This window comes from Salvia hispanica, chromosome 6 (genome assembly GCF_029641045.1).
Source record: "Salvia hispanica isolate PSC_SH4W2 chromosome 6, Shi_PSC_v1, whole genome shotgun sequence".
In the NCBI taxonomy this organism is placed as follows: domain Eukaryota; kingdom Viridiplantae; phylum Streptophyta; class Magnoliopsida; order Lamiales; family Lamiaceae; genus Salvia; species Salvia hispanica.
Genome location: NC_142697.1, coordinates 46344985 through 46484900, shown reverse-complemented (window position 1 = coordinate 46484900; position 139916 = coordinate 46344985). Strand labels below are relative to the sequence as shown.

At 36.7% G+C, this 139916-nt stretch overlaps 21 protein-coding genes and 2 pseudogenes across 27 annotated transcripts; 18 read left to right on the top strand and 5 right to left on the bottom strand.

Annotated features, from left to right (window-relative positions):
* Positions 1-3161: 3161 nt before the first annotated feature.
* On the bottom strand, positions 3162-5270 carry LOC125206984 (uncharacterized). The gene is made up of 2 exons (XM_089060728.1): positions 4513-5270; positions 3162-4427 (listed from the first exon to the last, which is right to left on the bottom strand). The coding sequence occupies exons 1-2, from the start codon at positions 5268-5270 to the stop codon at positions 3269-3271; spliced, it is 1917 nt and encodes a 638-aa protein (XP_088916854.1). The 3' UTR covers positions 3162-3268.
* Positions 5271-10028: 4758 nt separating this feature from the next.
* Positions 10029-13655, top strand: LOC148923993 (putative late blight resistance protein homolog R1A-3). Its single transcript, XM_089060388.1, has one exon. It carries the CDS (start codon positions 10147-10149, stop codon positions 13504-13506), a length of 3360 nt encoding a protein of 1119 aa, XP_088916514.1. The 5' UTR covers positions 10029-10146; the 3' UTR covers positions 13507-13655.
* Positions 13656-20565: 6910 nt separating this feature from the next.
* On the top strand, positions 20566-21429 carry LOC148923992 (uncharacterized; annotated as a pseudogene).
* Positions 21430-22406: 977 nt separating this feature from the next.
* LOC125206983 (uncharacterized) lies at positions 22407-24467 on the bottom strand (annotated as a pseudogene).
* A 1587-nt stretch (positions 24468-26054) lies between these two features.
* LOC148923991 (putative late blight resistance protein homolog R1A-3) lies at positions 26055-29650 on the top strand. Its single transcript, XM_089060013.1, has one exon. It carries the CDS (start codon positions 26154-26156, stop codon positions 29481-29483), a length of 3330 nt encoding a protein of 1109 aa, XP_088916139.1. The 5' UTR covers positions 26055-26153; the 3' UTR covers positions 29484-29650.
* A 3543-nt stretch (positions 29651-33193) lies between these two features.
* On the bottom strand, positions 33194-36266 carry LOC125203267 (calcium-dependent protein kinase 30-like). 5 transcript variants are annotated; one of them, XR_016132565.1, is made up of 3 exons: positions 34753-36264; positions 34585-34651; positions 33194-33593 (listed from the first exon to the last, which is right to left on the bottom strand). XR_016132565.1 is itself a non-coding variant. In XM_089060560.1 (3 exons), exons 1-2 carry the CDS (start codon positions 36096-36098, stop codon positions 34668-34670), a joined length of 255 nt encoding a protein of 84 aa, XP_088916686.1. In that variant the 5' UTR covers positions 36099-36266; the 3' UTR covers positions 33194-33593; positions 34585-34667. The 5 variants fall into 5 exon arrangements, 1 of the variants encoding a protein (XP_088916686.1); XR_016132564.1 differs by having other exon boundaries at positions 34585-34955; positions 35867-36262; XR_016132563.1 differs by having other exon boundaries at positions 34585-34955; positions 35032-36261.
* Positions 36267-40906: 4640 nt separating this feature from the next.
* Positions 40907-44307, top strand: LOC148923990 (putative late blight resistance protein homolog R1A-3). The gene has a single exon (XM_089060614.1). The coding sequence runs from the start codon at positions 40985-40987 to the stop codon at positions 43766-43768; it is 2784 nt and encodes a 927-aa protein (XP_088916740.1). The 5' UTR covers positions 40907-40984; the 3' UTR covers positions 43769-44307.
* Positions 44308-50328: 6021 nt separating this feature from the next.
* LOC148923989 (putative late blight resistance protein homolog R1A-3) lies at positions 50329-54046 on the top strand. Its single transcript, XM_089060914.1, has one exon. The coding sequence runs from the start codon at positions 50444-50446 to the stop codon at positions 53774-53776; it is 3333 nt and encodes a 1110-aa protein (XP_088917040.1). The 5' UTR covers positions 50329-50443; the 3' UTR covers positions 53777-54046.
* A 1593-nt stretch (positions 54047-55639) lies between these two features.
* LOC148923988 (putative late blight resistance protein homolog R1A-3) lies at positions 55640-58765 on the top strand. Its single transcript, XM_089060916.1, has one exon. It carries the CDS (start codon positions 55825-55827, stop codon positions 58531-58533), a length of 2709 nt encoding a protein of 902 aa, XP_088917042.1. The 5' UTR covers positions 55640-55824; the 3' UTR covers positions 58534-58765.
* A 1765-nt stretch (positions 58766-60530) lies between these two features.
* On the top strand, positions 60531-64139 carry LOC148923987 (putative late blight resistance protein homolog R1A-3). Its single transcript, XM_089060915.1, has one exon. It carries the CDS (start codon positions 60655-60657, stop codon positions 63964-63966), a length of 3312 nt encoding a protein of 1103 aa, XP_088917041.1. The 5' UTR covers positions 60531-60654; the 3' UTR covers positions 63967-64139.
* A 2899-nt stretch (positions 64140-67038) lies between these two features.
* On the top strand, positions 67039-71002 carry LOC148923986 (putative late blight resistance protein homolog R1A-3). The gene is made up of 2 exons (XM_089060917.1): positions 67039-68335; positions 68985-71002. The coding sequence occupies exons 1-2, from the start codon at positions 67195-67197 to the stop codon at positions 70469-70471; spliced, it is 2628 nt and encodes an 875-aa protein (XP_088917043.1). The 5' UTR covers positions 67039-67194; the 3' UTR covers positions 70472-71002.
* Positions 71003-73485: 2483 nt separating this feature from the next.
* On the top strand, positions 73486-76946 carry LOC125203313 (putative late blight resistance protein homolog R1A-3). The gene has a single exon (XM_048101629.2). The coding sequence runs from the start codon at positions 73570-73572 to the stop codon at positions 76789-76791; it is 3222 nt and encodes a 1073-aa protein (XP_047957586.2). The 5' UTR covers positions 73486-73569; the 3' UTR covers positions 76792-76946.
* Positions 76947-87603: 10657 nt separating this feature from the next.
* On the top strand, positions 87604-91885 carry LOC125205295 (linoleate 13S-lipoxygenase 3-1, chloroplastic-like). The gene is made up of 8 exons (XM_048104134.2): positions 87604-88073; positions 88183-88463; positions 88924-89161; positions 89252-89578; positions 89868-90061; positions 90181-90476; positions 90571-90837; positions 90944-91885. Exons 1-8 carry the CDS (start codon positions 87716-87718, stop codon positions 91698-91700), a joined length of 2718 nt encoding a protein of 905 aa, XP_047960091.2. The 5' UTR covers positions 87604-87715; the 3' UTR covers positions 91701-91885.
* A 3840-nt stretch (positions 91886-95725) lies between these two features.
* LOC125206980 (trimethyltridecatetraene synthase-like) lies at positions 95726-97762 on the top strand. The gene is made up of 3 exons (XM_089061826.1): positions 95726-96689; positions 96931-97179; positions 97289-97762. Exons 1-3 carry the CDS (start codon positions 95778-95780, stop codon positions 97670-97672), a joined length of 1545 nt encoding a protein of 514 aa, XP_088917952.1. The 5' UTR covers positions 95726-95777; the 3' UTR covers positions 97673-97762.
* A 1736-nt stretch (positions 97763-99498) lies between these two features.
* Positions 99499-101822, top strand: LOC125206979 (trimethyltridecatetraene synthase-like). Its single transcript, XM_089061897.1, has 3 exons — positions 99499-100401; positions 100838-101086; positions 101279-101822. Exons 1-3 carry the CDS (start codon positions 99499-99501, stop codon positions 101660-101662), a joined length of 1536 nt encoding a protein of 511 aa, XP_088918023.1. The 3' UTR covers positions 101663-101822.
* A 2630-nt stretch (positions 101823-104452) lies between these two features.
* On the top strand, positions 104453-106341 carry LOC148923985 (trimethyltridecatetraene synthase-like). Its single transcript, XM_089061101.1, has 3 exons — positions 104453-105204; positions 105393-105641; positions 105882-106341. The coding sequence occupies exons 1-3, from the start codon at positions 104578-104580 to the stop codon at positions 106263-106265; spliced, it is 1260 nt and encodes a 419-aa protein (XP_088917227.1). The 5' UTR covers positions 104453-104577; the 3' UTR covers positions 106266-106341.
* A 1924-nt stretch (positions 106342-108265) lies between these two features.
* On the top strand, positions 108266-111018 carry LOC125205298 (multiple organellar RNA editing factor 7, mitochondrial-like). 2 transcript variants are annotated; one of them, XM_089061103.1, is made up of 5 exons: positions 108266-108576; positions 108920-109017; positions 109125-109190; positions 109676-109856; positions 110303-111018. In XM_089061103.1, the coding sequence occupies exons 1-4, from the start codon at positions 108317-108319 to the stop codon at positions 109831-109833; spliced, it is 582 nt and encodes a 193-aa protein (XP_088917229.1). In that variant the 5' UTR covers positions 108266-108316; the 3' UTR covers positions 109834-109856; positions 110303-111018. The 2 variants fall into 2 exon arrangements, with proteins under 2 accessions (XP_088917229.1, XP_047960094.2); XM_048104137.2 differs by lacking the exon at positions 110303-111018 and having other exon boundaries at positions 109676-110040.
* LOC125206978 (EPD1-interacting receptor-like cytoplasmic serine/threonine-protein kinase) lies at positions 110151-112024 on the bottom strand. The gene is made up of 5 exons (XM_089061102.1): positions 111656-112024; positions 111438-111573; positions 111225-111358; positions 110780-110903; positions 110151-110624 (listed from the first exon to the last, which is right to left on the bottom strand). The coding sequence occupies exons 1-5, from the start codon at positions 112022-112024 to the stop codon at positions 110197-110199; spliced, it is 1191 nt and encodes a 396-aa protein (XP_088917228.1). The 3' UTR covers positions 110151-110196.
* Positions 112025-116170: 4146 nt separating this feature from the next.
* On the top strand, positions 116171-118393 carry LOC148923984 (uncharacterized). 2 transcript variants are annotated; one of them, XM_089060408.1, is made up of 3 exons: positions 116171-117010; positions 117096-117689; positions 117789-118393. In XM_089060408.1, exons 1-3 carry the CDS (start codon positions 116217-116219, stop codon positions 118258-118260), a joined length of 1860 nt encoding a protein of 619 aa, XP_088916534.1. In that variant the 5' UTR covers positions 116171-116216; the 3' UTR covers positions 118261-118393. The 2 variants fall into 2 exon arrangements, with proteins under 2 accessions (XP_088916534.1, XP_088916533.1); XM_089060407.1 differs by having other exon boundaries at positions 117096-118393.
* A 2244-nt stretch (positions 118394-120637) lies between these two features.
* On the top strand, positions 120638-122780 carry LOC125207443 (uncharacterized). Its single transcript, XM_089060628.1, has 2 exons — positions 120638-121431; positions 121526-122780. The coding sequence occupies exons 1-2, from the start codon at positions 120638-120640 to the stop codon at positions 122691-122693; spliced, it is 1962 nt and encodes a 653-aa protein (XP_088916754.1). The 3' UTR covers positions 122694-122780.
* A 1559-nt stretch (positions 122781-124339) lies between these two features.
* On the top strand, positions 124340-126510 carry LOC125204023 (uncharacterized). Its single transcript, XM_089060685.1, has 2 exons — positions 124340-125148; positions 125228-126510. The coding sequence occupies exons 1-2, from the start codon at positions 124340-124342 to the stop codon at positions 126447-126449; spliced, it is 2031 nt and encodes a 676-aa protein (XP_088916811.1). The 3' UTR covers positions 126450-126510.
* A 3936-nt stretch (positions 126511-130446) lies between these two features.
* On the top strand, positions 130447-132955 carry LOC125207442 (uncharacterized). The gene is made up of 2 exons (XM_089060683.1): positions 130447-131349; positions 131436-132955. Exons 1-2 carry the CDS (start codon positions 130559-130561, stop codon positions 132820-132822), a joined length of 2178 nt encoding a protein of 725 aa, XP_088916809.1. The 5' UTR covers positions 130447-130558; the 3' UTR covers positions 132823-132955.
* Positions 132956-136996: 4041 nt separating this feature from the next.
* On the bottom strand, positions 136997-139027 carry LOC125207716 (EPD1-interacting receptor-like cytoplasmic serine/threonine-protein kinase). Its single transcript, XM_048107181.2, has 5 exons — positions 138634-139027; positions 138404-138539; positions 138190-138323; positions 137973-138096; positions 136997-137714 (listed from the first exon to the last, which is right to left on the bottom strand). Exons 1-5 carry the CDS (start codon positions 139018-139020, stop codon positions 137158-137160), a joined length of 1338 nt encoding a protein of 445 aa, XP_047963138.2. The 5' UTR covers positions 139021-139027; the 3' UTR covers positions 136997-137157.
* Positions 139028-139916: the final 889 nt, after the last annotated feature.

Below are 139916 nucleotides of genomic sequence, written 5' to 3'. Positions count from 1 at the left end.
TGCTTTGCTAGGCATGATTTGTTGCAAAAGCTTACCTTTCCGCGCTCTCGAGTTTAACTCTTGCATTCAATGATAATGGAATGGAGGATATATTGGAGAAGGTAAGTACACTGCCCCTTCTTCAAAAGCTGAAGCTGTGTGGTGGATTTTTTTTATCAGGCAAATGGGAAACAGTTGAAGGCCAGTTCCTCAGTCTCAAAGTTTTGTGGATGGAATGTTGTTATAATTTGGAATGCTGGACGATGGAAAGCTCTCACTTCCCATGTCTCGAGCGGCTTTATCTTAGCTGGATGGATTTGGATGAGATTCCTGCGGAACTTGGTGAAATTCCAACACTGAAATATGTGGAGTTGGAAGAGTGTACCGAATCAACGATAAGGAGTGCGAGGAGAATGGCAGAGGAACAAGAGGAATTACAAGGAGGAGACGAACTATCCTTTAAAGTTATGGTTAGGCTCGACAACTTTGACTACGAAGAGCAAGATGAGATTGATCAACTGCTGAGCTTGGCAAATCCCAACTTTCAAGTTGAATAAACAAAAGAAGGAAATTCTTCATTATGTTGTATGCATGTAATTTCTTATACCTAAACTGCATGAATTATGCAAATCTATTTGTCATAAAATTAATAGATTCGAGCTTGTTTGATTACATTACTAATAATATAAGTCGTACTATCTATTAATATTATTTCATAAATTCAGAAAGAGAAACAAAGTTAATTTTTACTAAAAGAAGAAATGAATCATTTCACTTGAGATATCTTTAAAAACAATGCAAATCAATTAACTTAGAAATGGGAGAATATATTATTTGAGTATTAGGCCTTCTTAAATAAAAGCGCGTGCTTTATTGGACTGGGCTTTCCAAATATCTAGGCTGGCTTGAAGTCCTCATCTTGGCCCAATAAACATGGGTCATATTAATAATACACTAAATATGAATAAATAGAAAGGAAATCTTATTTTTTCAATTTTCCCGTGACGAAATATTTTGATTCCTATTTATAATATATTGCTGATATAGCACATGTAACATTACGGGGAAATTGAGAAAAGGAATGTGATTAAATGAAAACTCTAAATATTGTACAAACTTAAAAAAGCATTAACAGGAAAATGTCAACAGAATTTCAACGATAGTCAATGATTGATGTTTCGTTGATATTGTGATGATACTGTGTTGACATTAAAATCTTAAAATTTTACATTGTGTTGATATTGAATTGAAACTGTGTTGAAGCTTGTTGAGGAGTTTTGAGTTTGTACAATATATAAGTTTGCATTTATCACTACCATTCTTTAAAATGTTAGAATTCGTTATTTTGTAAGTCATTTTATAGTTATGGAACAACCTACAGTTTAACCATAATTCATTGATTTTTAAGGATATACTCCCTCCGTCCGCGAATAGGAGTCCCGGTTGGCCATTTTCATCCGTCCGCCATTAGGAGTCCCGGTTAGACATTTTATCTTGCGAGTATAAAAAATGACCCCACTTTTCCCTTAATTTAGAAGCTGTAATTAATTTTAATCCACTTTGATTGCAAATAATAATATAAATGGGTCCCACATTCCACTATCACACACTTAAATTATTACACTCAAACTTTTCTTAAAACTCGCACCCAACTCAACCTGGACTCCTATTCGCGGACGGAGGGAGTACTACTATATAAACAGACTTTTTGAGTTATGTAATATTTACTAGACCGACAATTGAATCATAGAAAGCATCCCATCTCAGCAAATTTTAAAAAGTGCTATAACTAACCAAAGTATATATTTCATCCAAGAATCTCCTTTTTCTTTCGAATTTCACCTTATGCTTTTTCAAATTAATGGTTGAAGAGGGAAATTGGTGGTATGTTTATCGGTGTTGTATGCTGGAACCGAATTAAAAAAGAAATCTGACTCAATTACAATGAAAGATGGAGTATTAGACAGAATTCGACCACATCGTGCACATACTTATTAGTTATAAAAGAATTAAAATGAAATAATTCCAAGTTTTGTGTGCACTCTTGAGTTATACACATTTGTTACTGTACGAACTAGATTGTCATTCACTTCATTTTAGTTGCCCGTGTGTATTTTTTCTTAACTTAACATGTTTTTAAAGATTAATACTCCCTCTGTCCCACATAATTTGACCCAGTATTCCATTTTGGGCCGTCCCACATAATTTGACACACTTCACTTTTTACCATTTTTGGTAGTGGACCTTATATTCCACTAACTCATGCATACTCTCATTACTTTAAAAGTAGGATCCACATCCCACCAACTTTTTCAACTCACTTTCCATTATATTTGTTAAAACCTGTGCCGTGTCAAAGTGTCACAAATTATGTGGGACGGAGGGAGTAGTAATTAGTAGTATAATATATTTGACACAACTCGGGTTATATGTTTCTAAAATTAATTTTTTTATATGTTTGCAAATTTCAATGACAAGTACTATGAATTAATTTGTGAATTAGGATTATATTTTTCTAAATTATTTCCAATGGACAAGTATTGTTGTACTATCTGCTTTTTCATATACTCTATACTATATTCTTGTCTTTTGCTTTTCTGAAATTTTGTCTTTTATCTTTTACTTTTCCCTTTGAATTCAGCTCAAAGTAGTATTCTTACAGCTATAAAAAGTTTGAGAATTGTTTCTTTTATTGCACTTAGTTTAGAAAAATGATTCTCCATGCGTCCCAATTAGTTTAGTTGTATTCCCTTTTCGTTTGTCCCAAATTAGTCGAGTCATTACCTTTTTTTTTGGAAAAAAAACTCTCTCCTCTTTAACTTTAATACCTCAATTTCTTAATTTTCTTTCCCAAAAGAAATGTCTAAACTACCTTGAGACGGAAAGAGTACTCCCTTCGTCCACCATTACTTGTCACCAGTTTCCTTTCCGGTCGTCCGCCAATACTTGTACTTGTCTCATTTTACTATTTACTACTTTTTGTAATGGAGTCTACATTCCATCATCTCACTCACATTTATTATAAAACCAATATAAAAATGTAGGATCTACATTTAACCAATTTTTTCCATCCACTTTTTTCACATTTCTTAGAATCTGTACTGGATCAACTTGTGAAATTTATTGGAGAATGGAGGGAAAAGTAAATAGCTAAAGTGTAAAGAGTAAAGTAAGAAAGAATATTACAAAGAAATCCTCTGCTATATTCATTTAAATACAAGGCACAATCATGATTGAATTAAACATAAGCATGTAAAAAGAAAAAGATACACATCGAGCTTTTTCTTTTTCAATCTACGGGCTCAATTTCGCTATAATATTCTATAGTACTATTTACACCGCAGTAGTAGGAACAAATGAAGAACATGCATGGTGCACAGTAAAATCCATGCTTTTCATGCTTATTCTCACCACAAACGTCGCAACAGCGTTTTGTAGTGAGAATTTGATAGGTGAGTGTGTGGCAGTGAACTCCGGGGATCACATATTTTTGACCAAACTTGATGTTTCTATACCTTCCGGATGTTGTTTCAAAGCATATAGGATGGAAGGACAGGTCGCAGGCGCGGCAGTGATACATCCAACTCCTGGGATTCATTTCTATTTCGCATTGATCGCAGTAGAAATCAGCAGGACGGTTTAGAGTGGCGTCATGCGTCAGAAGCAGCGGGTGGTGCTTGTCCCATCTGCGGCTGGTGGTTGATGCTGACAAAATCGCGCATTTAAAGTGCACGATGAAATCACAGCTGCCGCATGCATAGGTATCACTACCGAACAAGATGAGACTATAATCACAGGCATCACATGAATCGAAATCTGGGCTTAAGGAGAGAAGGCTGAGGGGATGGTGAGGATGAGCCGCGTGGTATATAGTGTCCGGCATTGAAGCGCACTTTATATCTACTTTGAACCTTTTGCATTTTGTACAGGCATAATACAGACCATTCGTATCGATATCGCAGATGCTGCATCGTTGCCACTGCCATGGTTTAAGTATGTCACTGGATCGAAGGACAAGGCTGTGATCGTGTTTGTGGAGGAGAGGAAGAGAAATGAGCTGAGGTGGCAATTGGAAACACTCCAAGTGAAGATAGTATTTGCATGATCTTATGCTACATCTCATATAGTAGTATTTTTTACTACCTGAAGAAGATGATGATGGTGCTTGTTTCACAAGTATCGGAGTAATGCACCCATCACATATTAACTCCGATTTTCTACAAGAGTAGTCTTCCTCATCATCATCGTCTTCTTCTTCTTCTTCTTCTTGAAATGATGATGATGAGGAGGAGACTAATGTGAGTTTGTGATGGTGGAACTTATAATCAACATCATCTTGATGATCAAGGATGAGTGATTGTGTATGTGTATCAACTCCTTGTCTCCTTAGAAAAGCTCCAATTAGGTCCGCCCCATCATTTATTGGAAACTCCATAATCCCTTTCTCTCTACATTCAACGCAACAAAAACACACATTTCAACATAATCAAGAAAGGTATGTATGGGGACAAGAAGATTATTGAGTATACGTACCTAGTGGTGTGTGGCGATTTGGTGAAGGCGCAGGTGAGATGGACAGCATATCTGCAAAGCTCACAATGATATATCCAATATTTGGATATTAATCTTTTACTGCAAACTTCACAACGGTAGTTGTATCGGAGATATTGAGGAGGGACATGAAAAGTGAGAGAGAGGGAGTGATGATGATCTTCCCTTTGGATATTATGTGGCAAGGAAGCACATCTCTCATGGATCCAATACTGACATGCCGGTGCAGTGCATGTGTAGGAACTCCCTTTGGCATGTGTGGTGCCGCAAGCATCGCACTTGAAGGTGCAAAACCTCCTAAACAGCTTCAATTCATGGTTGGGGTGACTCGGATGATGTATGATGCTGCGCTCCTCATCTTCGGCTCCATACATCATGTCGCTTCCCTGTGCGCATCTGATATGCATCATATACGCACATTCTGCGCTCGTACATCTGTAGAATATTCCCCAGACATTACTTTGGCAGATTGAACAGCAGCCTTCTTCCACTCCGTCAAGGCTGGATTGTTGAGTGAGTGTGTGTTGAGGGTGCATTGCGTGCCTGATCTTCCTCGGCGCCTCTACACAGTCTTCATGTAGTAGGACATAATACCCACATTTCTGGCTACATTCATAACATTTCTCTCCTCTTCTGAAAGACGTTAGACACCCATAACAAAATCTTGCTCCAGGAGCTTCCACCAGAGTAAGTGGATGCTCGTGGTTCCAATGATCAACCATCTCTTCTCTCTCACTCATTCTTATGTGTGTGTGTTTACTTTTTACTTCTTGTGTTTGTGTGTGTAAGAAGAGGTGTCCACACCAACATATATATATACACATACACACTACTCCATGTAGTAAAACACACCTTTGAGCAATGGAAATATTTTCCATCTTAATAGTTTATCACAAATACAAAAGCATTTCATTCAAACATTCAACCTTTTTCTTTTTTGTCTTTTGCTCTTCTCATAAAATTGTTGAGGAGGGAGACTCAAGGTCGGCTTTGAGGCAATTGCCTTTAGGACAATATCCACAACGGTCGACTTAAATTTTGGTTTATCCCGTAATGCTAAATTAGCTGAGAAATTATGAAGTTTGGATTGTTTCGCAATTATTTAAGACATGAAAATAATATGTCTATGTGTAATAAATATATGACCGATGTTTTCAACCAAACGAAGACGTTTTTTGTATGAATAGACGTCATCGTTTAATTCACCGGCAATGACATACATATATAGTTTCCTAACTGTAATATCAAACTCAATTTCACAAAAAAAAAAGCTTGGTTGTGGAATAATGTGAAGAAATTAATCAAAAATGAATAAAACTGCATGATGAACTAAACATTTCATGGTTTTCTACCAATTTTCGGTATGGTATCATACAAAACTCCCAATCTTATTGAAATACGAGAATCATACGACACTTCCAATCGAAGCAAAGTATGCATCTCTTCTTTCTCTTTCTCTTTCGACTTCTCTTTGTCCAATTGCCTTTTGCTTTTTGCATATAATTGTGTTTTTATAACGTTTAATTTGTTAATGAGCGATTTAAAAAAAAGTGAAAAACCATTTTTATAAAAAAGATTGAAAAAGATAAGAGGATTAGGAACAAAGAGAAAAGAAACCAACAATTTAAAGCAAAAAAGTAAACATTCCGCTTTTGTATATAGTAAGATTTGGAAAAATAAATTGATGATGGAATAATTTAGACTGTTTATTACTACTTCTTTCATCCACATAAAATAATCTCTATCTTTTTACTTTTGTTTATTCACTAAAATTAGTATTGTACTATTAAGTAAATACTTCTAATTTATCTATTTGTTCACCTATGTTATTCACTCTATTTATTTCACAATTCTACTTTACTTATTTTCCATCAGTGCTATTGGGCCATTAAGAGATTAAAAGCGCAATTGGGCCTTGGATTAGACTGTATAATGTTAGATTCCAACTCATTTCCCCTTTCATTTCCACCACTCAACCTTCATATTCTTATCGAAAGAATATGAAGTTAATTTTTACCGGAAGAGGAAATGAATCATTTCACTTGGTACGTCTCGAAAGCAATACGAATCCATTAACTTTGAAAATGAGAGAATACATACCGTTAAGAGATGATTTCTCTTAACAAGATTCCGGCGTCGCAGAGGCGATCGTCGGAGGGATAAAAGGTCGGAGGGACAAAAGGTAGACGAGGTAGTCGCGGGAGCTTTGCCCGTCGATCAAACCAAGATCAATACCGAATTGAAATAAGCGTAAAAGTAAAAATAAGATAAAGTAATTGTATTTCTTGATTGAATAATGAGAATAACAATAGCCCTATTTATAATAGGGATTCTAACTTAATGAGCAAGACAAAATATGTGGAAAAGATATGCAATCCCTAAATTATCTAACTAAATAATGCAACAAAATAATAATGCAAAATATGAAAGAGATATGCTATAATTAACGTATCACATACTCAATATATTTGCAATACCTAATTAACAAACAATTATCGAGAAAGTGGAATCTAAGCAAAAGAGCGCCAAAATTTGAAATTCGGATACACTCCCTCCTTCCTCATATTAATAGTCTTACTTTGACTTGCACAAATTTTAAGAAATTAAAAAATATTAGATTAAAAAAGTTAGGAATATAATTTCCACAGGATAAAAAATTTAGTAGATTATGAGACTCGTTTATTTATTTAAAATAGAAAAAAGTAATGAGTGTTTAAATTGTGGATATCCTAAAATCACAATTGGTATTATTTCATGGTGGGAGGGAGTAGGAAATGCTTCATACTAAGAAAAAAATTGATAATAAGAGATTGAATTCATAAAAATTGAAAAGTTGCTGCGCGACTCAAAAACTTTGTAAGGTAACTTTCTATCGTGGATGCCACTTACATTGCACCTTCCAATTGTTTAATGCTAATTATTGTTAAAGCATTCCAACAACCAAAACATTGTTAAATAATAATATCTGCGCAATATCTTTACTCACTCTCTCGTCTCCCCTTTCAAAAGAGGAGGATTAGTTATTCAAATTTCATTTGATTGACAAGTGAGAATTATAAAAGATTAAAATTGAATATTAAATGTGAACGTAGAAGTTAGAACTCCAGCAGTTTTAGTAGGCGCAAAATGGTATTTAATTTGGGCAAAACATTAAATTATAATGGTACAAATTACATAATGGATGGAGAAAGTACTACGGAAGAAAAATATTCATTCCGCCCTATTAAGATGATCGTATTTTCGAGTGGCATGAAATTTTAGGTATAATTATTGAGTGAATAGAGATAAATAAAATGATTGGATATTTTAATGAGTAGAGAAATAAAAATTAGTCCAAAATCTAATATTACCTCCGTTCCCCAAATTTTGACACACTTTGACCCTGCACACGAGTTTTAAGAAATGTAATGGAAAGTGGGTTGAAAAAGTTGCGTCCCTGGGCGGCTCCCGAGTCCCGTCCCGGCCTAGGGTTAAACGTGTTGGGTCGTGTCGCGGATAGTCCCGGCCCGGCGTTATTTGGGGTTCGGGCCGAACCGGGACTCTACTTCATAATTTATTTATTTATTATTTTTTATAAAATTCGAAAATCTATATATAAATACCACTCTTACATCCATTTTCATATTACTTCAACTTCATTTCTCTCACTCACTCTCACAGTAAAATTGGAAAAATGCCTCCTCGCCGTGAAGGTCAACGAGCAATCGAAGCTCAAATGACTCGAATGTTAGAGACGGCGATGCCCACAATCCAAGCAGAAATCAACAACGAAGTGGAACGCTATCAAGCTGCTATTCAAGCGTGGAATGAGCAACATGTCCGAGTACCACGTACTCGGATGTATATCCGTCGAGACCGTGAACAAGCTGGTTTGCAGCTTTTCATGGATTATTTCACTGTAGATCCTCGATGGAGTGATAAGATGTTCCGTCGCCGATTCCGGATGCGAAGGCATGTGTTCCTGCGCATTGTCAACGCAGTTGTAGCTCGTGACTCGTACTTTATGCAGACCGTCGATGCTATCGGGCGGCAAAGTATATCGACTTTAGAAATGCACATCCGCCCTACGCCAACTCGCTTACGGAACAACTGCAGATATGTTTGATGAGTACCTCCATGTGAGCGAGCATAGTGGACGCGATTGCCTAGCTAGATTCTGTCGGGCAGTGGTCGAAGCATTCAAGGACACATACTTGAGAAAGCCAACGACCGACGATGTTCGCAGATTGGTGCGCATGCACGAGGACACCCACGGCTTCCGGGGGGAAGCTGGGCAGCATTGACTGTATGCACTGGCAGTGGAAGAATTGTCCAATGGCTTGGAGAGGGGCATTCACTAGCGGGCACACATCCAACGATTGTGTTGGAGGTCGTTGCTGACCAACGTTTGTGGATCTGGCATGCCTACTTTGGAGTCGATGGGTCGAACAACGACCTCAATGTGTTGAACGAGTCTCCATTGTTCAACAACTTGTGTGCCGGGCGAGCGCCTACCGTAGAGTTCACGGCCAACTACCGTCGGTACACTATGGGGTACTACCTGGCAGACGGGATCTACCCTCGATGGCCCGTGTTCGTGAAGACCATCACATGTCCGACAACGGATAGGAGGAAGTTGTTTGCCAAAAAGCAAGAGGCGGCTCGGAAAGATGTGCAGGGCGCATTCGGAGTCCTCCAATCATGTTGGGCTATAGTGAAGGGTACGGCCCGTGATTGGCACCGTCCAATAATCGCCGACTTGTATGCATGTATCATAATGCATAACATGATCGTTGAGGATGAGGAAGAAAACGTCACTTTCTGGAGCAACGATCCACTCGCCAGCACCAGTAGCTACACGGTCACTGACCCGCCCGTGCAAGGTGTTCATCCCGACGTGCGCAATGTCATGGCCCATTCAGCGGCGATGCGCCAAGAAGAACTACACACACGCCTCCAAGCGGATCTAATTGAAGAAATTTAGAACCGCAATTGACTTATGTTTTAATTTTTTCTTTTTTGGAATTTTTAAATTTCAATGTTGTAATTTTCTATTTTAGATTGAACAATGAATTTTCCCGGTTTTAATTGTTCTACGTATTCTATTTTACGATTAAAATATGTTGTAGTTGTGAATAATGCAAATGAATAGTTGTGGCCAGAGTTGTGGCCCGAGTTGTGGCCAGCGGGGTTAATGGAGTTGTGGCCTGGAACCCCAAAGTTGGGGGAATGATGACGTAGAGGGGACTTGCTGCCCAAATCCGGGATGGGGTTAAGGATGCCCTTAGAATTAACAAAAAAAAATGAGGTTGTATCCATAAATAATAATAAGATAGTTGATTTATTCACATGCTCTTGTGGACGTTACAAAAGTAGTAGTAGTTTATAAGACCAAAATATTTTAAGGAAAGGACATGAGACATTCTTTGGTGGATGCCACTTAAATTGCACCTTTCAAAATATTGTTTAAGCATTTCAACAACCAAACAACGTTAAACAATATTATCTGCTGGCAATAATTCATCAAAGCAATACCTTTACTCACTCTCTTGTCTCCCCTTTCATTTTTCCCCTGTTCTTCCTTCTTACTCTTTTCAGCAATTTTTTCATCCTAAAAAAAAGATTATTCCAATCGTGATGGCGGCTTATGCTGCTCTAGTTTCTGTTATGCACATCATCCATCAGATCGAGCATCATCCTTCCCCTCCGATTTCTATGGACAAGAAACAAGTTGAATCTCTCACTGAAATTGTTATGTTTTTGCAGGAATTTCTCGAAGGTTATAAGTCTCCTTATGCTGACGGCGATGAAGCAGATCCGTTGGAGATGCGCATTGCTGATGCGGTTTATGCGGCTGAAGATGTCATCGAATCTCACATTGTGGAACAGCTTCGTCCTGATGTCTTAGTCTTGTACGAGGCTTTGAGGAATGTGATAGAAGGCATGGATTCAGTGGCTGCAGTCAAAAAAGTTATGCTGCTGAGACAAGTCTCAGATATCTCGATATCTGCACCAGATCACGATATGAATCTGTTGAAGATGAGAGGAGAAATTCAATGGGTAGAAGAAAGGGTGACAAAACACATGGATTTGATCTTCAAACTCAAATATCATCTGCAGAGACAAGTCTCAGATTCTGCATACTTGTATAAGACTGTGGTAAAGGTGATACAACACTTGGATTTCATCAAGAATGAAGTCATGGAGATTTTGGATTTCAAAGATCAGCTGCAGAGACAAGTCTTGGCATATCCTGATTCCTCAACATATGCAATTTATTTCAAGACTGAGGTGGTGAATTTCATAGAAGACGTGGATTTGCTTAAGAATGAAGTGATGGAGATTTTTGCATCCAAAGATCAGTTACAGAGACAAGTCTCGTCATCTGCTGATTGTTCAACATGTGCAGACTTGTACGAGACACAGGCGTATTTCAGAAAAGACATGGATTCGGTTTTGATCAAGAAAGACATGATGGAGATAATTGCAATCAAAGATCAGCTAGAGATACAGGTCTCAGCCTCTACCGATTCCTCAGCATATGCAGACCTTCACGAGAGTTTGCAAAAGGTGATAGAAGACATGGATTTAATCAAGAAAGAAGTGATGGAGATCGTTGCACTCAAAGATCATAGACAAGTCTTTGGTGGTTCCTCAACATCTTCTTTCTCTAGGCCGAACAGCACAACCATGGTGGGCTTTGATGATGTCATGCTTCAACTCATGGAGAAGCTCATTTACGGTCAACCAGGTCGCCAAGTCATCCCAATCGTAGGGATGGGAGGAATTGGTAAGACTACTCTTGCCACAAATGTTTATGCACATCCATTTATAGGCGACCATTTTGATAAATGTGCTTGGGTTACCATTTCTCAAAAATTTAGCTCAAAAGAACTTCTTGGTGAAATTCTTTCACAAGCTAATAAACAAAGGTTGAGTGAAATGAGTGAAGATGAAATAGGACTATCACTCCACAAATATTTATCACATAGAAGGTTTCTTATTGTGTTGGATGATATGTGGAGTATTGAGGCGTGGGAGAAGATACAACTCTATTTTCCTGACAATGGTAATGGTAGTCGGATAATAGTGACAACCAGGCTATCAAATTTGGGTTCCAAATTGAATAACAATTATAGCCTTGAAATGGAATTTTTGAATGACGAAAGTAGTTGGAATATGTTTAGCAAAATTGTGTTTGGGGAGGAAAGTTGTCCTTTAGAATTGGAGAAAATTGGAAAGAAGATAGTGGAGGGTTGCAGAGGACTTCCATTATCGATTGTTGTGATGGGAGGCCTTCTTGAAAAATTGGAACAAACCAAGGAATGTTGGGAATCTATTACGGGAAGCATAAGTTCACTAGTGAATTTGGAAAATGATAAGCATTGCTTGAAAATACTAAAGTTGAGCTACATCCATTTGCCAGTTTATCTTAAGCCGTGCTTTGTACATGCGGGAATGTTTGAGGAGGATAGTAAAATTCGAGTCTCATCACTCATCAAGCTATGGGTTTCTGAAGGATTTGTAAAACCAGTAGAAGGAAAAAGTTTGGAAACAATAGTTAAAGAGTATTTAGATGAACTGGTTGCGAGAAATCTAATTCTTGTTGACAAGTTCGGGAGAACTGGAAGCATGAAGTACTTGAAAATCCATGATTTGCTGAGGGACATTTGCTTGAGAGAAGCTGAAAAGGAGAGGTTTTATCATGTGGTCGGGAAACATAATCCTCTAGGCAGGTCTATCCAACGCCGTATAGTTATTCCGAGAAGCACTACAAAGAAGGAAGTCCTTGATGCCATGAGATCTACGCCACATTTGCGTTCCTATATAAGTGATTATGAAGGATTTCAAGTGTTTCCCAATTTAAGATTGTTGAGGACATTGCAAGCATACAGCAGATTTTTCCATCCAAGAAGACATGAGCATTGCATGAGAGAATTGTTCGAGTTGGTTAATTTGAGGTTTCTTGCTGTTTATCATAAAGCAGGTTCCAAATTTCCTTCTTCAATCAATCATCTCTGGAGTCTTCAGACATTTATTCTTCATCCTCGATTAATCATGCATGTAACTATGTCCCCAGAAAACATGAATGCACCGGTTGAAATTTGGAACATGTCTCAACTTAGGCATGTCGATTTCTATTTTCATGGCCATCTCGACGATGGAGGATTACGTCTCCCAGATCCTCCGAGTGACAAGATTGTGATCATGGAGAAACTACAAACCCTCAAAGGAGTAATAAATTTTAAGTGTGATGAGATGATGGTTCGTAGAATTCCCAATATCAAGAAATTAGGACTATTTTTCATCATACCTATGGGAATTGACTCTGGTGATGATGATGACTATTGTCTCCACAACGTCGAGCGTCTGCAAAAGCTTGAATCTCTTAGCTGCAAAGGCGAAGGTAGGAGTGCTTTGTTGCAAAAGCTTGAATCTCTTAGCTGCAAAGGCGAAGGTAGGAGTGCTTTCTTGCAAAAGCTTACCTTTCCACACTCTCTTAAGAGTCTGACTCTTTCGATGAATATAAATAGAATGGAAGAGATAATGGAAAAGGCAAGTGCATTACCTCTTCTTCAAAAGCTCAAGTTGGAGGGTGGAGATTTCACAACAGGCAAATGGGAAACAGTGGAAGGCCAGTTCCCCAGTCTCAAATATTTGGAACTTGGCTGGTGTAGAGGCTTGGAATGGTGGATGACAGAGAGCACTCACTTCCCACTTCTGGAGCACCTTAGTCTTCGCGAGGTATCTTTGAAGGAGTTCCCTGCAGAACTTGGTGAAATTCCGACACTGAAATCCGTGAGAATGTGGCGTTGCAGTAAAGAATCAGTGATAAGTGCGAAGAGAATGGTCGAGGAACAAGAGGAATTACAAGGAGAAGAAGAAATATCTTTTAAAGTTTCCGTTATCCTCAGCCAGCACTACGAAGAGGACGGTTTTCTGATGACCTTAGCAAATCGCAACTTTAAAGTTGAAATAGGAGATGAATACTTGTGAGATCCTTTGATTTGTTTTTGCATTATATACCGATTACTATTAATTTTCGAATTCATATTTTACTTAAATATGAATTGTCTCCGGTAGCGTGACTCGTGTGATCCTTTGATTGTCAATAATAATTTGGATGTCCATGTGTTTTTGCATTATATATTAATTTTTGTATTCATATTTCCGAATTACTATACTTTTCAGAAGCATATATGTATGCCAATGTGTGTCTTGTTGAGGTGTATATTATACCGTTCCATACAGTCTCTTAAGAGTCTATCTCTTGAAAACTGAAATGAAAGAAGCATATTTCTTCTCGCTTTGTTCTTGTTAGTTTTGTGTGGAACTGTCTTTACTCCATTATTGAGATTTAAATTTAGTTTATAATCCTTAGTTAGCTATTGGGGTTGTTGGTGCTTATTACTCCCTTCACCCATTACCAATATACCTTGTTTTAAGTATGATAGATAAACAAAAACATAACTATTGATTATGCACAAAGTATTTTAATTTTTTAATATCTAACTAGTGAAAAGTTGCCATTGCATATTTGCATATCCATTCCATTGTCCTGCAAAATTAGAGGTTTCTTCTCTTGTTTGGGCTTGGTTTTGGATTTCAATCTTGAGCTAATGGGCTTGGTTTGGAATGGATGTAAATGGGCCCCCATGATTTGTTTTGCTTGTGTTTTATCTCTGATTATCTTGTAGTATTGGCTTTGTATTTTATTGCTCACCATATTCTAAATGTCACGTTAGATGTATACATGTAACGTAATAATGTCACGCCACCAAAATTTCTCCTTAATACGTACCTTATATATATATAGATGCAAAAGTTGTTCAATGCAACTTCTAATTAGACATTAATCAACCATTCTCTCTGTTCAAATTTCACTCCACCAAAAAAAAAATGTGTTAAAAAACTGAAATCATCAACCAAAAAAGCCTCAGCCAACGCCGCCACTCTGCCTCCTCCTTCAGGTGGAGCCTCAAGTGGCTGAAGCTCAAGTATTTGAGCATGCTCAAAAAATTTGAAGAGTTATTATAAAGATTTAGAGAAGGATATGATCGAAGGGAGCGGGACAATTGAGTCATTTCAGCAACGCATGCTTCTAGAAGCTTCTTTTGCTATTCCGGTCATGGGCCTTTCGTTAAATAGTTATCCATCAAAGTAATCAACAGTGGTGAGTAGGAGAATGGTATAGATTGAATTTGCAGTTGCAAGTATTTTTTTGCGTCTTAATGTATTGTTATATTAGTTGGTATGTGTAAAATCATGGTGATGAAATAGAAGATGCATATTGATGTAACTAATATTGGATCTATTGTGCTTTTATGTTATTACGAAATCGACAAATTTTATGAGATTTCAAATTTAAATTTGTACCACTTATGAGTTCAACATGAATTTCTTCCATATTTTTGTTTTCAAAGAACATATACATATGTAAATATAAGTTTTTATACAAATGAATCCACCCCCATTGAGTCATCATAATTTCTTAGGTCTTTTTTTTTAATCTTTCCTGTGCAATAAATCTACTTATCTATAGTCTAGACAATATAACATCCCACTCTGACTCTGTCCTTGGAATAATTTACCACAACTTTAAAAATTGGCCCGTGAAAGTCACTAATTTAACACATTTTTTTTATAATTTTCTCATGACGAAATATTTTTATTTCTAGTTATAATATATTGTTGATATAGCGCATGTAACATTATGGGAAAATTGAGGAAATGTTAGAATTCATTACTATTTTATAAGTCATTTTTATAGTTACGGAACAAACTACAGTTTAACCATAATTCATTGATTTTTTAGGATATACTAGTACTATATTAGCAGACTTTTGAGTTATGTAAATATTTACTAGACCGACAATTGAATCATAGAGAGCATCCCATCTAAGCAAATTTAAAAAAGTATATCATAATAATCAAAGTATTTCTCTCCAAGAATCTCCTTTTTCTTTCGAATTTCACCTTGTGCCTTTTCACATTAATGAGCTGGAAGCGAATTAAAAAAAGAAAAGAAAAGAAAAGAAATCTGACTCAATTAATGTGACATGGAGTATCTACAATAAGGACAAAGCAAAAACAACGAACAAAATAAACTGAAAGATCCACCACATCGTACTCTGATACGCTCCCACTGCCACAGGAGCAGCCGGTGGCAGTAGATCAGCAACCGGAGGCAGGACGGACGGAAGAGGTAGAAGTTAGACCGGACCCCCAACCGTCCATCGCGAAGTCAAAGGCCAAGAGGCAACTCCGGCAGCCGGTCAGGTTCGGGGACTACACCCCGAAGTAGTTTCGACGTAGGACTCGTTCTTTTTGGTTATTTACTTATTTTTGTTATTTATTTTCGTTATTTGTTTTATTTGTTTTTGCGTTGAGTCGAGCGTAATTATAAGCTCCGTTTCGGGTTTTCTTTGTTGGTTCTTTCCCGAGATGAATTAGGATTAGGAGTCGAACCAACCCTAGGGTCCTTAGTCTATAAATAGGGTGTGTGTTATTTGATCATTCATTCATAAATTTAATAAACACACGTTTTGTGCCCTAAATCTTGTGAGACAAGTAAATTCTCAAATTCTCGATACAGCGCTGCCTGACGGGGAAAACCCCGCGCACAGCATCTGTTCCTCGCCGCCGACCCAGCCAAGGGCGCCGGCAATCGTTTCGGTCAAGCACGCTGCTGACCGATTCCGTTAGGGGGAAGAAAACCCTTAACAACTGGTGCTTTCACTTCGTGAACTCATGAGCCATTTTTACAACAACGGTAAAGGACCTTGGGCGCCTCGCCCTGATAATGTAGCGACTGGTGCCCGCCGGGGGCTAGGGAGAGGCCGGCGGGATTCTCTGCCGCCGCACAGATTTCCGACGGAGGAGGAAACCGAATCGCCTCGCAGGGATGAGGGTCCGTTTGATGATCCTTTGGGAAGCAAGTTAGATCGTTTGATTGAACAATTCGATTCTTGGAAAGACGAGACGGAACGCCGTCTCGAATCGCTGCAGTTGTCGACACGGCGCAACGCTGACCGGCCGACGGGGTACGAGGAGGAGGATGACGCTGATTGGGGTGATTTGAGCCGGGGGAGATACGGCGAAAACCCTAGAGGCGTTCGGGATGTGCCGCCGGAGGGACGGAGACAGCGCGGCGGGTTCGGCCGTGACGGGCGATGAGGCGAGCAGCCGTTGGAGCGTGCGAACCGCCGCCAGTACGGTCAGCCGTTACAGCGTGCGATCACGTGTTGGGACCCTCCCCAGCATTCGGGGTTTGATCAACCCCATCTTGTGAAGATGACACCGCCACGTTTCGACGGTTCTAATGCAGTAAACTGGATTTCACGCGCGCAGTACTACTTCGATCATATTTCGATGCCAGACGCGCAGCGCATGCACTACGCGGTCATGCTCTTTGACCCGCCAGCCGCGGATTGGGTGTTTAATTACTGTGCGAACAATGACTTTGTTACTTGGCAGGATTTTTTGGAGGATGTCCGTCACCATTTCGATCGCCAGAGCTTTAAAGATTATTATGGGTTAATAGCGAAGCTGACACAGATAGGGTCGGTGTTGGATTACCATGATACTTTTGAGAAGTACTTCAACCGCGTGCGGGGCGTGTCCGAGTCCGATCTATTTACTCTTTTTATTGCAGGTCTGAAAACAGATGTCCAGGAATGTTTACGGTTGCATAGGCCCCAATCTCTCGCAGAAGCAATGTCGTTAGCGGTCGAATTTGGGGATGAACAGGCAGACCGTAAGCCCTGCGACGCAACCGGTCCCGCCGCAGAGACGCCAATGGCAGAATCGGGACGCCAGAGCGAGCTCGACGCCCACACCGGTCCAGCAAACGAACCAGGGCCAATCAAGTCGCGCCCCTACCACCCAGAAGTTTCCCCTAATTCTGGTATCCCAGGCAGAGAAGGCCGAACGGAGACGCTTGGGACTTTGTTATCACTGCCCTGAGAAGTGGGTGATCGGCCATGAGTGCAAACAGAGACTGTTGTGTTACGCTGACGAGGTGGAGGAGTTGGAGTCTGGACCTATCGATAGCTGCGCGGAGGGGTCCCCGGGGGCCGACACGGTGCACATTAATTCGATGCAGGGAGACCACAAATCGCGACCCTTGAGGATCGTGGGCTCTATCCAGGACCGTGATGTGAGTATTTTGATTGTTACAGGTAGTGATAGAGATTTTTTGCACCCAGCAATCGCAGAGCAGTTGCATATTCCGCTATCTCCTATCCGGCCCTTTAAGGTGTTTGTCGGGAATGGAGCCGCTCTGCTTTGCACGCACATGGCGAAGCAGACGAAAGTGGAGGTACAGGGAACGGAGTTCTTGGTGGATCTCCACATATTGCCCGTCCATGGCCCTGTCATTATTTTAGGGATGGATTGGTTGGAGTCCTTGGGCAAGGTGACGGCGGATTTTGTAGGGAAGACATTGGAGTTTAAGCAAGGGGATAAGCCGATCACGTTACAGGGCATTCTGCCCCCGCCACGCCGCGCATCCCTCCACTCCCTTGCTTCGTGGTTACCCTCCCAGGGTGACATGGAGTGTTATGAGATCTTCATGCTAGCGCCGGGGGAATCGGGTTCAGCGCCGGCTGGCAAGGAGGATTTCCCGACAGACCTTCCCACCGGGGTGGTGGCGGTCTTGCGACAATTTGAGGACGTATTTGGCCTGCCTGAGGGCATGCCCCCGCCACGGGCCTTTGATCATCGTATCCACCTTTTACCGAGTGCCTGACCAGTGAATGTCAGATCTTACAGATACCCATATTTTCAAAAGAATGAGATTGAACGCCAGGTACGAGAAATGCTTGATCAAGGAATTATTCAGAGAAGCAGTAGCCAGTTCTCATCGCCTGTCCTGCTCATTCGCAAGAAGGATGGATCGTTCCGTTTTTGCATCGATTATCGCGCGTTAAATGCGGCAACGGTGCCGGATCACTTCCCTATTCCGACGGCTGATGAACTATTTGATGAGCTGGGGAAGGCTCGGGTTTTTACCAAATTGGATCTTCGTTCAGGCTACCATCAAATACGAATGCAGGAAGGCGACATTCACAAAACGGCGTTTCGGACGCATGATGGCCACTTTGAATTTTTGGTAATGCCGTTTGGACTGACGAATGCCCCATCCACGTTCCAAGCTGCAATGAATGCAATTTTCCAACCAATGCTCCGCAAGTTCGCAATAGTTTTTTTGATGACATACTTGTGTACAGTCCGTCGCAGGAATTGCACGGCCAACACTTGGCTTCGGTCCTTGCGGTGCTGAGGGAGCACAAATTTTTGGTGAAAATGTCCAAGTGTTCTTTCTGTAGCACTTCGGTAGAGTATTTGGGTCACATTGTGACTGACGGACTGTTAAAGGCGGATCCGTCGAAGATTGCGGCTATGACTGCTTGGCCGGTCCCGAAGAGTGTAAAGCAGTTGCGTGGATTTTTGGGCTTGACAGGGTATTATCGCCGCTTTATAGCGAATTATGGCCTTATTGCCGCCTCTCTCACGGATTTGCTAAAAAAGGATGCGTTCACCTGGTCTGATGAGGCAGGGGTGAGTTTTGAGAAGCTCAAGGCGGCAATGACAGCAGCACCGGTCCTGCGTTTACCGGATTTCGACAAACCTTTCTGCATTGAGACTGATGCGTCGGATACAGGCATCGGTGCGGTGCTATTACAGGATAATCATCCCATTGCGTTTTTTAGTAGGAAGTTGGGGCCGCGAAGGAGGGTCGCTTCTACGTATCATAAGGAGTTGTACGCGATTGTGGAGGCGGTTCAGAAGTGGCGGCAGTACCTCTTGGGTAGGGAATTTATTATCAGAAGTGATCAGAAGAGTTTGAAGGAGTTGCTTTTGTAGGTGGTCCACACACCAGACCAACAGCTGTATGTTAGTAAACTCATGGGCTATAAGTTTGCAATTGAGTATAAGAAAGGGAGTTTAAACAAGGTAGCCGATGCGCTGTCCCGCCGTGAGGAGGATTCTCAACCCGCGCCGGACGGTGGCCGGTTCGCAACAGAGGCAGACGAGGCAGCGGCTGCCCGCGACTGTGCGCTCCTTGCAGTAGCAGCGCATCCTATTCCCCGTTTGTTGGAGTTGCTACGAAGAGAGACGAAACCGTCCCCTGAAATGAGGGAGATCACCGCAGCTATTAAGGCTGGGAAGAGCCCTCCTCACTTGTCGTTCGTTGATGACCTAGTGTTTTATAAGCGGCGGATATTTGTTAGCTCCCGTTCCGAAGCTAGGACGCCTATTCTCACCGAATATCACGCCTCTCCTTCGGCTGGTCATCCGGGGTTTGAGCGTACTTTGAGGCGGGTAGCGGGAAGTTTTTATTGGCCGAACATGAGGAAAGAAGTGCGGCGATTTGTTGAGGCGTGTGTGGTCTGCCAAACGTCTAAGTATTCGACCCAGAAGCCTGCAGGTTTGTTACAACCGTTGCCTATTCCAACGCAAGTTTGGGAGGACGTATCGATGGATTTTATTACTGGCCTGCCGCAGTCTCGCGGTTACACGTCAATTATGGTGGTGGTCGACCGATTGTCCAAGTATGCTCATTTCGCCGCCTTACCAATATGGTTCGATGCGTTGAGAGTAGCGCAGTTGTTCGTCAACACAGTCGTCCGACATCACGGGTTTCCTAAAACATTGGTGTCGGATCGTGACTCTGTCTTTCTAAACGAGACTTGGGAGGAGTTAATGCGCTTGAGCGGTACTAAGTTGAATTTTTCGACGGCATATCACCCGCAATCTGATGGGCAAACCGAGGTCCGTAATAGGGGCCTGGAGCAGTATTTGCGAGCTTTTACAGCAGAGCGACCGGCTAAATGGGCGAATTTCTTGCCGTGGGCTGAACTCGCTCTCAATTGTTTCCATCATGAGGGGTTGGGCATGTCACCTTTTAAGGCTTTGTATGGGCGCGAGCCACCGAGCTTGATTTTTGCACGACCATCGATGGCGACGCCTCCGTCAGTAGCGGATTTAATTCGTCAGCGGGGGGAGCTGTTGGTCGAGCTGCGGGGTAATTTGGAACGCGCTCAATAGAGGATGCGTGATTCAGCCAACAAGCACCGGCGTCATGTGGAGTTTTCGGTCGGGGATCGTGTTTTGTTGAAATTGCAACCCTACCGCCAGCATTCGGTGGCGCGTCCTTTATCTGCGAAGTTGCACGTCGCTTCTATGGGCCGTTCGAGGTATTGGAGAGGATTGGGCAAGTGGCTTACAGGTTACGTTTGCCGGAGGGAAGCCGCATCCATAATGTTTTTCATGTTAGTTTGTTGCGGCCTTTTGTCGAAGGAGGTGTCGAGAAGGGTGCTGGTTTACCATCTGACTTTTGCGGCGACAGGCCGCTGGTGTATCCGGTTCGAGTGTTGGATCGCAGGACGTTGTGGCATGACAGGGAGCCCAAGGAACATGTGCTAGTGAGGTGGTCGGACGGCTCTGATTCGCCGTCATGGGAGCCGTTGGAGGTGGTGCGTCGCCGGTTTCCTAACGTACTCCTTGAGGACAAGGAGGTTGCTATGGAGGGGGGAGTTGATACGCTCCCACTGCCACAGGAGCAGCCGGTGGCAGTAGATGAGCAACCGGAGGCAGGACGGATGGAAGAGGTAGAAGTTAGACCGGACCCCCAACCGTCCATCGCGAAGTCAAAGGCCAAGAGGCAACTCCGGCAGCCGGTCAGGTTCGGGGACTACACCCCGAAGTAGTTTCGACGTAGGACTCGTTCTTTTTGGTTATTTACTTATTTTTGTTATTTATTTTCGTTATTTGTTTTATTTGTTTTTGCGTTGAGTCGAGCGTAATTATAAGCTCCGTTTCGGGTTTTCTTTGTTGGTTCTTTCCCGAGATGAATTAGGATTAGGAGTCGAACCAACCCTAGGGTCCTTAGTCTATAAATAGGGTGTGTGTTATTTGATCATTCATTCATAAATTTAATAAACACACGTTTTGTGCCCTAAATCTTGTGAGACAAGTAAATTCTCAAATTCTCGATACAGCGCTGCCCGACGGGGAAAACCCCGCGCACAGCATCTGTTCCTCGCCGCCGACCCATCCAAGGGCGCCGGCAATCGTTTCGGTCAAGCACGTTGCTGACCGATTCCGTTAGGGGGAAGAAAACCCTTAACATACACATACTTATAAAAGAATTAAAATGAAATAATTCCAAGTTTTGTATGCTCTTTTGCTTTCCTGAAATTTTGTCTTTTATCTTTTACTTTTCTCTTTGAATTCAGCTCAAAGTAGTATTCTTACAGCTATGAAGAGTCTGAAAGTTGGATAAGCCATCATTGCACATATTTATTACTCCATATTGTGGATTATTAATTTAGGCAAAAAATCTAATGAATAGATTGTCCACCAATTATTTTCTATTTTGCACTCAGTTTAGAAAAATAATACTCATGCGCCCCTAGTATTTTAGTCGTATTCATTTTTAGTTTGACCAAAATTAGTTGAGTCATCACCTTTTTTGGATAGAAACTCTCTCCTTTCTAACTTTTAACACCCAAATTTCTTAATTCTCGTTCCCAAAAGAAATGTCTCAACTACCTTAAGACGGAAAGAGTACTCCCGTTGTTAGCCAATACTTTTCACATTTTACTATTTACTACTTTTGGTAATGGAGTCTACACTCCACTAACTCATCTTACTCACATTTATTATTCAACCAATTTTTTCCATTAATTTTTTTCACATTTCTTAAAACTCGTACCAGGTCAACTTGTGGCATTTATTGGCGGATGAAGGGAAAAATAAATAACTAAAGTGTAAAGGAGTAAAGTAAGAGCGAATACTTGAGAGAATTCATTTAAATACAAGACACAATCATGATTGAATTAAACATAAGCATATAAGAAGAAAGAGATACACATTGAGCTTATTCTTTTTCAATCTATGGGCTGAATGCCTCTATAACCGCAGAGGTTGAAACAAAGGAAGAACATGCATAATGCACAGTAAAAATCCATGGTCTTCATGTTTATTCTCACCACAAAAGTTGCAATAGCGTTTTGTAGTGAGAATTTGATAGGTAAGCGCGTGGCAGTGAGCTCCGACGATCTCATATTTTTGACCAAACTTGATGTTTCTAAACCGGCCGGATGTAGTTGAAAAGCATTTAGGATGGAAGGATACATCACACGCGCGGCAGTGATACATCCAACTCTTTGGATTCATTTTCGTCTCGCACTGATCGCAGTAGAAATCACCTGGACGGTTTAGAGTGGCGTCATGCGTTAAAAGCAGCGGGTGGTGTTTGTCCCATCTACGGCTGGTGGTTGATGCAGGCAGCCCCGCACAGCGAAGGTGCACCATGAAATCACAGGTGCCGCATGCATAGCTTTTACCACCGAACAAGATGAGACTATCATTACAGGCATCACATGACTCGAAATATTGACTCGAGGGGAGAAGGTTGAGTGGGTGTGAAGGGTGAGCTGCGTGATATATAGTGTCTGGCATAGAAGCGCACTTTATATCTACATTGAATATTTTGCATTTTACACAGGCATAATACAGACCATTCGTATTGATATTGCAGATGCTGCAGCGTTGCCACTGCCATGGTTTAAGTATGTCACCGGATCGAAGGACAAGGCTGTGATCATGTTGGTGGATGAGTGGAAGAGATGAGAGCTGAGGTGGCAATTGGAAACACTCCAAGTGAAGATAGTATTTGCATGATCTTATGCTACATCTCATGTAGTAGTAGCAATCTTTACTACCTGAAGAAGATGAAGACGAAGAAGAAGAAGAAGATGATTGTGCTGGTTTCACAAGTATCGGAGTAATGCACCCATTACATATTAACTCCGATTTTCTACAAGAGTAGTCTTCCTCGTCATCATCATCACTATTTTCTTCGTCTTCTTCTTCTTGAAATGATGATGATGATGAGGAGACTAATCTGAGTTTGTGATTGTGGAACTTATAATTAACATCATCTTGATGATCAAGGATGAGTGAATTTTTATGTGTATCAACTCCTTGTCTCCTTAGAAAAGCTCCAATTAGGTCCTCACCCACAGCCACATCATTTATTGGAAACTCCACAATCCCTTTCTCTCTACATGTAATGCAACAAAAACACACATTTCAACATATATAGTATAAACCAACATTTTTAAAGAAAGATATGGATGAGACAAGAGTGTTTTGTTGAAGGCACAGCTTAGATGGACAACATAGCTGCAAAGCTCACAATGATACACCCAATGTTTGGTTACTAATCTTTTTACGCAGACATCACAACGGTATCTATATATGATATATTGAGGAGGGACATGAAAAGAGAGAGAGAGGGAGTGATGGTGTTCTTCCCTTTCAATGGTATGAGGCCAGGAAGCGCATCTCTCATGGATCCAATACTCACATGCTGGTGCGGTGCAAGTGTAGGAACTCCCTTTGGCGTGTGTGGTGCCGCAAGCATCGCACTTGAAGGAACAACTTCTCCTCAGAAATAAGAGTTGATGATGAGGGTGACTCGGATGATGTACCATTGTGCTGCTACTCTGCTCATCATCTTCGGCTGCTGCATACATCACGTCGCTGCCCTGCGCGCAACTGATATGCATCACAAGCATACATTCTGCACTCGTACATCTGTATAAAATTCCCCAGGCATTCCTTTGGCAGATTGAACAGCGGCCTCTTTCTTGGCCAAGGCTGAATTGTTGAGTGAGTGTGTGTTGAGGGTGCATTGCGTGCCTAATCTTCCTCGGCGCCTCTGCACATTCTTCATGTAGTGTCACATCATACCCACATTCCTGGCTACATTCATAACATTTCTCTCCTCTTCTGAAATGCGTTAGACACCCATAACAAAATTTTCCTCCAGGTGCTTCCACCAATTTAAGTGGATGCTCGTGGTTCCAATGATCAACCATCTCTCTCTCCTCCTTCTCTTCTCTCTCATTTTCTACTTTCTCACTCATTCTTGTGTGTGTGTGTGTGTGTGTGTTTTCTTTTTACTTCTTGTGTTTGTATGTGTATGAAGAGGTGTCCACACCAACACATACATATATATGTACACCACTCCATATAGTAAAACAGACCTTTGAGCAATGGAAACATTTTCCATCTTAATAATCTATCACAAATACAAAAGCATTTCATTCAAAAATTCCCCCTTTTTCTTTTTTGTCTTTTGCTTTTCTCATATAATTGTTGTGGAGAGACACTCAAGGTCGGCTTCAAGGCAATTGCCTTTAGGACACCACAATGGTCGACTTAAATTTTGGTTTATCCCGTAACATTAAATTGGCTGAAAAATAATGAAGTTTGGATTGTTTCCCAATTCTCTTAAGACATGAAAATAAGGTGTCTATGTGTAATAAATATATGATGTTTACAGCCAAACGAAGACGTTTTTTTTGTATGAATAGACGTCGTCGTTTAATTCACCGGCAATTGCATACATATATAGTTTTCCGACTTAATATCAAATTCAATTTCAACAAAAAAAGCTTGGTTGTCGAATAATGTGAAGAAATAAAAAATTAATAAAACTGCATGATGAACTAAAAATTTCATGGTTTTCTACCAATTTTTGGTACAGTATCATACAAAACTCCCAATCTTATTGAAATATGAGAATCACACGAAACTTCCAATCGAAGCAAACTAGCAAAGTATGTATCACAATAACAATACTAATTAATTTACTTAATTATAGAATCTTCTTTCTCTTTCGACTTCTCTTTGTCCGTTGCTTTTTGCTTTTTTGCATATAATTTTGTTTTTATAACGTTTAATTTAATAATGAGAGATTAAAAAAAAGTGAAAAACCATTTAAAAATAAAAGAATGAAAAAGATAAGAGGATTAGGAAAAAAGAGAAAAAAGACCAACAATTTAAAGTAAAACAGTAAACATTCCGCTTTTGCATATAGTAAGACCATATTCGAGTCTTACGTGCAAAAATGCCCCCCATGTTGGTGATGCAACGCTCACCTCGTTGTTTATCGCGGGGCTGAACCGTCCGATCAAACACGAACTCCTTACCCGGAGCACACTGCAGGAGACTTTCCTGGATGTAAAGTAAATTATTACCTGGACGGCATGCGATTTTAAGCAAATTAACTATGTGCGTAAGGGGTGAGATCAATTGCTAAACTTTTTTAAGTTGCTAACTCCGTTAACTCATCAATGCAATGTATTAAAAATGTTAACACATAATTTTGTTGACATTTCAAATATACTGCGTTATGTTGACATTATGTGTTGAAAAGTTTAGAAAATTATACTTTTGAGTAAGATAGTAAAGAAAGAATAAAGTAAAAATAAAATAGAAAAATAAAAAGAAAATAAAGTAAAAAATGGAATAAAAATATTATTTTTCATAAAAAAATAAAATGAGTCAATTTAAGTGAAGGAAGCATTGGAAAAAAGAAAATGCAGAGTCTTTTTTTTTTTTTAATATGTGTGGACTTGTTGATATTTCAATGGAGTCCATCAGTAGCATTGATATCAATGAGATGAGTCATGGCACGTGGAGCGTTTAATATCCACCTAAAGCATTAAAAGTTGAATTATATTGAAGTCAGTCTCCCCTTGCATTTCCACCACTCTTTCTTCCGTTTTCTTATCTTCATTTTCTGCGACCTGAAAAAACTTGGAAAAAAAAAAATTATTTCAATGGCGGCTTATGCAGCTCTGGTTTCTGTTATGCAGATTTTGGATCAGATCGAGCATCATCCTTCGCCTCCAATTGTTATGGACAAAATACAAGTTGAATCTCTGACTGAAATTGTTATGTTTTTGCAGGAATTTCTCGAAGGTTATAAGTCTCCTTATGCTGAGGGGGATGAGGCAGATCCGTTGGAGATGCGCATTGCTGATGCAGTTTATGCGGCTGAAGATGTTATCGAATCTCATATTGTGGAACAGCTTCGTCCTGGTGTCTTAGTCTTGTACGAGGCTTTGAGGAATGTGATAGAAGACATGGATTCGGTCGTTGCAGTCAAAGAACGTATGCTGCTGAGACAAGTCTCAGATATCTCGATATCTGCAGTAGACACAGATCTGTCTGAGATTCTGTGGAAGATGGGAGATGACATTCAATTGGTAAAAGAAAGGGTGACAAAACACTTGGATATGATCTTCACACTCAAATATCATCTGCGGAGACAAGTCTCAGATTCCTCGACATCTGCAGACTTGTATAAGACTGTGGTAAAGGTGATACAACACATGGATTTCATCAAGAATGAAGTGATGGAGATTTTTGAATTCAAAGATCAGCTGCAGAGACTAGTCTTAGCATATGCTGATTACGAAACGTATGCAGCTTATCATCAGACTGGCGTGGCGGATTTCATAGAACACGTGGATTTGCTTAAGAATGAAGTGATGGAGATTTTTGCATTCAAAGATCAGTTCCAGAGACAAGTACTTTCGCCATCTGCTAATTCCTCAACATATGCAGAGACTCGGGCGTATTTCAGAAAAGACATGGATTTGGATTTGGATTTGATAAAGAAAGACATGATGGAGATCATCGCAATCAAAGATCAGCTAGAGATACAAGTCTCAGCCTTTTCTGATTCCTCAACATCTGAAGACTTTCACGAGAGTTTGCAGAAGATGATAGAAGACATGGACATGATCAAGAAAGAAGTGATGGAGATTGTTTCACTCAAAGATCATAGACAAGTCTCTGGTGGTCCCTCAACATCTTCTTTCTCTAGGCCGAACAACACAACCATGGTGGGCTTTGAAGATGTCAAGATTCAACTCATGGAGAAGCTCGTTTATGGAGAACAGAGTCGCCAAGTCATCCCAATTGTTGGGATGGGAGGAATTGGTAAGACTACTCTTACCACCAATGTTTATGCACATTCATTTATAGGTGACCATTTTGATTTATGTGCTTGGGTTACTATTTCTCAACAATATAACACTAAAGAACTTCTTGGTGAAATTCTATTTGAAACAAGTAAACAAGTGATTGGTCAAATGAGCGAAGATGAAATAGGATTAGCACTCCACAAATGTTTATCGTACAGAAGGTATCTAATTGTGTTGGATGATATGTGGAGTATTGAGGCATGGGAGAAGATACAACACTATTTACCTAACAATAGTAATGGTAGTCGGATAATGGTGACAACTAGGCTATCAAGTTTGGGTTCCCAATTAAATAACAATTATAGCCTTGAAATGGAACTTATGAATGAAGAAAGTAGTTGGAATATGTTTAGCAAAATTGTGTTTGGGGAGGAAAGTTGTCCTTTAGAATTGGAGAAAATTGGAAAGAAGATAGTGGAGGGTTGCAGAGGACTTCCATTATCGATTGTTGTGATGGGAGGCCTTCTTGAAAAATTGGAACAAACCAAGGAATGTTGGGAATCTATTACGGGAAGCATAAGTTCACTAGTGAATTTGGAAAATGATAAGCATTGCTTGAAAATACTAAAGTTAAGCTACAACCATTTGCCAGTTTATCTTAAGTCGTGCTTTTTACATATGGGAATGTTTGAGGAGGATAGTAGCATTCGAGTCTCGACACTCATCAAGCTATGGGTGTCCGAAGGATTTGTAAAACCAGTGAATGGCAAAAGTTTGGAAACAATAGTTAAAGAGTACTTAGATGAACTGGTTGCAAGAAATCTAATTCTTGTTCACGAGTTTGGGAGAATCGGAAGCATGAAGTATTTGAAAATCCATGATTTGTTGAGAGACCTTTGCTTGAGAGAAGCTGAAAAGGAGAGGTTTTATCATGTGATCGGACAACATAATCCTCCAGGCACGTCTAGCCAACGTCGTGTAGTTATTCCGAGAAGCACTTCAGAGAAGGAAGTCCTTGATGCCATGAGATCTACACATGTGCGTTCCTGTATAAGTGATTATGAAAGAGTTCAATTGTTGTCCAATTTAAGATTGTTGAGGACATTGCGAGCATACGACATATATTACTATCAAACAGGACATCAGTATTCCCTGAGAGAATTGTTCAAGCTGGTTAATTTGAGGTTTCTTACTATTTATCATAGAGAAGGTCCCCAACTTCCTTCTTCAATCAATCTCCTCTGGAGCCTTCAGACATTAATTCTTCATTCTCCATTAGTCATGAATTTAAACATGAATGCACCTGTTGAAATTTGGAACATGTCTCAACTTAGGCATGTCGATTTCTATGATCATGGCTGGCGGAGCGATGAAGGATTGCATCTCCTAGATCCTCCTTGTGACAAGATTGTGATTATGGAGAATCTACAAACCCTCAAAGGAGTAAGTAATTTCAAGTGTGATGAGATGATGGTTCGTAGAATTCCCAATATCAAAAAATTGGGACTAATTTTCATCATTGGGGGAATTGGTTCTGATGACGACGATGAGGATGAGGATATTGAGTATGGTGATGACTATTGTCTCCACAACATCGAACGTCTGCAAAAGCTTGAATCTCTCAACTGCCAAGGCTATGGTAGGAGTGCTTTTTTGCAAAATCTTACTTTTCCACAATCTCTTAAGAGTATAGCTCTTAAAATACCAAAAGGTGGAATGGAAGACATACTGAAAAAGGTAAGTACATTGCCCCTTCTTCAAAAGCTCAAGTTGAAGGATGGAGAATTCACAACAGGCAAATGGGAAACAGTTGAAGGCCAGTTCCCCAGTCTCAAATATTTGGAACTTAGCTTGTGCAGTGGCTTGGATTGGTGGATGACGGAGAGCTCTCACTTCCCATGCCTTGAGCACCTTAGTCTTAGCATGGTATCTTTGAAGGAGTTCCCTGCAGAACTTGGTGAAATTCCGACACTGAAATCCGTGAGTATGTATGATTGCAGGGAAGAATTAGTGATAAGTGCGAAGAGAATGGTCGAGGAACAAGAGGAATTACAAGGAGAAGAAGAAATATCTTTTAAAGTTTCCGTTATCCTCGGCTGGAACTACAATAAGGACTGTTCTCTGATGACCTTAGCAAATCGCAACTTTAAATTTGAAATATTGCGTGACTACCTTTGATTGTCAATAATAATTTAGATGTCCATTTGTTTCTGCATTATATACTAGGAATACTATATAGTATTAAATTTTGAATTCATATTTTTCTTAGATATTAATTTTGTCTCGTGTAGCCTTGGATGAAATATTGGAGTATTTAAGTAAATTCTGGTAAACAAGTTGGAGTATCTCTGAGCAATTCTTGTAGATTGTTTACATGAGAAAGCTGGAATCTCTTAACAATGGAAAGATGTATTTGATGAGCTTTCTCAGGTTTAAATTCACTTTATTTAAGTCTATGTTTATCACTCATTAAATTATACGGAAACTGTAACAACCCCACTTTTTCGAACCCTAATTTTTATGACCTGAAAATTTTTCATTAAATGCTTTTAATGCTATGATATATGTGGAATTAAATGATGAGTGTGAAATTGCAATATTCTTGGTGACCTAATTGCGAAATGGAGTTGAGTTTGAGTTGAATAGTCAAACTTGTTGAATATGTGACGTGGCTATTGAATAGTCAATATTGTGGAAAATATGACATGGCCGTGGAATGGTCAAAGTCGTTGGAAAATGTGACGTGGCGGTGAAAATTGTGAATGGTGGATTATGCGAGGTGAATATGTGAATATTTTGATGCGGGGTGAAATAATATTGTGGTGAATTATTTTTCCTAAGGGATGAGTGAGATTTTAATAAGAGCATTATTAATTATGTGGAATTTTCGACCCCCTCCTATTTATGGGAAAGAAATCCTAATTTTCTTGGATTTAATTATTGCTTGGGATAATTATCCAAATTAAATCCAAAGTCCGATTATTCCTTATATTTTTATGAAATTTTCGATAACCCCTATGTTGTTCCTAGAGGGATTTTTCGAAAATCCTTAATTTATGGGAGAAGGGAATTTTTATTATATTATTTGATCCTTTATTGATTCTCTTCCATAAATAAATTCAAATATCCTAGCATATCTTGCCAAATCTAAAAAGATCTTACCATATCCTAATTTAAATAGGATTTCAATTAAATCCCTTTTGAAATAGTCAAACTACACGCCACATTTTATTATTATTGGCGAGAATTATATTTTTATTCTTGCTCCGTGATATTTTATTCTACTCCGTGAAATATTCAAATTTAAGCATAGGCTAATTAAATAGCCTAAAAATTCAAATGTCCTATTTTTCCTCTATGATTTTCGGCCACCTCAACAAACAAATCTACTCCAAATCTTTTATTATTTAATTGTTGGATTATATCTTAACCTTAGGAGAGAAATCCTAAACCCTAGCACTACAGAAAAATCGCCCCCCTCTCTACTTCACGTCGCTCTCTCCTCTCTCCCACTCTATCGAATTTTCCTTCTACTTTCTCCATTAATTCTTCATCTTTTGGAGAAGAATTGAAGCTGCCATTCGAGAATTTGTTGAAGAATCAAGATCCTACTTGTTTCCTACTGATTGTTCTATTGAAAAGGTACTTTTATTTTGATCTCTTCTTCTTCTACCGATCAATCGGTGTTCTTGATTCCACATGCATTTAGATCGAGTGAGGGGAGAAATTAATTGATGAATTTGGATGCATGTGTGTGTGACCGCGTGTGTGTGTGCATGCCTCGATATGCGTGCAATCGTGTGTTGTGTGTGCGCGCGTGTGTTGTGTGTGGGAAACACTCATGCGTGACACGATTTGATGTTAAATCTAGAATTGTTGTGTGAATAAAAACGATATGGTAATCGTACTTTGATTTTGTTTGGCGATATTGAAAATAATCGATGGGAAAAGGGAAACGTGAGATCATGCATGATTTTAATCAATGATTGAGACTTATTTGAAATATATGAACTTAAGGTGATAGTTCGCGTTTCCGGTGTGATAACGAGAAGAAGTGCGTAATTGAAATCGAAGGAAATCGAGGTGGGCTTTATTCTTAAACTCTTTTATGTTGCAAATTGATGAAAGTGGTGAAATAAGGGTGGATTGAACTGTTATGCCATGCCTATGTTTTGTTTTGGATATTGTGTATGCCTGATGCCTAGATTGCGAGTACGCTCCATTAGGCTACAGTGGCTATGAATAAACGAATTCGGGTCTGAGTAGGGCCGCAAACCCTATCAGGCTAGTGTACACGGGAGATCGGGAGCCGTCCTTGCTAGTCGGCCGGTCTCGTGAGCGAAAATGTGGCCACACTTCGTCGCACCATATGAGATTGATGATTGATGAGAAAATGGGAGGTATTGTTTGACTGGCCAGTCTATGAAATGATTTTTGTGATACTCGATGATATTCTCTTATATAAATGCAAAACTCGAGTTCACTATGGTAAGGGTGGCATAACTATAAAATGTTTTGGCATGAGTTCACTGAGTATATTCAGCCCTGCATATGTTTTCCCTATGTGCAGGTTGAGCGGCGTCGAGCGGTCGGTGGTGTTGAGACCGTTGAATTGAGTATGATGAATAATTGGAACTTTGAGTGTAGTTGTGTCTTCATACGTGGCTTCACTTTCTCTTGGTTTGCTTCCGCTGAATTCTTTTGAAACCTATTATCTTTTGAGTTGTTTTGAGCTATCTATTGAATTGGAATATTGTGAAATATGGCGTTTTATTGGAATTTCGATAAATCCTTGATTTTGAGCATAACCTATGTCTTCTATTAAATATTGACTTTCTTGATTTAGCCATTGACTTATAGCTTGATAGTTCATTAAATGCTTGGTTACACCTCATTAAATGAAACCCTAGTCTACGTCTTGTTCCGCCTTAGTGGCTGTCGCGGTATTAGTTGTACCCTAGAAATTCGGGAAACGATGTTAGATTTTTATAATCTTCAATACAAAAATCAATGTAACAATGAAAAAGACAATATATGTGTATAGTCATAGTGTATTATACAATAAAAATAGTAATATAGGCTATCTCACGAATATAAAGTAAATGTAAACAATAATTAGGTTGAAGAGAAAACATAAATGAATTCCACTGTGATTGACCTATTTATCATTTTTTATATACAGATTAATGCAAATTAAACTATTTCAAATATTAATCCATTGTTAAGAATCAAGATGTAGCTAATACGTGAGATTAGTTGGAACGACCACCTCGATCATAATTCTTTTTTTATTGCATGCTTAGTCAAATAAATAAATTAATATACTTACCGACAACAACAATAACTAATTGTTTACTTTCCAATTTGTCTTTTATTCAAATGTAGAGAGTTTAAGATTAGTTTATATACGGTTGAAACTTGAACGTTCCCAACTCAATAGAATAATGCACAAATCTGATCAATTAAATCCATTAGTTATTACTAATATTTAAAATTGATCTGTTTGAAGATTAGTGAACTACTACAAAATCAATTTTCTTTGAGTTGGATTCACTTTAAGCTAAATTTCAGTTAATAATTAGTACTTCAATCATATAGTACTGCCTCATGTCTCCATCACTTCAATAATTAGTCACGATATAACTATTATGTTATTTAACACATTAAAAATCCACTTAAAAAAGATATACTCCATGTAACGTAATACTCCCTCCGTTCCATAGTAACAGAGGCGATTCGTTTTAAACACTCATTTTGAAAAAATAATAATAAATAGTTAAAGTGGAAAAAGAGTAAAGTAAGAGAGAGAATATTGTAGATAAGACTCTTGACTATAGGGTCTTGTTAGGTTGAGATTATTTAGCTAAATTGAGAAATGAGATGCAATATGGGCCACTAATCCCCAAGATTAACAAAATGTCAACAAATACCACATTATGTCAACAAGGGGGTATAATTGTCTTTTCATTAAATTGTGTTTGAAAACATTTTCTAAAATTCTCTCTAAAACTCTAGCTACAAAGTCTTCAAACATTCAAATCTTCAACATTCATATCTTCAACTTCAAATCTTCAAATCTTCAACATTCAAATCTTCAAATCTTCAACATTCATATCTTCAAATCTTCAACATTCATATCTTCAAATCTTCAAATCTTCAACATTCTTCAAATCTCTTCAACATTCAAATCTTCAAATTTTCAAATCTTCGACATTCATATCTTCAAATCTTCAAATATTCAACATTCTTCAAATCTTCAAATCTTCAACATTCGTCAAATCTTCAAATCTTCAACATTCAATAAAATAACACTTATTAAAATATCAACAACTAACAAATAACACTTACAATTCACATATCAATACCGAGATTATCGAATGTCAACAACTCGTATGAAAATGTCAACAACTAACAAATAACACTTACTATTCACATATCAATACCGAGAATATCGAATGTCAACAACTCGTATGAAAATGTCAACAACTAACAAATAACACTTACTATTCACATATCAATACGGAGAATATCGAATGTCAACAACTAACAAATAACACTTACTATTCACATATCAATACCGAGAATATCGAATGTCAACAACTCGTATTAAAATGTCAACAACTGACAAATAACACTTACTATTCACATATCAATACCGAGAATATCGAATGTCAACAACTCGTATTAAAATGTCAATAACTAACAAATAACACTTACTATTCATATATCAATACCGAGAATATCGAATGTCAACAACTCGTATTAAAATGTCAACAACTTGCGCGATGTCAACTACGGAGACATTATGTCAACTACGATGTTAACAACAAACGTTATTTATGTCAACTACGATGTCAACAACAAACGTTATATATGTCAACTACGATGTCAACAACAAACTTTATTTATGTCAACTATTTTGTCAACAATAGCATTTCACAAATAATTAATGTTAACGACAAATATTTTCATGTCAACGACGTATATTATTTATGTAAAAAATAACGTTTTACATATAATTCATGTCAACAACAATGTTTTACATAAAATTTATGTCAACAACAATTTTCATAAAATTTATGCCAACGACTTATATAATTCATGTCAATAACAAAAGTTATTATGTCAACGAGCTATATAATTCATGTCAAAAATAAACATTTTCATGTCAACAACTTATATAATTTATGTCAACAATAATATTTTAGGGAACTCTGTGGTAAAGATCGAAATAGAAATCATGAGAAAACAATTTTTTGAAAAACAATATTTGCGTTACCGGCGAACTTCAATTCTGTTCACTGTACTCTGTTCTTCCTCATACAATCCAGATTTTCCTTCTGCTTCTAGAAATTAGATAAATCAGCTAACAGAACCATCCAAATCTGCAATTGCGAGAGCAAACAATTTCATCAGTTAGGGAGAAAATTCAACCCAATCAAATTACCTAACGAAATCTGGATTTCGAAGCGAAGCATTCATATCATCGTCTCAGAAGCGGTGAACAGAGAATCATATTTGCTGAAATTTTATGTCTAAACACAGTAATTCCGCCACGCACGTCCCGATTGACAATGAAAGAATAATAAATCATAACTTCCAATTCAGATCTTCTGAACCAGGATAATAATCATATATCTCCAGCACTACCTATCGAACAAAAAATCCAAATTAATTTTCGGAAACGGAAGAAAAAACAACACAGAAGAGCACAATTAATCGAAACCTCTGGAGTCAAAAAATTCATATCAGAAATCCAATTAGAGTACAAAAACAATTCCACGATTCTCTGAACAAAATCGAGCTCCCACGCCTTCTCCTTCAACAGCTACAACAATGCACTTGCAATTCGACAATCACAATTCAACAATCCTAAAAAATAACACCTATAATTCACATATCAATACCGAGAATATCGAATGTCAACAACTCGTATTAAAATGTCAACAACTAACAAATAACACTTATAATTCGCACATCAATAGTGAGAATATCGAATGTCAACAACTCGTATTAAAAAGTCAACAACTAAAATAACACTTATAATTCACATATCAATAGTTAGAATACCAAACACCTAGAGTGCAAGCTTGATTCCCTAATCCAACTCACATCCAACACAATTGATAATCCAATTCCTCCCGACTATCATCACCAAATCACATATCAAAAGCAACCGATCAGAAAGAGAATTCAAAATTACTGAAACGATTGAATTATGGGGAAAATAACACAAACCAAACTCACTGGATAGAAGAACGCCAAAACCCCCAAATTGAAATGGGGGAAAGACAACTGCTTCAATAATAGAGATTAAGAGTTTATAATATTAGTAGAGCATCAAATTGATAGGAATTGAGTGAAAACATTACTGCCACAATCCAAAAAGAGTAATAAAAAATCACTGAAATAGTCGAATTTGGGGAAAAATAACATACACCAAAATCACTGGAGAGAAGAACAACAAAACCCCCAAATTCAAAAGGGGAATGAAAACTGCCTCGTGAATTAAGCGAATTTAATACCTAATTCTACATAAGAAGAGAAAGAGATTATCTCACCAGGCTTGAAAAACATAGACAATCCAAAATCAATAGCCTTGAGAGCCGAATTCTCCTTCTTATTCGCAAAAAGGAAGTTCTCCGGCTTCAAATCGTGATGCATAACCCCATGCTCGTGCAACATCCTGACCACCTCCGCGATCGTCCTGGCCACGCCGGCGGCTGCCCGCTCGTTGTAGTGACCGCGCGCCACAATCCGGTCTAACAACTCCCCGCCCTCGTAGAGCTCCATGATGAGGTGCACGGCCTAGGCGAGCCACTTGTCAATTTCGCTGCCGCGAGACTCCTTGAGGACCGTCCAGAGCTCGATTAGGATCTTTTCCTCCGCCGCCAGATTAAGCGTGAGCAGCCAGAAGAACCAGCTGAGCGCCACCGATGAAGTGTCGTAGTCGGCGAGGATGAAATTGAGGAGATTTGGCAAATTACCATGAAATTACCGTTATGCCCTTTTATAATTAATTAATCTAAAAATATTTTTCATATGGCAAAATCTGGACCACTCATTTAATAAAAATGAGTGGCTGATATTGCATCTCATTTCTCAATTAGCATAAAAAATCTCAATTGATCACAACCCCTTGACTATATTATTCCATCTCTTACTTTACTGTTTCTCCACTTTAACTATTTATTATCATTTTTTTGAAAATGAGAGCTCAAAACGAAACGCTTCTATTACTACAGTGGAACGGAGGGAGTAATTAATGCCAAACCACCAAAATTTCTCCTTATATATACATTGATGCAAAGTTGTTCTATTTAGTCAACCATTCTCTCTCTTCAAATTTCACTCCACCAAAATTAAATGTCTTCCAAAACTGAACTCATCAGCCAGTTCCGCCCGTCCGCCACTTCCTTCCGGTGGAGACTCTGGTCCCGGCCGCGGCTCCCCACCATCCGCCTCGGTGGGAAGAAGCCCAGACGTGGCTTCTTCCTGCTCAGGCTATGCAAGAAGGCGAAGCTCAAGTGGCTAAAGCTCAAGTACTTGAGCATGCTCAAAAAATTGAAGAATAATTATAAAGATCTAGTGAAGGATATGATTGAAGAGAGCGGGACAATTGAGTCATTTCAGCAACGCGTGCTTCTAGAAACTTCTTTCACTATTCCGGTCATGGCCCTTCTTTGAATAGTTATCCATCAAGTAACCAACATTGGTATGTGCAAAATCATGGTGATGGAATTGAAGATGTATATTGATATCTAATTGAGTGAGTTATGTTTTGTACTTGAAATTATTACTCTTTTTGTTTTTGAGAAATTGTAAGAATGTGTTGTGTGTTACAAAGAGGAAAGGAAAGCAAGTGCACGATCAATTGTAAAACAGTATGATCAAGAACTTACAAAAAAAACAAGTAAAAAAGTTTCTTATATTATGGTATTATGAGATTTTCACAATTAATTATTTATATCACTTGTGAGTTCAACATGCATGTCTTCAATATTTTTGTTTTCAAAAGAACATATACATATATAAATAGGAGTATAATTAAGGTTTTATTGATCAAATGAATCCACCCCCTTTGAGTCTTAACTAGAGTAGTCAATATAACGCTTCTATCTATCTCATTGGAATATTGAATTGACTACGTACTACTCCCTTTGTCCCATAATAGATGTCACACTTTCCTTTTTAATTTATTCCACAAAAGATGTCACATTTCCTTTTCTGGAAAAAACTCTCTCACATTAATATAAATTACTATTTTCTCTTTTCACCTAACACACAAAACAATATCGTCTAAAATCCCGTGACAATTTCCAAGTATGTCATCTATTATGGGACGAAGAGAGTAGTATATTTATATGCACTATACAGTACTAGCTTGTTTTTTTTCTTAATGGGGTAAGAAAGGTATCAAATGAAGTATGTGCATGTATTGTATATGGATCAAGAGTTAATAATATTAGTAGAGATGAGTTGTTCAGACAACGAATATCCTAATGAATTAATGATGCAAAAATGAAGAAAGTCAAATAACTGTATAAAAAAGAAAAATATTATTTTTTTCTTAATTTAACCAAAAAAAATGTGCAAACAGCCATTCAGCACATGGATATAAAAATTGTAGTCCGCAGCCCATCGTATAATTAAGCTCATTATGGTATATTTGTTCATTATTTGTAGCACATGAGTTTTTCATAAAATAATACTATTATCAAAGTAAATAATTAAATTTATCTTTCAATATTTTTCAAAAATAAGTCTTATTCATAACTTGATAATGACAAAGGAATAAATTAATTATAAAATTGCTCACAAAAAAGTTAATCATCAAAGTAAGACAAATCACCTTATCTTTCGGCCATAATTTAGTAAAAATAAGTATATATAATAGCATGCATGCAAAATATTATTTATTGATGTTGAATAAGCAATAATCGCGAAAGGACAAAATTAAGGGAAATTTCATAATTATGATATTGTTGTAGGGTTAGTTTTGTCTTTATGTAGTTTGTAGATTTATTTATTTTTTTAGTTAGTAGAAGTTGACATTATACAAACATCTCTTTTAATTTATCTTTATTTTCGTCACTAATAATTTACAAGTGACGTGCCAATAAATTATTAGAAAAAGAAGGAAATTCTTCATTATGTTGTATGCATGTAATTTCTTATACCTAAACTGCATGAACTATCTATTAGAAAGGTGATTAGGAATGTTGCAAATTTAATATAGCTTGACCTGAAAATAATGATCCATTTTAATAATACACTGGTTTACAACGATGGATTTAGTTATAGATTGACTAGATTCGAGCTTGTTAATTTGATAATCTTATCGTTCAAATAAAAACCTCATATTGCGAGGGTTGTCAGAATTCTTGTACTAAATCCATACACTATGTTCCCAAAAAATAGCTCATTTTTGTCATTTTAATCTGTCCCATAAAATTAGTCTATTTTATTTCTAGAAATTTTTTCACAACACATTACACTACGTACTACGTACTAATAATGTAAATCTCACTATCTAATAATATTATTTCATAAATTAAGAAAGAAAAACAGAGTTAATCTTTACTAAAAGTGCCTAATGGTAATATGCACATCCTTCACAGCAACAACCTGGGTTCGTTCCCCATGTGGCGCAATTTTGGCTATTCTGTATTATTTATTTTCTCTAATTATTCTCATCAAACTTGTATATTTGAGATTATGCAGAAAATATGATGTATTTTATTTTAGTTTAAATATTAAAACTTTCTCCAAACTAAAATAAGCTCTTTGTTATATAAATATTTAAGAACCTTCATTTTTTATATTGAAATTTTTTAGTTGCAAAAAAAAAATCACGGGAAAGTAGCCGAAGAAAAGAGCTCGATTAAATTTAAAATTTTTAAGTAAATGTAATTATTTTCATACCCCCAATATGAAATTTCTGGATCAGCCACTGTTCATAGGTAGTGATCCTTTTTCGGAATAACCAATTGTTTGAATTAATTAATTGTTTTACAATTTGTATACACACAAAATAGTTGTGTCAAATGAGCGAAGAATATTTTTAGGAGTAACACTCCTAAACCAAAAAAAAAAAAGCAGAAAGCCTGAAGCCCAAGCCCAAAACCCAAAATGGAAAAAGCCCATAGTCCAAAGCTCAAAAAGTTCTATTAATACCATTTCAAAAGGTTAAAACTTTAAACAGTAAATTAAAGCAACAAACCATTCTTCTGCAACTCTGAAGCAAAATGCGAATTTGGAGGTATTTTATCTCTATATTTATCATATTTTTGCGAATTGAATTCAATTCGGTTGTCATGTTACGATGTAGTATGTACTACAGTCCCCTCGATCAATGTAAATCACGTAAGTTTTAATATTTTAGTTAGGTATTTTTTTATTTCAATTTAATAATATTCTAATTTTGAATTTAAAAAATAGTATTTTATTTATTTGAATGTCAAGTTAATTATGACATAAGAAAGAGAAAAGATAATAAGAGATTGAATCCATAAGTAATGATAAGTACATGCTCTTGTGGATGTTACAAATTTTAACATCAACAAGAACTATGCAAATCTATCAAGCCAAATTTCTTCGCTTTTCAGAAAGGTGATCAGAAATGTTACTGTACAAATTTTATATGGCTTGACCTAAATATGATCCAATCTAATCATACACTGTTTACTTTAATACTTAGTACTCTCTCCGTCCCAGATAATTCGACCCAGTATTCCATTTCGGGTCGTCCCACATAATTTGTCCCACTTCACTTTTACCATTTTTGGTAGTGGACCCCATATTCCACTAACTCATTCCTACTCACATTTTATTATAAAACTAATACTTTAAAAGTAGGACCCACATCACACCAACTTATTCAACTCACTTTCAATTAGATTTCTTAAAACTTGTGTCAGGTCAAAGTGTCCCAAATTATCTGGGACGGAGGGAGTATAACCCAGATGTTACTGTACAATATAAGATTTTTTTCTTTGCATTATAACAGTCTGAATGATCCGCACGAATGACTGTGATCATCAACAGATTTTAACTTCGTCCGACAGAACCTGACACATTTTGTTATTTTGAGTGTCCGCCATTTAAATACACATTTACCCTTTTCCTACATTCAGCAAGTGGACCCCGAATTCCACCAACTCATTACGCTCATATTCTTCCACAAAAAAAGTAAGAGATTGAGTCCATAAATAATGATAAGATAGTTTATTTATGCAGATGCTCTTGTGGATGTTACATTCCGTCCGATAAATTTTGTCACATTTTGTCCGGGCATGGATTTTAAGAAACATAATGTAAAGTGAGAATGAGTTAGTGAAATATGGGTCTACTACCAAAAATGATACAAAGTGAAATGTGACAAATTTTGGAAGTCGGACGGAAATGAAAAAATGTGACAAACTTTCTGAGACGGAGGGACTAGTTTATAGGACCAAAATATTCTAAGGAGAGGACATGAGACGTTCCTTCGTGGAAGCCACTTACATTGCACCTTTCAAGTTGACAGACTGTAATCCTAATTGTTTAAGCATTTCAACAACCAAACAATGTTAAACAATAATATCTGCTGGCAATAATTCATCAAAGCAATACCTGTTCTTCCTTCTTACTCTTTCACCATTTTTTTCAACCTTAAAAAAGATATTATTCCAATCGAGATGGCGGCTTATGCTGCTCTAGTTTCTGTTATGCAGATCATCCATCAGATCGAGCATCATCCTTCCCCTCCGATTTCTATGGACAAAAAACAAGTTGAATCTCTGACTGAAATCGTTATGTTTTTGCAGGAATTTCTCGAAGGTTATAAGTCTCCTTATGCTGAGGGGGATGAGGCAGATCCGTTGGAGATGCGCATCGCTGATGCAGTTTATGCGGCTGAAGATGTCATCGAATCTCACATTATGAAACAGCTTCGTCCTGATGTCTTAGTCTTGTACGAGGCTTTGAGGGACGTGATAGAAGACATGGATTCAGTCATTGCAGTCAAAGAAGGTATACCTGCAGCAAACTTGCATGATACTCTGGAGGATTTGATACAAGGCATTCAATTGGTAGAAAAGAGGGTGAAAAAACACATGGATTTGATCTTCAGACTCAAATATCATCTGCAGAGAAGACAAGTCTCAGATCCTGCAGACTTGTATAAGACTGTGGTAAAGTTGATACAACACATGGATTTAATCAAGAATGAAGTGATGGAGATTTTTGCACTCAAAGATCAGCAGCGGAGACAAGTCTTGGAATATGCTGATTATTATGTATATGCCAGCTTGTTCAAGACTGACGTGGTGGATTTCATAGAAGATGTGGATTTGCTTAAGAATGAAGTGATGGAGATTTTTGCATTCAAAGATCAGCTGCAGCAGGGACAAGTACTCTCGCCATCTGCTCATTCCTCAACATATGCAGAGACTCGGGCGTATTTCAGAAAAGACATGGATTTGATCAAGAAAGACATGATGGAGATCATTTCAATCAAAGATCAACTACAGATACAAGTCTCAACCTCCTCTTCTGACTCTTCAACATCTGCAGGCTTTCATGAGTGTTTGCAAAAGGTGATAGAAGACATGGATTTAATCAAGAAAGAAGTGATGAAGATCGTTACACTCAAAGATCATACACAAGTCTCTGTTGGTTCCTCAACATCTTCTTTCTCTAGGCCGAACAACACAACCATGATGGGCTTCGATGATGTCATGATTCAACTCATGGAGAAGCTCATTTACGGACAATCCGGTCGCCAAGTCATCCCCATAGCAGGAATGGGAGGAATTGGTAAGACTACTCTTGCCACAAATGTATATGAACATCCATCTATAGGTGACCATTTTGATATATGTGCTTGGGTAACCATTTCTCAACAATTTAGCTTAAAAGAACTTCTTGGTGAAATTCTTGCTCAAGTTAATAAACAAAGGTTGAGTGAAATGAGAGAAGATGAAATAGGACTATCACTCCATAAATGTTTATCACTTAGAAGATATCTAATAGTGTTGGATGATATGTGGAGTATTGAGGCATGGGAGAAGATGCAACTCTATTTTCCTGACAATGGTAATGGTAGTCGAATAATGGTGACAACTAGACTATCAAATTTGGGTTCCCAATTGAATAAAAACTATAGCCTTGAAATGGAATTTATGAATGAAGAAAGCAGTTGGAATATGTTCAGCAAAATTGTGTTTGGGGGGAAAAGTTGTCCTTTGGAATTGGAGAAAATTGGAAAGAAGATTTTGGAAAGTTGCAGAGGACTTCCATTATCAATTGTTGTGATGGGAGGTCTTCTGGAAAAAATGGAACGAACTACAGAATGTTGGGAATCTATTAGGGGAAGCATAAATTCACTAGTGAATTCGGAGGATGGTATGCATTGCTTGAAAATATTGAAGTTGAGCTACAACCATTTGCCAGTTTATCTTAAGCCGTGCTTTGTACATATGGGAACTTATCTTAAGCCGTGCTTTGTACATATGGGAACGTTTGAGGAGGATAGTAGAATTCGAGTCTCGACTCTCATCAAGCTATGGGTTTCTGAAGGATTTTTAAAACCAGTAACCGGGAAGAGTTTGGAAGCAGTTGCAAAAGAGTACTTAGATGAACTGGTTGCGAGAAATCTAATTCGTGTTCACGAGTTCGGTAGAACTGGAAGCATGAAGTATTTGAAAATACATGATTTGCTGAGGGACCTGTGCTTGAGAGAAGCTGAAAAGGGGAGGTTTTATCATGTGGCAAGCCAACATAATCCTCTAGCCACTTCAAAGAAGGAAGTCCTTGATGCCATGAGACCTACACCACATGTCCATTCCTATATAAGTGATTATGAAAGAGTTCAATTGTTGCCCAATTTAAGTTTGGTGAGGACATTGCGAGCATTCGACATATTTTCCTATCGAAGAGGACATGAGTATTCCCTGAGAGAATTGTGTAAGTTGGTTAATTTGAGGTTTCTTGCTGTTTGTCATAAAGAAGGATCCCAACTTCCTTCTTCAATCAATCTCCTCTGGAGTCTTCAGACATTAATTCTTCATCCATCAATCATGAATTTAAACATGAATGCACCGGTTGAAATTTGGAATATGTCTCAACTTAGGCATGTTGATTTCTATGTTTATGGCTGGTTCAGAGATGGAGGATTGCAACTCACGGATCCTCCGAGTGACAAGATTGTGATCATGGAGAATCTACAAACCCTCAAAGGAGTAAGGAATTTCAAATGTGACGAGATGATGGTTCGTAGAGTTCCCAATAAAAAAAATTGGGACTATTTTTCATCATACCTGAGGGAATTGATTCTGGTGATGATGAGGATAAGTATGGTGATGACTATTGTCTCTACAACATCGAACGTCTTCAAAAGCTTGAATCTCTCAACTGCAAAGGCTATGGTAGGAGTGCTTTTTTGCAAAAGCTTACCTTTCCACACTCTCTTAAGAGTCTGAATCTTGTAATGTATAAGGGTAGAATGGAAGACATGTTGGAAAAGGTAAGTACATTACCCCTTCTTCAAAAGCTCAAGTTGGGTGATGGAGAATTCACAACAGGCAAATGGGAAACAGTGGAAGGCCAGTTCCCCAGTCTCAGATATTTGGAACTTGACTCGTGTTGTGGCTTGAAATGGTGGATGACGGAGAGCTCCCACTTCCCATGCCTCGAGCACCTTAGTCTTTCCAAGGTATCTTTGAAGGAGTTCCCTGCGGAACTTGGTGAAATTCCAACACTGAAATCCGTGAGAATGTATCGATGCAGTGAAGAATCTGTGTTAAGTGCGAAGAGAATGGTCGAGGAACAAGAGGAATTACAAGGAGAAGAAGAATTATCTTTTGAAGTTTCCGTTATCCTCAGCCAGTTTTCTGATGACCTTAGCACACCGCCCTACGATAGTGGTTTTCTGATGACCTTAGCAAACCGCAACTTTAAGGTTACAAAAATGAATCCACCCCCTTTCCTGTGTAATACAGGAGTATAAATATAACGTGTCTCTCTCTCATTAGTATATTGAAATTTATTATGTATAATTTTTTACATGTTTTTTTTTTCTTTATGGGGTCACAAAGATATCAAATGAAGTATTAAAAATTAATAATGTTGGCAGAGATGAGTTGTTCAGAGTTCAGACAACCAATCTCATCATGAGCACAATTCAAGAAATTTAAGTTACAATAAAAAGAAAAAAATTACTACTAATAATTTTCTTAATTTGACCAAAAAATGTGCAACGCAGATATTCTGACATGATATCAAAATTGTAATCCACCGTCCATCATATAAGCTCATTAAAGTATATTTGTGTTCATTATTTTCACAAACACAAGACTATTATCATGATAAATAAAACATTAATACTAATTATTTAGGCATGGTCCTGTTTTTTTGCCAAATTTTAATTAATTAAGTAGCTTTCAGCACTCGCTTCCAAAATGAGAAGTATAGCATGCAAAAATATTTATATGAAAGGACACAATTAAAGGTAAATAAATGTCTTCCAAAACTGAACTCATCAGCCAGCTCCGCCCGTCCGCCACTTCCTTCCGGTGGAGACTCCGGTCTCAGCCGCGGCTCCCCACCTTCCGCCTCGGTGAAGCCCCGACGTGGCTTCTTCCTGCTCAGGCTATGCAAGAAGGCGAAGCTCGAGTGGCTAAAGCTCAAGTACTTGAGCATGCTCAAAAAATTGAAGAATAATTATAAAGATTTAGTGAAGAGAGCGGGACAATTGAGTCATTTCAGCAACGCATGCTTCTAGAAACTTCTTTTGCTATTCCAGTCATGGCCCCAATGGCGGATCCAGAAGATGGAATCTGTAGGGTCGAATTTAATAATAATAAATACTCCCTCCGTTATAAACGAGTTACGTTACATTCATTTTTGGGATGTCCCACCATAAGTGAGTCATTCCCTTAAAGTAAAAAATCTCCCCTCTTACTTTATTTTCTCAAATACTTTATTCTTTTCACTCCTCTACTTTTCTCTATCTCATACTTACTATCTCCAATTTAACTCTTAAAATTTAATTCATTAAATCATATGCCCAAAAGAAATGACTCGCTTATTACCGATGGAAGGAGTATAATATATACATAATTATTTAAAATTCATTATATTTTAAGTAGTCACTGAACATTTGTATATACAATAGCTATTAAATTCTCAGTACCAAATATTTTAATAATAGTTTCAAAAAATGAGCAAACAAAAAATATAATGAAATTGTAGTTGATGAAACGAAAATTATAAAAATAATTATGCTTAGTTAATCCACAAAATGAGCCAACCAAGTTAATACCAGCTACAAACATTTTTGGTGGCCCAACAAATAAAATAAAATAGGCCCAAATATTTCAATCATCTTTTTCATCCTTCCAATATCAAATTTCTGCAACCCCTCCCATTATCTCTTCCTCTATTCTTATTAGTATTGTTCCTTTCTCCTCTTATTTTTTGGAAACGGCGGAAGGCTTCGAGTAGAGTTGAAGCTGCCGCGTGGTCGAAGACGGAACTGCACCAGATCAAAGGTCGAAGATGATATTTTCCGGCCTTGTTTGGTGGACCTCCGGTGGGGTCGGCCGACCCCGCGCGACCCCACTTGGATCCGCCGATGCATGGCCCTTCTTTGAATAGTTATCCATCAAGTAACCAACATTGGAATATAAGATGTATATTTATATGTAATTGAGTGAGTTATGTTTTGTAATTGAAATTATTACTCTTTTTGGGTTTTTTTCGATGTTTTTGAGAAATTGTAGGAATGTGTCATGTGTTACAAAGAGGAAAGGAAAGCAAGTGCATGATCAATTGTAAAACAGGAAAAGTGATTGACGAATTCATGTATAAATCAAGAACTTACAAAAGAAAAACAAATAAAAAACTTCTTATATTATGCTATTTTGAGATTTTTAAATTTAATTTTTATATCACTTGTGAGTTCAACATGCATGTCTTCAATGTTTTTGTTTTTAAAGAACATATACATATATAAATAGTAGTATATAAGGTTTTATTCAAATGAATCCACCCCCTCTAAGTCTTAACTAGAGTAGTCAATATATATAACGTCTCTATTTATTACTCCCTCCGTCCCCCATTAAGAGTCACATTTTTCCATTTCGGTCCGTCCTCAATTAAGAGTCACACTTCATTTTTACCATAAATGGTAGTAGGTCCCACATTCTACTAACTCACTTCACTCACATTTTATTATAAAACCAATATAAAAAAGTGGGTCCCACATTCCACTAACTTTTTCAACCAACTTTTCTTTACATTTTTTAAAACCCGTGTCCGGTCAAATGGTGACTGCTAATGGGGGACGGAGGGAGTATGTAATAGTACTTGTTTTTTTTGCCTAACGGGTAACAATTAACAAAGATATCAAATGAAGAATGTGCATGCATTGTATATATGGATCAAGAATTAATAATATTAGTAGAGATGAGTTATTCAGACAACGAATATCCTAATGAATTAATGATGCAAAAATGAAGAAAGTCAAATAACTGTATAAAAAAGAAAAATATTATATTTTTCTTAATTTAACCAAAAAAAATGTGCAAACAGCCATTCAGCACATGGATATAAAAATTGTAGTCCGCAGCCCATCGTATAATTAAGCTCATTATGGTATATTTGTTCATTATTTGTAGCACATGATTTTTTCATAAATTAATACTATTATCAAAATAAATAATAAACACATAAGATTTAATTGTATTGCAGATGACCTAAATTTACAATTTTTGGTTTTTACATAAATAATAAGTGCTCCGTAACTTCATATAACCTAAATGGGATAAAGGAAAATAAATTGTTGATTTTCTCTTCACACATGAATGATATCATACCTATTAGAGACACAGGCATTCACGTTTACTTATTTATAACAGGTATGGTCTTGTTATATTTTTTTTGAATAAATTTAGCTTTCAATATTCTTGATTATGTTGTATGCATGTAATTTCTTATACCTAAACTGCATGAACTATGCAAATCTATTAGAAAGGTGATTAGGAATGTTGCAAATTTAATATAGCTTGACCTGAAAATAATGATCCATTTTATTAATACACTGGTTTACAACGATGGATTTAGTTATAGTTTGATTAGATTTTGATAATCTTATCGTTCAAATAAAAACCTCATATTGTGAGGGTTGTCAGAATTCTTGCACTAAATCTATACACATACACTATGTTCCCAAAAAATAGCTCATTTTTCTCCTTTTAATCTGTCCCATAAAATTAGTCTATTTTATTTTTAGAAATTTTTTCACAACACATTTCACTACGTACTAATAATGTAAATCCCAATAGTACAAAACAATTAACTTAGAAAATGAGAGAATATATTATTTGTGTATTAGGCCTTCTTAAATAAAAGCGCGTGCTTTGTTAGATTGGGCTTTCCAAATATCTGGGCACTTAAATAATTTTAAAAAAATAAAAAATCAGACGTCGAATTTACATTTAATAATTGTTTATATAATACTAGTAATTAATTTTCAAGCCCTTATGAGTGTTCAAAACCGGTTATCCGTTTCATTTTATTTATTATATACTGAAAATCATTGTGACAAGCAAAACATTATAATTACCATTAATGACAATAACACAATTAATAATATATTCGAATTAAACGACGTGGTTTCATAGGTAGTGATCCATTTTGGAATAGCCAATTGTTTGGATTGATTAATTGTTTTACAATTTGTGTACACAACGAAGAAGATGAAATAGGAGTAGCACTCTAAACCAAAAATAAAAGCAGACAGCTGAAGCCCAAAACCCAAAATTAAAAAAGCCCATAGTCCAAATTTCAAACAGTAATAAGTCTCTATTAATGCCATTTCACAATGTGAAAACTTTAAACAGTAAATTAAAGCAACAACCGTAAGAAATGCAAACCATTCTACTGAAACTCTGAAGCAAAATACGAATTTGGAGGTATTTTATCTTTATATTTATCATATTTTTGCAAATTGAAATTTCAATTCTGGGCATTCGGTTTTTGTGAGATATATGGACCAATTGTGAATTGGGCTGGAGGAATTAATTGTGGGCTTAATTAATTCGAAGCCCAGATTCTATTATTTGTGGCCCAATGTGTTGTGGCCCAAAACTTACCTGGGATAATCCGATGGCTGCCACGTGGCATTATCACCCAAATTGTGAATGCTGGCCGTTGGATCTAGGGTGTGTTTGTTGTGAGTGGTTAAACTCTATCTCTCTCTATTCCGCTTCATTCTGATCTTCACTCTCTCTCTCATCTCTGTCTTCTCTCTAGCGATTGCTCTCTCTCTCTTTCTTCTCTGGTCATCTTCTCCGATCATTCCTTCTCTTGTTGTGTGAGGAAGAGTGAGATCCTTTCAACGCTGTGTTGATGTGGTGGATCTGTTGGTGATCGAACGGTTGAGTTTTGATCTTTTGCATTCGGTGAAGTTTTGAGAAGATTTTGGTGTGTGAGAGACAATTGGTGATGTTCTGGCAGTGTTCTTGGTGATTGAGACGAGTCCTTGTGATTTGTGGTGAATCGCTTCTGTGAAGTAGTAATCGGTTAATCCCTGGGGTTTGGGGGTTGTTCAATCTCACGGTGCTCCCTTTGTGACTCGCGGTGCAGACGGTGGAGGTCCCTGGCCCTTGTGAAGTTGTGTGTGCAACCTGAGCCAAAGTCCCTCGGTTTATTACTTGTGTTTTCAGACTATTCTCGTTTCAGATCCTTTAGGATCTGAGTTCTTACTATACTAATTGTTCTACTTTGTGTGCATGTCAAGATCCAAAGATATAGCTATGGATTCTGAACTGGTCAAGGGTTCAGATTAGGGCTAGGGTTCATGTGTATCTTGTAGCTTTAAGTAGATTGTATAGTTCGGTTGTATACCTTGTATCTTGGCTTGTAACTGTGAGATTAGCCATCTCAGAACAATGGTAATAAAGAGGTCCCGGTAATTAGCGAATCCCAAGTGGTCTGATCCCTACAGTTTTCATGTTACGATTTACTACAGTTCCCTCGATCAATGTAAATTACGTAAGTTTTAATATTTTAATTATGTATATATTTATTTCAAATTAATAATATTCAAATTTTAAATTAAAAACTACTATTTTTTATATATTTGAATGTCAATTTAATTAGGATATAAGAAAGAAAAAAGATAGTTATTATAGATTGAATCCCTAAGTATTAATGATAAGACAATTGATTTATGTGCATGCTCTTGTGGACGTTACAAATTTTAACATCCGCAAGAACCATACTAACCATGCAAATCTATCAAGCCAAATTTCTTCGCTACTTAGAAAGGTGATTGGAAATGTTACTATACAAATTTAATATGGCTTGACCCAAATATGATCCAATCTAATACTCCATCCGTCCCTTAAAATTTGCACCATTTGAGCCAGTACGGATTTTAAGAAATGTAATAGAAAGTGGGTTGAAAAAGTTGGTGGCATGTAGGTCCTACTTTTTATATATTAGTTTTAAAATAAAATGTGAGAGAATGAGTTGGTGGAATGTGGGGTATACTACCAAAAATGGTAAAAGTGAAAGGTGACAAATTTTTAGAGACGGAAGAAAAAGGAAATAGGTGACAAATTTTCAGGGACGGAGGGAGTAATACACTGTTTACTTTGATTAATTTAGTTAGACTGATTAAATTTGAATAAAATTGTGTCTGTTATTTAAAGACACATTTACCATTTTTTTTCCACTTTTAGTGAGTGGACCTCAAACTCCATCAACTCATTACACTCATATTCTTCCATAACAAAATTTAAGAGATTGAATCCATAAATAATGATAAGATAGTTTATTTGTGAAGATGCTCTTGTAGATGTTACCAAAAGTAGGAGTATTTTATAAGACCAAAATATTCTAAGGAAAGGACATGAGACATTCTTTGGTGGATGCCACTTACATTGCACCTTTCAAGATGGCTGACGGTAATGCTATTTGTTTAAGCATTTCAACAATCAAACATTGTTAAATAATAATATCTGGTGGCAATAATTCATCAAAGCAATACCTTTACTCAATCTCTTGTCTCCCCTTTCATTTTTCACCTGTTCTTCTTTCTCACTCTTTCACCATTTTTTCCATCCTAAAAAAAAGTTATACTAATCGAGATGGCCGCTTATGCTGCTCTTGTTTCTGTTATGCAGACCATCCATCAGATCCAGCATCATCCTTCCCCTCCGATTTCCATGGACGAAAAACAAGTTGAATCTCTCACTGAAATAGTTATGTTTTTGCAGGAATTTCTCGAAGGTTACAAGTCTCCTTATGCTGAGGGGGATGAGGCAGATTCGTTGGAGATGCGCATCGCTGATGCAGTTTATGCGGCTGAAGATGTCATCGAATCTCACATTGTGGAACAGCTTCGTCCTGGTGTCTTAGTCTTGTACGAGGCTTTGAGGAATGTAATAGAAGACATGGATTCAGTGGCTGCAGTCAAAGAAGGTATGCTGCTGAGACAAGTCTCAGATATGTCGATATCTGCAGCAGACAAGTCTCAGATTCTGTGGAATATGAGCAGAGACCTTCAATTGGTAGAAAAAAGGGTGACAAAACACATGGATTTGATCTTAACACTCAAATATGATCTGCAGAGACAAGTCTCTGATTCTGCAGACTTGTATAAGACTGTGGTAAAGGTGATACAACACATGGATTTCATCAAGAATGAAGTGATGGAAATTATTGCATTCAAAGATCAGCTGCAGAGACAAGTCTTGGCATATGCTGATTACAAAATGTATGCAATTTGTTACAAGACTGACGTGGAGGATTTCATAGAACGCGTGGATTTGCTTAAGAATGAAGTGATGGAGATTTTTGCATTCAAAGATCAGCTGCAGCAGGGACAAGTACTCTCGCCATCTGCTAATTCCTCAACATATGCAGAGACTCAACCGTATTTGGATTTGGATTTGATCAAGAAAGACATGATGGAGGTCATCGCAATCAAAGATCAGCTAGAGATACAAGTCTCAGCCTCAGATCAGCTAGAGATACAAGTCTCAGCCTCTTCTGATTCCTCAACATCTGCATACTGTTTTAAGAGTTTGCAAAAGGTGATAGAAGACATGGACTTGATCAAGAAAGAAGTGATGGAGATCATTGCCGTCAAAGATGATAGACAAGTCTCTGGTGGTTCCTCAACATCTTCTTTCTCTAGGCCGAAAAGTACAACCATGGTGGGCTTTGATGATGTCATGCTTCAACTCTTGGAGAAGCTCGTTTATGGAGAACAGAGTCGCCAAGTCATCCCAATTGTTGGGATGGGAGGAATTGGTAAGACAACTCTTGCCGAACATGTTTATGCACATCCATCTATTACTCACCATTTTGATATATGTGCTTGGGTTACTATTTCTCAACAATATAACACAAAAGAACTTTTTTGTGAAATTCTATCCCAAGCCAATAAACAAAGGTTGAGTGAAATGAGTCAAATGAGTGAAGATGAAATAGGACTATTACTCCACAAATGTTTATCATATAGAAGGTATCTAATTGTGTTGGATGATATTTGGAGTATTGAGGCATGGGAAAAGATGCAACTCTATTTACCTAACAATAGTAATAGTAGTCGGATAATGGTGACAACTAGGCTATCAAATTTGGGATCTCAATTGGATAACTATTACAGCCTTGAAATGGAATTTATGAATGAAAAAAATAGTTGGAATATGTTCGCCAAAATTGTGTTTGGGGGGGAAAGTTGTCCTTTAGAATTGGAGAAAATTGGAAAGAAGATTGTGGAGAGTTGTAGAGGACTCCCATTATCAATTGTTGTGATGGGTGGCCTTCTTGAAAAATTGGAACCAACCGCGGAATGTTGGGAATCTATTAGGAGAAGCATAAATTCACTAGTGAATTTAGAAAATGATAAGCATTGCTTGAAAATACTGAAGTTGAGCTACAACCATTTGCCAGTTTATCTTAAACCGTGCTTTGTACATATGGGAATGTTTGAGGAGGATAGTAAAATTCGAGTCTCAACACTCATCAAGCTATGGGTTTCTGAAGGATTTGTAAAACCAGTAAATGGCAAAAGTTTGGAATCAGTAATTAAAGAGTACTTAGAGGAACTGGTTGCGAGAAATCTAATTCTTGTTCACGAGTTCGGAAGATCTGGAAGCATGAAGTACTTGAAAATCCACGATTTGTTGAGGGACCTTTGCTTGAGAGAAGATGAAAAGGAGAGGTTTTATCATGTGGCCGGACAACATAATCCTCCAAGCACGTCTAGCCAACGTCGTGTAGTTATTCCGAGAAGCGCTTCAGAGAAGGAAGTCCTTGATGCCATGATATCTACACCACATGTGCGTTCCTATATAAGTGATTATGAAAGAGTTCATTTGTTGCCCAGTTTAAGATTGTTGAGGACATTGCGAGCATACGACCTATTTTCCCATCCAGAAGGACATGAGCATTCCCTGAGAGAATTGTTCGAGTTGGTTAATTTGAGGTTTCTTGCTGTTTGTCATAATGAAGGTTCCCAACTTCCTTCTTCAATCAATCTCCTCTGGAGCCTTCATACATTAATTCTTCATTCTCCATCAATCTTGAATTTAAACATGCATGCACCGCTTGAAATTTGGAACATGTCTCAACTTAGGCATGTCGATTTCTATGTTTATAGTTGGTTCGACGATGGAGGATTGCATCTCCCAGATCCTCCGAGTGACAAGATTGTGATCATGGAGAATCTACAAACCCTCAAAGGAGTAAGAAATTTCAAGTGTGATGAGATGATGGTTCATAGAATTCCCAATATCAAGAAATTGGGACTATATTTCACCTCACCTGTGGGTATTGATTCTGTTGATTATGAGGATATTGAGTATGGTGATGACTGTTGTCTCTACAACATCAAACGCTTGCAAAAGCTTGAATCTCTCAGCTGCAAAGGCTGTGGTAGGAGTGCTTTGTTTCAAAAGCTTACCTTTCCACAATCTCTTAAGAGTGTAGCTCTTGAAATATCGAATGGTGGAATAGAAGACATATTGGAAAGGGTAAGTACATTACCCCTTCTTCAAAAGCTCAAGTTGATTGGTGGAGAATTCACAACAGGCAAATGGGAAACAGCGGAAGGCCAGTTCCCCAGTCTCAAATATTTGAAACTTGGCTCGTGTAGTGGCTTGAAATGGTGGATGACGGAGAGCCATCACTTCCCATGCCTCGAACACCTTAGTCTTTCCAAGGTATATTTGAATGAGTTCCCTGCAGAACTTGGTGAAATTCCAACACTGCAATCCGTGACAATGTATTGGTGCAGTGAAGAGTCAGTGATAAGTGCGAGGAGAATGGTTGAGGAACAAGAGGAATTACAAGGAGAAGAAGAATTATCTTTTAAAGTTTCCGTTATCATCATCAAGCGCTACGATGAGGATAGTTTATTGATGACCTTAGCAAATCGCAACTTTACAGTTGAAATAGAGCGTTACTCCTGAGATTCTTTGATTGTCAATATATAATAATTTTGAAGTCATTTGTTTTTGCATTATATACTACTATTAATTTTTGAATTCATATTTTACTTAAATATGAATTTTGTCTCGTGTAGCCTTCGATGAGATGTTGGAGTATTTAAGTAAATTCTTGTAAACAAGTTGGAGTATCTCTGAGCAATTCTTGTAGATTGTTTACATGAGAAAGCTGGAGTCTCTTTGCTTCCATTACCGTAGCGATGATTTTTCATGAAAGCTTACCTTTCCATACTCTCTTAGGTGTCTAACTCTTGAAATCAGAAATAGAAGAATGGAAGCCTCAATGGAAAAGGTAAGTACATTGCCTCTTCTTCAAAAACTCATGTTGAGATATGGAAGTTTTACTATTGTAAGTTTACACGTGTTTTATGTTTTATGTTTTTGTTTTCTATCATTGTTTTGTTTTCCATGTTGGTGATGGCGTTCATATTGTTTAATTGCTGAGAAAGATATGGAACAAAACAATACTGTTGAAAATCTATTAGAAAAATCATTAAGTCACTAAGATTTTTTATTTATTTTTCTTTTGCACATTGAATAGTCAATGGAGAGATATATTAGAGCTTTCCCAGTGTTTGGGCTGTGTTGATATTGCTTCAAGGTCTTGTTATGGATTTAATATCTCGGCCCAATAGATATGGATTGTCTTTATCAAAAACCATATATATTTGAAAGCTAATGAGGAATCTTCTTTTAAATAAAATTTAACTTTATCATTGAGACTAGCAAAGTAACCAAAAATTGAGTTGAATTACCTAAAAATTTGGTGGGTGAGAGTTAGATTTAATTGCACTGCGCACAACCTAAAGTTACAATTTTTTTTATTATTATTACATAAATAATACCTTCAAAATAACCTAAAAGGAATAAAGGAAAATAAATTGTTGATTTTCTCTTCACATAATCACACATGAATGATATCATACCATGGAGACAAAAGCATTAATGTTTAATTATTTATAATTAACTGGTATGGTCCTGTATTAGATGCCATGTGCCAAATCATGGTGATGAAATAGCAGACGTATATTTATGTAACAAAGGTTCTCTTGTGATTTTATGTTTTGGACTTAGAAACTACAGAGTATTTTATTTTTGATCTTTGTAAAGAAATAGTTAGAATGTGTTACAGGAAGGGAAAGAGCGTAAGTGATTGATGATTACATGTTGTATAATAAAATGAATCCAACCCTTTGAATTTTCATAATTTCTAAGATACTCTCTCCTTTTCTTGTTAATTTAGGTGTTTCTTTTCTGCACGGAGATTAAAAATAATGTGTTAAATAGATGATGAATAAAGTAGGAGAAATTAAGGAAGAAACAATAAAGTTAGAGAGATGGTAAATTAAAATGATTCAATTAGCTTGAAACTTCCCAAAATAGTAAAATGACTCTATTAACATGGAACGTCAGAACTCTCTCTCTCACACACACTGACACACATACACACAAATTTATTAAGAGCATATAATATTATATCTAAAAATAAATTCTACTATAATTGTTTTGAATTATTTTAATAAATATAATAATATTTAAATTTTATAAAGATTATAATTGTAAGGATATGTTAATTGGATTATACTATATATTTTGATTTCAATTAAATTGTTCTAGTTTAATTTAGGCACAAAAACAAACCGAAAATTGAATGCTCACTCTTTACTAACACCCAAAGCCTTACCACAAATCAGACCCGAATATATAACCATGGAGGGGTAGAAAACCCGATTTCGAACTTCTTGCCCTCACCCATAACGCATGGGACAACACACCCGGAGGCCGGAACGGTCCGGCCTGAAAGATTCCATCAGTTACGGATGGCATAAGTTTATTGTGCCATTGAGACAAAATGCCATCGTGCCTGGCCTTAGATATTTTATCTGTGTTATCAATAATGTTTGATTCCAATTCCCTCTGTCATTTCCACCACTCAACCTTCGTGTTCTATCTTCATATTCAGCCTCCCGTAAAAAATTAGTCCATATCTTACCTCAAAATTTTTTACATCAATGGCTGCTTATGCAGCTCTGGTTTCTCTTATGCAGATTTTCGATCAGATCGAGCATCATCCTTCCCTTCCAATTTCTGTGGACAGAAAACAAGTTGAAACTCTCACTGATATTGTTGTGTTCTTGCAGGAATTTCTTGAAGGCTACAAGTCTCCTTATGCTGACGGCGATGAAGCAGATCCCTTGGAGATGCGCATCGCTGATGCAGTTTATGCGGCTGAAGATGCCATTGAATCTCACATAGTGGATCAACTTGTTCCTGCTGCGTCTGCATCAGTTGGTTCCTCAACATCAGCAGATTTGAATGAAAGTCTGGTGAAGGTGATAGACAATATGTATTTGATCAAGAAAGAAGTGATGGAGATCGTTGCAGCCAAAGATCAGCAGCAGACACAAGTCTCAACATCTTCATCTTCATCTACAAAGTCATATTCTCTCTCTGGGCTGAACAGCACAACCATGGTGGGCTTTGATGATATCATGCGTGAACTCATGGAGAAGCTCATTTATGGAGAACCCGGTCGGCAACTCATCCCAATCGTAGGAATGGGAGGAAGTGGTAAGACTACTCTTGCCAGAAATGTTTATGCACATCCATCTATTAGTGACCATTTTGATATTTGTGCTTGGGTTACAATTTCTCAACAATATAACGTAAAAGAAATTATGAGAGAAATTCTATCTCAAGCCAATATACATGTGTCGAGTAAGATGAGTTTTGATGAAACAGGATCAGCATTGCATAAATGTTTATTTCATAGAAGGTATTTAGTCGTGTTGGATGATGTGTGGGATCACATGGCATGGGAGCCGATAATGTTCTTTTTTCCTTTCATTGGTGGTAGTCGGGTAGTGGTGACAACTAGGCTATCAAATTTGGGTGCGTATTTGGGGAATACTTATAACCTTGAAATGAAGTTCTTGGATAAGGAAAGTAGTTGGAATTTGTTCAGCAAAATTGTGTTTGGGGGAAAAAGTTGTCCTTCAGAATTGGAGGAAATGGGAAAGAAGATTGTGGAGAGCTGTAGAGGACTTCCATTATCAATTGTTGTGATAGGAGGTCTTTTGGTAAAAATGGAGCAAACCAAAGAATGTTGGGAATCTATTAGGAAAAACATAAATTCACTGGCGAATTTAGAGAAAGATAAGCATAGCTTGAAAATATTGAAGTTGAGCTACAACCATTTGCCAGTTTATCTTAAGTCGTGCTTTGTATATATGGGAATGTTTGAGGAGGATAGTAAAATTCGAGTATCAAGACTCATCAAGCTATGGGTTTCTGAAGGATTTGTAAAACCAATAAGCGACAAAACTTTGGAAACAATTGCGAAACAATACTTAGATGAACTAGTTGAGAGAAATCTAATTATTGTTGACGAGTTGGGGTACACTGGAAGCATGAGGTACTTGAAAATGCATGATTTGTTGAGAGACGTTTGCTTGAGAGAAGCTGAAAAGGAGAGCTTTTATCATGTGGTCGGGCAACATAATCCTCTAGGCACGTCTATCCAACGCCGTGTAGTTATTCCGAGAAGCACTTCAGAGAAGGAAGTCCTTGATGCCATGAGATCTACACCACATGTGCGATCCTATGTAAGTGACTATGAAAGAGTTCAATTGTTGTCCGATTTAAGATTGTTGAGGACATTGCAAGCATACAACAAATTTTCTCGTACTGAAGATCATGAGTATTCCCTGAGAGAATTGTTCAAGTTGGGTAATTTGAGGTTTCTTGCTGTTTGTCATAAAGGAGATCCCCAACTTCCTTCTTCAATCAATCTCCTCTGGTGTCTACAGACATTAATTGTTCATTCTACAGAAAACATTAGTGCACCGGTTGAAATTTGGAACATGCCTCAACTTAGGCATGTCGATTTCTACGCTGATGGCTGGAGCAACAATGGAGGATTGCATCTCCCAGATCCTCCTCCGAGTGACAAGATTGTGATCATGGAGAATCTACAAACCCTCAAAGGAGTAAGGAATTTCAAATGTGATGAGATGATGGTTCGTAGGATTCCCAATATCAGGAAATTGGGACTATCTTTCATCTTACCTGAGGAATATTATTATGCTGGTGGTAATGAGGATATTGAGTATGGTGATGAGTACTGTCTCCACAATATTGAACGTCTGCAAAAGCTTGAATCTCTCAGCTGCAAAGGCCATGGTAGGAGAGGTTTGTTGCAAAAGCTTACCTTTCCACAATCTCTTAAGAGTCTAAATGTGTATTTCAGTCGTTATATAGTGGAAGACATGTTGGAAAAGGTGAGCTCATTACCCTTTCTTCAAAAGCTAAAGTTGTTAAATGGACGTTCCGAAACTGGAATATGGGAAACAGAGGAAGGTCAGTTCCCCAGTCTCAAGTATTTGTTATTTGGCTTGAGTAATACCTTGAGATGGTGGAAGACGGAGAGCTCTCACTTCCCATGCCTCGAGCACGTTAGTCTTTACAAGGCATCTTTGGTGGAGATCCCTGCAGAAATTGGTGAAATTCCTACACTGAAATACGTGAGAATTTATCGTTCCAGGGTAGAATCAGCAGTGATAAGTGCGAGGCAAATGGTCGCGGAACAAGAGGAATTACAAGGAGAAGAAGAACTATCTTTTAAAGTTTTCGTCACCCTCGATTATGACAGAAACGAAGACCACGATGGGCTCGTTATGAGCTTGGCAAGTCGCAACTTTGGAGTTGAATATTTGTATTGAAATAGACCCGGTGATACACGTCCCATTAGATTTATTATGTTGTAATCCTTTTTTTTGGATATTTCCTTTGATGAATATTTTAATTTATTAGTTAGATAGAGTTAAATCTTCTTGGGTTTTCTTCTTGATTCTTTCCCAAGTCGTATTGTCGAATCAAGTGGGGGAATTCTATTTTATAGAATTCCCCTAGATTGAGTCATTGAGAAATAAAGACTAAAAATCCTTTTTCTCATGCTTTCATTCTCTACAAATTTTCGAGTGCTCTACAATCCCGATAGGTGATCTAAACTTATCAGTGACTCGTGACATATATCTATTTTACTTAAATATGAATCTTGTCTCGTGTAGCGTATACCCTATGTTACCTTGGATGATAGGAGTATCTCTGAGCAATTCTTGTAAATAACCACAACTTGTTTACATGAAATGTTGCCACCTTTTTACTATCTATATAAGTTTTCTGGGGCTTAATTTTGCTTGGGTTTGTCATGTTATTATATGCTTCTCTAAAGGTCTAAAAATCGTAGGAGACTTTTAAATTTGCAATATATCCAACTTCTGGCCGTAGGATTAGTGCCTCCTAACTGATCATTTATCATTCATGGTTATAAACAAATTTCTTCACCATATATCCATCTTGCCTCTCATCATTCAAGCACTGGTTGAAATATGGAACATGTTTCAACTAAGGCATGTTCAGGTCTGTAGTGGAGAATTGCATCTCTCAGATCCTCCGAGTAACAACATTGTGATCACTTGAAGGAGTGAGAAATTTCAAGTGATGGTTCGTAGAAATCCCAATAACAAGAAAATGGGACAAAGTTATCACGAAGATGATGATGATGATGATTGTTAAAGCATTTCAACAATCAAACATTGTTAAACAATAATATCTGCTGGCAATAACTCATCAAAGCAATACCTTTACTCAATCTCTTCTTGTCCCCCCTTTCATTTTACACCTGTTCTTCCTTCTTAATTAATCTTTCAGCATTTTTTTCATCCTAAAAAAAAGAATACCAATCGAGATGGCCGCTTATGCTGCTCTAGTTTCTGTTGTGCAGATAATCCATAGATCGAGCATCATCCTACCAAAAAGGATATTAACTAATCCTTTTTGAAGTGATAAATCCCTCTAATTAAATGCATGCTAGTGTATTTAGTTATTCTCTTATGAAGTAGTGCAATTTTATTACTGTTTCATGATTGAGTTTACTGTGTAGTAATAATGAAAATTTGACTGAGGAGTTTTAAAGCCCAAAACAAAATCCCTAATCCTGAAGCCCAAAAACTAAAAGGCCTAAGTTGAAAACCCAAACAAAATTAATGGGTCGTCCACTAAAATTTATTTCCTTAAAACAAAATGAGTCCTATTTTCTAATAACAATATCATACCATCTTTTTCTCTCTATCTCATTCTTATTTTATCAATTTTGTTTTAAACTTGTTTCTTCACTGCCAATACTTAATAAGGTGTATTAAGTTTGATAGAAATGGTCCATAATCATAATAATTGAAACTATCTCCTCCCACACATTATGCCCTGTTCTTGAGAGTGCTATTATTGATCCAAACAATGATCATCTGTGCATGTCTTTTTTATTTATTTTTTCATTTTTGTGTTGATTTGAGTTTAATGTTGATTCTTCAGTATCATTTTTTGTACAATTTGATTTGAATTTGTTGATTCTTTAATATCCTTTTTTTAACTCGAGTAAGTAATCTGCTGCCCTTCATCAAGAGGCTGTTTTGATGTTTGTTGAGTCCAATGAGGTATAATACTATCAAAATTACTGAATTTTACTAATAAGAAACAGTCAAACAGATGTTACAAAATTTATAGGACCAAAATTTTCTAAGAAAAGGACATGTGAGACTCTTTCTTGGATTCCCTTGCATTGCACCTTCCAAGACCCAAGTTGGCAGATTGTAATGATAATTAAATGTTTAAGCAGTTCAACAACCAAACATTGTTAAATAATATCTGCTGGCAATAATTCATCAAAGTAAAGACTTCACTCAAGTCTCTTGTTTGTCTCCCCTTGCATTTTCACCTGTTCTTCCTTGTTACTCTTTCTACATTTTTTTGCATCCTCAGAAAAAAGATTATATCAATCGGAGATGGCGGCTTATGCAGCTCTAGTTTCTCTTATGCAGATCATCCATCAGATCGAGCATCATCCTTCGCCTCCGATTTCTATGGACAAAAAACAAGTTGAGTCTCTCACTGAAACTGTTATGTTTTTGCAGGAATTTCTTGAAGGTTACAAGTCTCCTTATGCTGAGGGGGATCAAGCAGATCCGTTGGAGATGCGCATTGCTGATGCAGTGTATGCGGCTGAAGATGTAATTGAATCTCACATTGTGGAGCAGCTTCGTCCTGATGTCTTAGTCTTGTACGAGTCTTTGAGGAACGTGATAGACGACATGGATTTGATCGTTGCAGTCAAAGAAGGTATGCTGCTGAAACAAGTCTCAGATATCTCGATATCTGCAGCAGACACATACTTGCATACTACTCTGCGGAATATGAGAGGAGACATTCAATTGGTAGAAGAAAGGGTGAAAAAACACATGGATTTGATCTTCACACTCAAATATCATCTGCAGAGACAAGTCTCAGATTCTGCAGACTTGTATAAGACTGTGGTAAAGGTGATACAACACATGGATTTCATCAAGAATGAAGTCATGGAGATTTTTGCATTCAAAGATCAGCTGCAGAGACAAGTCTTGGCATATACTGATTACAAAATATATGAACTTCACAAGTTTGACGAGGTGAATTTCATAGAAGACGTGGATTTGCTTAAGAATGAAGTGATGGAGATTTTTGCATTTAAAGATCAGCTGCAGGGACAAGTACTCTCGCTATCTGCTCATTCCTCAACATATGCAGAGACTCATGTATATTACAACAGAAAAGACATGGATTTGGATTTGGATTTGATCAAGAAAGACGTGATGGAGATCATTGCAATAAAAAATCAGCTGGAGATACAAGTCTCAACCTCTTCAGATTCCACAACATCTGCAGACTTTCACGAGAGTTTGCAGAAGGTGATAGAAGACATGGATTTAATCAAGAAAGAAGTGATGGAGATCGTTGCCCTCAAAAATCTTAGACAAGTCTCTGGTGGTTCCTCAACATCTTCTTTCTCTAGGACGCAGAGCACAACCATGGTGGGCTTCGATAATGTCATGATTCAACTCATGCAGAAGCTCATTTACGGACAACCTGGTCGCCAAGTCATCCCAATCGTAGGAATGGGAGGAATTGGTAAGACTACTCTTGCCACAAATGTTTATGAGAAACTACTTATTTGTCATCATTTTGATATCTGTGTTTGGGTTAACATTTCTCAACAATTTAGCTTAACAGATCTTCTTGGTAAAATTCTTTCTCAAGCTAATAAACAAAGTTTGAGTGAAATGAGTGAAGATGAAATAGGATTAGCACTTCACAAATATTTATCATATAGAAGGTATCTAATAGTGTTGGATGATATGTGGAGTATTGAGGCATGGGAAAAGATGCAACTCTATTTTCCCGACAATGATAATGGTAGTCGGATAATGGTGGCAACTAGGCTATCAAATTTGGGTTCTCAATTGAATAACAATTATAGCCTTGAAATGGAATTTTTGAATGAAGAAAGTAGTTGGAACATGTTCAGTAAAATTGTGTTTTGGGGGAATAGTTGTCCTTTAGAATTGGAGAAAATTGGAAAGAAGATTGTGGAGAGTTGCAAAGGACTTCCATTATCAATTGTTGTGATGGGAGGTCTTTTGGAAAAACTGGAACGAACCACAGAATGTTGGGAATCTATTAGGGGAAGCATAAGTTCACTGGTGAATTTGGAAAATGATAAGCATTGCTTGAAAATACTGAAGTTGAGCTACAACCATTTACCAGTTTATCTTAAGGCGTGCTTCATACATATGGGAACGTTTGAGGAGGATAGTATTATTCGAGTCTCGAGACTCATCAAGCTATGGATTTCTGAAGGATTTGTAAAACCCGTAAATGGCAAAAGTTTGGAAACAACAGTTAAAGAGTACTTAGATGAATTGGTTGCGAGGAATCTAATTCTTGTTCACGAGTTCGGGAGAACTGGAAGCATCAAGTACTTGAAAATCCATGATTTGTTGAGAGACCTTTGCTTGAGAGAAGCTGAAAAGGAGAGGTTTTATCACGTGGTTGGGCAACATAATCCTCTAGGCACGTCTATCCAACGTCGTGTAGTTATTCCGAGAAGCACTTCTAAGAAGGAAGTACTTGATGCCATGAGATGTACACCACATGTCCGTTCCTATATAAGTGATTATGAAATTCAGTTGTTGCCCAATTTTAGATTGTTGAGGACATTGCAAGCATGCGACATATTTTCCCATCCAAAAGGACATAAGCATTCCCTGAGAGAATTGTTCAAGTTGGTTAATTTGAGGTTTCTTGATGTTTGTCATAAAGAAGGTTCCCAACTTCCTTCTTCGATCAATCTCCTCTGGAGCCTTCAGACATTAATTCTTCCTTCTCCATTAAGCATAGATTTAAACATGAATGCACCGGTTGAAATTTGGAACATGTCTCAACTTAGGCATGTCTATATCTATTTTTATGGCCGGCACAACAATAGAGGATTGCATCTCCCAGATCCTCTTCGTGACAAGATTGTGATCATGGAGAATCTACAAACCCTCAAAGGAGTAAGAAATTTCAAGTGTGATGAGATGATGGTTCGTAGAATTCCCAATATCAAAAAATTGGTACTATTTTTCATCATACCTAAGGGAATTGCTCCTGGTGATTATGAGGGTATTGAGTATGGTGATGAGTATTGTCTCCACAACATCAAACGTCTACAAAAGCTTGAATCTCTCAATTGCAAAGCCCAGGGTAGGAGTGCTTTGTTGCAAAAGCTAACCTTTCCACACTCTCTTAAGAGTCTGACTCTATCTATGTTTACAAATAGAATTGAAGACATATTGGAAAAGGTAAGTGAATTACCCCTTCTTCAAAAGCTCAAGTTGGAGGGTGGATATTTCACAACAGGCAAATGGGAAACGGTGGAAGGCCAGTTTTCCAGTCTCAAATATTTGGAACTTGGCTTGTGTATTGGCTTGGAATGGTGGATGACGGAGAGCTCTCACTTCCCATGCCTCGAGCACCTTAGTCTTTCCGAGGTATCTTTGAAGGAGTTCTCTGTAGAACTTGGTGAAATTCCGACACTGAAATCCGTGAGAATGCATTGTTGCATTGAAGAATTGGTGATAAGTGCGAAGTTAATGGTCGAGGAACAAGAGGAATTACAAGGAGAAGAAGAAATATCTTTTAAAGTTTCCGTTATCCTCAGCAAGCACAACGACAAGGACCATTATCTGATGACCTTAGCAAATCGCAACTTTAAAGTTGAAATAGATCATTACTGGTGAGATCCTTTGATTTGTTTTTGCATTATATACCGATTACTATTAATTTTCGAATTCATATTTTACTTAAATATGAATTGTCTCGGGTAGCGTGACTCGTGTGATCCTTTGATTGTCAATAATAATTTGGATGTCCATGTGTTTTTGCATTATATATTAATTTTTGAATTCATATTTCCGAATTACTATACTTTTCAGAAGCATATATGCTATGCCAATGTGTGTCTTGTTGAGGTGTATATTATACCGTTCCATACAGTCTCTTAAGAGTCTATCTCTTGAAAACTGAAATGAAAGAAGCATATTTCTTCTCGCTTTGTTCTTGTTAGTTTTGTGTGGAACTGTCTTTACTCCATTATTGAGATTTAAATTTAGTTTATAATCCTTAGTTAGCTATTGGGGTTGTTGGTTCTTATTACTCCCTTCACCCACAATGGTGGCCCTTTTGGGCATGTCCAAGCCACCATTTCTTGGGCATACCCAACAAACTTGGCCTTGCCCATGAAAACTTGGCCACCACAATAGTGGTCCTCCGAGCCACCAATTAAAATTATTTTCTTACATATTTTATTATATTTTAATTTAGCTAGAATAAAAATTATTGGACTATAATATTAAAAAAAATCTAATTTAGTTTTAAAAAATTTGACAATTACAAGTAAATATATTTATTGAAAATTTGAATTTTAATTATTTCCGTAATTAGGATGTGAATTTAAATCACAATCCTTAATTAAAAAAGTTGACCAATTTAATAGGGATTTAATGATTGAGAATGATTTTTTCCTAAATTAATGCTAAATTAATACAAATTATTTTGAAAACTACCGTTTAATTTTCGTCACATACAATCTCTCTCTCTCTCCACTTCATCTTCTTCACTTCATTTTCTCCAAAACCCTAAAATTAACATAAAAACTGAAAAAAAAAAAAAATTTAAATCGGTGGCCAAGGGCCGCGGCTCGCGGCCCTTGCAGTGGCGAGCCCTCTCTCGTCCACCCCCCATGGCCCCGTCCACCTCTCGGCTCAGTAGTGGGGGGCCGCGGGCTGCCCAAGCCCGGGCCAAGGGCCGCGGCCCTCCCACTGTGGACACTTTAATTATGCACAGAGTATTTAATTTTTTTTAATATCTAGCTAATACTACATTAGAGGCTGCAATAAGCATAATTTCCAAAGTCACATGGATCGAAAATTAGAAGATCCAATGCGGTTTTTTCTGCAAAACATTAATGGGTGAGGTTTCTTCTCTTATTTGGGCTTGGTTTTGGATGTAATTGGGGGCCCATGATTTGTTTTGCTTGTGTTTTATCTATTATTATCTTGTAGTATTAGACTTTGTACCATATTCTAAATTGTTCAGGTCTTTCAATTTACCGATAATATGTAGAATTTGTTTCAAATATTGATATTTGTAATTAACCACCTCTTCTTTCAAAAAAAAAGAGGAAGATTATATTAATTATTCAAATTTCATTTGATTGACAAGTGAGAAATAGTATAAAAGATTAAAATTGAATATTGAGTATATCTATTAAAGCCGACAACAATTTCTAAGTGTTTTTTAGGTAAACGTGATCGTAGAACTGTAGCAGTTTTAGTAGGCTCAAAATGGTATTTATTTGGGTGAAACATTAAATTAAAATTGTACAAATTACATAATCATTTTATTTTTTTATGGACGAAGGAATTACTAGTATTATTTATGTTTTTCAGAAGAAAAATATACATTCCATCCTAATAAGATGATCATATTTTTGCGTGGCATGGAATTTTAGTTAGAGTTGTTGAGTAGAGTGATATAGAGATAAATAAAATGGTTGAATATTTTAACGAGTAAAAAAGATAGAAAATTTAGTCCAAAATCTAATATGACATCTTAAATAGAACAAATAATTATATAAAAAAAAATAGTCATTTCGAAGATATCTATAAATATATAAAGGGGAGTTTTGGAGGAGTTTATAAAAATGCCATTTAATTTAAAAATTTATATTAAATTGAAAATGTATAATTAAAAGGAAAGTGAGTGGGAGGTTTTTATTTTTTTATTTTATATTTGGCGAATTTTCATTAACTAATGGTCTTCGTTTGTTGTGGCTTGTCCGATTAGACTATCTGCGCCCTTTTCGTTTTTTCTTCTTGAGTTGGAGAGGCAAGCGATTGAGTGGGAGAACGGAGAAAGGATGAACTACAATTGCAAGTGAGTGTTCGCCTTGAATTTCGGTTGAATTTGTGTAGATTTAGAGGCTTTGCATTCCTTTTTTGTTGATCTTATTTTTGTGGGTCTGTGATTCAGATTTCCGCACATATCTACTTACCTTGTAAAACTCAAACATACCATTTTTTGTTTTACCATAGGAGGAAAGCTCAGTGATTTCAAGGCTTTCTCAATTTTTTTGGTTGACTATCTTTGTTCTTTTTAATTATTTTTTCATTGCTTTTCATTTTATTGATTATATATGATTTAATGTTTAAATATTATATTATGTGATTTATTTATTATGCTTCAATGTTGATTTGTATAGATTTTTTATTCTCATATAACTAATATTCTTACTCATATCGTTCTTTGTTAATATTAATTCTGATTTAATTAATTAAAAATTAATATTTTAAAAATATATTAATATTTGCATAGCAAATGATACTAGTATTAAATAGAACCCCAAATAAAAGATTCCTGTATGTTTAGCAACTGTCTACTCTGCTTAATTGTAATACTCCTACTAGTTGACAATGGTGTTCTTCTCCATAATTTATCTTACTTATTTTCATAAGAGGGAATACTAATACAAATAATTTAAATTTCAGTTTCAAAAAAATTTCATGATTAACTGTAGATATTTATTTGAATGTCAATATAATTAGGATATAGAATAACAAAAAAAAAAGAGGTTGTATCCATAAATAATGATAAGATTGTTGATTTATTCACATGCTCTTGTGGATGTTACAAAAGTAGGAGTAGTTTATAAGATCAAAATATTCTAAGGAAAGGACATGAGACATTCTTTGGTGGATGCCACTTACATTGCACCTTCAAATTGTTTAATGCTAATTGTTAAAGCATTTCAACAATCAAACATTGTTAAACAATAATATCTGCTGGCAATAATTCATCAAAGCAATACCTTTACTCACTCTCTTGTCTCCCCTTTCATTTTTCACCTCTTCTTCCTTCTTACTCTTTCACCATTTTTTTCATCCTAAAAAAAAGTTATACAAATCGAGATGGCCGCTTATGCTGCTCTAGTTTCTCTTATGCAGATTTTGGATCAGATCGAGCATCATCCTTCGCCTCCGATTTCTATGGACAAAAAACAAGTTGAATCTCTCACTGAAATTGTTATGTTCTTGCAGGAATTTCTTGAAGGTTACAAGTCTCCTTATGCTGAGGGGGACAAAGCAGATCCGTTGGAGATGCGCATCGCTGATGCAGTTTATGCAGCTGAAGATGCCATCGAATCTCACATTGTGGAACAGCTTCGTCCACCTGTCTTAGTCTTGTACGAGGCTTTGAGGAACGTGATAGAAGACATGGATTCGGTCAAAGAAGGTATGCTGCTGAGACAAGTCTCGGATATCTCGATATCTGCACCAGACTTGTATAAGGTTCTGTGTAAGATGAGTGTAGGCATTCGATTGGTAGAAGAAAGGGTGACAAAACACATGGATTTGATCTTCATACTCAAATATCATCTGCAGAGACAAGTCTCAGATTCTGACTTGTATAAGACTGTGTTAAAGGTGATACAACACATGGATTTCATCAAGAATGAAGTCATGGAGATTTTTGCATTCAAAGATCAGCTGCAGAGACATGTCTTGGCATACGCTGATTCCACAACATATATAAGTTATTTCAAGCCTGAGGTGGTGAATTTCATAGAAGACGTGGATTTGCTTAAGAATGAAGTGATGGAGATTTTTGCATACAAAGATCAGTTGCAGAGACAAGTCTCGCCATCTGCTAATTGCTCAACATGTGCAGACTTGTACGAGACTCAGGCGTATTTCAGAAAAGACATGGATTTGGATTTGATCAAGAAAGACATGATGGAGATCATAGCAATCAAAGATAAGCTTGAGATACAAGTTTCAACCTCTTCTAATTCCTCAACAATTGCATACTTTCATGAGAGTTTGCAAAAGGTGATAGAAGACATGGATTTAATCAAGAAAGAAGTGATGGAGATCATTGCACTCAAAGATCATACACAAGTCTCTGGAGGTTCCTCAACATCTTCTTTCTCTAGGCCGAACAACGCAACTATGGTGGGGTTTGATGATGTCATGATTCAACTCATGGAGAAGCTCGTTTATGGAGAACAGAGTCGCCAAGTCATCCCAATCGTTGGGATGGGAGGAATTGGTAAGACTACTCTTGCCACAAATGTTTATGCACATCCATTTATAGGTGACCATTTTGATATATGTGCTTGGGTTACCATTTCTCAACAATTTAGCTTAAAAGAACTTCTTGGTGAAATTCTTTCTCAAGCTAATAAACAAAGGTTGAGTGAAATGAGAGAAGATGAAATAGGACTATCACTCCACAAATATTTATCACATAGAAGATATCTAATAGTGTTGGATGATATGTGGAGTATAAAGGCATGGGAGAAGATGCAACTCTATTTTCCTGACAATGGTAATGGTAGTCGGATAATGGTGACAACTAGGCTATCAAATTTGGGATCTCAATTGGATAACAATTACAGCCTTGAAATGGAATTTATGAATGAAGAAAATAGTTGGAATATGTTCACCAAAATTGTGTTTAGGGGGAAAAGTTGTCCTTTAGAATTGGCGAAAATTGGAAAGAAGATTGTGGAGAGTTGTAGAGGACTTCCATTATCAATTGTTATGATGGGAGGTCTTCTTGAAAAATTGGAACGAATCTATTAGGGAAAGCATAAATTCACTAGTTAATTTAGAAAATGATAAGCATTGCTTGAAAATATTGAAGTTGAGCTACAACCATTTGCCAGTTTATCTTAAGCCGTGCTTTGTACATATAGGAATGTTTGAGGAGGATAGTAGAATTCGAGTCTCGACACTCATTAAGCTATGGGTTTCTGAAGGGTTTGTAAAACCAGTAAATGGAAAAAGTTTGGAAACGATAGTTCAAGAGTACTTAGAGGAACTGGTTGCGAGAAATCTAATTCTTGTTCACGAGTTCGGGAGAACTGGAAGCATGAAGTACTTGAAAATCCATGATTTGTTGAGGGACCTTTGCTTGAGAGAAGCTGAAAAGGAGAGGTTTTATCATGTGGTCAGGCAACATAATCCTCTAGGCACGTCTATCCAACACTATGTAGTTATTTCAAGAAGCAGTTTGAAGAAGGAAGTCCTTGATGCCATGAGATCTACACCATATTTGCGTTCCTCTGTGATTGATTGTGAAAGATTTCAATTGGTTCCAAATTTAGGATTGCTGAGGAAATTGCGAGCATACAGCAGATTTTTCCATCCAAAAAGACATGAGCATTCCCTGAGAGAACTGTTCGAGTTGGTTAATTTGAGGTTTCTTGCTGTTTGGCCCAATGAGTGTTCCCAACTTACTTCATCAATCAATCTCCTCTGGAGTCTTCGGACATTAATTTTTCATCCTCTACCACTCCGGAGATTATCCATGTCCTCAGAAAACATGAGTGCACCGGTTGAAATTTGGAACATGTCTCAACTTAGGCATGTCGATTTCTATGTTTATGGCTGGCACAACGATGGAGGATTGCATCTCCCAGATCCTCCTCGTGACAACAATGTGATTATGGAGAATCTACAAACCCTCAAAGGAGTAATAAATTTCAAGTGTGATGAGATGGTGATTCGTAGAATTCCCAATATCAAGAAATTGAGACTATTTTTCATCATACCTAAGGGAATTGATTCTGGTGAGTATGGTGATGACTATTGTCTCCAGAACATCGAACGTCTGCAAAAGCTTGAATCTCTCAGCTGCAAAGCCGGTGGTAGGAGTGCTTTGTTGCAAAAGCTTACCTTTCCACACTCTCTTAAGAGTCTGTCTCTTTCAACTTTTACAAATGGAATTGAAGACATATTGGAAAAGGCAAGTGCATTACCCCTTCTTCAAAAGCTCAAGTTGCACAGTGGAGAATTCACAACAGGCAAATGGGAAACAGTGGAAGGCCAGTTCCCAAGTCTCAAATATTTGGAACTTGTCACGTGTAGTGGCTTGGAATGGTGGATGACGGAGAGCTCTCACTTCCCATGCCTCGAGCACCTTAGTCTTTCCAAGGTATATTTGAAGGAGTTCCCTGCAGAACTTGGTGAAATTCCGACACTGAAATCCGTGAGAATGTGGCGTTGCAGTGAAGAATTAGTGATAAGTGCAAGGAGAATGGTCGAGGAACAAGAGGAATTACAAGGAGAAGAAGAATTATCTTTTAAAGTTTCCGTTATCCTCAGCTGGAACTACGATAAGGACGGTTTTCTGATGACCTTAGCAAATCGCAACTTTAAAGTTGAAATAGATCGTTACTAGTGAGATCCTTTGATTGTCAATAATAATTTAGATGTCCATTTGTTTTTGCATTATATATTAATTTTTGAATTCATATTTTCGAATTAGTATACTTTACAGAAGCATATATGCAATGTCAATGATCTTGTACGTCTTTCTTGTTGAGGTGTATATTATACCTTTCCATACTCTCTTAAGTTAGAGTCTAACTCCCCTGTCTCGAGCGCCTTCATCTTGTTTTCCTGAATGATTTGAAGGAGATCCCCGCACAACTTGGTGATCTTGTTCCAGTGCAGTGAATCGGTTGTGAAGAATGCGAAGAGAATGGTAGAGGAACAAGAGGAATTACAAGGAGAAGAACAACTATCCTTTCAAGTTCTTTTTTGTTTCAATTTCTTCTCGCTTTAATTTGTTCTTGTTTGTTTTGTGTGGAACTGTCTTTACTCCATTATTGATATTTAAATTTTAGTTTATAATCCTTAGTTAGCTATTGGGGTTGTTGGTTCTTATTACTCCCTTCACCCATTACCAATAATCTTGGTTTTGATGGCATGTGTTCTAATGTAAAATCTATTAAGTATGAGAGATAAACTAAAACATAACTATTGATTATGCACAAAGTATTTTACTTTTTTTTTATATCTAACTAGAGATTTAAGTTGCCATTGCATCCCTGCATATCCATTCCATTGTCCTGCAAAATTAGAGGTTTCTTCTCTTATTTGGGCTTTGGTTTGGATTTCAATCTTGAGCTAATGGGCTTGGTTTGGAATGGATGTAACTGAGGGCCCATGATTTGTTTTGCCTGTGTTTATCTCTGATTATCTTGTAGTATTGGGCTTTGTATTTTATTGCTCACCATATTCTAAATGTCACGTTAGATGTATACATGTAATGTAACGTAATAATGTCACGCCACCAAAATTTCTCCTTAATACGTACCTTATATATATAGATGCAAAAGTTGTTCAATCCCACTTCTAATTAGACATTAGTCAACCATTCTCTCTCTTCAAATTTCACTCCACCAAAAAAAAATGTGTTAAAAAACTGAACTCATCAACCAAAGAAGCCTCAGCCAACGCCGACACTCCGCCTCCTCCTTCCGGTGGAGCCTCAAGTGGCTGAAGCTCAAGTATTTGAGCATGCTCAAAAAATTTGAAGAGTTATTATAAAGATTTAGAGAAGGATATGATCGAAGGGAGCGGGACAATTGAGTCATTTCAGCAACGCATGCTTCTAGAAGCTTCTTTTGCTATTCCGGTCATGGGCCTTTCGTTGAATAGTTATCCATCAAGTAATCAACACTGGTGAATGGAAGAATGACGAGGTTCGATTTTTATGTAACAAATTGCATTTTTCGCGTCTCCGTGTTGTTGTATTAGTTGGTATGTGTAAAGTCATGGAGATGAAATAGAAGATTTATATTGATGTAATATTGGATCTATTGTGCTTTTATGTTTTGGACTTGGAACTAATACTAACTTTTTACGTTTTTTTAGTAGTATATTTATGATGTTATTGAGAAATTGTAAGAATATTACAAAAATTAATGCAACGAAAGCATGTGCATGATCAATCACTTTCTTTTGTGTTAATACGAAATTCGACGAATTTTATGAGATTTCAAATTTTAATTCACTTTCCATTATATGTTTTAAAATTCGTGTCCGGTCAAAGTGTGACAAAATTTAAGAGACGGAAGGAGTAGGAAAGAATATATAAATTGGTATAAGTTTGGGCTTGATTTTGAATTTCAATCTTGAGATAATGGGCTTTGTTTGGAATGGATGTAAATGAAGCCCATGATTTGTTTAGCTTGTTGTTTCTCCGTGATTATCTTGTATTGGACTTTTTATTCTATCTCACCATTTTAAAAATTGTTCAAGCCTTTCAATTTATGGAAAAATTGGAGAATGATAAAATTGTTTCAAATATCGATAATTGTAACCAACCGCCTCTTCTTTCAAAAGAGGAGAGGATTAGTTATTCACATTTCATTTTGATTGACAAGTGAGAAATATGAAAGATTAAAATTGAATATTATATATACTACTCCACTATTAAAGCCGACTACATTTTCTAAGTGCTTTTTTAGCTAAATGTGAACATAGAACTGCAATAGTTTATTAGGCGCATAATGGTACAAATTTCATTTGGGAAAAACATTAAATAAAAATGGTACAAATTAGATAATTTTACGTATATTAGTGGACATTGAAATGTTATTACATTGACTTGTATAATTTGATAACATTATTGGACGGAATCAACACGAGCAAACAAACGATAGGAGAATGGGATTTTTCTTCTTATATTAATAAGTAAAATTATAATTTTCCAAATCAGAGCTTTACAAAATCTCAAAACAGACATGAATTAAAGTTCAATAGGAGTAACTTTTACACTCTTTCCGTCAAGCTTAAATGATACGTTTTTCTTTTTAGTTTTTTCCCAACAAAGATGACACATTTTCTTTTATGAAAATTTTCTCTCTCCAATTAATACACTCAGCCACTTTTTCCTATACTTTCTCTATTTTAATACTCCCTTCGTCCCATTGAAGATGACCCATTTTCCTTTTTAGTTTGTCCCAACCAAGATGACCCATTACTTAAAATGGAAACACTTTTATCTCTACTTTATTCCTTCTCTCTTACTTTACTCTCTCCTCTCAACACATAAAATAAAGTCGCATAAAATCCCGTGCCGCCCAAGGAAGGGGTCATCTTCCTTGGGACGGAGGGAGTACCTACATCCACATTTTCTCTTTCCAATTAAGCATTTTAACCAATAACTCCTAAAATCTCGTGTCAGCCAAGAAATATGTCATTTGGCCAGGACGGAGGGAGTACTATACAACTTCAGTATTTATGACATACATCAGACCCGGATTTATTAACCCCGTGGGCCAGAACGGTCCAGCCCGACCTAAAGATTGCATCAGTTACCAATGGCCAAGTCTATTGGGCCAAGTCTTAGATATTTAGTCTGTATAATCAATAATGCATGACTCCAACTCTCCCTTTTTTTTCCACCACTCATCCATTCTTATTCTATCTTCATTTTCAGCAACCTGAAAATAGTTATCATATCACCAAAAAAAAAATTTCATATCAATGGCGGCTTATGCAGCTCTGGTTTCTCTTATGCAGATTTTGGATCAGATCGAGCATCATCCTTCGCCTCCGATTTCTATGGACAAGAAACAAGTTGAATCTCTCACTGAAATTGTTATGTTTTTGCAGGAATTTCTCGAAGGTTACAAGTCTCCTTATGCAGAGGGGGATGAGGCAGATCCATTGGAGATGCGCATTGCTGATGCTGTTTATGCGGCTGAAGATGTCATCGAATCTCACATTGTGGATCGAATTCGTCCACCTGTCTTAGTCTTGTACGAGGCTTTGAGGGATGTGATAGAAGACATGGATTCGGTCGTTGCAGGCAATGAAGGTATGCTGCTGAGACAAGTCTCACATATCTGGATATCTGAAGAAGACTTGTATGAGATTATGCAGAATATGAGACGAGGCATTCAACTGATAGAAAAAAGGGTGAAAAAACACATGGATCTGATCTTCACTCTCAAATATCATCTGCAGAGACAAGTCTCAGATTCTGCAGACTTGTATAAGATTGTGATGAAAGTGATACAACACATGGATTTCATCAAGAATGAAGTGATGGAGATTTTTGCATTCAAAGATCAACTGCAGAGACAAGTCTTGGCATATGCTGATGAAAAAACGTATGAAGTTTATCACAAGACTGCCGTGGTGGATTTCATAGAAGACGTGGATTTGCTTAAGAATGAAGTGATGGAGATTTTTGCATTCAAAGATCAGTTGCCGAAACAAGTCTTGCCATCTGCTAATTCCTCCATATATGCAAACATGGATTTGGATTTGATCAAGAAACACATGATGGAGATCATTGCAATCAAAGATCAGCTAGAGATACAAGTCTCAGCCTCTTCTGATTCCTCAACATATGCAAACTTTCATGAGAGTTTGCAGAAGGTGATACAAGGCATGGATTTAATCAAGAAAGATGTGATGAAGGTCGTTACACTCAAAGATCATACGCAAGTCTATGGAGGTTCCTCAACATCTTCTTTCTCTAGGCTGAACAACACAACCATGGTGGGGTTTGATGATGTCATGATTCAACTCATGGAGAAGCTCGTTTATGGAGAACAGAGTCGCCAAGTCATCCCAATTGTTGGGATGGGAGGAATTGGTAAGACCACTCTTGCCGAATATGTTTATGCACATCCATCTATAGGTGACCATTTTGATATCTGTGCTTGGGTTACCATTTCTCAACAATTTAGCTTAAAAGAACTTCTTGGTGAAATTCTTTCTCAAGCTAATAAACAAAGGTTGAGTGAAATGAGAGAAGATGAAATAGGACTATCACTCCACAAATGTTTATCACATAGAAGGTATCTAATAGTGTTGGATGATATGTGGAGTATTGAGGCATGGGAAAAGATGCAACTCTATTTTCCTGACAATGGTAATGGTAGTCGGATAATGGTGACAACTAGGCTATCAAATTTGGGTTCCCAATTGAATAACAATTATAGCCTTGAAATGGAATTTATGAATGAAGAAAGTAGTTGGAACATGTTCAGCAAAATTGTGTTTCAGGGGGAAAGTTGTCCTTTAGAATTGGAGAAAATTGGAAAGAAGATTGTGGAGAATTGCAGAGGACTTCCATTATCAATTGTTGTGGTGGGAGGTCTTTTGGAAAAACTGAAACCAACAAAAAAATATTGGGAATCGATTAGGAGAAGCGTAAATTCACTAGTGAATTCAGAGGATGGTATGCATTGCTTGAAAATACTGAAGTTGAGCTACAACCATTTGCCAGTTTATCTTAAGCCGTGCTTTCTATATCTCGGAATGTTTGAGGAGGATAGTAAGATTCGAGTATCAACACTCATCAAGCTATGGGTTTCTGAAGGATTTGTGAAACCAGTAAATGGCAAAAGTTTGGAAACAATAGTTAAAGAGTACTTAGATGAACTGGTTGCTAGAAATCTAATTCTTGTTCACGAGTTCGGGAGAACTGGAAGCATGAAGTACTTGAAAATCCATGATTTGTTGAGAGACCTTTGCTTGAGAGAAGCTGTAAAGGAGAGGTTTTATCATGTGGTCGGGCAACATAATCCTCTAGGCACATCTATCCAACGCCGTGTAGTTATTCCGAGAAACACTTCAAAGAAGGAAGTCCTTGATGCCATGAGTTCTACACCACATGTGCGTTCCTATATAAGTGAATATGAAAGAGTTCAATTGTTGCCCAATTTAAGATTGTTGAGGACATTGCGAGCATACGACCAATTTTCTCATACAAAAGAACATTCGTATTCCCTGAGAGAATTGTTCAAGTTGGTTAATTTGAGGTATCTTGCTGTTTTTCATAAAGACGGTTCCCAACTTCCTTCTTCAATCAATCTCCTCTGGAGTCTTCAGACATTAATTCTTCATTCACTATCAATCAAGAATGCACTGGTTGAAATTTGGAACATGTCTCAACTTAGGCATGTCGATTTCTATGTTGATGAGTGGCTCAACGATGGAGGATTGCATCTCCCAGATCCTCCGAGTGACAAGATTGTGATCATGGAGAATCTACAAACCCTCATAGGAGTAAGTAATTTCAAGTGTGATGAGATGATGGTTCGTAGCATTCCCAATATAAAAAAATTGGGACTATCTTTCCCCATACCTGAGGGAATTGAGTCTGGTGATGACTATTGTCTCCACAACATCGAACGTCTGCCAAAGCTTGAATCTCTCAGCTGCAAAGGCGAAGGTAGGAGTGGTTTGTTGCAAAAGCTTACCTTTCCAGACTCTCTTAAGAGTCTGACTCTTGGGACGTATATAAATAGAATTGAAGACATATTGAAAAAGGCAAGTGCATTACCCCTTCTTCAAAAGCTCAAGTTGAGGGGTGGAGATTTCACAGCAGGCAAATGGGAAACAGTGGAAGGCCAGTTCCCCAGTCTCAAATATTTGGAACTTAGCTTGTGCAGTGGCTTGAAATGGTGGATGACGGAGAGCTCTCACTTCCCATGCCTCGAGCACATTAGTCTTTCCTGGGTATCTTTGAAGGAGTTCCCTGCAGAACTTGGTGAAATTCCGACACTGAAATCCGTGAGAATGTGTCGTTGCAGTGGAGAATCAGTGATAAGTGCGAAGAGAATGGTCGAGGAACAAGAGGAATTACAAGGAGAAGAAGAATTATCTTTTAAAGTTTCGGTTATCATCACCCAGTACGACAACGTCGAGTTTCTGAAGACCTTAGCAAATCGCAACTTTAAATTGGAATAGAGTGACTCGTGAGATCCTTTGATCTGTTTTTGCATCATATACAATATGAATTTTGTCTCGGGTCACGTTACCTTGGATGATAGGAGTATATCTGAGCAATTCTTGTAGATAACCACAACTTGTTTACATGAAATGTTTCCACCTTTTCTCCTTAAGTTTTCTGCGGCTTAATTTTGCTTGGTTTTGTCATGTTATTACATATACTTCCCGAAAGAATTATAATCAAATGCTAACTAATTCTCAATCCAGAACCCAGAACTTCAATATTATGTTGAAAATTTCTCAACATATAAGTATAACTTTCTCAACATAACATGTAAATTTAAATGTCAACACAAAGACATAATTTTATCTAACACAAATCTATTGAGAAAGTTTTGTCTTTGTGTTGATAATTTTAATACATAATATTGAGATAGTTTTGGGTTCTGGATTAGAAGGTTGGTTTTATTTTAACGCGACCCCTTCCCAAAATATCTAAAAATCTTAGGAGACTTTTAAGTTTGTAATATATCCAACTTTGAGTGATTTAAAAGAGATCCCCACAGAACTTGGTGAAATTCCAACTTTATCACTTGTATGTTTCCCATCAATTGGAATGCTGGATAATGGAGAGCTCCCACTTTCCCTACTATGATCTGCTGAGCCTGGCAAATCCCAACTTTCAAATTGCACTATGAACGACCAAACTACACTAATTGTCCCTTTCTTTGTAACCACAACTTGTATAGTATACATAGTTATGCTTTAGAAAAGAAAAAAAATAAAACACTGTAATGAAAAAAAAAGTGAATTTCAGTGATACGAGCATTAGCATTATTTAGTTAGTTAAATTAGGGATTTCTGTATCTTTTCTATATCTTTGTTTTCTTGTTCATTAAGTTAGTTATTAGCATCATAAATAGGAATTATTGCAATCATTTGATAAATCATTCAAGAATATCAATATTATTATAAACAGATATTTATCGATCGCCGATCTATGGACGCCGATCAACCCGGTAGGAGGTTTATCCTATCGTTCAGCTTCTCTACTTTTTTTTACGTGGAAAAACTCATGTATATTTTGCAACTTTCAATTGCTTGATACTAATACAATGGTGCTCTTCACCATAATTTGTTTTAATTATTTACATAAGTGGGAATATTAATTCAATGAGTCAAAGTTCAATTTCAAAACCCTTTTATACGTCGAATTTCAAGCATTGTGTTCAAACCGGGTTACCCCTTTTATTTTATTTTTATTTTAATTATATACTATTACTACATATTATATGCTGCAAATCGTTGTGACGTGCACATGAACCACCAAACAAAATATCATAATAATTATTAATGACAATAACACAAAAAATATCTTGAATTAAACTACGTGTTTTCATAGGTAGTAATCCTTATATTATGCTTTTGGAATAGTCAATTGTTTGAATTGATTAGTTGTTTTTAGAGTTGTATACACACAAAATTTGGAATACAAAGAATTTTCATCCCCTGTCTCGAGTTTTCTAGTCTTCACAAAACCTTTTGACAAGTCAAAGAAAAAATAATTATGAAAAGCGATAAAATAATTCCCGTGGATTAGGTAGTAATTAATATTTGATTAGGCTTAATAATTCCCAATTTTTAAGAATAAAAACAATAACGTTAGTAATGTTAGAACGGTGCTCGTAAATAGTGCTTATATAACAATTGTAACATTAATAATATTTGTCTTTAAGATATTATAAAAACATAACTAATCTTTCAATAGTTTGTTTAGTTTCAGTGCTGAAAGATTAGTTATTTTAGACAACATATTGTTGTATCAGTGTAGCATGATAGTTTTTTTTTTTTTTTTTGACATCAACAACATGGATAAGAAGTTAGAAATTAGACATTTTAAAACGTGGGTAATATATTTTAAAATGAGAAAATATGTAGATCGGATCACCATGTATTCTGACTAATGAATTAATTTATTATAGTATGTATCTGTTTATGTAATAAATTACTTCACATAACCCTAGAATCATCAATGCAAACGAAATGAAATTGTTTTTTTTAGTACTCCGTACATCTTATATACACATAAATAAATCGTAAAGCTGATCCAACCTCCACTAATTCGGTAAAATACTAGTTCCTCTGTCCCATTAAAAATTAAACATGGGCTTTACAAATTTCTGGCCAGGCTTGAAGTCCTCATCTTGGCCCAATAAACATGGGCTTTACTAATAATACACTGGATAAGAATAAATAGAAAGGAATTCTTATAGTTTATAACATTTAAAAATTACTCCCTCCGTCCACGATTAAGAGTCTCATTTCTAAATGGCGCGGGATTTAAGAAATGTTAAGAAAAAGGTGGAAGATAGTTAGTGGAATAGGGGTCCTACTTGTATATATTAGTTTTAAATGATATGTGAGTGGAATGAATTAGTGGAATGTGGGGTCTCTTTACCATTTATGGTAATTATGAACCGGGATTCTAATTCGTGGACGGACAGAAATACAAAAACGGGACTCTTATTCATGGACGGAGGGAGTATAAGAATATCAAAATATGTGCATTATCAAAATAATTAAAAATCAAATCAAAATTGTATACCTAACTAACCAACAATTACCGAGAAAGTGGACTCTAAGCAAAAGAGCGTCAAATTGTGAAATTCGGATATTCTCCTTCCTTCCCTTGTTCATAATCTTGCTTTCATTTGCATTAAGAAATAAAAATAATAATTAAATTAAAAAAGTTAATAAAATATAAGTCTCACTTTTATATTATTAATAATTTGGTAATATAATGTGAGTAAAATAGTTTAATGGATTGTAGGGCCCATTTACTTCAAATAATACTCCATTCGGCTGCCATTAGGAGTCCCGGTCACTTTTGCGCACTTGTTTTATAAAAATGATAATAAATATTTAAAGTAAAGAAATGGTAAAGTAAGAGAGAGGATAATGTTAACAAGACTTGTGGTGAAGGTGATAGAACACATAGATTTTATACGAAAAGAAGTGATGCAGCTCTTTGCACTTAAACGGAGACTAGGCCTTGAATTAGCGGATACATCAACATTTCTCGACGTTTCGGTGAAAGTGGTTGAACTCGGTGAAAGTGGTAGAACACATGGAATTGATCAAGAAAGAAGTGTTGGAGATAGTTGTAATCCAAAATCAATTGCATGAACAAGTCTTAGCATTTGTTGGTTACTCATCCGCATACTTGCATGAGAATTTGCAAAAGGTGATAGAAGACATGGAATTGATAAAGAAAGAAAGTGAAGGAGATTGTTGTACTCAAAGATCACTCAGCATCTGATGGTCGCCAACATCTTCTCTCACTAGGTTGAGCAACACAACCATGATGGGCTTTGATCATGTCCAACTTCAACTCATGGAGAAGCTCATTTACGGACAACAAAGTCGACAAGTCATCCCAGTGTAGGAATGTTAGGAATTGGTAAGACTACTCTTGCCGAACATGTTTATGTACATCCATCTATTTGTTACCATTCTGATATGTGTGATTGGGTTACTATTTCTCAACAATATAACACAAAAGAACTTATTTGTGAAATTCTATCTGAAACAAGTAAACATGTGTTGGGTCAAATGAGCGAAGATGAAATAGGATTAGGACTCCACAAATGTTTATCATATAGAAGGTATCTAATTGTGTTTGATGATATGTGGAGTATTGAGGCATGGGAGAAGATACAACACTACTTTCCTAACAATAGTAATGGTAGTCGGATAATAGTGACAACTAAGCTATCGAATTTGGGATCTCAATTGGATAGCAATTATACCCTTAAAATGAAGTTTATGGATGGGGAAAGTAACTGGAGTATATTATGCAACATTGTATTTGAGGGGGAAATTTGCCCTTTCGATTTGGAGGAAATTGGAAGGAAGACTGTTGAGAGTTGCAGAGGACTTCCATTATCAATTGTTTTGATGTGAGGTCTTTTAGAAAAACTAGAACCAGTAGAAGAATTACGGGAATTTAGAGAATAATAAGTATTGCATGAAAATAGTGAAGTTGAGCTACAAGAGTACTTGGATGAACAAGTTGATAGAAATCTAATTCTTGTTCACAAGTTTGGTAAAACTGGAAACATGAAGTACTTGAAAATGCATGATTTGTTAAGAAACCATTGCTTGAGAAAAGCTGAAAATGAGAGGTTTTATCATGTGGTAGGGCAGTATAGTCTTCAAGGCACATGTAGTCAACGACACGTAGTTATTCTGGAAAACGCTTCAGAGGAAAAAGTGGTTGATGCCATGAATTCTAGACCATATGCTCGTACCTGTATAAGCGGTGGTAAAAGAGTTCAATCTTTGTACAATTTAAGATTGTTGAGGACATTGAAAACATACAACAAGGATGATTATCTACAAGACTATTACTCCCCGGGAAATTTGTTTGATTTGGTTAACCTGAGGCTTCGTGTTGTTCATTCTGGAAGGCACTCAACCAAATTTCTTCTTCATTCAATCTTCTCTGGAGTCTACAAACATTAATTGTTGGTTCTAAAGAAAACATTGATGCACCGGTGAAATTTGGAATATGACTCGGCTTAGGCATGTTCATTTCTATGGTTTTGACCTTAGTGAAAATGCCACTAAAGTATTGCATCTCCTTGATCCTCCGAATAGTGATAACATTGTGATCATGGAGAATCTACAACCCTCAAAAGAGTAATGAATTTCAAGTGTGACGAGAATGGTAGAGAAACAAAAGTAATTGCAAGGAGAAGAACTATCCTTCCAAGTTACCGTTCGGTAAGCTACATGGTCTACGATGATCGAGCCACTGAGCTTGGCAAATCTCAGCTTTCAAATTAGTGACCAAACTATACTAATAAATTTATTTCTTTCTTGTAACCTCAACTAGTTTCCATGAAATTTTGCCACTTTTTTCCCAAGAGTATAGTACTCCCTCCGTTCATGAATAAATGTCTCATATTTGATCGACATGGGTTTAAAGATATTGTTTGACTTTATAAAGTAAAGTGGATAGAAAAAGTTAGTTAAAATGGGTATAAGAAAAGTTAGTGGAATGTAGAGTCTACTTTTTTATATTGGTTTTATAATAAAAAGAGTGAAGTGAGTTAGTTGAATGTAGGGTCCACTTACTAAATATAGTAAAAATAAAATGTACAATATTTATTGGCGGATGAACGAAAATGGAAAAATGAGACATTTAATGGCGTACGGATGAAGTATAAAAATTTATGGTTTAGAGTATTAAAAAAATCAAGTAAAAGAGGATGTAATTAAGTAGAAAAATATAAGTTAGAAAAACTCCGGTATATTTTGCAACTTTCAAGTGCATACTAGTAGTAGTTGACAATGGTGCTCTTCTCCATAATTTATTTTAATTATTTTCTTAAGTGGGAATAGGGTCCTATTCTAATGCTTATAGTACCCTAATCTAAAATCAAGACTAAATCTCCATTCTTGGATTCTAAAATGAGTGGATGAGATTAAAGCTCACAAATCTCAATAAATAGTAGACAAAATATCAACAAAGGGGTAATATCGTCATTATGTTATCATATGATAATTTTCGTGAATGTTTTTTTATATCAACATTGTGTATTACAAATATCAACAATATGACATTAGAATATCAACGCAAGGACAAGAAAATATCAACACATTTTTATTGAGATTGGACATACATAATATTGAGATTTTGCCTACAATATATTGAGATTTTTTGTTGCATTTGTTGATAAAAGTTGCTTATCAACATGTACGAAAATTGAAATATAATTTATCAAATTTAATCACCCGAACATCGTCGGAACATATGCAATTGAGATCTCGTTGGAATCCTTATTAAATTATCTTTAATTTGATATATTTTTGCGAAAAAATAATTTAAATTGAAAGAGTTACGTAAATTTAAAGATTTGAGATGATTTTGAGGAGAGAGAAAGTAGTTAGTTATAATTACTACGTATAGGATTTGACATTAATACCCTTTAATTTAATGAATAATTATTTAAATTTAAAATATATTACATTTGACATTATATTAACCACAAAATCTTCTAATCTAATGGTTAAAAATTCTAATCTAATGATTAAAAATTGGTCTCAATTTTGGATTGATAATTAGTTAGCAATTAATCACATCCCAGTTGCAACATTATTAATACAGACGAGTCAAAGTTCAATTTCAGAAAGGTTTTTTACTGTAGATATTTATTTTAATGTCACTGCAAACGGGCATTTATATAATTTTATAAAATCAGACGTCGAATTTTACATTCAATAAATTGTTTATATAATAGTGCTAATTAATTTTCAAGCCTTGTGTTCAAAAAACCCGGTTGTCTCTTTTATTTTATTTTTAATTGTATACTTTATTACATATTATATGCTGTAAATCATTGTGACATGCACATGAACCACCAAACAAAATATCATAATTATCATTAATGACAATAACACAATAAATATCTTGAATTAAACTACGTGTTTTCATAGGTGGTAATCCTTATATTATGCTTTTTGAATAGTCAATTCTTTGAATTTACTAATTGTTTTCAAGTTGTGTACACACAAAAGTTGGAATACAAAGAATTTTCATCCCCCCTGTCTCGATTTTTCTAGCTTCACAAAACCTTTGACAATTCAAAGATAAAATCATTATGAAAAGCGAAAAAATAATTCCCATGGATTAGGTAGGAGTAATTAACATTCATTAGGCTTAAAAATTCCCAAACTTTTAGAATGAAAACAATAACATTAGTAATGTTAGTGTTTTGACAGAATATAACAATTGTGTAATCAAGGTAAACAGAAATGTAAAGAAGATACAGATTTACGTGGTTCACCAACGTTGTTGACTACATCCACGTGCAGGAAATGAGAACGGATTGTATTCAGAGTGTTTTTCAGATTACAGGATTATGTGCCCCGTTTGGCTAGTGTCAAACAACAGATTCAAGGTATACTAACAGTTAGAGCAAGTGCTCATAAATGAGTTGTAACATTAATATTAGAAAATTTTGAGCCTATGATCTGTGATAAAAAGTTCAGTTTCAGTGCTACTATTTCTTGTTTTGAAAGATTAGTTATTTTAGACAATGCATTAACATATTGTTGTATCAGTGTAGCATGATTAGTTATTATAGTATGTATGTGTTTATGTAATAAATAATTACTTCACATAACCCTAGAATCATTAATGGAAAAGATGCTAAATTACGAAATGAAATTGTTTTTTTAGTACTCCGTACATCTTATATACACATAAAAAATCGTAAAGCTGATCAACCTCCACTAATTAGGTAAAATACTATTTAACAAACAAATTAATTAGTCAAACATGTATCAAATATAAAATTTTATAATAAAGTAGGAACGATATCAGTACAGTAAAGTACTAGTTCTAGCTAGAGATAGGAATTAACTAGAGTGGATAATAGAATTTCAAGAACATTTGAGTTTGCACAATTATTTGTTATTGGATATTTATGTAGCTAAGAATGGCTGTCCAATTCACAAAAGGTCACAATCCTCACTTTAAAGAATATCACACGGTTCAAATTGTGTGGAATTCTTTTTAAGTCTCCATGCCCACAAAAATATGACAACACTATGATAGACCATAAAAATATATTTTTATAAAATTTTATAAAAAAAATAATTATTAATGGTATTCATACTCACTCAAATCTCTAGAAATATACTCCATCCGTCCCGCTTTATCAGTCCCATTGACTTTTCTGCACTCGTTTTGTAAAAATAATAATAAACTCTTCTCTACATTATTCTCTTTTTTACTTTATTATTTCTCCAGTTTAACTATTTATTATCATTTTTGCAAAACGAGTGCAGAAAAATCTAATGGACTGCTAAAGCGGGACGGAAGGAGTACTATACTGTTTTTCTACTTACTCTGAAGAAGTAATTTGACTTCAATGTGAATTTAGGTTAATTAGTAAATGTTTTATTGAGCCACTAAGAAATTAATCGACTTTTTATTTGAATCGAGATTATAACGAGCAGTATTATAGATTAATAGAATCACCCGTAATTTTATTTAGTCGATTTGTTGACGAATTATAGGGTTTCTTTAATTTATGTTTGTAGATAAATATAATTTGGTCACGTTTATGTAATTTCGTATATATATTCACTCTACTAAGTTCCATGAGGAAGTATTAAATTATCCAATTAAATATAATGAAGAGATAATGCTTTGATGGCAAGGCTTTATTACATAGTGGATTGGCTTTATTCATTCGAGCATAAATATAGTACCAACATTTGACATATGTATTTGTGTATATGCGTGCATAACACATAATACTCTGTTCAATGTTATTCGCAATTAATGTAGGATACTAATCACTACCTAATTATTTTTTCTTTATTTTGAGGCTACAAACTCACTACACTAAAAAGGTGCAATATTTTTATTTGTTACTATTATATTTAGGTCAAATTATTTCCGTTATAACGCCACTGGTTAGTTACACTAAAATCAAATATTTTAATTTCTATTAAACATTTTTTTATTAATAAATGAAAATAGAATTACATATTACGTAACAGTGGATTCAATAGATTTTGGTATGAAGAATTAATAACTTACCACTATGCCAACTTATGCATACAATCAGATGCCAAACTTTAGAGCGTACACAACGTCAATAGGTTAGCTATAAACTAGCCACAAACTCCTCCTGCCACATCATCAGGATAAATAATTGGACAAGCAATAGGCTAGTCATAGACTAGCCACATCATCAGCACTATTAAAAAAAACAACTAAATTTACGGAATTAAACACAAAATACGGAATTAAATTTACGACACATATACGGGAAAATTCATTAATTTTATTTAAATAAAAAAAGTACATTAACTAAAAATAAAAAAAATTACATAAAATAAAAAAAAATCCGGGCTTCCATTTCGCGTTGTTGCTCTTGTACAGAAATTAAGAGAGAGAAAAATCGTTAAAATAAGTGGTGGGAATGAAAATGACGTGAAAATCACGTATATATAGTGTTTCGAAAATCTAATTAAAAAAATGCGCTGGCCGATCGCTCGCCGATCGCCAGCCTACAATGGCGGCGAGCGCGCATCGGCCAACGCTCGCCGAAATTCTCGCCAATTGCAATAGTTCGACGAGCGGACCGGCCAGTGCCGAGAATCGGCTGGCCGGTCGCTCGTCGACCATTGTGGATGCTCTTATCAATGATAGATTCAAATAAGACTAGGGGAAAACCGATCTCGCGCGTTGGCTCATGGACAGGGGCGGACTCACATGGTCAGGGGTAGGGCTTAAGCCCTTACCCAATTACTTTTTTTTTAATTATTTTTTACTTCTAAATCTTAATAATTTTGAAAATCCATGTTAAGCCATTACCAAGCCCACTAGTACTAATAACAAATTCCTCCTTCCAGCTTTTACTATCAACTTTTTCTGCGTCCGCCCCTACATAGAAGCCAAACACTCCATTAAATTTCGCATTTAGAACCACAACTTACTTCACATCGTACACCTAAATCCTTCAGAGCTGGTTCTTCATTCATTTTCAATTGCCAGCGGCGACTATCACACATATATTATTTAAAATTTAATTATCTTATATATATTAAATTAATAAATTATAAAAATTATATCAAAATTCATAATTATTCATCGTCTACTGAACGAGACCACATTTACTATAGTTTTGTAAAAAAAATCTCTTTTTTCTCTACAGCAAAATATATTCTCTAATTTTCAAAATTTATATTCAACCCAAATTATTAATTTAATTTTTTATTTATTTTTATAATTTTTACTTTATCATTTATTGTGTGTTTTTATAAATTTTGCAATAATACAATATTTTAATTAATAAAATTATTATTAAAAAAATACTCCCTCTGTCCCATTAAATATGCAACGTTTTCCTTTTTTGATTGTCCCATTAAAAATGAAACGTCTCTACTTTTTCATCTCTCTTACTTTACTCTCTTTTCATTCACTTAGAGCATCTCCAAGGGGGAAAGGTATATTGAAAAGATATATTTCTCATTTACCTCCTCAAAAAGGTTATTATACCTTCTTAAAAAGTAATGGACTCCAAGGAAAGAAGGTAAATTCAAAAAGCAAACAAAATAACTAACTTTATACCTTTTCTATCAAGAAGAGGTAAAGATACCTCCTCAAAATAAAAGAAGGTATAATACCTCCTAAAATACCCTTTCCCTTGGAGCATGAAATTTTATGAAGAAGAGGTAAAAATGGTAGTTATTTCTCTTTACCTCTCCATTTACCCTCTCCCTTGAAGTTGCTCTTACAAAACAACACTACATAAAATCTCGTGCCGATTTCCAAATGTTGCATTTTAAGTGGGACGGAGGGAGTATAAAATAGGTGTGGTTGGGTGGTCATTGATTGGGTTAGATAATATCGATGACGCGGATGAGATAGAATCTAATTAAATACTAAAAAAGTGGATGGTTTGATTGAATTGGATGGTTGCCGATAAACACAGTCATACGGACACAGTCGCCATTTAATCGAACACCCGAGGACAAATCGGTCCAACCACCCAACAAAAAAACTCACTAACTCACTTCCAACTTCCACCACCACGTTTCATACAAGACGAAAATTCTTTGAAATTTCATCACTACAAAATTATAAAAAAACGAATAAAATGATTTTTTTTCTCTCTTTTCTGCATGTGGTCATATATTAGAAAATTAAAAAACGTGTGGACGGTGAGATCATTCTGATCTTCCCCTTTCAACATCAATTCACCATCTCCATAACTGTATATATAAATCTACGCACAGAGCTCAACAAAACACCATTAATTCCCCTAATTAAACCTCCAATTCCCCTCCTCCAGCAAAAAGGGTCACCAAAATTCCTCCAAAGATTCAATCTTTTCAACATTTCAAACCAGATTGAGCCATGGCGCTAGCTCGAGAGCTCATGGGCCCGTCTCTGATGGAGAAATCGCCGTTTCTCGCTTCAACGAGGCTGCTCCCGAGCCGGAACCGGAGCCGGTCCTCTCTGCCCCTGGAGGGGAGGAAGGTACAAGTGGCGATACGGAAGAGTACAACCCCTGTTGCGGCGATCAGCGAGGATCTGGATTTGGTGAAATTGGCGCCGGAAAAGGCCGTGAAGTTCAGAGTCAGGGCGGTTTTGACCGTGAGGAACAAGAATAAGGAGGATTTTAAGGAGACCCTGGTCAAACACTTGGATGCTTTCACTGACAGGATTGGGAGGAATGTTGTTTTGGAGCTCATCAGCACTGATTTTGATCCGAGTAAGTTTCTGATTTTTCACCCCCACATTTTGTTTGATGAAATGCCTCAATGGAAACTTGCTTGAAAATTAACTAATTTTAGTACTTTTCCTTTTGTGAAATTTGTTAGAAACGAAATCTCCAAAGAAGAGCAAAGAGGCTGTGTTGAAGGACTGGTCAAAGAAGTCAAACCTCAAAACTGAGAAAGTGAATTACACCGCAGAGTTTGAGGTGGATTCGAATTTTGGGATTCCTGGTGCGATTACAGTTGCCAATAAGCACCAGAAGGAGTTCTTTTTGGAGAGTATTATGGTTGAAGGATTTGCATGTGGCCCTGTTAATTTCCCCTGCAATTCTTGGGTTCAGCCCAAGAAAGATCGTTCTGGGAAAAGGATTTTCTTCACTAATAAGGTAGAAATAGCTTCTTCATTTTAGTTGTCCTGATTTTGTGGTTTTTTTCTGCTGGATTCTGTTTTTAGGAGTTAAAGTTGGTTATAAAATGTTGAAGAATATCCAAATCTTGGTTTTTTGAGGAGATTCATGGTTCTTGATTTTCTGCTAGATTCTCTTTTTATGCCCTTTTTGTAGTTTTTGAATAAACTGAGTTGTTTTGATTCAACAGCAAATCCAAATCTTGATTTTGAGGAGATTCATGGTTTTTTTGTTCTGATTGTATAGGATTTGATGTCTTGTAATTTAAGCCCTTTCTGCAATCAAATGAGTTGTTTTGACTTTCAACAGCAAATCCAAATCTTGATTTTGAGGAGATTCAAGATTTTTTCTTTTCTTGATTATCTAGTAATTGATGTCTTGTATTTTGAGCCCTTTTCTGCATAGTTTAAAATAAAATGAGTTGTTTTGATTTCAACAGCCATATTTGCCGCATGAAACACCAGAGGGATTAAAGGCTCTAAGAGAGAAGGAGCTGAGAGAATTGAGAGGTGATGGACAAGGTGAAAGAAAGCTGTCTGATAGAGTGTATGACTTTGATGTGTACAATGATCTCGGCAATCCCGACAAGGGGATTGATTTCGCTCGACCGATTCTTGGCGGGGAAAAGATCCCGTATCCTAGGCGTTGCCGAACAGGGCGCCCTCCCACGGATACTGGTCAGTGATCATGTTTCCCTCCTCGATCAATCTCAGCGATATGTTTTCACTATATGCTCGTTTTCTGATTCGTGTATGTTAATGAAACAGATATGAACTCTGAGAGCAGAGTAGAGAAGCCACTGCCTACGTATGTGCCTAGAGACGAGCAATTTGAGGAGTCGAAGATGCATGCCTTTACGACCGGGAGGCTGAAGGCGGTCCTTCATAACCTCATACCATCGTTGATGGCTAGCATCTCCGCGAATAACAAGGACTTTAAGGGGTTCTCGGACATCGACAGCTTGTACAGCGAAGGCCTTCTCCTCAAACTCGGTCTACATGATGAGATCATGAACAAGATCCCACTGCCTAAAGCTGTCAGCACGATTCAAGAAGGTGGTCTGCTCAAATATAACCTTCCAAAGATTGTATCAAGTGAGTAGCTTTGCTTTCATTTCTTGATTTGACGTGTTTCATTTTCGTAGTACACATGATAGCAATAACACTGTTTGGTGGAGAACACGCGGCTAGAATTACGAATTGGTGATATAGACATAAAGAAAATTATGTTGCTTGGCTCGTTTAAGCAATCGCTTTCCACTAGTGGAGGTCCCCTTAGTGGTCCTCTAGGCTAATACCGACATTCCTTTGGATCAATTATAACCTAATTTATAGCTCTTGAGATGTCAAAAGTGCTGATGTGAACTGTGCCTGTAACTTTCAGAGGACAAATATGCGTGGTTGAGAGATGACGAGTTTGCCCGTCAAGCCATAGCCGGGGTGAACCCTGTTACCATCGAGAGGCTTCAGTCCTATCCCCCGGTGAGTAAGCTCGACCCAGAAATCTATGGACCTCAAGAATCAGCTCTCAAAGAAGAACACATTGCTGGACAGCTCAATGGCATGACCGTACAAGAGGTAATTTCTAGGCTACTCTGTGAAAATACGAAAATCTTGTTCATGTACTCGATGTGCCTAGTTGTCCTTTCGTCGTTGATTTGTTGTTTACTGGTTATTTAATGCAACGGCTTTGACAGGCTTTGGATGCGAACAAGCTCTTTATCATTGATTACCACGACATATACTTGCCATTCATCGACAAAATCAATGCCCTTGATGGCCGCAAAACATATGCAACGCGGACTATTTTCTTCTTGACAGATGCTGGAACCCTCAAGCCCATAGCTATAGAGCTCAGCCTCGAACCAAGCTCTCTGAGGCCAAAGCGCGTTGTCACGCCTCCGGTGGACGCCACCAGTTATTGGATGTGGCAGCTGGCGAAATCCCATGTTTGCTCGAATGATGCCGGGGTTCATCAGCTTGTCAACCATTGGTACGTATTATGCGCTTCCCGTTAAAAATCTTCTGTTATTTAACGTAGCTCGACCTTGATGTGTTGTTTCTGATGACCTATTGTTTGGTTATAGGCTACGAACGCACGCAGCGTTGGAGCCATTCATCTTGGCAGCTCATAGGCAGATGAGCGCGATGCACCCGATTTTCAAGCTCTTGGATCCTCACATGAGGTACACATTGGAGATCAACGGGCTGGCTCGTCAGAGCTTGCTCAGCATGGACGGTGTGATCGAGTCTTGCTTCACCCCCGGCCGTTACTGTATGGAAATTAGTGCGGCTGCCTACTCGAGCGTCTGGCGCTTCGATCAAGAAAGCCTCCCTGCCGATCTCATCAGAAGGTATAACTATTGCCAGATACTATCAATTTGAATTTCTAAACCAAGTGTTATATCAAAATCAAATCTTGAAGTCTAATGTATTTTGCTTCTTACAATTAAATTGCAGAGGAATGGCCGTGCCGGACCCCACACAGCCGCACGGGCTTAAACTGGTCATCGAAGACTATCCGTATGCGTCGGATGGGCTGATGATATGGGCCGCTATCGAGAATTGGGTCCGAAATTACGTGAACCATTATTACCCGGACTCGGCCCAAGTCTGCAATGACAAGGAGCTGCAGGCTTGGTACGCCGAGTCCATCAATGTGGGCCACGCCGATCTGCGCCACGAGGACTGGTGGCCCACATTAGCCAATCCCGAGGACTTGGTTTCGATTCTCACCACCTTAATATGGCTCGCGTCAGCCCAACACGCGGCCCTAAACTTCGGCCAATACCCTTACGGTGGGTATGTCCCGAACCGGCCGCCGCTCATGCGTCGGCTCATCCCCGAGGAGAACGACCCGGAGTACGCGGTTTTCCTCTCGGACCCGCAAAAGTACTTCTTTTGCGCGCTCCCTAGCTTGCTACAAGCTACGAAGTTCATGGCGGTGGTCGACACTCTGTCGACTCACTCGCCCGATGAGGAGTACCTCGGCGAGAGGCAGCACCAGTCCATCTGGTCATGTGATGCCGAGGTTATCGAGGCCTTCTATGAGTTCTCGGCCGAGATAGGCCGGATCGAGAAGGAAATCGAGAAGCGGAATTCGAACCCTGCTCTCCGGAACCGGTGCGGCGCCGGAGTCTTGCCGTATGAGCTACTCGTGCCAAGTTCGGAGCCGGGTGTGACATGTAGAGGTGTACCTAATAGTGTGTCCATTTAAGTAGACAATAATGCTTAAATTAGGTTTCTATGTATGTATGTAACTATCGTACCTAATATAGTGTTGTAATGGTCATTAGTTCAACTTAGGTTTAAATGTGTAATTTATCAAAATGAGCCTTTTGTAATTGCTAGACTATCAATTATTCTCTCTGTATCTGAAAATTTGACACCTATTTCTTTTTTCGTTCGTCCCTAAAAATTTGTTATCTTTCACTTTTACCATTTTTGGTAATGGACTCCATATTCCACTAACTCATTCTCACTCTCATTTTATTTTAAAACTAATATATAAAAGTAGGATCAACATGCCTCTAACTGTTTCAACTCACTTTCTATTATATTTCTTAAAACACGTGTCGGGTCAAATGGTGACGAATTTTGGGGGACGGAGGGAGTACCATTTATTTGGCCTTCCTAATTTCTTTTCTTTATCTTTTGTTGATTTTAGTAGTAATATGGAAAATTATAATGATTAGGGAATTGCATATCATAAATCCAATTCAAATCTATACTATTCACATGTTAAATTAACTTTTCGAACTATAAACATCAATATGCCATAAATTAGGGCAAACACCGAATCCATCAACTTTACAAATTAGTTAAAAACATCCGCAGGCCATACATTAGTCTAGAGTCTAGACCACAAAATAAAGAGTAGTACAAGTGTACAACAATTGAAAGTGAAAGAAAATGGAAAAAAACAATTCAAAATTTTCAAACTGTCAGTGCCACGTGGCGTACCGCGTAACCGATCGGCCAATCCGTGGCTTGCCTAGCTCTCAGCAATGGATGATCCCGCGCTTGTCCCTAAACTCTTGACGATATAAGATAGTACTCGATATGGCCTTTAAAAATAGACCACGTTTGCCATTTTGAAATATCTCATAAAAATAGATTAATTCTATTTAATGAAAATTTATCTCTGTTGGGGTGAGTCTTATTCTACACTAATAATATTCCAATAATTTTTTCTTCCATCTCTTTTTTTACTGTATCAATTATACATTAAAATCCGTGTTAATTCAAATATCATCTATTTTTCAAGAACAGGGAAAGTATAACTTTACCAATACAAAACCAAATTGAAAATATTCTCTATTTTTAAGTTGATGGGAAAGTAAAAAACATAATGAGTATGAATCTCAATAATTGTGAAATGGGGCCAAAATGAACATGGATCTGTAACTGTAAGCACCAGTGGATGAGATGGCAATTCAGAAACATATTGAATTCCAATGATGATAGATTAGGCTCGTGTCTTTTTTTTTAAAATATCAAGATCCATTATATATTCAATTTTATTATTAAGAGAACGTGACAAGTAGGCATTTTAATGATCTCTGTTTTATTTTTTTATTTATGGAAGAGTTTTTTATTTTCTTCTTTGTCTTTTATACTACTTAGTTTATAAGGTGGGAGTTTTACATTCTATAGGTTTATGATTTCATTAAGTGTATTTGTATATGTTATAATAAATGAATATGAAACAAGATTTGTGACATAAAAAGTCGTGTCTATATGATCAAATTCGTAAATTTTTTAATTTAATGTTCTGGTCTCTGAAAATTCCATGTCACATAATTATGTTTATATTTGTACTTATTAGAGTATAAAAGTAAAATGTATATTAAAAAATGCATTATTATTTTGAATTTTTTATGTATTGAAAATATCTGCTCATCAAATTTTCTCACTCTACTTTTTATGAATAAAAAATTGTGTAATGTTCATTTGAAATTACGTGAATCGTGGCAAGATGTTGTCATCTATGTGATGTCATTAATCCAAGGAACTTTATACTCTATGATGTTTCACATTAATTTCTTCAAAAGGTGAAATAATTTTATTTAACTGATTTTAATTTAAATAATACCTCGACCTCATTTTAAATAAAGCATTTAATTTGTTCATTTGAAATGATTTTATGCAATGTTATTTTATGAGTTATATGGAAAAAGAATAAAATGCGTTAAAGAATAAATTAGAGAGAATTAAAATTGAGTGAGGAATAATTTAATTATTATAATTCTCTTTATTCAACTTATGTTAATGAGATTTTATTGCAAACTTCTTTTATTACACATATATCATTATAAAGTTAAATGTATAGTTTCAGTTTTCACGTGTGTTGGAAATATAAATAATGTCATATGACAATATTACTCAACCGATTTCTTTAAACAATATTTAAGTCATTTTAATGCTCCACAAAATTAGTTATGATAATTCTCTTAACTTAACCATGAATGTTATTTTAAATTCTTTTATTAATGTGTGTTGGTCAAATTGTTCTTGAACTCTTGTGTGAGTACCTAAGATTAAATAATTCTAACAACTTCTTAAAGCAGTGGAGACAGATTAACAAATTTATAAATTAAGAAAAAACAAAAGTCATATCTCAAAGTTTTCCCAGCTATGGTCCCATTGTTTTTAACAATTTAGAATTATCAACCAATATCTTTTGTCAATATGAATGCATCGTTTCGATCAATATAATATCTTCCAACAGTAATTATTTTTACACGAACTAATAGAAAATTCAAGAATACCGTTGTTTTTTTTTTATATCTATTTTTTATAAATTTTTATTTTTTAGAAAGATAGGTGGTGATTTTCAGTCTAGGTTTTCCTTCTGAATTTATTAACTAAATACCTAGCTAAATAGAAGATTACTAGTACTATTCTTAATTAACAAACCTGTAGTGTTATATTCGATAAAATAATTTTTTAAAATATCAAATTTTAAACATTTCTAAATAATAAATAATACTCCATATTTTTATCATTGTATGAATTTTTTTTCGAACTTTTATAATGAAATCTCCATGAAAGTGCCAAGAAATGATGGGTGGATTTTTTTTTTCATAAAGGCCAGTCAAAGAGTCGTTGAGCCTTCACACTTTCTTTATGTTGACTAAAAAGTTAGACATTATTGCTAATGAAAATCATCAAGTTATTCACGAAATTTTGATGATTATTCTTGGCGGCTTCCTAGTGGAGTTTTACTATTTTAATTAACAATTCATCCCTTAATCACAAACCATTTTAGTGCAATTAGTATTCTTAGTTAACCATTCAATTAATCACTCACGCCAATCACATCCAATTAATCAAATTAGACTTGAGTATTTGTTGGATAAAATTTGTTATTTATTAACTAATTGTTGTACCATGTGGAGAGTTATACTACTACTCCCTCCGTCCCGGCTAAGATGACACATTACTTAGCCGGCACGGGGTTTTAGGAGTAATTGGTTAATGTGTTTAATTGGAGAGAGAAAAGGTAGGTGAAAGTATTAAAATAGAGAGAGAAAGAAAGGTGAATATTTTAATAGGGGTGAGAAAAAGTGGTTGAGTGTATTAATTGGAGAGAGAGTTTCCAAAAAAGGAAATGTGTCATCTTGGTTGGGACAAACTAAAAAGGAAAAAGTGTCATCTTAAGCGGGACGGAGGGAGTACTATTTACTCCCTCTATTCTGATTAAAAGTCACACTTTGACCGGACACGAATTTTAAGAAATATAAAGAAAAGTTGGTTAAAAAAAGTTAGTGGAATGTGAGACCTACTTATTATTTATGGTAAAAATGAAATGTGACTCTTAATTGGGGACAGACCGAAATGAAAAAGTGTGACTGTTACTCAGGGACAGAAGGAGTATGTCACAAACGTAACTAGCCCGGATCAATAATTAATTAGCTATGGATCTATGATCTAGCTAGATATTAGTATATGAAATCCTATCAATTTTGATCACTCTTTATTGAAGTTATTTAGATACTCTAGATCTACACAAACCCCCGAAGCTTCTCAACATGTTACATGCTCTATAATCAACCAAATTAATTTTTGTTTTTAGCACAACGAGACTCACAAATATATACCAACTTTCAAAGAAAATACCCCCAATTTTCTTGCAACATCCCTCCATAACCACTATTCCAAGTCAACTAACCAAGCCCCAATTTAATTAAACACACCACCACCTAAACCAAACCCCTATAAATAAAACCCCCACACTCCACACCCTCTCACCCAAACCAACTTTCTCTCTCCTCCTAAAAAATCCCACACAATGGAAATGGAAATCCGAATCCACATCTTTCCAATTTTAATAGTCCTAACTCTCACCATACTCACACTCCACATCCTAAAAAAAACCCTCCAAAACAAAAAACACAACCCCCCTCCCGGCCCGAAACCATGGCCCGTGATAGGCAATCTCAACCTAATCGGGCCTCTCCCTCACATCTCCCTCCACTCCCTCTCCCAAAAATACGGCCCGATCATGCTCCTCAAATTCGGCTCGGCCCCCGTCGTTGTCGGCTCCTCGGTCGAGGCCGCGAAGATCTTCCTCAAGACAATGGACCTCACCTTCGCCTCCCGGCCCAAAACCTCGGCCGGGAAGTACACCACCTACAACTACTCCGACATCACGTGGTCCCCCTACGGCCCGTACTGGCGCCAGGCCCGAAAAATGTGCCTCATGGAGCTCTTCTCCGTGCGGAGGCTCGAGTCGTACGAGTACATCCGGGCCGAGGAGATGGGCTCGCTCCTCCGAGAGATTTTCGGGCTTTCGGGCCGGGCTTTTTTGCTCAAGGATTTCTTGTCGACGGTGAGCTTGAACGTGATAAGCCGGATGGTTTTGGGGCGGCGGTACCTTGACGGCGGCGAGAACGCCGTGGTTTCGCCGGAGGAGTTTAAGAAGATGTTGGACGAGTTGTTCTTGTTGAATGGGGTGTTGAATATTGGGGATTTGATTCCGTGGATCAATTTCTTGGATTTGCAAGGGTATGTGAAGAGGATGAAGGCGGTGAGCAAGAAGTTTGACCGGTTCTTGGAGCACGTGCTCGACGAGCACGAGGCGAGGAGGCGGGAGACGGCCGGGTACGCGAGCCGGGACATGGTGGACGTGCTCCTCGAGCTCGCGGAGGATCCCACGCTCGAGGTGAAGCTCGAGAGGCACGGGGTCAAAGCGTTTACTCAGGTATGTATGGTCGCTTGGATTTTCAATTTGTGTATTGTCAGTGAAGAACGAGTTAACATTAATGGTTAGTGCTTAGTAAATAAAGAAAATGGATGGGGAATAGGTCATAGGTAACATGGTCAAGATAAAAGGAAAGTCTTTTTTAAGTAGTAATAAAAAGATGTCTATTTCTCGTGGATAGATAGAGCAATTTATTTTTAAAGTTACGTGACGTAACATTTTTTTAATATTATTGTTTTAGGATTTGTTAGCTGGTGGGACCGAGAGCTCGGCCGTGACGGTGGAGTGGGCGATTTCAGAATTGTTGAAAAAGCCCGAGATTTTTAAGAAGGCGACAGAGGAGCTCGATCGAGTTATCGGGCAAAATAGGTGGGTGAAGGAGAATGATATACCTAATCTTCCTTATGTGGAGGCGATTGTGAAGGAGACCATGAGGTTGCACCCCGTGGCACCAATGTTGGTGCCTCGTCTTTCAAGAGAAGATTGTAAGGTAATAATTTATTTATAATAATATCAAATGTACCATTATTATTTAGTAATAATGCTCATGGTTAGTGTTTTTGTTAGAATTATTTATATAAAGACATGTACATTTGTAGGTGGGTGAATATGACATCAAGAAGGGGACACAAATTCTTGTGAATACATGGACAATTCAAAGAGATCCATCCATATGGGAAAACCCAAATGAATTCAATCCTGATAGATTCATAGGAAAGAATATTGATGTGAAGGGACAAGATTTCGAGCTCTTGCCATTCGGGTCGGGCCGAAGAATGTGCCCGGGCTACGCGTTGGGTCTGAAGGTGATCCAGTCAAGCCTGGCGAATTTACTGCACGGGTTCAATTGGAGTTTGCCGGATAAAATGACGCCCAAAGATCTGAACATGGAGGAGATTTTCGGGCTTTCGTGTCCTAGAAAATTTCCTCTTCTTGCTGTGGCTGAGCCTAGACTTCCACTTGACATATACAAGTCTATGTGATTTTATGACTAAGTTTTACTAGCTTTTATGGCAATTGTAATGGTGTTTTGAATTATGTGTTTTTTAATAAAATGGTGCAGTTAATTTTAATGATGGCATGTTATACATGGATAGACAAGTAATAGCAAATTAAATCAGATCATCGACCAATAATGGATAATTTATTTGCTAAAATGTGATCAATTCCAAAAGGTCCACCCATGACAGCTCACGATAAATCGAGTATCTTATCTTCTTTCTAAAATAATGATTAAAATCTTGTTTTTTCTGGTTATTAAGATGTGGGACAGAGATTCATAAATATAAAAACCAAATTGATAATTACAAGAAACATATACTGAGCCGCATCTTTGTATTTAAATATTTTATCAATTTTCTAAGTTAATTTATTTTGTTTCTGACATCTTGTTAATTTATTTAAAGCATTGTTTTTATTTTCTTAAATTAATTCTAAAATATCAACTCTTCGGCCCAGCCCAAACATATCTATTCACAAATGGGCCAAGACTTAATTTTTTTTTTACAATTATATTTTTAATAGGCATCTTTCATCCCTAGCTGAGTTATCACTCCTACCAAATATGGTCTTAATATACAATAATAATCTCATATTTCCTCTAATCTTAAAGGTTTTAATTTAATTTTTTAAATAATTTAAAATCACATAGCATAAAATCCCGTAGCCTTTTCATTTAAATTATTTTATTAAAATATTTGCCAAATCATTTTCTATTCAAGCAAAAATGGAATTTTTGACATAAAATAGGATTGCATTTAACACATTACACATGAAATATTTTCGTCTGATTTTTCTTTGGAAAAGAATAATCCTATTAATCTCCATAGCTATATATAATTCACAATCAATGGTATTGTTTTATCATTCCTGAGTCTGTTCACAAAAATTAGACATCTTCTATTTTTAAGTGCGCTTTATTTTTTTTCTAACAATACTTTAACCTATTTTTTTTCTTTATCTTCTCCATTTTATTAATTTTACATAATTTATGTCGCATGGACTACTAAAAATTATTGACAATGAACGAAGGAATATAGTAGATTCCAAATATTCCTATCATGATTAGTTTAGTTATTTTAAACTCACTAAGAGCATTAACAATGGAGGGCCGATGGGAGGGCCTTTCCCATCGGCCTCCATAGCCCCACCACTGCGGCGGAAGGGCCTTCCGGCGGCTCCCCCCTCTCTCTCCAAATGGGCCAATGTATCAGCCTTGGCCGTCGACGAGGGCTCGTCGATCGATCCTCCATTGTGGAGCAAGGGCCTATCCACGACCTCCCTTTTTTTGTTTTTTTTATATTTTTTTTATTCCATTTTTTCTACTATAAACACCACATCCCATTATTTACATTTCTCACACCAACATCTTATCTTCTCTCATTTTATCTCAATACACTTTCTCTGTCTAGTACATTATTAAATGTCTTCCGGTAGCGATTTCGACGACGAGGTCATAAACCGAGTGGTGCAACGCGTGCTTGCCGGGGCGGCACGACGTCGTGAAAAAGCAAATCAACGAAGATTTGCGTATTAATATTTTTGTCCAAATGAAATGAAATGGAATGGAATCAAACAAAATAGTAATGATGTGGAAATGAAATGGAATGAGATGGCCCTATGGAAGGGCTCTTCCATTATAGGGAGATAGGCCATTTGGCCAAATGCTGATGTGGAATAGCTGATGTGGAATAGGAGGGTCATATGAGAGGGCCTTCCAATATGAATGCTCTAATACTTGCACAAAGTGCCTATAAAATACACCTCAAATCCCTCCCAACTCTTTCACTAACCTCAATTCTCTCTTTCAATGGAAGAAATTCAAATCCTACCAATTTCCATATTGATCACACTCACCTTACTTACACTACACATCCTTAAAAAAATCTTCCCACAAAAAAAACTAAACCTCCCGCCCGGCCCGAAACCATGGCCCGTGATAGGCAACCTCAATCTCATCGGCCCGCTCCCCCACCGCTCCATCTACGACCTCTCCCTCCAGCACGGCCCGATAATGCACCTCAAGCTCGGCTCGACTCCGGTCGTCGTTGGCTCCTCGGTCGAGGCCGCAAAGATCTTCCTCAAAACAATGGACCTCACCTTCGCCTCGAGGCCCAAAACCTCCGCCGGAAAATACACCACCTACAACTACACCGACATCACGTGGGCCCCCTACGGCCCGTACTGGCGCCAGGCCCGCAAAATGTGCGTCGCGGAGCTCTTCATCCCGCGTCGGATCGAGTCGTATGAGTACATTCGGGCCGAGGAGACGGGCCTGCTTCTTAGAGAGATTTTCGGGCTTTCGGGCCGGGCTTTTTCGATCAAGGATTGCCTGTCGACGGTGAGCTTGAACGTGATAAGCCGGATGGTATTGGGGCGGCGGTACTTGGACGGCGGCGGCGGCGGCATTTCGCCGGAGGAGTTCAAGAAAATGGTGGATGAGCTGTTCTTGCTCAATGGGGTGTTAAATATTGGGGATTTGATTCCGTGGATCAACTTCTTGGATTTGCAAGGGTATGTGAAGAGGATGAAGGTGGTGAGCAAGAGATGCGACAAGTTCTTAGAGCACGTGCTCGATGAGCACGAGGTGCGGAGGCGGGCAATGGGCGGGGGTTATGCGAGTAGAGATATGGTGGATGTGCTGCTCGAGGTGGCCGAGGATCCGGGTTTGGAGGTGAAGATTGAGAGAAACGGGGTCAAAGCGTTTACTCTGGTATGACTAATACTGAACTAGTGTGCTCGTAGACCGTGGTTGAATATTAGTATATATTATCATAAGTTATTTTAAACAATCGACGTGGAACAAGTTTTTTGATTGACCGTGGTTGAATGTTATATACTTTCATATGTTATTTTACGTATACACAATCGATGTGGAACAAGTTTTCTAGTAGTCAAAACCATACATAGAATTAATTATTTCTTGAATGTTATGTATTCTCATATGTTATTTTACCTAATCGATGTGGAACAAATTTTGTGATAGACCGTGGTTGAATGTTATATACTCTCATATGTTATTTATGCATATACAGTCAATGTGGAACAAGTTTTCTGATAGTCAAATCCATATAATGAATTAATTGTTTTCTTTTATTTTTTAATAAATTATAAGAGCGTGTGTTAACGTTTTTTTGGATTATGATTAGGATTTGTTAGCTGGTGGGACCGAGAGTTCAGCCGTGACGGTGGAGTGGGCGATGTCGGAGCTGATTAAGGCGCCTGGAGTTATTGAGAAGGCAAGGGAGGAGCTTGATCGGGTTATCGGGCAAAATAGGTGGGTGAAGGAGGATGACATGACTAATCTCCCTTATGTGGAGGCCATCATCAAGGAGACTATGAGACTGCACTCCCTGGCGCCAATGTTATCACCAAGGATTGCACGAGAAGACTGTATGGTATTATTTCTAAAAAACAATTATACTCTATAAAAAGTGATAATTATTCTTAACATAATTTACATTTATGAATAAAAATGTCAGTTTTTATGAATGGAAGAATGAATTGTATCTAATGAAGAACAAATTTCGTCTCATTATTTATTTATTAATGATGTGTAAATAAACATATTGACACATTTATATTTGAAGGTGTATGGGTATGATATAAAGAAGGGAACCCATGTGTTTGTGAGTACATGGACAATTCAAAGGGATCCATCAATATGGGAAAATCCCAATGTATTTAATCCGGATAGATTCATTGGAAAGAATATTGATGTCAAGGGACAGGATTTCGAGTTCTTGCCGTTTGGGTCAGGCCGAAGAATGTGTCCGGGCTATGCGTTGGGCATGAAGGTAATCCAATTGAGCCTTGCAAACTTATTGCATGGATTCAATTGGAAACTGCCAGACAACGTGAAGCCTGCAGATCTTGACATGGAGGAGATTTTCGGGCTTTCAACTCCAAGAAAAATTCCACTTGTTGTTTTAGCTGATCCTAGGCTCCCGCTTAACCTCTATAATTCCATGTGAGTGCTTTGTTTTTTAGTACTTCTTTTGTTGTAATGTAATGTTATTTTGATTTATGTGTTTTCAGTCTAATAAACTTATTGTAAATGATGGATTGTATGCTACCTAGTACCTATATTTTGTATTCTCTCCATTACTTATTACACGTTCCAATTTAACTCGTGACACTTGTTATGAAATTAAAGAAAAAAAGATATTAAAAGTTATTAAAATATAAATTCTATTTTTATATTATTAATATATTATAAAATAAAAATTATCAAAGTAGTAAAACTAAAATGAGAGACTTAATTTGCAACGTCCCAAAATAAAATAGTGAACACACAATGGGGAATAAATAAAGGAAGTATAGTTTAAAGTTATATGTTAATTTTTTTTAAAATTTTTATGAAGAGGATCAACAATGATTCTCCATCTATTCTCGGAATGATTCGAATCTTCAATTTATCGGTTAGAACGAAAGCATCTTACTAATTGAGTTGTGTTTTATCGTTAAATTATATGTTAATTTAGCCATGTGTCTATGCATAAATTGACTTACTTTACGTGGCTAGTTTTTTATTTCTTTTTTAGACTGAGCTTTTTAATATGACAATGCACTAATATATACTGATAACTCTATAGTGGGACAACCAGGACTTCGATTTGCGTGACGCATCAACTTAGTCTTTGTGATATGGCCAAAAGAAATTATTGGGTGCATAATTTTACAATAATCAACAATCAATAGATACCTTAGTTTTATAATTTACATAGTAATATTTTTTTCGGTTGTTACAAATATTTTATTTTTATAACACCTAGCAGATATGCTATTAGTAGATATTGTCGGATAATAATTTTTTGCGGTTGTTATAAATATTTTATTTTTATAGTAACTCCTACTAGTATGCTATTAGTAAATATATTGTCGGACACTTACGCTTACATTTCAAAATTACATTAATTAATACTAAAAAACAATAACCCATCCTAATTCCTAAATAGATTAACGTTGAAGAAAATGACATACTAATATTTTTTTGTCACGTACAGATTTGCTTAACGAATAAAATAAACCACACTTGTTTAATCTAAAATTTAATATGTAGGTAATTGGAAAGTTGTTGAATAAAAAAATTAAAGTAAAAGAGATAAAATAATGTAGAAAAATAAATTTTTATTTTTAATAATGTATTATACTGGGTGGGACGCTAAAAAAGGAAGTGGATCATATTCAGTGGGACGGATTGAGTACTCCGTATACTGTAAAGTATAAAGATATTCTATATTTAATTTAAAATGTTATACTTCCTTCGTCCATGATTAATAATCTCATTTCTAAATGGCGCGGGTTTTAAGAAATGTTAAGAAAAGTGGATGGAAGAAAATTAGTGGAATAGGGATCTCACTTATATATATTAGTTTTAAATGATATGTGAGTGGAGTGAGTTAGTGGAACGTGAGGTCTCTTTACTATTTATGGTAATTATGAACCGAGACTCTTATTTGAGGACGGACAAAAATGAAAAAACGGGACTCTTATTCACGGACGGAGGAGTACTTTTCAACAAATAAGGTCTATAACCAATTTTAAATGTTTGCTTATTAAAGGCCCAATTAAGGCCCACACATATCACAACTTCTCAAAGCCCAATCCAAACCAAAAAGAGAATCGCGCTTCCGCCAGCGTACAAACAATGAGGCGGAATGTACTCCTCTCAAAGCCCAATCCAAATCCCAATCCAAATCCAAAGCCCACATATACACTAGTTTTTTTTTACTTATAATTTTTATGTACAATAACAAACTCATATTCACCTTTAATCTAAATTTTATGAGTAAATTCCATTGATTATTATCAAATTAACTTTAATTTGCTTCATATAATTACTGAACAATATGCTTTACATGTTAAAAGTTCTAGTTTACTGTAATAGGTTTGTGTTTAAATGACCTTTCTTAAGGTGTCTTCTTAAGGTGACACCGTGACACCACTTATATAGCAATATTATAAACTCTACAGAGCAATATTACAAACACTACACAACAATCTATAGATTGTTGTATAGTGTGTCGGATATTGCTGGACAAGAAAAATTGTTGTATAAATAGCAATAAATTGTTGGCCGTCTTTTTCAGATTTTTTTTTTTTTGCCACGTGACAGCTTATTATTCGTCCACGTGCATAAATAATTGGCTAGAAATGGTGGTATGATGCTAATTTAAGGGGTGGTGGCACCCTAACATGCCCCTATTGTAATATTTTGTATAAATTTATTATTCATTTAAAAGCCCATAAGCCTTTTTAATTAAATTAATTTATTAAAATATTTGCCAAATTATTTCTATTCAAGCAAAAATGGATTTTTTTACAAAAAATTGGATTACATCTAACACATAATAATTAGTCATCTATTTTTAAGTACACTTTATTTTCTTCTAACAATAGTTTAACCTATTTTTTGCTTTATCTTCTCCATTTTATTAATTTTACACAATTTATGTCCCATCGACTATTAAAAATCTAAAGACTCCTATCATGTTTTGTTATTTTAAACTCACTAATACTTACACAAATTGCCTATAAAATACACCTCAAATCCCTTTTAACTAATCATCCATAACCATAAACCTCAATTCTCTCTTTCACATTTAGAAATGGAAGAAAATCAAATCCTACCAATTTCCATATTGATCACACTCACCTTAGTCACACTACACATCCTAAAAACACTCTTCCCACAAAAAAACTAAACCTCCCGCCCGGCCCGAAACCATGGCCCGTGATAGGCAACCTCAATCTCATCGGCCCGCTACCCCACCGCTCCATCCACGACCTCTCCCTCCAACACGGCCCGATATTGCACCTCAAGCTCGGCTCGACTCCGGTCGTCGTCGCCTCCTCGGTCGCGGCCGCGAAGCTCTTCCTCAAGACAATGGACCTCACCTTCGCCTCGCGGCCCAAAACCTCCGCTGGAAAATACACCACCTACAACTACTCCGACATCACGTGGGCCCCCTACGGCCCGTACTGGCGCCAGGCCCGAAAAATGTGCGTTATGGAGCTTTTCAGCCCGCGCCGGCTCGAGTCGTACGAGTACATTCGGGCCGAGGAGACGGGCCTGCTCCTTAAAGAGATTTTCGGGCTTTCGGGCCGGGCTTTTTCGATCAAGGATTTTTTGTCGACGGTGAGCTTGAACGTGATAAGCCGGATGGTTTTGGGGCGGCGGTACTTGGACGGCGGCGAGAACGCCGTGGTTTCGCCGGAGGAGTTTAAGAAGATGTTGGATGAGTTGTTCTTGTTGAATGGTGTGTTGAATATTGGGGATTTGATTCCGTGGATCAATTTCTTGGATTTGCAAGGGTATGTGAGGAGGATGAAGGTGGTGAGTAAGAAGTTTGATCGGTTCTTGGAGCACGTGCTCGACGAGCACGTGCTCCAAAGGCGGGCAACGGGCGGGGGTTATGCGACTAGAGATATGGTGGATGTGCTGCTCGAGGTGGCCGAGGATCCGGGTTTGGAGGTCAAGATTGAGAGAGACAGGATCAAAGCGTTTACTCAGGTATGACTAATGCTAAACTAGTGTGCTCGTAGACCGTGGTTGAATGTCATATACTATCATATGTTATTTTACACAGTCGATGTGAAACAAGTTTTCTAATAGTCAAATCCATCGTTGAATTAATTGTTTTATTTTATTTTTTAATAAGTCATAAGGGCGTCTTTTAACGTTTTTTGGATTATGTTTAGGATTTGTTAGCTGGTGGGACCGAGAGTTCGGCCACAACGGTGGAGTGGGCGATGTCAGAGCTGATTAAGGCGCCCGAGGTTATTAAGAAGGCGAGGGAGGAGCTTGATCGGGTTATCGGGCAAAATAGGTGGGTAAAGGAGGATGACATGACCAGTCTCCCTTATGTAGATGCCATCATCAAGGAGACTATGAGGCTGCACCCTGTGGCGCCTATGTTAGCACCGAGGATTGCACGAGAAGACTGTACGGTATTATTTCTAAAAAATTTCTTTAAGCTTTCTTTTATTACACACTATAAAAAGTGATAATTATTCTTAACAGAATTTACATTTATGAATAAAAGTGACAATTTCAGAAAAAAAAAAAAGAATAAAAATGACAGTTTTCATGAATAGAAGAATGAATGTGTATCTAATGGAGAACAAATTACGCCTCATTTACCTATTAATATTGTGTAAATTAACATATTGACACATTTACATATGTAGGTGGATGGGTATGATATCAAGAAGGGAACCAATGTGTTTGTGAATACATGGACAATTCAAAGGGATCCATCCATATGGGTAAATCCCAACGTATTTAATCCGGATAGATTCATTGGAAAGAATATTGATGTCAAGGGACAGGATTTCGAGCTCTTGCCATTTGGGTCGGGCCGAAGAATGTGCCCTGGCTACGCGTTGGGCATGAAGGTAATCCAATCGAGCCTTGCAAACATATTGCATGGATTCAATTGGAAATTGCCGGACAATATGAAGCCTGCAGATCTTAATATGGAGGAGATTTTCGGGCTTTCAACTCCCAAAAAATTTCCACTTGTTGTTTTAGCTGATCCTAGACTTCCACTTAACCTCTATAACTCGATGTGAGGCTTTGTTTTTTATTCCTTTTGTTGCAATGTAATGTTGTTTTGGTTTATGTATTTTCAGTCTAATAAACTTGTTGTAAATAATGGTTGTCTACTACTACCTATATTTTGTACTCTCTCTCCTTTAGTTATTATATGTTCCAATTTAACTCGCAACACATGTTATGAAATCAAAAAATATATTTATTACAAATTAGGGAAATATAAATTTTATTTTTTTTATTATTAGTTTTGGTATAAAAAAGAAAATAAATAAATTATTAAATGCAAGGTCTAACTATCAAAATAATAAAAATAAAATAAGACATTTAATCTGTAACGTTCTAAATTAAAAAAAATGAACACACAATAGGGAATAAATAAAGGAAGTATTAGTCATGTATAGGTCAATGCAGTAATATATGCATATCACGTACACTATAGTGGGACGACCATGACTTCGACTTGCGTTACGCATCAACTTTGTCTTTGTGATATGGCCAAAAGAAATTATTGAGTGTTTAATTTTACAATAATCAATAGAAAGCTTAGTTTTATAATTTACCTACATACACAAGTAATTTTTTACGGTTGTTACAAATATTTTATTTTTATAACTCCTAGTAGTAGTATGCTATTAGTAGATATTGTCGGACGCTTACGCTTACATTTCAAAATTACACTAATTAATTAATTAAAAAATAACCCATCCTAATTCTTAAGGTGGCGTTCAGTTGTCATGACTAATATCATGAGACTATCCATCTTGGATTAAGTTGATGGATTATTTTAGTTGGAGGAGGAAGACTATAACTAATTATCATGAGATTATCTATCTAGGATTAAGTTTATGAGATCAATCTTAAGAACCAAACATGATACATATTTAATTATAAGTATATTAAAACGTTGAAGAGAATACTCCCTCCGTCCCCCATTAAGAGTTACATTTTTCCATTTCGGTCCGTCCCCAATTAAGAGTCACACTTCATTTTTACCATAAATAGTAAGTAGGTCCCACATTCCACTAACTCATCCCACTCACATTTTATTATAAAACCAATATAAAAAAATGGATCCTACGTTCCACTAACTTTTTCAACCAACTTTTCTTTACATTTCTTAAAACCCGTGTCCGGTCAAAGAGTGACTCTTAATAGGGGACGGAGGGAGTAACATACTAATATTTTTTTTGTCACGTACTAATTTGGTTAACGAATAAAATAAACCACTTGTTTAATCTAAAATTTAACATGTTATGTCAGTGGAAAGTTGGTGCATAAATACTTTTTTTAATCCTTAAAAAGTAGTACTTCCTTCGGTCTAAGAAAGATGACATTTTCTTGGGCGGCACTGATTTTATGCAGTTTTGTTTGATATGTAAGGTAAAGAGAATAAAGTAAGAAAGATAGAATAAAGTAGAAAGAAATGAGTTTTTAATTTTAATAACGAATCATCTTGAATGAAATAAACTAAAAAGGAGAGTAGGTCATATTCGATAGAACGGAGAAACTATAAGGCATATAAGAGCATTTCCAGTGGGCGGATGTCCCCCATGGACATCCACTATGACTTTCCAAAAACGCATCTTGCCACGTCACTAGGACTTCCCATCCCACTGCCACATCACTAGAACTTCCCCTGCACAATCCGCTCTTCCCGTGCGGACTTCCCGCACTAAAAAAAATCACAATTATTTAATTACGTTACATAAAAGGCAACCCAAAGCCGTATATATAGAGTTTTTTTTTTAATTTATAAAACTCGGATGTCCGCGGCGGACGTCCGACTCACGGGACAATGGCGGACGTCCGCCCGCCCGTCGCCAGGATATCCGAGGACGTCGGGTGTCCTCACGGGACGTCCGTGTCCGACTCATTTTGTTCCAATGCCGGACGTCTCGGTCGCCCGTCGCGGAAGTCCGACCGGACGTCCGCGACTGAAGATGCTCTAAGGCTATAACCAATTTTAAATGTTTGCTTATTAAAGGCCCAATTAAGGCCCACATATCACAACTTCTCAAAGCCCAATCCAAACCAAAAAGAGAATCGCGCTTCCGCCAGCGTACAAACAATGCTGCGGAAAGTACTCCTCTCATCGCCCCCAAATTTAACGGCGGCCGTTAACCTCTTCTTCCGCCGCCGGAGTAATCGACGCTTCTTCTCCGACTCGCCGTCGCAAACCGTATCCACCGAGTTGCCTCGCGTCGACTCACTGGTATGCGGCTGCGACTACAAGCACTGGCTCGTGGTCATGCATCCACCTGATAACTACCCTCAAAGAGATGAAATTGTTCAGCGATTCGTCTCCACTTTGGCTATGGCTCTTGGGAGGTATAATTTCACTTAGAATATTGTTTAGAAACGATCATCTTTGCCGAATTTAGTTATTGTTTTTCACTTTTCTGGTAAAAAATTGAAATTACTCTGCTTGATTAATTTTTTTTTCTGCGCCCTAGAAATTGATAGGTAGGTTTATGAATGTAGATTATTGGAATTGTTTGAAGTTAGACTCAATTGGTAGCATACTAATCTCAAATCCAGATTCAAAAGGAAATTTTCAGCTCATCAAATGATTGTAGACTAATATTTCTCTTGTTTTCTCTTAGATTGTGAAGAAATTGGATTCAATTTGTGGAGTTAAGGCTTTATTATGATGTGAATATTTTATGTGCAGTGAGAAGGCAGCAAAGGAATCTATATACTCTGTTTCTACAAAGTATTACTATGCATTCAGCTGCAAAGTGGAAGAAAATGTGGCTCACAAGATCAAATGTAGGCTCTTGAAGCCCTGCATTTTTAGTTTTTATGTTTTGGTGTTTTCTGTTGAAGAGAATGTGGAGGCTTTTTTCGAGTAGTTTATGGTGTCTTCTGCTTCGTAGGCCTTCCTCGTGTGAAGTGGGTTCTGCCGGATTCTTACTTGGTTGATGAAGAAGATGGCTATGGAGGTATTGTTGTTTCGCGCCTGTTTTGTGTGTTTAAACTGTTTATGTGAGTTTTCTTGAATCTTGGTTTCTTTGCATTCGAGTTGGACTACATTTACGTGTTGAAAAGTGAGGGAAAATCTTTAACAAATCTTGCTTTTCAGCTCATAAAATGCTGGTTCTAGAACTAGTGTGCATTGTCTGTGAAATTTTGAAAGTTTCGGTCTCTCCTTAAACGTTGAGAAGCTCATATGCTCGTCTCGTGGCAATATGCGTTGGGCATTTTACGGTTTAGTTTCTTTCTGAGATGCTACCGAGTGCAATTGGTATGGAGAAAGGGTTCGTTCGTGCAATGCTTTTGAGTCCACAAGTCCATATGGTCTAGAATTCAAAGTTCATTTCATTTTTAGTGCTTGATGTGTTGTGATAATGGCATCATTTTTTAGTTTCCTGCATTTACCATTTCTTGATTTTTTTCCGACTATAATCAAGATCTTGTTTCACATCAGGGGAACCGTTTCTTGATGGAAAGGTTGTTCCTTACGAAGAAAAGTATCATGCTGACTGGGTCCGTGATGACTGGGTCCGTGATGCCCATGGTGGGGAAGGTCATGGAAAGAACTCGTTCGAGGAACCCCTGAAGGAGGAGAAGTTCGACAAATGTTAGAAGCCTGCGCCTTCGAACCGAAGGTAGTGACGCTTTGGCCCATGTCGCTCGAGCTCAGTGATGGATCTAGGAATTAGAACTGTAACACCCCAAATTAGGAAAGAATAGAAAATTGATTGTAGAACTAAAATTAGAATTTGTAGATAAAATGTGTTTAATGATAAGGGGTTTTTGAGTTAGACATTTAAAATAGAGAGGTTGGAACCATGATGTTGTTGTGAAATAAGTAGTTAATTACTAATTAGACAATTACATTACTAAATAGATAATTGAATAGGTAAATAAAAGGGAAAAAGGGAAACATTTTATTTCTCTCTCGATTCACGGCACACAAACATAATCACAACTGTATACAAATTTTATTCAATAGTTATTTTCTTTTGTGCCTTCATTTTTGTCTTCTAAATCTTCATCTTTCTCATGCTCGTTGATCTTTGCATCTGCCTTGCCTTCTGCTGGTGCGATGTAGACGAAGGGCACATCTCGGAGCTGCACGATAAACTCCAAGATCTTGACAACATGGCTCATCGTTGGCCTACTTTTCGGGGAGTGGCTAATGCATTGGTGAGCCAGTGCAGCTACTTTTCTTGCTCCTTCACTCGAATACTGCCCTTCGAGGCGTTTGTCTATTACAGAGTCGAGTTTATGGTGATCCTTCAGGTAGGGCTTCGCCCATTCCACGAGGTTCTGCTCTCTTGGAGGCCGTTTCTTGTCCGTGGCACGCCTCCCAGAGATCAACTCGAGCAGGACTACTCCAAAACTAAATACGTCGTTCTTCGTTGTCAAATGCCCTAAAATATGGCCCAAAATGTTAGCACACAACATTAGAAATAAACTCATTATCTATTTTCTAGACATATACTTTTATAGTTTTATTTAAATGATCCTAAAAATAATTACCAAGTCAAGATGGGACAGACATTTCATTTAGCTACAACACATCTACCTGACATGATGTACTCTGGTGCAGCGTAGCCATGTGTGCCCATTATGCGTGTTGATACGTGTGTTTCGTCTCCCTCCGGCCCATCCTTGGCCAGCCCGAAGTCGGATAGCTTCGCGTTGTAATCCTTGTAGTCGAGAAAATGTGTATAACAATGTTAGGACAATATCAATTGTATTGATCAAGAGGATTTAGGGGCCATGGCCCCTAATAATTTTGATATTTACAGGGTATTTTAGCAATTTTGTTATGCGTACCTTTCTTTTTTAGATTAATATCATAAACTATAACATAATTAGATTTTTAGGAAATTTGTTAAATTTATGTAAGTTTTTTAAAAATTTTATTTTGATTTCACAATAAATTTTGTCGAGAAAGTTGTGAAATGTCTTCTTGGTCTCCCAACGTGAAATATCCGACTCTGTCACTGGTTGAGTTTAAAATTTACAGAGTCGAGTAGGATGTTGGAAGTCTTGAAATCACGGTAGATGACCGCTTTCTCTTCGCCGTGGAGGAACGCTAGGCCCCTTGCTGCGCCGAGTGCGATCTTGATCCTAGTTTCCCATGCTAGTGAGTTGTATCCTGTGGAAAAAATCAAGCAAAAAACAAATATTGTGCCGCATTTTGATAATAGCGAAACACGGGATGCAACGAGACTTACTTCGGAATAGATGGTTTTCGAGATTGCCTTTAGCCATGTACTCATAGACAAGAAGTCGGTTCTCGCCTTCGCAGCAGTATCCAATCAACTTGACGAGGTGAGGGTGTTTCAGTTGCCCAAGAAGGACTACTTCTGTCTGTTAGACAAAATAATTTATATATTTTTTTAATGTCTGAGGTCAAAGGTCTCGGATTAAAAAAAAAAAAGGGAATGCTTACCAGCCACTCCTTGTGGCCTTGATCGCCGTCAAGGTTGAGGAGCTTGACGGCGACAGGCTGGGGGGCGAGGCCCGGCCTGCACTTGTCCTCGACGAAGCCCTTGTGCACGGGCCCGAACCCGCCCTCGCCGAGGAATCTCAGGGATGAGAAGTCAGAGGTCATGAGCTTGAGTTCAGAGTGTGTGAAGATGTGGAGATTTGAGAGGTCGGTTAGGCAGAGAGGTGAGCCAGGTTCACTTATTTCAGAGAGATAAATTCTTGAGTTTGATCTGTGAATTGTGACATGGATTCTTGAATTCATTTTGTGGGTGATTTTGGAATTGAAGCAAGATGAGAGAATCCATTTCAGTATCATGTTCTTGATTCCCATTTCTCTCTTTCTTGATGTTAATGTCGAGGGTGTTTGAATGTTAAATGTTGAGTGGACATATATATTGTCCGAAGAAGGGATTCATGTGTCTTTTTTCAAAAATCATTTTCCTTGCCATTCTTCCATTGACTTGGAAAATTTGTTTAGTGAGGAAACTAGTTTTGTGGAGAGTTATTCTCCATGCAACAGTGATGGTTTAACTAAAAACAAATAGTTATTGATAATGGACAACAAAAGTTTTAGGGGTTGGATCCCCGTACGGATTGAATCTCGTGAAGTGTGTAAAAACACACCATAGTATATTGTTCTCAAAATGCAGCTTTAATTCAATAAAAGCTGCATTTTGAGAACAATATAGCGTGTTGTATTTTTACACACCACATGAGATTCAGTTTATAAATTTTAATGCAGAATTGATAAGTATAAGAGAAAGAGAAATAATGAGCCATATAGGTATAAGTTGTACGTAAGTAAATATACGCGGATAAACTACTTTCATGAATGTTAGAACACTACAACAGAAAGAACGGCTAAGGACATTTTTAATGCTATTAAGGAAGCTAATTTGTGTATCTAATTAATTATACCATCAACGCTTCATAAAATATTTCATTTGTTGGTGTCTCAACTAAAGTTAGGACTTAGGAGACACAAATAGAAACTTCTTAAAAAAGCAAAAACTTAAGATAATTTTTCCTCAACTCAGGAACACTTTCTTTTACGTCCTAAATTATGATTTTTAAAATAACATTAACGCACTAGTAATTGCATCTCAATGTGTATGTTGTTAAAAGATTGAGTTTTTTGTAGTGGAAGCATTTGTTATGTTTGACGTAGTAATCTTATAGTAAGTCAATAGTTTGGTAAATTAGACATCATGCACTACCAAATGAAGTTCGATGAATTGAGCTTTAAAATTTTCCACTTGTTTTGTGTTTTTATCGTTTTCTGCAATGTAATGTTGTTGTATTTTATAATGTGTTTTCAAATGAATGAAGTGCTTGATTTTGATGATGAAGTGTTAACTACCTGTATTTTGCGATAATAAAGTTTTAGTTTGAGTCAATGTAAAAATTAAGGTTATCTGCGCTGACAAGAAAGGAATAAATTTTCAAAATTAGGCTTTGACTTTCATGACCCTAATCCTCTTATGACTTATGAAACATAAAATTGGTACGGAAGGAGTGATATATTTTGAAAGTTTAAATTTTATTATAAAATTGTGTTAACATAATATCTAAGCAATCAAATACTCCATATAAGTAGTTATTCACTTGTACCAAAGTTTTAATTAAAATATCAAATCAATTGCCAAACAAATTAGAAGATTGGATAATGTAACAATAGTACTCCCTCCATTTTAAGATAAGCGAAGCACTTCTTTTGGATACGTGATTTAAGGAATTGATATTTAAATAATTAAACTAGATAGAGTAAAGTATGAGAGAGAAAAAAATAAAGAAGCAGAGAGAATAAAGTAAGTGGGAAAATAAAGTAAGAGAGAATTTTTTTTACTAAAAAGATAAATGTTTCATTTATAATGGGAATCTTAAGGCTAATCTATCGGTTTCCAAGTCCGCCCTACTCAGATTACAGACTTTCAACTCTAATTATTTAAATTTAGTGAACTATTCGGATCAGCTCGCAATTATGATGCTGAAATGCCATTCCTAATTCCAAATATTTCAGTTGGTAAAGCAGTTGATAACGTTTACAATTACAAAATATCATTAGTTGCTAAAATACTACTTTGTCAAATCTAGAGCTGTTATTATTGTTGCACGGATTGGTTGATTAATAAAATAAAAACTACAGTTGTTAATCTAAAATTTAATGTGATATTCGCTGTGACTTACGTAGGTATATTCTAAATTTTATTTTTGTTAATCCTTTGAATTATTATTTAAAGCATTATAATTAAATGTAATTATTTGAAGAGGTAAGTCTCATCCCATATAGCTTGTCACAGTACAGATTTAATACGAAAATCGAATCAAATGACCTATACATGATATGTACTTAACATTTTTTGTAATTTTTTTTTCTATGGAATTATTTGAAATTGTAATTATAATAATTCTTTAATGTGTCATTTACCTACTACCTTTACTAGTAATATATATTACGAATAAATAAATAAAACTATGCAAATTTCTCACTGAATGAAAGTTGGTGTACATAAAAATAAAAAATGAAATGAATTGGTGGTTAGAAGATATATAACCACTAGTAGTATGTAAGTAGTAGTATAATTTTTTTTGTTAAAAATAGAGCTGGTATTAAGGAACGTTACTAAATTTCTACGGATTGGTAATGAATAAAATAAAAACGACATTTGTTTAATCTAAAATACTACTCCCTCCGTCCCAGATTTGGAGTGACATTTTGCCATAAAAGTCCGTCCCACATTTGGAGTAACATTTAGAATTTACCATATTTGCACATAACATTTTACCCTGTTATCCACTCAAATTACACTCAAATGCCATTATATACACCAAAATAAACCAAAACATAAATCAAAATCTAAAAGTCAACTCATCTTACTTTCCACCAACTAACTTCATTTATTACACACTCCACCCCTCACTTCATTAATTACACACTCCACCAATTCCTTAAAACTTGTGCCATAACTAATTGTCACTCTAAATGTGGGACGGAGGGAGTAATAATATGTAGGTCAGTAGACTGTAGACAGTAGGTGTGTTATAAAATTATATTTTGAATGCTTCAGATTATAATTAAAGCATTATAATTAGTTTGGGCTTTTCAAAGGGAAAATCCTTTTGATGAAATATGGGAAATATAGTGTTATATTACCTATCTTATGTAAGTATGGATTCTGAGCGTTTAATCTAGGGCTGGGGAAAAATACCGAAAAAATGATATATCGCTCGTATCGTATTGAAAAATATCGAAAAATTATCGAATTTTTAATATATCGTCATTTTCGATACGATACGATATCGTATCGTAAGTTTTCGATACGATAACGATATGGATTTCCTTATATCGCGATATATCGTTTTATATCGAAAATACGATAGTTATCGAAATTTTTTGATATATCGATATTTTATTTTCGATATATATCGATATTTAACGATATATCGAATTTCGGTACGATATATCAAAATATCGATACGATAACGATATGAAATTTTTTTATATCGAAAGTTCGATATATCGAAACTTTCGATACGATAACGATATGAAATTCTTTCATATCGATATTTTCGATACGATACACGATACAACGTTTTCGATACGATATATCGTATCGATCCACCCCTAGTTTAATCCATGTTTAATAGTACTATTATTTATTTTTATTTATACATTTAATTTGATTCTAATAATTTAAAAAGTCTTATTGATATTATTAATTTTATAAAGACATACGAATCAAATCTTGATTTATTATTTATTTGAGTTATAAAGAAAATTTAAAAAAATCTAAGTTTTAGATATTAATTCATTTCTAAAAAAATGATGTCATGAATAATATTTAGGGTTTTGGAATTAAAATAAACTAATAAAATGATTCTTGAATTCATATTGTGGGTGATTTTGGCCTTGAAGCAAGATGAGAGAATCCATGTAATTATCATTTTCTTTATGCCCATTTCTCTCTTGGAATTTTATTGAGGCTTGAGGGTGTTTGAGTGAGTTTATATATATTGTGGTGTGTTGGTTCTTGGTAATAACATCTTCTAATGATTCAACATCAGTTGAAATTAATTTTCAAATAGTAGTACTATACAAGTTATCCATGTGATGTTTTGGCTAAAAAAACTATAGCACAATCTATTATAAAAAAATGTGAGCAATGATGGCTTAGGCTTATCCAAAACTCCAGGGCTTTTCATAGATAAAGAAATGCAAAACTGTCTTTGCTCTGAATCAATGGGATGAACAAAGATAAATAGAAAAAACAAAAGACAAATATGTTAGAAAAGAAAAAGGCAAAAAATAAAGATAAAGTGATTGTTTTGTTCCACAAGGTGAAATTGGACCCATCACAAATGATAAATACATGAAAAGGAGAGACAGTGCTAAAGAAAAAGAAGATTCTTTTGAGTGAAATGCTTTTGATGTTGTGAGACATTATTCTTTGCTGAGGTTGGAAGTTTTGTATTGTTTGCTATAAATGTTGGAAACATAGGATAGTTTGTCATAACAATACATAATGAGTGGGAAAGAAAAAAAGATAGAGATGGAGGAGGATGAGAGGGAGATGATTGCTCATTGGAGCCACGAGCATCCACTTACTTTGGTGGATACTCGTGAATTAGAATACTGTTACGGTTGTGATATGCGGTTAGATAGCGGAGAGCAAGCTTATGGATGCAGCATGGAGGGATGCGAGTATAAAAAGCTGTTACATGAAGAATGTGCAGCGATGCCGAGAGAGATACGACATCCATTGCACCACCCTCAGCACATACTCATCCAATGGGAAGGTGATTTATGGTGGTGCTGTGATATCTGTGAAAGTGCTATTTGGAGCATTGGTTACAAATGTACAAGCTCAAGATGCTGGTTCAAGATGCACCTGAGATGCGCTCATGACAGTGACCTGATCGATGCATCAACCCCTAACGTTGATGAGAAAAGGCGTGCCATCATACGCCATCCAAGTCACCCCAGCCATGACTTGAAGTTGTTGAGGAGAAGGTGTCCCTTCAAGTGCGATGCTTGTGGCGCCACACGCAAAGGGAGTTCCTACACATGCACCGCGGATGATTGTCAGTATTGGATCCATGAGAAATGTGCTTCATTGCCTCAGAATTTGACAAGGGAAGACCATCATCACTCTCTTTCTCTCTCTTTTCAGGTCCCAAGAGAATATATCAGATTTGACTTCAAATGTGATGTATGCAGCTTATCTTTTCTACCCAACTATTGGATATATCATTGTCAACTCTGCAGATATATCGTCCATGTCAAGTGCGCCTTTGACAAGCCGCCTCGCATCACCGAGTATAAAATTTATTTCTACATCATGTCATGTTATTACTTGATAGATTGTCCTTAATTTATTGACATGTGTTTTTATGTGCAACAGAGACATTGGGAAGGACATGATCCATTTTCCAACATATGAGGTGGTTGAACAACTCATTACACCTTTTGTGATGAGAGAAAATGGAGGAACAACATTGATACCACCCATCATCATCCCTGCTACTGCTGTTGATGAGTTGGTGAATGTGAAATATAAGTTCCTTCATCACCAACATCAGCTCAATTTAGTCTCATCCACGTCTCAACACCTTCAAATCCTAGGAGAAGAAGAAGAAGACGAGGAGAATTATGGAGTGAGATCGGAATTGATGTGTGATGGGTGCATCACTCCTATATCATCATCATCATACTACTATATGAGTTGCAGTGAATGCAAATACAATCTTCACATTGCCTGCTTTCACTTGCCACCTCAACTCTCCTCACTTCAGATCCACCAACATGATGATCACCAGCTTGTCCTCCGATCTTTTGACAAACGTCAACCTTGGGAGATCCTATATTGCAGTCTCTGTTTGTACGAAACTAATCAGCTGTTTTACAGTTGTACAGAGTGCGACTTCGCAGTTGATATCAAGTGTGCTTGTATGCCAGATACCATACACCACGCAGCTCACCCGCGACATCTCCTCAAGTACGTGACTCAGTCGGATCTAGGCAGAGATATCAACCGACGGCGCTTGTCGTGTGCTGCTGGTTGTGACTATTACATAGACGCTTATGATTGTTACAGGTGTTGCAGCAGCAGCCCATGTGATTTCATCGTGCACCTTAAATGCGCTATGCTGCCAGCATCAGTCAGCAGCCGTAGATGGGACGAGCACCACCCGCTGCTGCTGACGTACGACGCCACTCTTAACCGTCCTGGCGATTTCTACTGCGATCAATGCGAAACACAAATGAATCCCAGGAGTTGGATGTATCACTGCCGCGCCTGCGATATATCCTTCAATCCAAATTGCTTTCAAACTACATCCGGCGAGTATAGAAACAAGAAGTTGGGGCAGGAATATGATGTGAATGCAGAAACCCATCCACACCCTCTCACCTTTCAACTTCTCACCACAAAATGCCGCTATGACATTTGTTGTAGGGATAAATATGAATGTGAAGGATTCTACTGTGCATTATGCAACTTCTTCATTTGTCTCTACACCTGCGGTAAAGAAATGATCGAAAATGGGGACATGAAGGCCGTCGAATGAATGAGAGAAATTATATGTTTCAGATTATTCGTTCAGTACTATGTCTAGGACTAGAATGATATGCATATCAGCATATGTGTGTGTTTTTTAGTTCAATATACTATTTCATTACCAAATAGAAACGTGTTTTACATGTTCCACTGTTCTCGTTTCCTTTTCGTTAGTGATTGAGTAAAAAAACGACCTCTTAGTTGACTTATGACCTAGAACATTAATCACTCTACCATTAAGTCAATATGTATACGCACTAAAATTGTATACATTCATAGTGTATCCCATGCGTTCTCGTACCCGTCGTTCTTTATACTCCCTCCGTCCCACATTTGGAGTCACTTATTGTATGGTTCGGGTTTTAAGAAATAGTTGAAGTGTATAATAAATGAAGTGAGATGGTGGAGTGTGTAATAAATGAAGTGAGATGGTAGAGTTGGTAGAAGGTGGATCCCTTTTGACTTTTGATTTTTGTTTTGGTTTATTTTAATGTAGATAATGACATTTTGATGTAATTTTGATGAAGAATGGGGTAAAATTTTATGATCAAATATGGAAAATTCTAAAAGTGACTCTTAAACTGGGACGGACTTTTATGGCAAAAAGTGACTCTTAATCCGAGACGGAGGGAGTACATGTTTCTTTTGAAACCGAAACAAAAGTTAAATTGAAAACTTCATGCATTTTAACAAATACCGGAAAATCTTATTTTGTGATTCAATCATATGTTAGAATTTACATGAAATGTTATACCAATTCATTTTAACATTACTTATCGAATCTAGTTGTTTTTACTATTCAAGTCTTCAAATTTATTACTAGCAATGATGCTTATCCATAGCAGTAAGAAAAGCAAAAGACAGATACATAGATAAGATAAAGAGAAAAAATTAACTGTGAATAAAGCAAAAGACAGAGAAAGAAAAAAAGAAGCTTCTTTAATTGAATTTAGGGGGTGATTGTTTTACATTCTTTTTTTTTATTGAGTTTATGTGATTAGATATAACAACTATTCTAAAATTTAATATATCAAGCATTATAAAAAAAACGTAGATGAAAACAAAATACTTTTGCCAAAAACAGGGATGGTATTAATTATTGTACGGATTGGTTACTGAATAAAATACTCCTAAAAACTACACATTTGATTAATCTCAAATTTTATGCGAGATTAGATGTGACATTAGTGGTCAGTAGAGTAGGTGTATTCTAAAAATTAATTGTTAATGCTTTGAATTAAAATTTACTAGTAAAGCACTATAATTAAAATTAACTAAGTGAAGAGGTATGCCTCATCCATATAACTTGACATGGTAGAGATTTAATAGGAAAATCGAATCAAATGACCTATACATAATATGTGACATTTTTTCTATCTATATATGGAATTATTTGAAATTGTAAGTAATAATTCAAGTGTCATTTAATTACCTACTACTCTTATAATAGTAATATATATTACGAATAAATAAAAAAATTACGCAAATTTATCTCGATTACACAATTGCTCTATTCTGTCACAACAGAATATTTATTATTTGAAATATTTGTACACTATACATGTTATTCATGTGATGTTTAGCCTGAAAAATATACCACAATCTATTACTCCCTCCGTCCCCCATTACTTGACACGGTTTGACCCGGCACGGGTTTTAAGAAATGTAATGGAAAGTGTGTTGAAAAAGTTGGTGGGGTGTGGGTCCTACTTTTAAAGTATTAGTTTTATAATAAATGTGAGTAGGAATGAGTTAGTGGAATATGGGGTCCACTACCAAAAATGGAAAAAGTGAAGTGTGTCAAGTAATGTGGGACGGACCAAAATGGCAAACTGTGTCAAGTAATGGGGGACGGAGGGAGTATAAAAAATATGAGCAATGATGGATTATCCAACACTCCGGGCTTTTCATAGCTGTAAGAAATGCAAAACAGTCTTTGCTCTGAATTCAATGAGAAAAGCAAACTGTGAGAAATACAAAGATAAAGAGGAAAAACAAAAGACAAAGATGTTAGAAAAGCAAAAGACAAACAAAGTTAAAGAGAAAAACAAAAGACAAAGATGTAGAAAAGCAAAGTGATTATTTGATTACGTTGTGATTGTTTTAGATTCTTTTTCCATATTGTATTAGATATAACAGCTATACACTCAAAAATCAATCTGTTAATTGAGAATATAATTAGACTCATCACTAAAAGATAATTACATGAAAAAAGAGAAAGACAGTACCAAAGAAAAAGAAGATTCTTTGAGTGAAATGCTTTGTTGTTGTAGTACATTATTCTTTGCTGATGTTGGAAGTTTTGTACTATGATTTTATTGATGTGTGTGCCTTTTGTTTGCTATAAAATGTTTGAAAGATGTGATAGTTTGTCATAAAAATACACAATGAGTGAGAAAGAAAAAATTATAGAGATGGAGGAGGATGAGAGGGAGATGATTGATCATTGGAGCCACAAGCATCCACTTACTCTGGTGGATATTCGTGATTTAGAATACTGTTACGGTTGTGAAGTGCAGTTTGGTAGTGGAGAGCAAGCTTATGGATGCAGCATCGACGGGTGTGAGTATTCAAACCTATTGCACCAAGAATGCGCAGCGGTGGCGAGAGAGATACGGCATCCATTGCACCACCCTCATCACATCCTCATTCAACTCCACGAAACAGAATTACGGGGGTGTCGTATATGTCAAAGGACTATTTGGAGCATTGGCTACAAATGTACAAGCTTACAATGCAGTTTCCAGATGCACCTGAGATGCGCGCATGACAGTGATCTGATCGATGCAGCAACCCCTGACGTTGATGAGCAAAGGCGTGCCATCATACGCCATCCAAGTCATCCCAAACATGACTTGAAGTTGTTGACGGGAAGGTGTCCCTCCAAGTGTGATGCTTGTGGCGCCACACGCAAAGGGAGTTCCTATATATGCACCAAAGATGCTTGCCAATATTTGATCCATCAAAAATGTGCTTCATTGCCTCAACACTTGAAAAGGGAAGACCATCATCACTCTCTTTCTCTCTCGTTTCATGTCCCACCAGAATACATCAGATTTCGGTACAAATGTGATATATGCAGCATATCTTTTCTACCCAACTATTGGATATATCATTGTCCAATCTGCAGATATATTGTCCACATCAAATGCGCCTTCAAAAAGAAGCCTCGCGTCATTGAGTATGATTTATTTTTACACCTTTCATGTCATTAGTTACTACATCATCCTTCCTTTTTGTTTACTAAATTATTATTGTACTATTACTTATGCAAGTCCGTCCATTGGGAAAGATATAGTCCGTCTTCCAACGAATGAGGTGGGCGAGGAACTGATTACACCATTTGTGACGAGACAAAGAGGAGGAGAAACATTGATACCACCCATCATCATCCCTGCTGCTGCTGCTGATGAGTTGATGAAGGTGAAATATGAGTTCCTTCATCACCAACATAAACTCACTTTACTCACTTTAGTCTCATGTGGCGTTCGAAGCCAAGAAGAAGAAGAAGAAGAAGACGAGGAGAATTATGGAGTGAGATGGGAATTGATATGTGATGGGTGCATCACTCCAATATCATCATCATCAAACTACTATATGAGTTGCAGTGAATGCAAATACAATCTTCACTTGGCTTGCTTTCACTTGCCACCTCAACTCTCCTCACTTTCACTCCACCAACATCATGATCACCAGCTTGTCCTCCAATCTTTGGACAAACATCAACCTTGGGAGAGTAAAGAATGCAGCGTGTGTGAGTATCCTATGAATGGGCTGTTTTACACCTGTACAAAGTGTGACTTCAAAGTCGATATCCAATGCGCTTGTATGCCGGATACCATACATCACGCAGCTCACCCGCAACATCTCCTCAAGCATGTGACCAAGTCGGATCTAGGCAGGGATATCAACCGACAGCGCTTGTTGTGTGCTGCTGGCTGTGGCGAAGACGTAGACGATTATGATTGTTACAGGTGTTACAGCATCCCGTGTGAATTCATTGTGCACGTCAGATGCGCGTTGCTGCCTGTGTCGGTCAGAAGCCGTAGATGGGACGAGCACCACCCGCTGCTGTTGACATACGACGCCACTCTCAACCGTCCGGGGGATTTCTACTGCGATCAATGCGAAAAACAAATGAATCCCAGGAGTTGGATGTATCACTGCCGCAGTTGCGATATATCCTTCCATCTAGATTGCTTTCCAACTACATCCGGTGAGTTTAGAAACATGAAGTTGGGGCAGGAATATGATGTGAATGCAGAAATCCATCCACATCCTCTCACCTATCAACTTCTCACAACAAAACGCCGCTGCGACATCTGTGGTTGGAATAATTATGAATGGGAAGGATTTTACTGTGCATTATGCAATTTCTTCATTTGTCTCTACTACTGCGGTAAAAACATGATCAAAAATGGGGACATGAAGGCCGTCAAATGAATGAGAGAAATGATATGTTTGAGATTATTCGTTTAGTACCTCTTTCCTCTTGTATTCTTATATCTATTCTATTTCTATGTGTAACTATTTCATTTAATTTGTTTGAAATGGCTGAATATAATCTCCGTTAAAAATACTACTACTAACTTAACACACTACTTATTTCAAATGATTAAGAACTAACAACAAGAGATGAAGCACGAGCCAGCATGGGCAAGGAGAAATGGTGTGTGGGAGATCGAAAACGCAGGATATGATGGACAAGTGTTGGGAGAGGAGACCGTAGATGGAGCCAGAGCATTACTTACATTTCTTACATATGAATCTATTGTGTTGATGAATGCATTGTGATTCTTGACATCATTGGATGTAAATCTTTGATGTTTTAGTTCTATTCTTAGAGTGTCTCCAATGGCGGACGTCGCGGTAGGACGTCGCCGACGTCCTACCCGACGTCCGCCGTAGTGAAGGGGAAGGGCGCCCACACCCGTCCCATGTGCCCGTCCCATGTCCTCGCCCGTCAGCCCGACGTCCTACCTGACGTCCGCCGTAGTGGCGACGGTCGGACGTCCCACTCGGACGTCCGAGTTTTAATTTTTTTTTTAACTCTATAAATACGGCTCGTGTCGAAATTTTAATTCCGTAAATTTTAATTCCGTAAATTGAATAATTGTGAATTTAATTGCGGGAAGTCCAAGTGGAAGTCCTAGTGCAGTGGGAAGGGCTAGTGATGTGACGTGGAAGGCAGTTTTTGTGGAAAGGGCTAGTGGAGGTCCTAGTGGGAGGGGCGCCATCGGAGTCACTCTTACAGAGCACAAATAAGGTATTCATAGTAGGTATGTAGAATAGTATTAGTACTATTATGAAAGTTCTATATTTATCAAGCAAGATTATGTGATTATATATAAGTCTATTTTAACATTACTTATTGAATTTAAAACTATATGATCCATTTAATTCATAATTATAAAGGAGAAATCCTCAAAAGCATGAATCTAGCTAGTTGGTTTTACTATTGAAGTCTTCAAATCTGTTTGCAATGATGGCTTATTCATAGCAGTAAGAAAAGCAAAAGACAAAACAAACTGTTGGAAAGAAAAAGACATCAACAAAGATAAAGAGAAAAATTAACTGTTAATAAAGCAAAAGAGAGAGCAGAGAAAGAAAAGAAGCAGCTTCTTTGATTGAATTTAGGGGTGATTGTTTTACATTCTTTTTTCTTATTGAGATTATGTGATTACATTCTTTTTGCCAAAACAGGGCTGGTATTAATTATTGTACGGATTTGTTACTGAATAAAATACTCCTAAAAACTACACATTTGATTAATCTCAAATTTAATGCCAGATTCGATGTTCGAAAAGCAAAAGGCAAAAACAAAGATAAAGTGATTGTTTGCTTACGTTGTGATTGTTTTACCTTCTTTTTCCATATTGTGATTAGATATAACAGATATATACTCAAAAATCTAACTCAACCATTCAGTTTGTGCTTTTAAAAGGATAAATCCTTAAAGCAGATATGTTTTGTTGTTGTTGGAAGTTTTGTGTGATTTTATTGATGCTATTGCTATACGTTTGCTATAAAATGTTTGAAAGATTGGATAGTCTGTCATTACATTTTTCCAAAATTAGTTACAACACATAATGAGTGAGAAAGAAAAAAAGATAGAGATGGAGGAGGAGTGGGAAAAAAGAGAGATGATTGATCATTGGAGCCACGAGCATCCACTTACTCTGGTGGATACTCGTGAATTGGAATACTGTTATGGCTGTGAAGCGCGGTTTAGTACCGAAGAGCAAGCTTATGGATGCAGCATCGACGGGTGTGAGTATTCAAAACTATTGCACGAAGAATGTGCAGTGGTGGCGAGAGAGATACGGCATCCATTGCACCACCCTCAACACATCCTCATCCAACGGCATGAATCAGATTTTTTGCGGTGTGATATCTGCGAAAGGCTTATTTGGAGCATTGGCTACAAATGTACAAGCTCAGGATGCAGGTTCCAGATGCACCTGAGATGCGCGCATGATAGTGACCGGATTGATGCATCAACCTGTGGTGATGATGATGATGATGAGAAAAGGCGTGCCATCATACGCCATCCAAGTCACCCCAGCCATGACTTGAAGTTGTTTAGGAGAAGGTGTTCCTTCAAGTGCGATGCTTGTGGCGCCACACGCAAAGGGATTTCCTACACATGCGCCGCGGATGATTGCCAATATTGGATCCATGAGAGATGTGCTTCATTGCCTCAACACTTGAAAAGGGAAGACCATCATCACTCCCTTTCTCTCTCTTTTCATGTCCCAAGAGAATATATCAGATTTCAATTCAAATGTGATGTATGCAGCATATCTTTTCTATCCAACTATTGGATATATCACTGTCAACTCTGCAGATTTATCGTCCACGTCAAGTGCGCCTTCGACAAGTCGCCTCGCATCACTGAGTATAAAATTTACTTCTACATCATGTCATTACTTGTTAAATTATCCATAATTATTGACATGTGTTTTTATGTGCTCCAGAGATATTGGGAAGGACATGATCCATTTTCCAACTGACGAGGTGGTTGAACAACTCATTACACCTTTTGTGATGAGAGAAAGAGAAGGAACAACATTGATACCACCCATCATCATACACCCTAATAATGATGATAAGTTGGTGAATATGAAATACAAGTTCATTCATCACCAACATCAGCTCACTTTAGTCTCATCCACATCTCAACACCCTCAAATCCTAGGAGAAGAAGAAGACGAGGAGAACTATGGAGTGAGATCGGAATTGATGTGTGATGGGTGCATCACTCCTATATCATCAAACTACTATATGAGTTGCAGTGAATGCAAATACAATCTTCACTTGGCGTGCTTTCACTTGCCACCTCAACTCTCCTCACTTCCACTCCACCACCACGATTATCATTACTCGCTGGAACTCCAATCATGCGACAAACTTCGACCTTGGGAGACGAAAATATGCAATGTGTGTGAATATGATACGAATGGTCTGTTTTATATTTGTACAGCGTGCCACATCAAAGTCGATATCCAATGCGCTTGTATGCCGGATACCATACACCACGCAGCTCACCCGCGACATCTCCTCAAGCATGTGACTCAGTCGGATGTCAGCAGGGATATCAACCGACGGCGCTTGCTGTGTGCTGCTGGTTGTGGCGAAGACATAGACTATTATGATTGTTACAGGTGTTGCAGCAGCAGCCCATGTGATTTCATTGTGCACGTCAGATGCGCTGTCCTGCCTGTGTCGATCAGCAGCCGTAGATGGGACGAGCACCACCCGCTGCTGCTGACGTACGACGCCACCCTCAACCGTCCTGGCGATTTCTACTGCGATCAGTGCGAAACACAAATGAATCCCAGGAGTTGGATGTATCATTGCCGCGCCTGCGATATATCCTTCCATCCAGATTGCTTTCAAACTATATCCGGCGAGTATAGAAATATGAAGTTGGGGCAGAAATATGATGTGAATGCAGAAATCCATCCACACCCTCTTACCTTTCAACTTCTCACCACAAAACGCCGCTGCGACATTTGTCGTTACAATGAGAATGAACGCCAAGGATTTTACTGTTCATTATGCAACTTCTTCATTTGTCTCTACAGCTGCGGTATAGAAATGATCAAAAATGGGCAAATGAAGGCCGTTGATTGTGACAGAAAATCATCTGATTCAGATCAATTGTTAAGTCATCATTTAATTGCTAACTACAACTAATTTAAGACCATAGGATTTTAGTAAACTACCAAGTTAGGATTTTGAATGAAAATGTCAATATTGTGTTTCGAAAATATTAACACAATGCTTTGAGAATGTTAACACATTGCTTATATTGACATTCTACATGTATTATATTGACATATTTTATATACTATGTTGACATTTGTGTTGTATGAAAAAATCAAAAAAAATTGAATTTTTTTTCAAATTTGGACATTGGAACATATGCAAGTGAGATCTCGTTAGAATCCTTGTGAAATTATCTTTAATTTGATATATATTGTGCGAAAAAATAATTTAAATCGAGAAAGTTATATAAGTTTTAAAGTTATGAGATATTTTCAAAAGTTAGTTACAACTAATTTGTTGTAAATTGACCTTAATAAGGTTTTTTTGTTTGATTGCAGCAAAAAGACGATTTCGTCGTCTTGGCGGCCCCCACACTCCGGCCCGACATCATGTGAGGGGGTTAAATCGGGGTACGCAATAGTCCGTTAAGGGGAAGACCTTAACCCACTGACCGCCAGAAGCCCATCTCCCAAGGCCTCACACTTCTCCCAAGGCCTCACACTTGTGACTGAGAGATGGAAGCACTACACGACAGCAGTGGGATTCGAACCCAGGCTCATTGCAGCAAGCTCTGCCCCTCCGTTGCCAACTGCGCTAGGCCCCTGCGGGCCGTTTTTTTTTTATTGTATTGACATTTAGGGGTTGATGATCTAGGCCCTTAATTTGAATATTTAATGGCTATTGAGTTAGCAATATAACACTCCCCTCTATTTTATTTATATGTGTAATTATTTCATTTGTTTGAAATGGCTAAATATAATCTCCGTTAAAAATACTACTACTAACTTAATACACTACTTATTTCAAATGAATAAGAACTAACAACAAGAGATGAAGCACGAATCTAAAACTATATGATCCATTCAGTTCGTGATTATAAAAGAGAAATCCTCAAAAGCATGAATCTAGTTGATTTTACTATTCAAGTCTTCAAATTTATTACTAGCAATGATGGCTTATCCAACTCTCAAGACTTTCCATAGCAGTAGGAAATGCGAAGCAATATTTGAGCTGAATCTAAACTGAAAAGCAAAAGACGAAACTAACTGTTAGGAAAGCAAAAGACAAAAACAAAAGATAAAAGAGAGAAATTAAGTGTTAATAAAGCAAAAGACAGGGACAATGAAAGAAGAAAAGAAGCTTCTTTAATTGAATTTAGGGGGTGATTGTTTTACATTCTTTTTTCTTATTGAGATTATGTGATTAGATATAACAAATATTCTAAAATTTAATATATGAAGCATTATAAAAGACGTAGATGTAAACAAAGTTTGCCAAAACAGGGCTGGTATTAATTATTGTACGGATTGGTTATTAATCTAAAATTTAATGCGAGATTCGATGTGACATTAGTGGTCAGTAGAGTAGGTGTATTCTAAAAATTAATTTTGTTAATGCTTTGAATTAAAATTTAAAGCACTATAATTAAAATTAACTAAGTGAAGAGGAATGCCTCATCCCATATGACTTGTCATAGTAGAGATTTAATAGGAAAATCAATCTAATGACCTATACATGATGTGTGACATTTTTTCTATCTATGGAATTATTTGAAATTGTAAGTAATAAGTGTCATTTAATTACCTACTACTCTATATAGCAGTAATATATATTACGACTAAATAAAAAAACTATGCAAATTTATCACTGAATGAAAGTTGGTGAACATAAAAATGAAAAATGAAAATGAAATGAATTAGGTGTTAGAACTTGTAGAATGAAAAATGAAAATGAAATGAATTAGGTGTTAGAACTTGTAGAACCACCAGTAGTATGTTATTTTTGTCAAAATAGCTGGTATTAAGGTCGGTTAAGTTTCTAGTTTATTTGTTACGTACGTATTGGTTAATGAATAAAATAAAGAGAAAAGATAAATGTACATTTTGATGCATTAGATTATAGATTTAAAGCATTGGGCTTTTCCAAGGGAAAATGTAGTGGTAGGATTTAATTAAGTGAGCCAGCTTTATTGAAAGAAAACCGGTATGAAGAAATTAAAGCCCAAATTCAAATGTAAGTATCTGTGAGCACTATTTTTGTTTAATTCATTATTTTTATTTTCTACATTTAATTTGATTAATAATATCTTAAAAAAATTTATTGATGCTGTTAATTTTATAAAGACATACAAATCAAAATCTCAATTTATTATTTTATTCATTTATTTGAGCTGTATAAATAATACAAAAAATAATCTCTAAATATTAATTAATTTATAATATAATGATGTCAATAAAAATATTTAGGGTATTGGATTCAAGATAAACTAATTAAACAACACAGAGAGGATCAACAACACACACTAAATGAAAGTGTTGCTCGTAAATGGTGTTCACATAAGAGAAGATATGTGTATTAAACTTTACTCTCTATAATGTAGGTGTGATTGATTGGATACAAACTTGATCAGACATCATAAATATTTATAAATATATCAGATACAAAAGAGGATTATCCAACAACAAAAAAAGAAGAAGAATAGATCTATGTGACACCCAAAATTGCTTTACTAGTAGTACTAATTATAATTCTTTTAACTCATAAGTCTTTAGTGCTATAAGATATAAATAAACCACAGTCACATATCTCTAGATTTTTTGCATAGCCATTGTCAAAGTTTTACCTACATGACAATTAACATAAAATAAATAATTATTAGCATTAGGCAACTTTAAGGTGACCCACTCTTGATAACCTATAAATTTCTCCTTGCGCAAAATTCTACTGTAATTGGCCGGTGGCATGATTTTAATCAAATGTCATATATAATATAACGTAATCAATTTGTGTAATTATAAGGAAAATTGCCAACTCTTTCCCCTAAGGTACAGAACAAGAAACTGATTGTACAAGTATATGGAGTACGATTATACGAAGGCGACTTATATATCATTTAAATCCAAGAGTTATAAGTAAATTTGTTTACCTTATTGTCAAGTCATGTGAAGAAGTTATTGATATTATTAATTTTATAAAGACATACGAATCAAATCTTGATTTATTATTTATTTGAGTTATAAAGAAAATTTTAAAAAAAATCTAAGTTTAAGATATTTATTAATTTCTAAAAAAATGATGTCAAGAATAATATTTAGGTTATTGGAATTAAAATAAACTAATAAAATGATTCTTGAATCCATTTTGTGGGCATCAAGAAATGAGAGAATCCATCTAATTATCATTTTCTTGATGCCCATTTCTCTCTTGAAATTTTATTGAGGGTGTTTTGAATGAGTTGAATATATATGATATATTTGAATATTTATTTTTCAAATAGTAGTACACTACTACAAGTTATTCATGTGATGTTTAACCTAAAAAATATACCACAATCTATTATAAAAAAATATGAGCAATGATGGCTTATCCAACACTCCAGGGATTTTCATAGCAGTAAGAAATGCAAAACAGTCTTTGCTCTGAATTCAATGAGAAAAGCAAAATGTGAGAAAAACAAAGATAAAGAGAAAAAACAAAAGACAAAGATGCTAGAAAAGCAAAAGGCAAAAACAAAGATAAAGTGATTGTTTGATTGCGTTGTGATTGTTTTGCCTTCTTTTTCCATATTGTGATTGGACAAAACATACATACTCAAAAATCTAACTGAACCATTCAGTTTGTGCTTTACTCACTTTACTCTCGTCTTCACCTCAAGGCAATCGAAGCCAAGAAGAAGAAGAAGAAGAAGAAGAAAACAATGATGGCTTATCCAATTCTCAAGTAAGAAATGCAAAACAATCTTTGAGTTGAATCAAAAGAGAAAAGCAAAAGACAAAACAAAGATAAAGAGTATAGAAAAGCAAAGTGATTGTTTTGTTCCACAAGGTGAAATTAGACCCATCACTAAAGATAAGTACATGAAAAGGAGAGACAGTGCCAAAGAAAAAGAAGACTCATTGAGTGAAAATGCTTTGTTGTTGTAATACATTATTCTTTGTTGATGTTGGAAGTTTTGTACTATGATTTTATTGATGTGTGTGCTATATGTTTGCTATAAAATGTTTGAAACATAGGATAGTTTGTCATAACAATACATAATGAGTGAGAAAGAAAAAAACATAGAGATGGCGGAGGATGAGAAGGAGAGGATTGATCATTGGAGCCACGAGCATCCACTTACTTTGGTGGATACTCGTGAATTAGAATTCTGTTACGGTTGTGAAGTGCGGTTTGGTAGCGGAGAGCAAGCTTATGGATGCAGCATTGATGGGTGTGTGTATTCAAAACTATTGCACCAAGAATGTGCAGCGATGGCGAGAGAGATACGGCATCCATTGCACCACCCTCAACACATCCTCATCCAACGGCACAAACCTGATTTTATCCGGTGTGATGTCTGTGAAAGGGTTATTTGGAGCATTAGTTACAGATGTACAAGCTCAGGATGCGGGTTCGAGATGCACCTGATATGCGCGCATGACAGTGACATGAGAGATGTGCTTGAAGTTGATGAGCAAAGGCGTGCCATCATACGCCATCCAAGTCACCCCAGCCATGACTTGAAGTTGTTTAGGAGAAGGTGTTCCTTCAAGTGCGATGCTTGTGGCGCCACACGCAAAGGGAGTTCCTACACATGCACCAATGATGCCTGTCAATATTGGATCCATGAGAGATGTGCTTCATTGCCTCAGAATTTGACAAGGGAAGACCATCATCACTCTCTTTCTCTCTCTTTTCAGGTCCCAAGAGAATATATCAGATTTGACTTCAAATGTGATGTATGCAGCATATCTTTTCTACCCAACTATTGGATATATCATTGTCCACTCTGCAGATATATCGTCCATGTCAAGTGTGCCTTCGACAAGCTGCCTCGCATCATCACGGAGTATAATTTATTTCTACTTCATTCATGTCATGTCATTACTTGTTAGATTGTCCTTAATTATTGACATGTGTTTTTATGCGCACCAGAAATATTGGGAAAGGCATGATCCATTTTCCAACAAATGAGGTGGTTGAAGAACTCATTACACCGTTTGTGATGAGACAAAGAGGAGGAGAAGTAGGAACATTGATACCACCCGTCATCATCCCTGCTGCTGCTGTTTTTGATGTTGATGATGAGTTGGTGAATATGAAATATAAGTTCCTTCATCACCAACATGAGCTCACATTAGTCTCATCCACATCTCAACACCCTCAAATCCTAGGGAAAGAAGAAGAAGAATACGAGGAGAATTATGGAGTGAGATCGGAGTTGATATGTGATGGGTGCATCACTCCTATATCATCATCATCATCATACTACTATATGAGTTGCAGTGAATGCAAATACAATCTTCACTTGGCTTGCTTTCACTTGCCACCTAACGTCCCGTGTCTTCCACTCCACAAACGTGATGATCACCAGCTTGTCCTCCAATCTCGTGACAAACATCAGCCTTGGGAGTACCAATATTGCTATGTCTGTCGGTATCATATGAATGGGCTGTTTTACACTTGTATAAAGTGCACCTTCAAAGTAGATATCAAGTGTGCTTGTATGCCGGATGTCATACACCACGCAGCTCACCCGCGACATCTCCTCAAGTATGTGACTCGGTTGGATGTATGCAGCGATATCAACAGCCTGCGCTTGTCGTGTGCTGCTGGTTGTGGCGAATACATAACCTATTATGATTGTTACAGGTGCAGCAACAGCTCATGTGATTTCATAGTGCACCTTAGATGCGTTTTGCTGCCGGCATCTGTCAGCAGCCGTAGATGGGACATGCATCACCCCCTGCTGTTGACGTACGACGCCACTCTCAACCGTCCTGGCAATTACTACTGCGACCAATGTGAAACACAAATGAATCCCAGGAGTTGGATGTATCACTGCCGCCCCTGCAATCTATCCTTCCATCTGCATTGCTTTCCAACTACATCCGGCATTTATCGAAACATGAAGTTGGGGCAGGAATATGATGTGAGTGCAGAAACTCATCCACACCCTCTCACCTTTCAACTTCTCACCACAAAACGCCGCTGCGACAATTGCGGTACGGATAGACATGAAAGGGAAGGATTTTACTGTGCATTTTGCAACTTCTTCATTTGTCTCAAAGACTGCGGTTTAAAAATGATCAAAAATGAGTATAGAAACAAGAAGTTGGAGCTGGAATATGATGTGATTGTCCATCCACACCGTCTCACCTTTCAACATCTTATCACAAAATGCCGCTGCGACATTTGTGGTGAGAAAAGATATGAATGTGAAGGATTTTACTGTGCATTATGCAACTTCTTCATTTGCCACGGATACAGCTGCGGTAAAGAAATGATCAAAGAGGGGTACATGAAGGCCGTTGATTATTGACAGAAAATCATCTGTTTCAGAATATTCGTTTAGTACTCTGTCGTTTACCTCTCTTCTCTTGTATTCTTATATCTAAATATTCTGTGTAGTTATTTCATTTCTTTTCCATTCAATTAACATCCGAAGAAAAAAAAAAAAAAAACTAACTCCATCCGTCCCACGTTACTTTAGGTATTTTTTTATGCCTGCTTTGCTTTATATTATTCTCTCTCTTAGTTTACTTTTTCTTCACTTTAACTATTTATTGGAGTAGTATTTTTCCAAAACGACTGCATTGAATAATCTAGATGTAGTTTATCTCTATGCTAAATCTGGCAGGCATCACGAATAATCTCAGGAATCGTAAATTCTAATCGAGCTCTGGATCGTCTGTCTACATAGGGGACATTTTGGAGCTATCTCATGCTCGACAGAGAGGGCGCAGCGCTGACAGCACACCAAATGCCCGCAGGGGACATTCTACTAGTTTATCTACTAGTTTACCATTGTAGTATCCATTTAGGAGCAGTGAGGCCTTATTACTCTAACATTTCTTACATATGACAAATGACATCATTAGATGGAGATCTTTGATGTTTTAGTTCCATTCTTACAGAGCACAAATAAGGTATTCATAGTAGGTATGTAGAATAATACTCCTACTACTATTATGAAAATTCCATACTATTTATCAAGCAAGATTATGTGATTATAAAAGAGAAATATTCGAAAGCATGAATCTAGTTGATTTTACTATTCAAGTCTTCAAATTTATTAGCAATGATGGCTTATCCATAGCAGTAAGAAAAGCAAAAGACAAATCATTTGTTGGGAAAGCAAAGATAAAGAGAAAAATGATCTGTTAATATAGCAAGAGACAGAGAGAGAAAAAAAAGAAGCTTCTTTAATTGAATTTAGGGGTCATTGTTTTACATTCTTTTTTCTTAGTGGGATTATGTAATTAGATATAACAACTATTCTAAAATTTAATATATGAAGCATTATAAAAAAAACGTAGATGAAAACAAAATACTTTTGCCAAATATAACAGTTAATTTAAAATTAATAAACGAAGCACAATTAAAAACTACACATTTGATAAATCTCAAATTTAATGCGAGATTCGCTGTGACATTAGTGGTCAGTTAGGTGTATTCTATTAAAATTTGTGTCACCAAGAAATGAGACTTCTAATAGCGGACGGAAGGAGTAATGTGAAATTCGTTGTCTTTAATACTCCCTCTGTCCCAAAAAAGATATGAGTGGATGAGATGGCACGGGAATTAAGACAAAATTGGTAAAGTAATAAGAGAGAAGAGGAGAATTTGTATGGTAAAGTAAGAGAGACGAGAAGAATGGTAGTGAAAGTAGTGTTAGTGGATATTGAGACTTACATTATTAAATTAAATGGAATGCACGTGAGATTGATGAAAATGGAAAGTGCATATATTTTTATGGGATGGATGGAGTATATAGTAGGTCAGTAGACAGTAGGCGTCTCACAAATTATTACTCCACCCGTCCAAATTATTACTCCACCCGTCCCGTTAAATATGAAATATTTGGAAATCAGCACGAAATTTTATGCAGTGTTGTTTTGTGAGTTAATGAAGAAAAAGTTAAGTAAAAGAGATTAAAAAGTAGAGATCTAGTTCTTTTAAGAAACGTTTTACTTTTAATAGAATAAACTAAAAATAAAACCTTTTATTTGAAATGGGATATAAAGAGTATTTTTAAATGCTTTAGCTTATAAAACTAAAGCATTGGGCTTTTCCAAGGGAAAATCTGTTTGATGAAATGTAGTGGAAGAATTTAATTAAGTGGGCCAGCTTTCTTGAAATAAAAGGACGGGGCTGGTACGAAGATGTAAGCCCAAATTCAAATGTAGCCTAATATATTATTTTTTGAGTGCAATTTGGGAAATACTATTATGTAAATATCTTATGTAAGTATCGACTGTGAGCACTATTTTTGTTTAATTCATTAATTTTATTTTGTACATTTAATTTGATTAATAATATCTTAAAAAATATTTATTGATGTTATTAATTTTATAGACATACAAATCAAAATCTCAATTTATTATTTTATTCATTTACTTAAGCTGTATAAATAATAGTACAAATATCTTAAAATATTAATTAATTTCTAATATAATGATGTCAATAAAAATATTTAGGGTATTGGAATTAAGATAAACTAATAAAACAACACACTAAATGAAAGTGTTGCTCGTAAATGGTGTTCACATAAGATAAGTTATGTGTATTAAATTTTACTCTCTATAATGTAGGTATGGTTGATTGGATACAAACTTGATCCGACATTATAAATATTTATAAATATATCAGATACTAAAGAGGATTATCCAAAAAAAAAAAAAGGAATAGATCTATGTGACACCCAAAATTGCTTTACTAGTGGTACTAAATTTAAATCTTTAACCAATAAGTCTTTAGTGCTATAAGATATAAATAAACCACAGTCCATATTTCTAGATTTTTTGCATAGCCATTGTCAAAGTTTTACCTACATGACAATTAACATCAAAAAAATAATTATTACTAGTATTTGGCAACTTTAAGGTGACCCACTCTTGATAACCTAGAAATTTCTCCTTTGCCAAAATTCTACTGTGATTGGTCGGTGGCATGATTTTAATCAAATGTCATTATATAATAACGTAATCAATTCGTGTAATTGTAAGGAAAATTGCCAACTCTTTTCCCTAAGGTACAAAACAAGAAACTGATTGTACAAGTATATGGAGTACGATTATACGAAGGCGACTTATATCATTTAAATCCAAAAGTTATAAGTAAATTTGTTTACCTGTATTGCCAAGTCACGTGAAGAAGTCATTGTTTAGATAAGAAGTTTTGGACATGTCAAATTCCAAGAATTTGGATTAGGACTATAAATACTTAATTTAGAAGGAAGATGGAAATAAATAAACAAGATTACATATACTAAAATGTTAGAGCGTGGAGTTTTAACTAGGTTATAAAAGGACGAGAAAACAGGTCTTAGTAAATAAAATTATTTTTTTCTAATTAATAGGTCGAGATTCGAGTCATCGTGGTTACGAGAGTATATAAAGAACTATTTTTTAAATTATTCTACTTGAATTATTTCATACTTTATTTCCTTTTACTTTTTTTTTCTTAAATTATTAATTTTATTCTCTTTTGATTTATTTTCTTTCCACCTAACTCACTAAATATTAATTTCTTAAATCTCGGGTCTAAAAACATCATCTCAATTATGGTGGGATAGATAAAACATTTTTTTTTTCATAATTGAGTGTGTGTTTCACAATTATGCATAGATAGAAGTCAACAAATTTAGGACTATAGTAATTTATAAAACAATTCAAATATCACATTCAAGGAATTCATAATGCATAATACATAGGGAGGTGAACCTAGGGAATTTCTATAATTTATTAAAATAAAATCAAAGATTTAAAAACTAGTAGGTCAAATTTCAGACTTACTTTTTTCGTAATTGGCCTAAAAATACATGGACCTCAATAAGAAACGTCATACGTAGCTTCATGGAATGCTTTCCAAGTCTTCCTCCATAATGATTCTTTAATTTGAGAAATTATATACAACAAAACTTTAATTTCAACATACACGACCTCGAGTCTATTTTTCCTAGTGAAGTGACAATAAAAGCTGATGATATCTAGAAAAAAAAAATGAAGAAAGATAGTAAAAAATAGTTTATGCTTTTCCAAAGTCTAGATGTGAGCCAACATGTTTCCACTTTGAAAATAGTTACCCTTAGCAGCCTAAGTCTCCTCATGTTGTTACAATCCCACTTTGGTGTCTTGAGATATATATATTGATCTCACATTTTTTCTTGATGAGTGTAAAAATGTTCAATGTTAGGAATTGACGAGCAAAGTTTACCGAGAATGATAACTACACCATAGCCCTAATTTGGCTCGGTCGGTAATTTTTGGAGCATTTAAATACGGCCTATGTTCGCGAGTCCAGTCTACCTAGAGATAATATAACATATTCCAATTCCTTCAAGTCATGTCCAATCTCGAGAGTATTGCTATTGAAGTAAGAATTTAGGTTAGTGGAAGAGGAAAGTTGTGACATTGATGTTGCTACAATACATTAATACTTCAATGTTTGGAGGAAACATGTCTAAAAAAAACTAACACTTCTCAACATTAATCTCCTAAAACAACCCAAAAAGGTAACCCTATTAAATTGATCAAAAATGACAAATTCTTGATTTTTTTCCACAAACAAAAGGGTCATCAAAGAAATTGTACAAAATTTTCTACACAACCAATGTACATCAAAATCAGCAAAGAATTATCTCAAATTTCCACTTTTATCTCCCTTCAATCCTTACACCAATCATCTCATTCTTGAAAGCTCTATACAAATGAGTATCAGTATAGACCCCATGAGCCCTTATGGGTATGGGATGCTTGTGTCTATAGCCTCTCTTCCTCCTCTGCTTCCGCCCCGTCTCCTTCTTCGCCTTCCCCTCATCCTCGTCTTCCTCTTCATCCTCCTTGACCTCTGCATCCACATCCGCCCTGCCTTGTGCAGGCGCGATGTAGACAAAGGGGGCGTCTCTGAGCTGCGCGATGAGCTCCAAGATCATGACAACATGGCTCATGGTTGGCCTAGTTTTAGGGGAGTGGCTAAGGCATTGGTGAGCCAATGCGGCTACTTTTCTTGCTCCTTCGCTCGAGTACTGCCCTTCGAGGCGCTGGTCTATTATGGACTCGAGCTTGTGGTGGTCCTTCAAGTAGGGCTTAGCCCAGTCAACAAGGTTCTGCTCCCTGGGAGGGCGTTTTTTGTCTGTGGCACGCCTCCCAGTGAGCAGCTCGAGCAGGACTACTCCAAAGCTGTATACATCGTTCTTTGTTGTCAAGTGCCCTAAAATAAGGGGCAACATGTTACAACACTATACCTATTATAACTTTATAAGTAAGTACAAATTTTGATTTTCCAATTATGTTTCCCATATCTGTTTAATATGAGGGCAATAGTGTAATTTGGTATTTTAAAATTATTTATTACTATTATAAAATTGTAATTACAAATTTTCATATATTTTGCTAGTCATTTTAAAAGGTCCTTATGATCATTTACTAAGTCGATGTGGGACAGACATGATTGATGGCTTTAATTTACCTGTCATGACGTACTCTGGTGCAGCGTAGCCGTGGGTGCCCATTATACGGGTTGACACGTGTGTTATGTCTCCCTCTGGCCCATCTTTGGCCAGCCCGAAGTCAGACAGCTTCGCGTTGTAATCCTAGTAGTTAGAGAAAATGTTTAAAACCATGTTAGGACAAAGAACAATTGAGTTGATTGAGAAGTGTTGGAAAGGAAAGAGTTAGGAATTTACAGAGTCAAGGAGGATGTTGGAAGTCTTGAAATCACGGTAGATGACTGGTTTCTCTTCGCCGTGGAGGAATGCTAATCCTCTTGCGGCCCCAAGTGCGATCTTGATCCGAGTATCCCACGCTAGCGAGGTGTATCCTGTGGAAAAATCGAGGAAAAAAGTGAATTACTCTGTCTCGTTTCGATGATAGTGAAAACACGAGATGTAACAAACTTACTTCGAAATAGTTGGTTTTCGAGATTGCCTCTGGCCATGTACTCGTAGACAAGAAGCCGATGCTCGTCTTCGCAACAATAGCCTAACAGTTTCACGAGGTGTGGATGTTTCAGTTGCCCAAGAAGGACTACTTCTGTCTGTTTAAGACTAAAGTAAAGTTAATGTCTGAGGCCAAAGGTCTGCTTTTGAAAAAAAAAAAATATTAGGACAGGGAATGGTTGGAACGCTCACCAGCCATTCCCTGTGGCCTTGATCGCCGTCGGGGTCGAGGAGCTTGACGGCGACGGGCTGGGGGGCGAGGCCCGGCCGGCACTTGTCGTCGACGAAGCCCTTGTGCACGGGCCCGAAGCCGCCCTCGCCGAGGAAGTTGACGGAGGAGAAGTCGCTGGTCATGAGTTTGAGCTCCGAGTGTGTGAAGATGTGGAGATTTGAGGAGAATTTGGAGTTGGAGAGGTCGCTTAGGGAGAGAGGTGAGGAAGGGTCACTTATGTCAAAGAGGGAGATTCTCGAGTTGGAGTTGTGAATTGTGACATGGATTCTTGGATCCATTTTGTGGGTGATTGTGGGCTTGAAGCAAGAGGGGAGAATCCATCTTAGTGTCTTGTTCTTGATTCCCATCTCTTTCTCTTTTTGAAATTATTGTTGGTGGTGTTTGAACTTTGAAAGATTGAATGAGTGGGTGGGGATATATATTGTGGGGAGAAGGGAGTCTATGTATCTTTTTCCAACATTATTGTCTTTTGGAATTGTTGGCTTGACTTGGAAAAGTTGTTTAGTGAGGAAACTAGTTTTGTGTGGAGAGAGAGAGATGGAATGTTGGAAGTCAGGCTTCAAAAAGGCTAAAATATAGTTTCCATGGTGTGTTTCTTGAATTAGTGTATGGGGTGACAAGTTGTATGGTATGGTCATTATTGGGGGGAAGAATTGCTTTGAGTTGAAATATTTTGTGTTTGTTCATATTAGATGTTTTTTTTGTTAAAATGAGTATTTGTTATATGTTGGGAGATTTGGTTTTGGTCATTGTCATGGATTCAAATATTCCACTTGATACAATTTTTTTTTTAAAGAATTTAAGAAAATTGTATTTAGTGAGTTAAATAGAATAAAAATTAAAATATTTAATTATAAAATAAAATATAGTACTAGATGGAATAAAAAATGAGATTAAATAAGTTTTTTTTGCTTAAAAATAAGATGATCCAAGTGTAATCAAGATGATCAAAGAAGAATCCGATACGAGTATAATTTAATAAAGAGATTAATTTAGTTGTAACTTTGTATAATTTCATAGTATATTTTAAATATTAGTATTTTTCAATGTTCTTCTGACAATTTATGATGTTTGGAGTTGAAATTTTGAAACCTTGCTTTGTTTCCATAAACATGGAGTTACAATATACTACTCCCTCTGTCCCACAAAAGATATCACACTTGTAAGACGGTACGAGATTTTAGGAGATTTTGTTTTGTGTGTTAAATGGAGAGAGAAAATATAATTTTTATATTCATGTGAG

What these genes read in the sequence shown, in the direction of transcription:
- LOC125207442 (XM_089060683.1), top strand. Translation starts at nt 130,559, where the DNA reads ATGAGTGAGAAAGAAAAAAACATAGAGATGGCGGAGGATGAGAAGGAG. An exon ending in CTGCCTCGCATCATCACGGA is followed by an intron (nt 131,350 to 131,435) that starts GTATAATTTATT and finishes TATGCGCACCAG; the next exon opens with AAATATTGGGAAAGGCATGA.
- LOC148923986 (XM_089060917.1), top strand. Translation starts at nt 67,195, where the DNA reads ATGGCCGCTTATGCTGCTCTAGTTTCTCTTATGCAGATTTTGGATCAG. An exon ending in CGTTGGGATGGGAGGAATTG is followed by an intron (nt 68,336 to 68,984) that starts GTAAGACTACTC and finishes TTGTACATATAG; the next exon opens with GAATGTTTGAGGAGGATAGT.
- LOC148923984 (XM_089060407.1), top strand. Translation starts at nt 116,217, where the DNA reads ATGAGTGGGAAAGAAAAAAAGATAGAGATGGAGGAGGATGAGAGGGAG. An exon ending in AAGCCGCCTCGCATCACCGA is followed by an intron (nt 117,011 to 117,095) that starts GTATAAAATTTA and finishes TATGTGCAACAG; the next exon opens with AGACATTGGGAAGGACATGA.
- LOC148923993 (XM_089060388.1), top strand. Translation starts at nt 10,147, where the DNA reads ATGGCGGCTTATGCTGCTCTAGTTTCTGTTATGCACATCATCCATCAG.
- LOC125203313 (XM_048101629.2), top strand. Translation starts at nt 73,570, where the DNA reads ATGGCGGCTTATGCAGCTCTGGTTTCTCTTATGCAGATTTTGGATCAG.
- LOC125205295 (XM_048104134.2), top strand. Translation starts at nt 87,716, where the DNA reads ATGGCGCTAGCTCGAGAGCTCATGGGCCCGTCTCTGATGGAGAAATCG. An exon ending in CAGCACTGATTTTGATCCGA is followed by an intron (nt 88,074 to 88,182) that starts GTAAGTTTCTGA and finishes GAAATTTGTTAG; the next exon opens with AAACGAAATCTCCAAAGAAG. An exon ending in GGATTTTCTTCACTAATAAG is followed by an intron (nt 88,464 to 88,923) that starts GTAGAAATAGCT and finishes TGATTTCAACAG; the next exon opens with CCATATTTGCCGCATGAAAC.
- LOC148923989 (XM_089060914.1), top strand. Translation starts at nt 50,444, where the DNA reads ATGGCCGCTTATGCTGCTCTTGTTTCTGTTATGCAGACCATCCATCAG.
- LOC125204023 (XM_089060685.1), top strand. Translation starts at nt 124,340, where the DNA reads ATGAGTGAGAAAGAAAAAAAGATAGAGATGGAGGAGGAGTGGGAAAAA. An exon ending in AAGTCGCCTCGCATCACTGA is followed by an intron (nt 125,149 to 125,227) that starts GTATAAAATTTA and finishes TATGTGCTCCAG; the next exon opens with AGATATTGGGAAGGACATGA.
- LOC125205298 (XM_089061103.1), top strand. Translation starts at nt 108,317, where the DNA reads ATGCTGCGGAAAGTACTCCTCTCATCGCCCCCAAATTTAACGGCGGCC. An exon ending in TGTGGCTCACAAGATCAAAT is followed by an intron (nt 109,018 to 109,124) that starts GTAGGCTCTTGA and finishes TCTGCTTCGTAG; the next exon opens with GCCTTCCTCGTGTGAAGTGG. An exon ending in TGAAGAAGATGGCTATGGAG is followed by an intron (nt 109,191 to 109,675) that starts GTATTGTTGTTT and finishes GTTTCACATCAG; the next exon opens with GGGAACCGTTTCTTGATGGA.
- LOC148923985 (XM_089061101.1), top strand. Translation starts at nt 104,578, where the DNA reads ATGGACCTCACCTTCGCCTCGCGGCCCAAAACCTCCGCTGGAAAATAC. An exon ending in GGATCAAAGCGTTTACTCAG is followed by an intron (nt 105,205 to 105,392) that starts GTATGACTAATG and finishes GATTATGTTTAG; the next exon opens with GATTTGTTAGCTGGTGGGAC. An exon ending in TTGCACGAGAAGACTGTACG is followed by an intron (nt 105,642 to 105,881) that starts GTATTATTTCTA and finishes TTACATATGTAG; the next exon opens with GTGGATGGGTATGATATCAA.
- LOC125206984 (XM_089060728.1), bottom strand. Translation starts at nt 5,270, where the DNA reads ATGAGTGAGAGAGAAGAGATGGTTGATCATTGGAACCACGAGCATCCA. An exon ending in AAATCGCCACACACCACTAG is followed by an intron (nt 4,428 to 4,512) that starts GTACGTATACTC and finishes CGTTGAATGTAG; the next exon opens with AGAGAAAGGGATTATGGAGT.
- LOC148923987 (XM_089060915.1), top strand. Translation starts at nt 60,655, where the DNA reads ATGGCGGCTTATGCAGCTCTAGTTTCTCTTATGCAGATCATCCATCAG.
- LOC125206979 (XM_089061897.1), top strand. Translation starts at nt 99,499, where the DNA reads ATGGAAGAAATTCAAATCCTACCAATTTCCATATTGATCACACTCACC. An exon ending in GGGTCAAAGCGTTTACTCTG is followed by an intron (nt 100,402 to 100,837) that starts GTATGACTAATA and finishes GATTATGATTAG; the next exon opens with GATTTGTTAGCTGGTGGGAC. An exon ending in TTGCACGAGAAGACTGTATG is followed by an intron (nt 101,087 to 101,278) that starts GTATTATTTCTA and finishes TTATATTTGAAG; the next exon opens with GTGTATGGGTATGATATAAA.
- LOC125207443 (XM_089060628.1), top strand. Translation starts at nt 120,638, where the DNA reads ATGAGTGAGAAAGAAAAAATTATAGAGATGGAGGAGGATGAGAGGGAG. An exon ending in AAGAAGCCTCGCGTCATTGA is followed by an intron (nt 121,432 to 121,525) that starts GTATGATTTATT and finishes TACTTATGCAAG; the next exon opens with TCCGTCCATTGGGAAAGATA.
- LOC148923988 (XM_089060916.1), top strand. Translation starts at nt 55,825, where the DNA reads ATGGCTGCTTATGCAGCTCTGGTTTCTCTTATGCAGATTTTCGATCAG.
- LOC125203267 (XM_089060560.1), bottom strand. Translation starts at nt 36,098, where the DNA reads ATGGAGCTCTACGAGGGCGGGGAGTTGTTAGACCGGATTGTGGCGCGC. An exon ending in GTCTATGTTTTTCAAGCCTG is followed by an intron (nt 34,691 to 35,866) that starts GTGAGATAATCT and finishes TCGCAATTGCAG; the next exon opens with ATTTGGATGGTTCTGTTAGC.
- LOC125207716 (XM_048107181.2), bottom strand. Translation starts at nt 139,020, where the DNA reads ATGGGAATCAAGAACAAGACACTAAGATGGATTCTCCCCTCTTGCTTC. An exon ending in CCAACATCCTCCTTGACTCT is followed by an intron (nt 138,097 to 138,189) that starts GTAAATTCCTAA and finishes TCTAACTACTAG; the next exon opens with GATTACAACGCGAAGCTGTC. An exon ending in ACCAGAGTACGTCATGACAG is followed by an intron (nt 137,715 to 137,972) that starts GTAAATTAAAGC and finishes CCCTTATTTTAG; the next exon opens with GGCACTTGACAACAAAGAAC.
- LOC125206978 (XM_089061102.1), bottom strand. Translation starts at nt 112,024, where the DNA reads ATGGGAATCAAGAACATGATACTGAAATGGATTCTCTCATCTTGCTTC. An exon ending in CGAAAACCATCTATTCCGAA is followed by an intron (nt 111,359 to 111,437) that starts GTAAGTCTCGTT and finishes TTTTTTCCACAG; the next exon opens with GATACAACTCACTAGCATGG. An exon ending in ACCAGAGTACATCATGTCAG is followed by an intron (nt 110,625 to 110,779) that starts GTAGATGTGTTG and finishes GCCATATTTTAG; the next exon opens with GGCATTTGACAACGAAGAAC.
- LOC125206980 (XM_089061826.1), top strand. Translation starts at nt 95,778, where the DNA reads ATGGAAATGGAAATCCGAATCCACATCTTTCCAATTTTAATAGTCCTA. An exon ending in GGGTCAAAGCGTTTACTCAG is followed by an intron (nt 96,690 to 96,930) that starts GTATGTATGGTC and finishes TTATTGTTTTAG; the next exon opens with GATTTGTTAGCTGGTGGGAC. An exon ending in TTTCAAGAGAAGATTGTAAG is followed by an intron (nt 97,180 to 97,288) that starts GTAATAATTTAT and finishes GTACATTTGTAG; the next exon opens with GTGGGTGAATATGACATCAA.
- LOC148923990 (XM_089060614.1), top strand. Translation starts at nt 40,985, where the DNA reads ATGGCGGCTTATGCTGCTCTAGTTTCTGTTATGCAGATCATCCATCAG.
- LOC148923991 (XM_089060013.1), top strand. Translation starts at nt 26,154, where the DNA reads ATGGCGGCTTATGCAGCTCTGGTTTCTGTTATGCAGATTTTGGATCAG.